The sequence below is a fragment of the Hemitrygon akajei genome, chromosome 8, assembly GCF_048418815.1.
Source record: "Hemitrygon akajei chromosome 8, sHemAka1.3, whole genome shotgun sequence".
NCBI classification, from domain to species: domain Eukaryota; kingdom Metazoa; phylum Chordata; class Chondrichthyes; order Myliobatiformes; family Dasyatidae; genus Hemitrygon; species Hemitrygon akajei.
Genome location: NC_133131.1, coordinates 17681101 through 17825279, shown reverse-complemented (window position 1 = coordinate 17825279; position 144179 = coordinate 17681101). Strand labels below are relative to the sequence as shown.

At 41.2% G+C, this 144179-nt stretch overlaps 1 protein-coding gene across 3 annotated transcripts; it reads right to left on the bottom strand.

The window, feature by feature from the left end:
• Positions 1-31904: 31904 nt before the first annotated feature.
• On the bottom strand, positions 31905-109918 carry nek8 (NIMA-related kinase 8). Of its 3 annotated transcripts, XM_073053373.1 has the most exons (16): positions 109841-109867; positions 93350-93433; positions 92511-92716; positions 90343-90572; positions 80954-81085; positions 78316-78524; positions 78047-78126; positions 75418-75602; positions 73321-73468; positions 69883-69959; positions 67099-67216; positions 60341-60491; positions 54673-54836; positions 42062-42220; positions 36285-36443; positions 31905-34461 (listed from the first exon to the last, which is right to left on the bottom strand). In XM_073053373.1, the coding sequence occupies exons 2-16, from the start codon at positions 93367-93369 to the stop codon at positions 34433-34435; spliced, it is 2067 nt and encodes a 688-aa protein (XP_072909474.1). In that variant the 5' UTR covers positions 93370-93433; positions 109841-109867; the 3' UTR covers positions 31905-34432. The 3 variants fall into 3 exon arrangements, with proteins under 3 accessions (XP_072909474.1, XP_072909473.1, XP_072909475.1); XM_073053372.1 differs by lacking the exon at positions 93350-93433 and having other exon boundaries at positions 109841-109918; XM_073053374.1 differs by lacking the exons at positions 92511-92716; positions 93350-93433 and having other exon boundaries at positions 109841-109886.
• Positions 109919-144179: the final 34261 nt, after the last annotated feature.

Sequence of the window (144179 nt, the reverse complement as noted above, 5' to 3'; positions counted from 1 at the left end):
CTAATTTAATTTATCTATTTTATATAAATTCACATTTTTTCTCTATTATTATGTATTGCATTGTACTGCTGCAACAAAGACAACAAATTTCATCATATATGCTGGTGATATTAAACCTGATTCTGATTCAGATCCTGATTCCTAATCTATTAACTTTGCTTACTTTCTGACCGGAACACTGTCAAATGATAACAATTATTGATTACCTTGTTAACTCTAGCACCAAACGATTATTTGACATATCATTAATCATTCATCAAAGAGTATAGTCAGTTAAGCCATAAGATTTCCATAAGACCATCAGACGTAGGAGCAGAATTAGGCCATTCAGCCCATTGTATCTGTTCCACCATTCCATAATAGGGATGATTTATTATCCCTCTCAACCCCAATTTCCTGCCTTCTCCTCGTAACCTTTGACACCCTTACTAATCAAGAACCTATCAACATTCACTTTAAATAAACCCAATTACTTGGTCTCTGCAGTCATCTGTGGCAATGAATTCCATAGATTCACCAGTCTCTGGCTAAAGAAATTCCTCCTCACCTCTGCTCTAAAGGAACATCCTTCTCATTATGTGAATATAGAACATATTAATTCAAGCAAAAACCAGTCTTCAATTTTTAATGTAAAGTGTAAATCGCAAGTAGAAAAAGCACATCTTTGCAAAAAATATATTACTATCTGTGGAGCACAGCCTGGCCCACAGGCTAAGACATATGGTTTGCAACTTGGTGACCATGATATATTTGCACATGCATCAACCATAGGTTAGAACATTGGAATTGTGTTAATTGCCCTGCATCAATCTAGGAAACTAGGAGTTTGGCAATTTTCACCATTGTAAACAAGTTCAAGGAAGCTCATAGACTAGACTGATACTATCACTTAGCACGTCAAATAGCTGATCTATCAATAGTAGGGATACTTGTGTACTCAGAGAGTCAGTTCTCACAAACAGTAAACTTGGGTGTCTTGCTCTCTGTCTTCAGAAGTTTTTAGAATATCTGTGTCAATTGTTTTCTTTTCCCACAGGGGTGTTGAACATTTAGAGTGTCTCACAGTAGTTATATAATTCAAAGGAAGTATTGTCAACCTAAAATATTGAAGAATGTCATTGTAACTACTGAAATTCTATTGAACCATCTGCTGTAACCCTTGACCTTAAAGGTACAAAAATGAGGTGTACTTCTGAGCTTGTGAGACTATGTCCTGTACATCAATGGTGTTGAGGTCGAGAGTTTCAAGTTTCTAGGAGTGAACTTCACCAGTAGCCTGTCCTGGTCCAACCGTGTTGACAGTCTGGCAAGGGAAGCTCACCAGCACCTGCACCTTCTTAGGAGGCTAATAAAATTTGACTTGTCCCCTTCGACCCTCACCAATTTTTACCAATATACCATAGAAATAACTCTATCCATATATTTCATGACCTGGTAGAGCAACTGCTCTGCACATGACTACAAGAAACTGTAGAAAGTTGTGTGCACACTGAAACCAGCCTCCCCTCCATGGCCTCTGTCTACAACTCTCACTACCTCAGGAAAGCAGGCAGCAAAATCAAAGACACATCTCCAGAATTCTCTTTCTCCACCCCACCCCTTCAAAAGCCTTAAAGCATGTACCACCAGGCTCAAGGACAGCTTCGCCTCTGATGTTATAAAGCTCTTGAATGGTTCCCTAGTACAGTAAGATGGACTCTTGACCTCACAATGTTGACATTGGACCTCACTGTCTACCTGCACTGCATTTTCTCTGCACTGTAACACTATTCTGCATTCTATTATTGTTTTACCTTGCACAATCTCAACAAATTATGTAATGAATAGATCTGTAAGAATGGTGTGCTAGATATGCTTTCCATGGTGCCTCAGTACATATGATAATATTAAAACAATTTACCAATTTAAGAACTGTAATGGTGGAAACCAATAAAAATATATATCTTCCAACTGTAAAGGAGAAAGCGTAAGTGACAGGCACTGAGGCATCACTATCAGAATGATATCAGTGGGTGCAAGCCAAGATGCTAACTCACTCTCTCTTGGGTATCGTTTTAAGCAGAATAGTTCAAATGGAATTGTCATCTTTAAACTGGTTGCTCAATATTATCCCTGCAGTTGACACCTGAAAAAAGAAAGCTTTTCAAATTAAAAGTTCCAGCCACTTGTAGAACAGAAGTTGAGACAGAAATAAAGAATGTGCTGAATGTATTAGTTTCATTGCTGGCAAGCAACGGAGACTGTTCAGGTTTCCAGACATCTCGAAGTGGATTTATCTTTTCCTCTAAGACTCTAGGATCTTGGTATTTTCACAGTCTACTTGGGATGCTCAGAATCAAACAAACTTGGCAGAATTTTGAACTATTGCCTATGTGCTTTTGATTTTGATAATCTGAGTCAAAGTGTTATTTATATTCCAGAAACCTTCTGACAGATGCAGCATTTCTGTTCTACACTCTAACAAATGTGTTTTCATATGAAACTTCTATTAAATGCATTCTTTATTTCTTGTCTCAGAGAATATTAGCCTTTAACTAACAAATGCATCTCTCTCTCTCTCTCTCTCTGTCCTCAAATACATGAAAAAATTCAGTCCAATCACAGTTTCTTCTGGTTTTTTTTTCATTTTGTTATGTGTGTGTGATATTTGAGAATGCATTAAATTCTTCTGGACTTTCTAAGCACTATATGTGCTGTGAATGTGACTATATGGACTGTGGTTTGTACCCTGGCCCCAGAGGAACGATGTTTCATTTAGCTGTATACTTGTGCATGGTTCAAAGACAAGAAAGAAAGAAAGAAAGAAGAAAGAAAGAAGAAAGAAGAAGAAAGAAAGAAAGAAAGAAAGAAGAAGAAAGAAAGAAAGAAGAAAGAAAGAAAGAAGAGAAAGAAAAGAAAGAAAGAAAGAAAGAAAGAAAGAAAGAAAGAAAGAAAGAAAGAAAGAAAAGAAAGAAAGAAAGAAAGAAAGAAAGAAAGAAAGAAAGAAAGAAAGAAAGAAAGAAAGAAAGAAAGAAAGGAAAGAAAGAAAGAAAAGAAGAAAGAAAGAAAGAAAGAAAGAAAGAAAGAAAGAAAGAAAGAAAGAAAGAAAGAAAGAAAGAAAGAAAGAAAGAAAGAAAGAAAGAAGAAAGAAAGAAAGAAAGAAAGAAAGAAAGAAAGAAAGAAAGAAAGAAAGAAAGGAAAGAAAGAAAGAAAGAAAGAAAGAAAGAAAGAAAAGAAAGAAAGAAAGAAAGAAAGAAAGAAAGAATAATGAATAAATATGCAATAAATACTGAGAACATGAGATGAAGAGTCCTTGAAAGTGAGTCCATAGGTTGCGGGAACATTTCAGTGATGGGGCGAGTGAAGTTATTCTCTTTGGTTCAAGACCTTGATGGTTGAGAGGTAATTACATGTTCCTGAAATGGTGGCGTGAGTCCTGAGGCTACTGTGCCTTCTTCTTGATGGCAGCAGTGAAAACAGACGATGTCCTGTGAGATGAGGTCCTGATGGGCTGTTCCTGTGCTATAAATCAACAAGCTACAGTGGAGCAGAGAGACTGCAACATGTATGAGACCTTGTCATTCAAATGACACATTCAGTCAAGACACTTAATATTGGTGAACAGACATCCTTGATCCATGCCTGTATCTAATTTATAAAGTCCTTACAGAGAGCAGCAGAATTGAACCCAGAATAGTGATCACTATTCCCATATACAAATGATTATATGTATCAATTGTATATGGGAATATTCAGAACATAATGATTTTGCTTTCTCCAAATCAACAATCTTCCCACCTTCCAACCAAACATCTGCAGAAAAAGACATGAAATAATGTTTTATATCCATTCTGAATTTTTACTACCTGTTCCCATTTTAATCCACACGGTATAAATCACTTCACTTCATTGTTTGTGTATAGAGGATCTTGGAGTCCGAGTCCATGGCTCTGTTGAAGTGGTGGCACAAGTTGTTAGGATGGTAAAGAAGGTGGACGGCATACTTATCTTTCTTCGTAGAGTCACTGACTTCAAGAGTTAGGAAGTTATGCTGCAGCTTTATAAAACTCTAGTTAAGCCACATCGGGAATATAGCATTCAGTTCTATACTGTGGTGAACTAGATATACCTGTCTGACTGCTCCTGTGGCTCCGGATCTTGGAGTCCGAGTCCATGGCTCTGTTGAAGTGGTGGCACAAGTTGTTAGGATGGTAAAGAAGGTGGACGGCATACTTATCTTTCTTCGTAGAGTCACTGACTTCAAGAGTTAGGAAGTTATGCTGCAGCTTTATAAAACTCTAGTTAAGCCACATCGGGAATATAGCATTCAGTTCTATACTCCGTCCGCTGTAAGGAGTCTCTGTACGTCCTCCCTGTGGAATGTGTGGGTTTCCTCTGGGCTCTCTGGTTTCCTCCCACGGTCCAAAGACGTACAGGTTAGTAGGTTGATTGGTCATTGTAAATTGTCCTGTGACTTGGTTAGGGTTAGGGTTAGATCGGGGTTGATGGGAGTTGAAGGGCAGGGCTGCTCAAAGGGCCAGAAGGGCCTATACCATGCTGTACTGCTAAATAATAACTCATCAGAGGCGAATGATAAGTTTGTGGCCTATGGTAGAAGATGAGTTATTAACTTCAAACTTTCTTCATAATCACTCAAAGAGTTAAACTGCGTGTGCATGTAACGAGAGCTGTATAACTCATCTCCTTCTACCTTAGGCCACAAACTTATCAATCACCCCTGCTGTGGACACTTAGTGGAGGTCCATGATCCGTATGCTCCACGACCGCTGGACTAAGTGTGTAAATGTAGAAGGGGACAATGTTGAAAAATAAATGTGCTAGATTTTCTAAAATTGACTCCTTCTACCTTAGGCCACAAACTTGTCAATCACCCCTTGTAAGTAAATTAGTGGGTAAGTTTTATAAGGAGAGGTTGGACAAACTAGGTTGTTTTCTCTGGAGTGGTGGAGGTTGAGAGGAGACCTAATAGAAGTTTATAAAACTCTGAATGGTATAGATAGACAGTCATAATCACAAGATGTTGGAAATCTTGAGCAACACACACAAAATGCTAGAGGAACTCAGCAAGTCAGGCAGCATCCATGGAGGGCAATGAACACTTGAAGTTTCAGGCAAAGACAGCTGGTCTACTGTATTTTTGCAGGGTCAGAATGTCTAATACTAGAGGTCATGAATTTAAGGTGAGAAGGGGAAAGTTCAAGGGAGATATGCAGAGAGTGGAGGATGCCTGGAATTCTCCAATGGAGTGGTGGTGGCCAGAGATATGCTAGAGGTGTACTTTCCTGTATTCCTTGTCTATTAAACACATTGAAGTGTTTCATTGATTAGAATTAGGACAGTAACACTCAGGTTAATCCCAATAACTGATGTTAACACATTGATCTGGTTTGCATTTGTGGCATAGATATTTCCAGTTTGATCCACCACCTTTCAATAGTGATAGTCTATAGTCTCCCTGTGAGATTTTTGGTTTCACAAACAAGAGCAAATCTGCAGATGCTGGAAACCTGAGCAACACACAGAAAATGCTGGAGGAACTCAGCAGGCCAGGCAGCATTGATGGAAAAGAGTGAAGTCGAAGTTTCAGGCTGAAACCCTTCGGCAGGACTGGCAGAAAAAGCTGAGGAGTAGACTTAAAAGGTGTGGGAGGGGGGAAGAGAGAAACTCTTGGTGATAGTTGAAATCTGGAGGGGGAGGAATGAAGTAAAGAGATGGGAAGTTGATTGGTGAAAGAGACAGAAGACCGTGGAAGAAAGAAAAGGAGGGAGGTGCCGCAGAGGGAGGTGATGGGCAGGCAAGGAAATAAGGTGAGGGGGAAAAGGAGATGGGGAATGGTAAAGGAGGGGGCGTGAGGGCATTACTGGAAGTTAGAGAAACTGACGTTCATGGCATCAGGTTGGAGGCTACCCAAACAGAATATAAGGTATTTTTCCTCCAACCTAAGTATGGCCTCATCACGACAGTGGAGAAGGCCATGGATGGACATATCAGAATGGGAATAGGAAGTGGAATTAAAATGGGTGGCCATTGGGAGATCCTGCTTTTTCTAGTGGACAGCGTAGGTGCTTGGTGAAGCAGTCCCCCAATCTACGTCAGGTCTCACCAATATACAGGAGGCCACACTGGGAGTACCAAACACAGTATATGACCCCAATAGACTCAGAGGTGAAGTGTCGCCTCACCTGGAAAGACTGCTTAAGGTGAGGGAGGAGGTGTAGGGGCAGGTGTAGCACTTGTTCTGCTTGCAAGGGTAAGTGCCGGGAAGGAGATCAGTGGGGTGGGACGAATGGACAAGGAACTTGCATAGACAGCGATCCCTGTGGAAAGCAGAAAGTGGTGAAGGAGGGAAAGATACGCTTGGTGATGGGATCTACCCATGGTACTACCATGGTAGCTTGGCTTCTACCACAGTTCCTATTTACAGAAATTGCTCAAGGATGGCATGTAATCTCTTTACATCTAGTGATCACCATTCTGGGTTCAGTTCCTGCCGCTCTCTGTAAGGACTTTATATGTTCTCACCTTGACTATGTGGGTTTCCTCCGGGTGCTCTGGTTTCCGCCCTCATTCTGAAGGAGTATAGTTGGGGTTAGGATTAGTAGGCTGTGGGCATAGAATATTGTCATCGGAAGTGTACTGACAATTCACACTGCCCCCAGCACAACCCTTGCTGATTTGACTTGACACAAAAGGTGCATCTCACTGTCTGATGTACATGTGATAAATAAAGCTAATCTTTGTCTTTATAAATTAGATACAGACACGGATCAAGGACCAACTCTGCCTTGCTACAGAATACCTGAATCCCGACTACAAATGGGAATTTCCGCACTCTATCTATCAAAATAGCCTCTGAAAATAAAACTGCCTGTATTGAATTCTGCACAGTGAAAACTGAAACCAATTACTTCATGTAGAAGGCTAGTAGGTAAATTAAAGCTCTTTATATTATTTTTATGCTGGTATCTTCCCCTTCCTTTTCCAGTCCTGAAAAAGTGTCTTGGCCCATACGCTGACTGTTATTTATTTCCATAGATGCTGCCTGACGCGTTACATTTCCTCCAGCATTCTGTGTGTGTTGCCCTGGATTTCCAGCATCCGCAGAATCTCTCGTGTTTATAAGGAAAGCTCTGCATAGATTCAGAATTAATGAACTGTGGAAATAACGGGGTCTCCAATAAGACTCCAAGTTTCACTAGAGCCCTCATTTCTAAAAATAAATGGTATTCTTAATTGTCTTAAGGAAGGTACCCAGACTGTAAAAAGAAAGGAAGGAATACTTAACCCTTTCCACCATAGTAACAGCTCACTTAGAGGATTACAATTATACTAATATCAGTGTAAACAAAAGGCCTAGGTGAATTATGGATCGTATACAGTATTCAGTGCCCAAATTTTGACACTGTAGGCTGATGGAAGATAAACTACAGGTCACTAGCTGAAATCAAAAAATGACAGACAGCATGTCCCTACTTTACTAATTATTTATTTAATTAATTCATTTATATGCACTGGGAGAACGTATAAATTCCTACAGGCAGTGGCAGGAATTGAACCCAGGTCACTGGTACTGTAAAGTGTTGTGCCAACCACCACACCACTGTGGAAGTAATGAAAAGGAGTACCTCATCGTTGTGTATTTAAACATTGTACCAGTTTGGCTCCAGCTGGAGTATTGAGTGCACTTTTGGGCAGTGCCACTCCTGGAAGATGCAATAGCTTTAGGGAAAGGACAGAGGACATTTCATAGAATTAGAATGATCAATAGACCTGCAGTTGTGATTGAGAAGGGCAGACCAAGAGATTTGATACAAGAATTTAAAGTGATTAAAGATTTAGACAGAGAAACAGGATCAATTAGTTCAAAGATCAGTGGTAGTAAGCAATACTTCACAACAAATGTTAATTCATAATGTCATCAAAAATAAAAAGAAAAATCAGTTCTTGTGGCTTACTAAAATATACCTAAATTTGTTTGCTGTAATTGAAAATGGTATCCCTCTGAAATTCGCCTTTATTTCATTAACGTTTGAGCCATTAATTCTCAGGATAACAATCTTTTAGGTTTCAGCCATAGCTAAATTGAACCTCTTTGGTCCCTGGCTCACAAGGTGTTGAATAACATGTCTTCTTGAGGCCTGGAATCGCTTCGGTGCAATGCTGCACCTCCACAAGCATTACCTTTTGTGCCTTATATTAGAAATATGCCCACTTAGTCATACTAAAACTCACCTGTCCTGTAGATGTGAATTCCCAGGCTGCGAGTGACTCTATAAATACTAATTCTTTCTTGACTTTTCCTTCTACATTTGTCACTCAGAGACTAGTCTTTGCAGTTATTCCTTTTCTCTCACATCAGCAGCTCACAGGAAATCATATTTGTAGCTGTGTTTTATTATCAAGATACAAAATACTATATTCATAATAAAATATTTATGAAAATAAACAGGCAATGCCTTTTCATTCTTTACAAGCATAGTCAATGCTTTCAGTACTGTTCTATTACATCCCTACACATCAATAGCACTACTGTCACTCATGAGGGGTCCTGGGGTGGTATACTACTACTGTAATTGAGGAGTTTCCTCCCTCAACTGCCCCCCCTCACCCCTCCAATAGAGAAGAACCCTACACTGTGGCTTTTCCCCACCAAGCCTTTGTGATGACTGCACCAAGCTTCAGTTTGTCCCTCAGCACGTACTACTGCACCTCTCCACGGACATCTCGATACTCGTAACTGTTACATTACCAATGGTCTCTGTTGTTAGCAAATTAGAAACCAGCACTCCAGGAGTTACCAACCTAAAGATAATGGGCTGGACTGCATTTAATATGCACAAGTCTCTCCATATTACCATGTGATCCCAGTGTGAATGTGCGCCTGAGGCCAGATTGCTGCTAAATTTACTTGCTTCTCATCCTATCTTTGACTCAACCAAGTTCATCGTTCCTCTTGATTACTTCCTTGTGAGATTTCAAATTGCCTATTTAGTCTCAAAATGCAATCGTGCAACATGAGGGACATGGCAGCAAGTTACAAAATTAAACCTTCTGAGGATGTTTGTACAAAATAAAGTACAGTGCTGGAGCTTATGTAATAAAAACCATGAACTGCTTATGGGCTTGGAGCCCCAGGCGATGTCTAACATTTAGCGAGATCAGGAGCAGCTGAAGTTCTTAATACTTAGTCTGGGACGATTAGACAAAATTAGCTATAACAAGCAGGAACTGATGACAATTAATCTTCATAATCTTGAGTAATGGAGGGTTGATGATTTTTATTAGGTCTTTAATGTGAGAAAGAGTTTGGATACCAAATTTAACACTGAGGCAGCAAAAAGGAGCAAGTGTAGATCTCACGGACCCTGAAGTCTGCAGTCCTATTCAGTATGATCATGGGTGACTGGCTGTATCGGTTCTGAAGGCTGTTATAGCCAGGGGTGGGAGTGGGGATAGGCTCCCACTACCTATTAAATGCTCCCAATGGCGTGCGTCTCAAATTGCCTCTGACAACTAAGTCCAGCTCCTGGCCTTCGTGTGCGGTTTAGCTACTAAGCCCAGCGGAACCGTTTCTACTGACAGGAGAAGGGACAAAGGCAGGTTACTGGCACCTCAAAACCAGTCGCTTCGGGCAGATGGGGCGGTTGGCAGCTCATCCAGGAGAAGAAAAGTTCTGATCTCAAACCTCCGCTGACTTGCAGCCATACCCACTCATGGGAAAGGCTTCGGGACTAAACCCCGAGGAAAATATCCGGAGCTGGAGTCCCTGAGGCAGTCCTACATTGAGCTCAACGCTGACTGGCAACATTGCTGCTGCCAAACTACATCGGAATCTGCCATTCCTTTAGGTTCATCAGATGTGTGGAGCGAGGGAGCCTGCTACATGGGAAACAGGCTGCTCTCCACATCGTACTGCCCAGACTTGCGTATCCAGACAGCTAGGATGCAACACCTACGATCAACCTCAACCAACGAGGCCTCCTCCTCCTCCTCTGATGGTCTATCTAAATATTGCCATTCCCTCCCCATACCCTTGATGACTTCGCATTTAAAAACTCATCCATGTCCTTTGTAAAGTTATTCAATGACCTGGCTTCTATAGTACAGCCCTCTATATTAGCAAATCCCACAGGCTCACGAAAACAGAAATTTCAGGCAGGGGAACATTTTCTCCATATTCAGTCTCTGTCAGAATTACTTCAGATGTAATCAGGTCCTCTTTCAGATTCAGATTTGTGGAAATATACAGAGTAATGCGTCATTTGTGTAAACAACCAACACAACCCAAGGATGTGCTGGGGGCAGCCTGCAAGTGCCACTACATATTCTGGCGCCGATATAGAACACCCAAAATGTTTGCAGAACAACACAGAACACAACAAGCAACAAAACCACAACTGCAAAATAAGCCCGGTTCCTCCCCTCTCACGCCCAGCCACCCTGACATACGAACAGTCCTCCAACTCAAGGACTGGCCTTCGGGCCTCCAGGTTTCAGCCTTTGGGCTTTGACTTCCAATTGACCTTCAGTATCAACGTAATGACAGGACCCCAAAATCCATGCTCCCCAACTGACCGGCCCTCTTTCTTCTATGTGCTAGTTCTAACAAATTTAGTCAGCAGTTGTTAAAGCTACAACTATGTGAACATGCATTGGTCCTGGGTATGCTTGTCTTTTCACTGGATATGTGGAACAGACCTTGTTCCAAGTTTATCTGGTTCTGTTCCCCAACTATTTCTCCAATACATTGATGACAGCATTGGTAGCACATCTTGCAGAATTCGAAACTTCCATCACTTTTGCTGCCACTTTCCCCTCTGCTCTCATATCTGTATCATTTAGATAGCATGCACACATGTACACACACAATCACTGACCACGTAAACCCATAAGCATAAATATAAATCATGCGTACATTCTTTACTCTGCTCTCCTTCCTTAGTCTAGCTATCTTTGACCCCTTTCCCCTAACTTCCCGTCTGTCTTCCCACTCCCATACCCCTATCCCTCCTCATCAGTCACCTGCTTCCTAGATGACCCATTCCCCCTTCCTTTCTCTCTTGAGTTCCACACCACGCTCTGCTGCAATTTTACCCAGTCTCCAGCCATCTGCAGGCTGATTCAACTCTGTCCTCTCTGACAGAAGGCAGTATGCGAGACCAGGTAAGCACATCTTCACCTCCCGCTCAGACAGCACCTGTGAGCCACAGCGTTGTGCTTTCTGGTCTCATCTATCTTCTCTCAGCACCGACAACTATGGCTGCAGTGATCCATCAGTTATATTGATAAAGTTTGCAGACAACACCACTGTCATTGGACTAATCACCAAAGGTGACTGAAAACCTCTAACATTATATATTTTTATATATATTTTTACTTTTTATAACTGTTGAAAATTGGGTTTTTTTGGTCGTGCCAACACACCAAATTCCTAAAACGTAAATGTATATGGCGAATAAAGTCAATCCTTCCCTCTCCCTAATGAGGCAGACAACTAATCTCTTTAGGAATCACTCCCCAATTGCTCTCCCCTGACTTAGTCCTGGCAACCATGCTGCCAGAATCACAGGCCCTTTCTAGAAAGTCTCTGGAGCATCTTTACTTGCTCTCCCGTTGCTTCATAACATTGGCAGGGTTCAGTCTCAGGCTGGGCCTCGGCACACCATCTCCCAACGGACAGCAGCGGCCAGGAAAAGCAGCCTCTTGCTTGGCCGCCACCTTCATCCAAATGAGCTGAGGAAGTCCAGCCACTGTGCTCCCTCTGCATTCTCCAGGCCTCCTTACGTCTCCCTTTTAAGTTCCATCGAAATTGTAATTTCATTTGTAACCATGAATGCATTTGCTATAATTGCAAATGCAGCATTAAGAAATAGCCCAAAAATGTTCAAAAGCTACAAATGAATTTAACGGTGAATCTCCTCGCTTGCAAAAGCATGTTCTTGAAGACTTGTCAAAATTAGATAGCACTGATATGAGGGAATAAACACTATACTATGGATGGTGAACAACAATATTACCATGTACTTTCAGATAGACAAGATAGTAGGCAGTTGCAAGATAAATGAAATTGCATGGACTGTGACCATTTCAGAGGAAGGAGATTACATGAGCAAGTGAGATCACAAGGGTATTGTTAAGCAGGTAGGCAATAAAAAGGACAAAATCACTCTTTTGCAGTTGTATGATCAAATGGGATTGCACTGATAGACAGCAACAATTTCATCTTCCAAATGTCACAGGAAAGGGAACAGGCCATTTGCCACAATTGATCTGTGCAAAAGTCTTAGGCACATGCTGTATATCAGTGGTAATGCTCCATTTGAACCTCTCTCTATTCTGCCTTATTTAACCACATTATCACACCCATTTACTCCTTCAGCTACTTAGCTTTAGTAATATTGCTATTAAATAATAACTATATTAGTTAAATGGTGATATTATTACTATTTGGGAATAGATTATAAAATAAAGTCTAATGAAGGATTAATTAGTAGACAAAAACAGGTATTTCGCTGTGGTCATGTCCCCGTCTACGTAAATATGGCTTCATTTAATCTGTTAGTGTTAGTGTAATTCAGGGACTATGAATGATGCTTTTCTCACAGCAACCTAAAGACGGCGAAACGGTATTCAATCACAGCACTACGAACAGACTCGATGTGAAAGCTTTAGCATAAATTATACCTTCGGGCCATGGTTCAAGTAAGTTATGCAAATTATATTTGGAATACTTTATAAATCTGCAAAGTAGTGAGTTACTTTAGCCAGAAGGTGGTGAATCAGTGCCACAGACAGCTCATGGATGCCAAATCATTGGGTATACAGTGCTTAAAGGTTCTTAATTAGTATGGGTGACAAAGGTGAAGACAGGAGAATGGAATGGAGAGGAGTAATAAATCAGTCATTAAGCAATGGTGGAGAAGACTCGATGGACCGAATGGCCTAATTCTGCTCCTATGTCTTATGATCTTATGGACTTACTTTGATTTCTGGGAATATGAACTTACGCCCACATAAACACACAGGGAAGCCCTGACAAATACTGTACTGTGCAAAAGTGTAAGGCACATATATATGGCTCGGGTGACTTTTGCACAGTACTGTCATAATTTTATGTATTGCGCTGTACAGCTGCTGAAATAAACAAAAACAAATTTCATGTCATTTGTGAGTGATGATAAACCTGATTCTGATATGGGTCTCTACTGTGGACTGAGAGTGGGAAGGGGGCAGGGAGAGGGGAATCATGGTTGGGAAAAGGGGAAGGGAGAAGGGAGGGAGTGGGAAACACCAGTCACACATTCTGTAATGATCAATAAACCAATTGTTTGGAGTCAAATGACCTTGCCTGGTGTCTCAGGGCTGGGTGTGTCTGCACTCACGTACCCTCCCCACCTTTGGCAATCCTTCGCTGTCACCTGTCCCACACCCCTCCCGTGGCATGCCACCCCCATCATTCCCAACATCCTTTGCTCCCACCAGACTGACAAACTTGCTCTCCACTCTATGTTGACAAATACAGTACAATGCAAAAGTCTTAAGTACCCTAGCCATATACGTATATGTGCCTAAGACTTCAGCACTGTACTATATCTCCAACTGAGCTGGTCTCCCCCAACCTGTTAACTGTTTTTTGGTTCTGTATAACTGTGAACGCCAAAGCCTTGAAGCAACAGTCACATCCAGAAACCAATCACCTGTGAAGCCCTTAACACTGTGACTGAAATGCCATAACAAAATAAAACACACACAGGAGCTCTGTAATCCCAAAGGACAGAATAAAAAAGGTCTTTAATTCGCTTGTCTTATCTACCTGAGAATTCTTCCTATTGCCATTCCCTGAAGATACTACCCATGTTATTTTAAGAAGGAAATATTATTAAGCTGACGCAAACATAGTATCTCGATAATCTTCCTGATTGGTAGGAAAGTAGTTCTTGTAACTAAAGCACTGTGAGAGGTGCACCAGGACACTTTTAAGGAGTCTTTTTATCCCTAGGCTCTAAGGCCACCAAAAGATCTGACCTATCAGTTCCACATCTGCCTTGACAGCTTCACTGCTGGACAAAATTGAAATAAGTTTCTGGAGGTTTGAGGCAATCTCAAACTAGTATTCTAAGGAATGACGTATAGTTACAGTCATACACTATGGAATTTAAACTGCCGCATCCATACTGTCCCATCTTACTGTGTTCTGCTATAGAAAAGGATTGAGACTCAGGGAAATTTACATTTTAATAGAGTTTATTCCCCAGCCTTTTTACAGAACCAATCGTGCCTAGCTTGCATGCACACATGATTCAAATGTTTTTAAAGGGAGCATGGAGACAGAAATCGAAGGGCACAAGGCCTTGGGCCAGTAATCCCTTTCAGATACCCATTCAGTTGAGATAATAGGTAGGGACAAGGGCGCAATCATTTACTAATCCATCATATATTGCTACAGCGGCCAATGACATTTCCTGCGCCGTTCAGAGCAGAACCGTCCAAGGTTTATCCCATCTGAAGATGTTTCAATTTTCTCAAAAGAAATATTCTTGCAGTAATCCATTGTAAAATATATCCTAGTCTCAGTGTCCATTTTGTTTCTCTTTCTTGCAGATTTCTACCCTAACAGCAGCTACAGATCTAAGGCTGTTGGTTATTGTCCATCTCTATGGAAACTCAGATCTGAATGGCCTGCTAGGTCACTCTCAGTGTGATGCTGAGAGAGTTATGGGCACTGGTGAATCTGGATTCACATACAGCCAGACCAGGTAAGGATCTCCTTCCACACATAATCTCACAGTTCAATGTAAGCTTATTATCAAAGTACATATATGTCACCACATGAAGCCCTGAGATTCATTTTCTTGTGGGCATACTCAATAAATCCATAATAGAATAACCATAACAGAATGAATGAGACCATTTTGTTCAACAAGTCTAACTGTGCAAATATAAAAAAGAAAGAATAATAATAAATAAATAAACAATAAATATTGAGAACATGAGATGAAGAGTCCTTGAAAGTGAGTCCATAGGTTATGGGAACATTTCAATAATGGGGCAAGTGAAGTTATCCCCTCAGTTCAAGAGCCTGATGGTTGAGGGGTAATAATTGTTCCTGAACCTGCTGGTTTGGTACCTGAGGCTCCTGTACCTTCCTCCTGATGGTTGAGGGGTAATAACTGTTCCTGAACCTGCTGGTGTGGTACCTGAGGCTCCTGTACCTTCCACCTGAAGGTTGAGGGGTAATAACTGTTCCTGAACCTGGTCGTGTGAGTCCTGAGGCTCCTGGTGCATCTGCTCTCACTGATATATGTAGAGGAGGCAGCACCAGGAGCACGGGATGCAATAGATTACCTCAGCAGACCTGCAGGTGAAGTTCCACCTCACCTGGAAGGACTGGCTATGGTCCTGAATGGTGGTGAGGAGGAGGTGTAGGGGCAGATGTAGCACTTAGCATGGTTGCAACTATAAGCGCCAGGAGGGAGATAAGTAGGGAAGGACAAGGTAGTTGCAAAGAGAGTGAACCCTGCAGAGAGTGGGGGTGCCAGGTGGTGGAATCCCATTGATAATCTTCAACCTGAATGCATCAACATCAATTTCAAGTCACTACAACAACTCCCCTCTGTTTCCATTCCCCCCTTTGTTTTCGTTCATTCCGGTGGCCCTCTCACTCTTCACCTCATGACCTGCTCCTCACCTTCTTCATGGATTGACATATCAGAATGGGAATGGGACGTGGAATTAAAACGTGTGGCCACTGGGAGATTCTGCTTTCTCTGGCAGACAGAGCGTAGGTGTTGATCTGGGAGGTAGGTCAGGGAGACCGTTTCGCAGAACACCACGTTCTATCTGCCAGAGAAAGTAGGATCTCCCAGTGGCCACACATTTTAATTCCGTGTCCCATTCCCATTCTGATATGTCAATCCATGGCCTCCTGTACTGTCAAGGTGAAGCCACATTCAGGTTGGAGTAACAACACCTTATATTCCGTCTGGGTAGCCTCCAACCTGATGGCATGAACATTGATTTCTCTAACTTCTGTCAATGCACCTCCTCCCCTTCTCACCCCATCCCTTATTTATTTATCTATATTTTTCCCCTTTTTTTCTCTCTCTGTCCCTCTCACAATCACTCCTTGCCTGCTCTCCATCTTCTTCTGGTGCTCCCCTCCCCCTTTCTTTCTCCCTAGGCCTCCCATCCCATGATCTTTTCCCTTCTCCAGCTGTGTATCCCTTTTGCCAATCAACTTTCCAGCTTTTAGCTTCATCCCTCCCCCTCCTGTCTTCTCCTATCATTTCAGATCTCCCCCTCCCACTTTCAAATCTCTTACTATCTCTTCTTTCAGTTCGTCCTGACAAAGGGTCTCGGCCCAAAACATCGACTGTACTTCTTCCTATAGATGCTGCCTGGCCTGCTGCGTTCCACCAGCATTTTGTGTGTGTTGCTTGAATTTCCAGCATTTGCAGATTTTCTCATGACTGTACATGTCTTGAAGCTTTTGTATTCTTGCCCTACAGAAGGGAGAGTAGACCTTGATTAACATTTGCTGCTTTCCTGAGTTGGTAGGAAGTGTCCACAGAGGTAATTGGTGGCGGCGGGGGTGGGGTGTAGGCTGGTTATGTTCACACCTCTATACTGGCAGCCTTAACATTAAGGAGATAATCAGTAGAGTAGTCTTCTGTTCATGATCATTTGAAAGGAGGAGACGTGGCTTCACTGAAACACACAATGAAGATACAAGGAGGCAGATTCAATTGTGCTGCTCATAGAAGAGAGTTATGTCAGAGTCTGAAAAGGCAAGAAAATGGGAAGAAGTCAGGAGAGTGAGAGTACGATATTGAGGCTTGAGCCTACTACTCTAGCTCCTCTGGGGAGCCGATCTAAGGACTCAGTCTGGTTCAGAATGCTGTCGTTTGCATCTGTTGTTCGCATAATATGTTTTTTTCCCCTCACTTTCCCTGCAAAGTGGTTACAGTTGTTCTTTTTTAAAATTGGGTTTTTTGGGTTTCCTGCTTTGTGGCTGGCTATAAGCAAACAAATCTCAAGCTGTATAATTTATACATTTTTTGATAATAAATGTACTTTGATTTGATTTATTCTTACATAGAGCAAGCATGAACTTATTGAGGTGAATGGCCTTTTCTTGTACCATAACCCTTCTATGATTTCATGACCATGGATTGAACTTAGTTATTTGAATTCAAAGTACTGTACATTTGTTATCAAAGTATGTATATTGTGTACAACCTTGAGATTCATCTTCTTGCAGGTAGCCACAAGACAAAGAAATGCAATGGAATTCAGGAAAAACCCCACCCTACAAAGACAGTCATACATCCAATATGCAAAAAATAAAGAACAGATCATGCAATCAGTAGAAGAAAACAAAAAAATTCATAGAGCACTAACTGCATAGTCCTAGTTCTTAAAGGTAAATCCACAGGCATGGATCCAGTTTAGTGCTTCAGTCGATCCTGGAGCTCGATGGCTCCAGGCCACAGTCACAGAGCCAGGTTCAGCAGAGAGGTGAGTGCTGATGGCTGCAGGGCGCAGCATCGGTCAGTTCAGCAGCAAAGCAAGTAAAGCTTCACAGAGCAGCGAGCTGAACGCCAGTTCGTCCTCCGCCAGCAGCCCTGACACCTTAATCTTTTTGATCAGGCTCAGCACTTAATTTAGCCAAACACTGGTTCATTTCACACTCTCAGGCCTGAGCCCCAGTACTGCAATCCAGCCCCAAGTCCGCTCCAGCTATGGCCACCAGGGCCATACCTGCATTCTTGAGAGACCAGTTTGCCAATTATTTCTGGATACCTCAAAAACACCAGGTTGTGTAGATGATTCAAAAGCACAGCTCCCAATGGGAAATTACAGGCTGCGGTCTGCAGTAATCATTGTCCCGAGGAAGAATATTTAGTAGAATTATTAGTAGTTTTGCTAGCTGCCTGCAAGGTGTCACAGTGTCTCATCGGCACTGTCTTTGCATTTGGACTATGTGTCCTTCAAAGGGAAGATCATGCTAATACTGAAAGCTCCATTTAGAAAAATGGTCTACATTGAATAAACACAAGGGGTTCTCCAGATGCTGGAAACACAGACAAAATGTTGGAAGAACTAAGCAATCAGGCAGCATCTATGGAGGGGAATAAACAGTGAACATTTCAGGCCAAGATTTTTCATCAAGACTACATTGAATAATTTATGTGATCAAATCTCTAACACTTCTGTTAACATTGTTTGAGCTTAACATGAGCAATGCCATGAGGGTCATTAATCATAATGAGAACAGAAAGGCTATTGAAATAAACCTAGAAGGCCATTGAAGAGTTATGCAATTAACCTTTGAGATTTGGGAACTTGTTTCTCAATGACAAATGATTAAAGTTCTCAAGTGACCTAAGTAGTCACAAAGTAGAATCAAGTTATTAATCAGAAATGAGCCAAGTGATGCTTTTTTTAAATTAAAGAATTGGGACAAACTTTGCCATGACAGATTATTAACTGCAACTGCCAAGAGTTTAGATGTTAGTTGGGATTTACTTCCTTAAATGTTTTCCTCAGCACTTTGCTAAACACTTGAGTTTACAACCTCGGAGCAAGTGAAACAAGGTATTAAGATGAACGGGAAAGCACAGGAGCAACACACAAATCACTGGAGAATCTCAGCAGGGCAGGTACCATGTACAGAGGAGAAAGGCCAAGACCCTTCGCCAGGACTGCAACTGGGTATTATTCTAACTGATCATATTGAAGGATTGCAATAGGTGTAGTGCAAGGACTAAAATGGAAATATAAATGAGAAATTAGAGTCAATTCAGGTCAGAAAGAAAGAAAATGGCAAGAAAGATTGGATTAGACAGAAAAAAAAGAGAATTTCATAATATAAACAGAATATAATTTATTTTAAAATTCCAAAATTCTAATTTGAAGGAATTAGACTCAAATTTTCTCATCATTGAATGTTAGATTAATTAGTGGTAATTAACATTTACGACAGAAAACTACAGCACAGAAACAGGCCCTTCAGCCCATCCAGTTCGCTCTGAACCATTTAAACTGCCTACTCCCATTGACTTGCAACTGGACTATAGCCCTGCCACCCATATACCTATCCCAAACTTCTCTTAAATGTTGAAATCAAAATCGCAACCTCCACTTCTGCTGGCAGCTCATTCCAGTCTCACCACCCTCAAAGTGAAGCAGTTTCCCCTCATTTTCCCTTTAAACATTTCACCTTTCATCTTTAACCCATAACCCTTTGTTGTAGTCTCATGCAACATCAGAGGAAAAAGCCTGCTTGCATTTTCCTTATCTATACCCCTCATAATTTTGTATACCTCTATCAAATCTCCTCTCAATATTCTACGTTCTAAGAAATACAGTCCTAACCTATTCAATCTTTCCTTATAACTCAGGTCCTCCAGACCTGGCAATATCCTTGTAAATTTTCTCTGCACTCTTTCAACCTCGTTTACATCCTTCCTGTAGGTAGGTGGCCAAAACTGCACAAAATACTCCAAATTAGGCCTCACCAACATCTTATACAACTTCAACATAACATCCCATCTCCTGTACTCAGTACTTTGACCTATGAAGGCCAATGCACCAGAAGCTTTCTTTATGACCCTATCTACCTGTGACAGCATTCTCAATGAATTATGGACCTGTATTCCCAGATTGCTCTATTCTGCCACAGTGCTCAGTGTCCTACCGCTCACTGTGTGAGATCTCTCCTGGTTGTTCCTTCCAAAGTGAAACACCTCACACTTGTCTGCATTAAATTCCATCAGCCATTTTTCAGCCCTTTTTTCCAGCTGGTCCAGATCCCACTGCAAGCTTTGATAGTCTACCTCGCTGTCCACTACACCCCCAATCTTGGCATCATCCACAAATTTGCTGATCCAGTTAACCATATTATCACTCAGATCATTGATCTAGATGGCAAACAACAATGGGACCATCACCAATCCCTGCTGCACTCCACTAGTCACAGGCCTCCAGACAGAGAGGCAACCACCTACTACCACTCTCTGGCTTCTCCCACAAACCATTGTCTAATCCAAGACACTACTGAATGTCAAACAACTGAATCTTCTTGACCAACCACCTTGTCAAATGCCTTGCTGAAGTTCATGTAGACAATATCCAATGCCTTGCCTTCATCAACTTTGCTGGTAACTTCCTCGAACAACTGCATGAGATTTGTTAGACAGGCCCTACCATGCACAAAGACATACTGGCTATCCCTAATCTACCCCCATCTATCCAAATACTTATATACCTGGTCCTTTAGAATACCTTTCAATAATTTTCCCACTACTGATGTCAGGCTAGTTTATTCTTAGAACCTTTCTTAAACAGTAGAACAACATTAGCTATCCTCCAATCCTCCGGTACTCACCTGTGGCTGATGATAAAATATTTCTGCTAAGGCCCCTACAATTTCTGCACTTGCCTCTCACAGGGTTCAAGAGAACACCTTGTCAGGCCCTGGGGAATTCTCCACCCTAATTTGCCTTAAGACAGCAAAAACCTCCTCTTCTGTAGTCTGTATAGGGTCCATGACCTTGCTGCTGTTTTACCTCATTTCTATAGACTCTGTGTCCATCTCCCAAGTAAGTATAAATGCAAAACATCCATCTAAGATATCCCCCATCTCATTTGGCTCCACACTTGGATTATTATTCTGATGTTCCACAGGACCAATTCTGTCCCTTTTGCTCTTAACTCATCTGTGGCAGCCATTAAGTTCCTCCTTCACCTGGTGTGCTAAAGCAACCTCATGCCTTCTTCTAGCCCTCCTGATTTTTCTCTCGTGTTCTCTTGCATTTATTGTACGCCTCATTTGTTCCTTACTGCTTATAGCTGCTATACACCTCCATTTCTTTTCTTAACCAGGGCCTCGAACACCGAGGGTCTCCAAACCTGTTACCTTGCCTTTTGTTCTGAGAGGCACATACAAGCCTTGTAGTCTCAAAATTCCACTTTTGATGGCCTCCCACTTACCAAGTACACATTTGTTGGAAAACCTCCTTTCCCAATCCAAACTTACCAGATCCTTTCTGATAACATCAAAACTGCCTTTCTCAAAGTTAGAATCTCAACCCGCAGACCAGACCTATCTTTTTCCATATTTACTTCGAAAATTATGGCATTGTGATCACTAAACACAAAGAGTTCCCCTACACAAACTTCTGTTATCTGTCCTGTCTCATTCCCTAATAGGAGATCAAGTATTGTACACACTGCCATTGGGACTTCGATGTATTGATTAAGGAAACTTTCCTGAACACATCTGACAAACTCTATCCTTTTACAGTATTAGACTCCCAGTCAATATGTGGAAATTTAAGAACACCTACTATTACAACCTTATGTTTCTTTTAGCAGTCTGTGATCTCTCTACAAATTTGTTCCTCTAAATCCTTCAATCTGTTGGGTGATCGATAATACAGCTCCATTAATGTGGTCATATCTTTTTTATTCCTCAGATCCACCCATAAGGCCTCTCTAGACGAGCCCTCCAGTCTGTCCTGATTGAGCATTGCCGTGACACGACACCCCATTCAGCTTTAGTCACTAATAATTAATGTGAATTTATGTTTTAACTAAATTGTGGTAAACTGAGTTTTTGTCATGGAAATGAAACAATCGTCTATCCAGTGCATTACAATGGTGAGGCAATTAGCAAGGTAACATCATTTTAAAGCTAACAGCATAGAGGCACAACTTGGACTGAAAATTTCTGAACTTAACAGGAGCCTGGAGCGTATGGAGGCAACCAACAGAGAGTTCACAGACAGTCTGACCCAGCTGACGATGAACATTGAAAAACTGACTAACTCTGGTGCATTAATAAAGCACCTTGTTAAATGTATAAAACATGTCTGCATCAGTGTTGTCTTGTATTTCCATACAGTGTTACATTAGGCTGCTACACATCTATTGTCAGAGTACTTGCATAAATAGGTAAACCACCTCCATACAAGCAAGGACAGAAATCAAGGCAAAGTGAGTATACTTATTTATTCAGTAAGTTATGGGTCAAAGTATTTGGTGAGTACATTTCTAACTCTTCTGGCTTCAGTCTTGTTGCTGTCTGTTCTGAAATTGTTAGGTTGCGTTCAAGAAAACAATGAAATGCCGCGCTGCCGCCACCATCTGTTCCGGCACATCAGGTCAGCATTTTTAGAAATCTCCGGTTACCCCCGTCCACACTGCTCTGCCTAATCGGCGTTTTCAAATTTACACACTCTGGAGGGCATTTTCGGGGGAGGAAAATGCTGGTTCAGTGTGGACGGAGGGTCAAAATAAAGAGGAAAAGCTTCGGTTATGGATATATCCAGTCTAGTGTGGACGTAGCCTCAGTCACCAGAATCTGGGACATAGGTTCACTTCAGAATATAGCTAACTGTATGCAGCCTGTTTTGTAGGTATCAGAAATCTTACACAGTGATTCAATCAGAAGCAAACCCATATAACTCCTATATTCAGATACTTCTTAACATGTAGTTCCATTAAGAGCACTATGCCTGCTCAGCCCAGGCCAAATTTGGATTTCCTAAAACCATCAAGCTCAGCTATCTCATACTACAACTTGTAAATCAAACCAAGACCTTTCTGCCTTGTGCAGCTTAGTTCATTTTGACATTTGACATGTGCTTATTAACAGAGCCCAGTATTATAATTTTAAATATGCATATCTATATTCCTTTTGCATATCACTTATATCATTTAATTACAGCTACACTGAGTCCTGTCCTTGTGATTAATGATACTTCTCTGTGTCTGCCTAATGGTATCTCTTTTGTAAAAAGGTACAAAGGACCAATGCAAAAACAGATTCAAATAACATTCTGCACTGCAACTGTACTATGGGATTTTGGTTAAAATAAGGCTGTTCTCCGTCAGGTTTCTATCATGTGCTATGCCTTGGAGCAGTCAAAACAAAGCAATAAATTCTGTGAAGTGGAAGCTCAATTCCGTCAACTTCATCCAAGCAAAAAATGAATCACCTTGGACAGTTGCATGTCCACAGCATGGGTTATAAAGTAAGACAATCATTCTAATGGTGCTGATGAGATATACAGTTTGTTGTTAAGCTTTAGGAAGGTAATATAGGTAGCATAGTTTAAACTGAAAGATTAAGTACTAATAAGAAATTTAATGCACAGCTCACAAAAGGTGTCATCTTTTTTACTGTTGCTCTGATTGGCGGTGGCAGTAAACCAACCTTTATTTATACAATTTATTTCACCTTGCCCACCATCTGCTACGCATTGCTTGGCCATTAGTAGTGTAAGCAGTAAGTGCTGGTGGTACTTAGGATGTTAGGCACCATATGGGGATTGGAATAAACAAGCATTTTCAAACCATTGGCCTTTCATCAGCACATTACTTCCTTTCCCACCAGTTCTCTGCATTAGAGTTTCAGCGAACAGAAGGCACAGACGCCAGCAAAATTACAGAGACTGAAGCTGAAAGTTGAGTGCAGTTAGATCACCTACCAGCACTTACCAGACTGAATTTCAATATTTATTCATGAAGAGGAATTTCAACAATGAGCTGTAAAAGTTCCCACTCTGATGAAGAGCATTCATCCAGACCGGTAAAAAAAATCAGTGGATGGAGAGCAGCTGAAGAGTAAAATTTATGAATAATATCACCTGGAAATGTGGACTCATTGGTACTTAACAAAGCATGTGAACGCCTGGTCATTCACAACTTGTAATCTCCCAATTAGCTGGCTTCCTATTTATTTACAAACTCTGCAAAAAAAAAACAAAATAGAAATACATATTAAAATGTTTAATTTTTAAATTGATAATAAAGGGCTGTTTGTCAGTTGCAACAGGTTATTTGTTAATGTAGCCACAGAGTCATACTGCATGGAAATAGGCATTTTAGCCCACCTGTTTGAAGGCCAAGATGCCTATCCCATTTACCTGTCTAGCTGTCTTTACAAGTTGCTATTATTAAAACAGAAAATGTTGGAAACATGAGGCAGTTCAGGAGCTGGCAGTCATGGTTTTAGGTGCACCCGTTCTTGCTTATGCCAGCCGGTGATATAGTGGCACTGGGCTTCAAGGCGAATAGTCCTGAGTTCGAATCCGGCCAGACCCTTACATACTTTCCATCCGTGCTGGGTTGAGCGTTGAGCTAGCAACATGGCCTTGTAAAAAGCCAATCAAACGTAAAGGAAACAGCAAAAATAAATGCGCTAATAGGAACAACAATAACGCCAGTTCTTGTTTATATTGTGCGACTAAATACCGGGTATGTGCTGTTCGTTGAACTCAGGGATTACCTTTGATCATGAAATGCTATAATTATTTAGTCTGTTCATATGTTCACATTGAAGCTTGATTATTGATATTTGCGCATGTGACTGTTCCGCTAATTGTTGATTGCTGAACACTGCGCACTATTGTCTTGTTAATTGTTGATTGCTATTGTGATATCTGTTTGCTTGGCAGTGAACTACAATCAATTCAGTTATGGTTCACAAAGTGGCAATGAAGTGATTCTGATTCTGTAGAGGGGGAACGGAGTTTTCAATAGGGCTGGGGAAAATCAGAGAAAAATTTTAAATTACAGAGAAAAACTGAGAAATGGAAGAAGCAGAATGCAAGTGTATGTCTGGACAGATAGTATCGCTGGCAAGTTAATGGCAAAAGAGGTATATCCTAATGAGTTGTAAAGTGGAACAGACAAATTAATTCTGAAAAGATCAGAACAGTTAGGAGCAAAAAGGCTGCTATACATATGAGATGTGAAGAATCAGTAATAGAATTCAGAAGAAGATCATTTGGTCTACCACGCCTATGCTACCTGTTGTACTTACTACATGAATCCCATTTACTAGCATTGGGTCTGTAGCCTTCTAGGCCTTGGGAATGATATGGGCAATTATCTAAACATGTCAAATTCATTGACCTGTGTGGTGGGTAATTGGAAGATCAGCTTATGTTGAATCTGTAGGAGGCCAAAGACAGTGTATTTTCTTCACTCCACCAATGGGTGGTGTGCCTTTGGCTGCCCAAGTATGAAGCTCTCTCTATCAGGGGTTCCATGGACCCTTTGGTTAATGGTTAAGGGCCCATGGCATAAAAAAGGTTGGGAACCCCTGCTCTAAATCTTTCTTTTGAATCTCTTTAATCTTAAAACCTCTCTTTGACAAAGGTTTGGATTTTTAATCCCAGTATCTCTTAGTGGTTTTTTTTTGGTTACATGGCTGTCTAGTGAAACACCTGGAATATTTTGTAACATTGAAAGAGGTGTAAAGGTGCATTCTGCACATTAAACATCACAGATACGGTACAGATTACCTGTCACACTGACATCTTGTAGCTTTTTATATTTTCTTCAAGCAGCAATACAGTGTGCAAGGAGCCCGGTTTTAAAAGAAGCTTCTTGTCTAATCTCACAAATCATTTCAGCTCTTGAACTTTAGGCAACCCCAAAACTTTAATAGTAGTTAAGTCAGCATAATTTGCCACCTCTAATTTATGTAAAAATGGAAAATAAAGTTATATTTCACTAATAACATTCTTGCCAAATCAATTTCAAGTCATACTATAAGAATTTTTCTGTTGATAGTCACTCTTGCCAAATTTATGTGTAGAAAAACAAAAGAGTTTGGCTCTTTAAGATGATTAGCTTGCTTTTCTAAATAAAGGAGCATGCTAAAAATGGCAGAGGCAGGCCTGGTTGTTTAGTTTGGCTGGAAATCCTCTCAAGATATGCCAAAAGTCGATATGGTTACATAAAGCAGCTGCTTTTAAAAATGTAAATCACAAGTTTTGGATTCTCTGCTTTGAGAGAAAATGACTGATATGCTGTTTTTAAAAAAGGGCCCCTTTTTTAAATAATGAGATATCTTCATATCTTCTATTATCATCACCCTGAAAGAGTTCCCAGTTTCGTTTTGGTAGCCAATCAATCAGCTTTGGAGAGGAGGAGGTGCATCACATTTCTTTTTTTCTCCTATTTCCATTAACATTCCACTCATTAACTTACACAGTTTCCTTATGGCAACAAAAGCGTTAGGAAATATTCCTGAATGCACCAGCATTTCTCTGGTTCTTCGTCTTGCTGCCATCCTGCACACACGTACACCCTTGTCTGAATGCCCTGTCGCACAACCCACCCTCACTCCCCAACTCACAGTCATTCCCTTCTGGCACTAGTCATTTTCAATCTTTTACTACTGCTGTTTCACATATTTATACCACTGCCTGTTCTATTATAATAGTGCCAGTAACATTATGCCGTCTTACACAAACGTGCACTTCACAATTTAGGTTAACTTGTCAATCTTCAGGCCATGCCACTCAGGGGCTTGTGCTAATATTATTTTGTGATTGAATTGCATTATCTGGATCATAACTACAGTAATAAGTGCTGTGCGTGACTGTATGTACTCTGTTCTGTATCTTGGGCCCAGCGGAACGGTTTCCCTTAGCTGTATGTATGCGTATGGTTGAATGGCAGTGAACTTGAACTTGAGATTTCGTCCTGTGTAACCTCAGATACTGAATGTCAACAGTGAAATCAATCATGCAGTAGATTTCAGGGCCTGGTGTGTTGCGTTCACAGAAGTACAACTTCAGCGCAGGGTTCATCAGAAAGCAATCAGGAACTGAAAATATTGATCCAGGAGAAATTAGAGTGATCACAAGTTACTGCCACTTTAATCAATATCGGCTAACTCAGCTCAAGCCCAGAATCAAACCCAAGATCTTCAGTCCATTAGTCAAAAGCCTCAGTTCTACTTTGGAAAATGCATTTACTTTCAGAAGAGCTTTTTTACACTTTTTAAATAAGTACTGAGGCAGAAGCTCTATTTCAGTGTTAAGCATGGCATAACTACAATATATGTCAATTAGCTTTGTTTACCAGTATTCTACCAAAAATGATGCACTCAATTTTAAGTGATTAGTTCTTCTGCCACTATTAATCATTTATTTACCTACATAACATTCTACCTACATAATAAGAGAAGTTGAAATTTAATTTACAATATACACTTAGTGGCCACTTTATTAAGTATACCTGTTTGTTAAAGCAAATATGTAATCAGCCAGTCACGTGGCAGAAACTCAATGCCGAAAAGCATGCAGCCTTGGTCAAGAGGTTCAGTTGTTGTACAGCCCAAACATCAGAACGGGGAAGAAATGTAATCCAAGTGACTTTGACTGTGGAATGATTGTTGGAGTCAGACAGGGTGGTTTGAGTATCTCAGAAACTGTTGATCTCCTGGGATTTTTACAAACAACAGTCTCTAAAGTTTACAGAGAATGGTGTGAAAAGCAAACAGAAAAGATCCAGTGAGCAGCAGTGCTGTGAGTAAAAATGCCTCGTTAATGAGAGGTCAGAGAAAAATGGCCAGACTGCTTCAAACGTGCAGGAAGGTGACAGTAACTCAAATAACCATGCGTTAGAACAGTGGTGTGCAGAAGAGCAGTGTGCACAGCACATTGAAACTTGAAATGGATGGGTTACAGCAGCAGAAGATCACAAATATACACACAGTAACCACTAATAAAAGTGGTCCCTGAATGTATAATAACATAAGTAGCTGATGGTGAACCTACATACATTGGAAAGTTCAATTTTATACAGTGTGCTAACATTTATAAAAAGTTTTTATGCAATTTCTACAGCTTATGTCCATTTACCTGGAGAAGTTTATGAGTGCCAATCAAGGATTCAAGAGCAAAAACTAGGTCAACATGCCACTATAGTACCAATAGAGAGCTGCAATATCAATGACACTGAAATTTGAATGAGTCAAATCAAGGCCCCATTTTTCCTTGTTAACTCGTGCATCTATACTGAACAAAATGGTACAAACAAGAGAAAATCTACAGATGATGGAAATCCAAGCATCAGACACAAAAAGCTGGAGGAACTCAGCAGGTCAAGCGACATCTATGGAAAAGAGTAAACAGTCACCATTCTGGGCCAAGATCTTCCAGCATTTTTTGCGTGTTGCCTGAACAAAGTGGTAGATACATTCCTACCATTATAGCAATGACAACAGTTAATATATTATGTATCTGCGAAGAAATTTCAGATTCCTAAAATATAAAAGCTGCTATAATGATACACTTTCTGCTTTGCGAGCTTTTGCAGTGATAGGCATAAAAAGATTTGTTGACCTTGACATTAAATCAAAATCAGCGAACAAGTTTGCAGTAAATAAATTCAATGAGGCTGCCAATTAATCACTTAATGCAAATTATTAACTTAAATGTCTTAGGGATCATTCTGGGGAAATGAAATTACGGATAGAATAATGATGGATTAATAAAAATGAAAGCCAGTCTTCAGGAAATAAAACCTGTGCAGTTTAACTTTGATCTGATAGTGAAACCAATCATTGGGTGTGGGACTGTCCCACTGAAAATACATAGAGAAAGATAAAAGATGCATGTTCCTGCTATCAGTATGTTGTTAAAAATGTATCCCTGCCTCTTAATGCACAGTTCAGGACAGATCAGTTTTGTCATTTAATGTTCTGGTTAGTTGTATATTCATGGAGCCTCAGCACTGTAATAAAAAGGTATATTTTAGGTGTCTGGCTTTTGGAACAAACAACAGTATTGAATACTCAAAGGTGTTCTGCTAGTTGGGATGTGCTACCATTGTAAATATGTAATTCTGTAAATTTATCAGACTATATTCAAAGTGCAAAAGTGGGTAATTATAGCAATTGAAACTGAGTTAATCATTTATTATTATCTTTGTGTTAAACAAATATAAAACATCATGTCAAGACAGTGAAATGCACTTGGGTTCTCCTGGAGCATTGCTGTCAATAAAAACTTTTATATTTTCTAGTTACAGCTTCCATGAGGATCAATTTTGGTCAATCACAACAAATTGCATGTTGTTTTTTAACACAATAATCGTCCATAACAGAGGAAAAATACACATTATTTAACAAATTTGTAGGTGCCATGGTAGCATAGCATTGTGGTTAGCACAACGCTATTACAGTTTGGTGCATTGGAGTTCAGAGTTCAATTTCGGCAGAGTGAATGTGAGAGTGTATGTTCCCTCTGCATGTTCCAGTTTCCTCTCACAGTCCAAGGAAGTACGGGTTTTAAGGTTAAATAGCTGCTGGGCCAGAAGGGGTTGCTCTGCGCTGTATCTCTAAGTAAATAAACACCATAGGCCACATCTACTTCAGATATCAGTGCCTCTTGTCTAGCCAGCCATTGTTGGATACACTACATTCACACCCCCACCCCTGCACCACAGGCTCTATGTTGCAGACTACTGTTCACACTCACTATTTTTTCAGTCTCTATTAATCCTGAGGCTTGGAAGAGAAGGCAGCATCATCCTGACCCGATCTGCCAGGCAACAAGAAAGAGGTGAGCATAATTAACTATTCAGATCAAACAAAATTTTCATTAAAGTTATATGCAGTTCTTTATGTTTAATAATTTATTATTAGTTATAATGTTGATTTTTCTGTTTGTTTCTGGAATGTTGTTAAATTTTAAATACTTAAATCATGTCATATTGGAAAGCAATTTGGGGAATCCTACTCTAATAGAAACATCATAGTGAGCTGCTTGCTAAATTATTCTTCAGCATGTATTCTTCTGCCTACAACCTGGATAATTATCGTTCAGTACATCAAAATTAGCAGTATTTTTGCTAATTACAGTGTCTATAAAATGTATTCACCCTCCCCCCCTTGGAAGTTTTCATGTTTTATTGTTTCACAACATTGAATCACAATGGATTTAATTTGGCATTTTGATATTGATCAACAGAAGAAGACTCGTTCATTTTATCTAACTTAATTACTAGTATAAAACACAAAATAATTGATTGCATAAGTATTCACCTCCTTCAAGTCAGTATTTAGTAGATACACCTTTGATAGCAATTACAGCCTTGAGTCTGTGTGGATAGGTCTCTATCAGCTTTGCACATCTGGACACTGCAATTTTTACCCATCCTTCTTTACAAAACTGCTCAAGCTCTGTCAGATTGCATGGGGATTGTGAGTGAACAGCCCTTTCTCAAGTCTAACCACAAATTCTCATTTCGATTGAGGTCTGGACTCTGACTTGGCCACTCCAGGACATAACCTTTGTTGTTTTAAGCCATTCCTGTGTAGCTTTGACTTTATACTTGGGGTCATTGTCTTGCTGAAAAAACTTGGGGTCGTTCTCTTGCAGACTGCATCACATTTTAATCCAGGATTTCCCTGTATTTTGCTGCATTCATTTTATCCTCTACCTTCACAGACCTTCCGGGCTTGTTGCAGTGAAGCATCCCCACAGCATGATGCAGCCACCACCATGCTTTATGGTAGGGATGGTGTGCTTTTTGATGCTTATGCCAAACATAGCATTTAGTCTAATGGCCAAAAAGCTCAACTTTGGTTTCATCAGACTACAGAACCTTCTTCCAGCTGACCTCAGCGTCTACTACATGCCTTCTGGCAAACACTAGCTGAGATTTTTCAACTGTGGCTTTCTCTTTGCCACTCTCCCATAAAGCTGCAACTGGTGAAGCACCCAGGCAACAGTTGTTCTATGTGTAGTCTCTCCCATCTTAGCCACTAAAGCTTTTAACTCCTGCAGAGTTGTCATAGGTCTCTTGGTGGCCTCCCTCACTAGTATCCTTCTTGCACAGTCACTCAGTTTTTGAGGGTGGCCTGCTCTAGGCAGATTTACAGCTGTTCCATATTCTTTCCACTTCTTGAAGATTGACTTAACTGTACTCCAAGGGATATTCAGTGACTTGTAAATTTTCTTGTGTCCATCTCCTGACCTGTGCTTTTCAATAACCTTTTTGTGGAGTAGCTTGGAGTGTTCTGTAGTCTTCATGGTGTAGTTTTTGCCAGGATACTGATTCACCAGAAGTTGAACCTTCTAGATACAATTATATTTTTACGACAATTGATTGAAACATCCTGTCTACACTCAGATCTCCTAAAATGTAACTCCATTTAACTAATTATGTGACTTCTAAAACCAATTGGGTGCACCAGTGATGATTTGGTGTGTCATATTAAAGGTGGGTGAATTTTTATACAATCAATTATTTTGTGTTTTATATTTGTAATTAATTTGGATCACTTTCTAGAGATCCGTTTTCACTTTGACACGAAAGAGTCTTTTTCTGTTGATCAGTGTCAAAAAAGCCAAATTAAATCCACTGTGATTCAAAGTTGTAAAACAATCAAACACGAAAATTTCCAAGGTGGTGGGGGGAGTGAATACTTTTTTTGGCACTGTATTTTCCTGGTCAGTCCACCACATCCAGCTTGTGGCATCAGTGGTCTGTGTCGGGATGCAGCAAGGCTTTAGGAACACCACTGCAATGGAGTCTTCAAGTTGCCCAACTATGCCTAAGCTATCTCAACTTGGACAAGTGAGAAATGTCCCCACAAAGCAATAATGTGCATGCACCAAAGGCCAAATAGAAACCTGGACATGAATTTTTCATTGGTTTTGCACAGAAATTCTTATTGAACTTACATCAACATCCTGTACCCCTTCTTCCTGAGAAATAAAAAAATTGAAGTTTGCGAGGATGAAATGAGTCAGAGGAATATGCTTCATGTCACAATACAGCCTCGAATTTCAGGAGACCAGCCAATTCCCTACAATGTAAATAATATCTTCACTAGCAGTTTATGTAGAATTTGTCAATATTTTCAATTACATAGGAGATTCCATTGAGAGAAGACATCAGAGTTGCCCAATTTCTAAGCAACACACTCAAGATGCTGGAGGAGCTCAGCAGGCCAGGCAGCATCTATGGAAAAGAGTAAACAGTCGACATTTCCTACAGAGACCCTTCATTAGGACATTCATCCTGATGAAGGGTCTTGGTCCGAAATGTTGACTACTTACCCTTTTCCATAGATGCTGCCTGGCCTGCTGACTTCCTCCAGTTTTTGAGTGAGTTGCTTAGATTTCTAGCATCTGCAGATTTTCTCATGTTTGCCCAATTTCTATGCTGGTGTGCTCTGAATTGTTTTGCTTTCAGCTACAATTTATAACTTCACATAAACTGTGTTACATCACAGCAAAATAATAGTCCCACATGAAAGCAACCTGTAAGTCTTGACTGGGATTCTAGCATCCAAGAGCTACCTCCCAGCATTGAAATGGTTAAGTATACCTTCCATAGCTAAACAGCAGACTCATCATGTAGTGTCACAGAATCCAAAATGAATTATGAATGTAACTGCAAATGGGTATTGATTACAGAAGCACAGCACAATGAAACGTTTAACACTTTAAATTTCATCCTCAATATGTATTTTATGCAAAAAGTGCAGACACCAGGGACTGAATTAGAAAATAGTAATCTACAGCTAAGTGTACAGAGATGTTTATCACTTCTAACGATTGGATTATGGTTTTGTAACTCACTCATGGGCATCCATTATTCTAGATGTAATTTCCTGTCATCTTAAAATGGACTTCAGATAGATTGATGTTCTTGTACACTAAAGGCCTTTTGTGAAAAATACAACAAGATTAGAATTTTAACAAGCAATTGTGCTACAGTACATTGACATTCACGATTTGGAATGTGGTAACCTGGCTGAACCTTCTGTTACAGATACAATGCATTAAGTTTTAATTGGGGATATGAGTCACTAAATGGTGCAAATATGATGATTTATAATAATTCTGCTACCTGTGCAAAGCGACTAAATAGGTTGTGCACACTGATAATTTGGCACCAGGGCACATTAGCAAATACAGAATACATTGTATCCTTAAAGCAAAACTCCACAATTTTCCTAGGGTTAATTTAATAAAGACAATGTTTTAATGGGCTATTTATTTATTTTTTATTTATTGAGATACAGCGTAGAATAGGCACTTCTGGACCTTCCAGCCATGCCACCCAGCAATCTGATTTAATTCTAATCTAATCACGGGACAATATACAATGAGCAATCAGCCTACGAACCAGTATGTCTTTGGACAGTGGGAGGAAACCGCAGCACCCAGAAGAAACCCACACAGTCATGGGGAGAACATACAAAATTCTTGCTGGCAGTGGCAGGAATTGAACCTGGGTTGCCTGTACAGTAAAGCATTCCCCCCCCCCCCCCCCCATGGTACAGATCTATGGGCTATGGATCATAGAAGATGCAAGCTAAAAAGTGGACAAAAACTCATGCTTCCAGTCGTTATTGATAATACATAATATCAGGCAGTGGATAAGACATGACTAGAAATTTTACAGATGCTGGAATTCTTGAGCACATACACAGAATGCTGCAGAAATTCAGCAAGTCAGGCAGCATCTATGGAGGGAATCAACAGTTGATGTTTCGAATTGACACCCTTCATCAGGACTCTTAAAGTATTAATATCTTCCAATAGCAGAGGGCTTAACAGCTTCACTGTCTGTGCTCATACATGAGAAAATTGACATTGTCACTACATGCAACTATACCAATGGTGTCCTCTGTCTTTAATTAATTTACAAGCAGAAAATAGGCAAACAAACAAGTGAACACAGTCTGGTTTTGCTGTACCCCCAGCAAAAAGAGAAGCAACATTCTCTCAGTAAGTTTGGGATTTGATCTCCTTAATTAAACTTGTAACCACTTAAATCCAATTAAGTTCTGTCCTCTAAATTGTCCAAGACATTGAACTGTGGGCATGTGTGTTTAATACAATTGGTGAGAACCATTTTTCTATTCTAACACTTTTTGGACAGAAACTATGAAGCTGATGTGAATCATTTAAACAAGGTAACTTACCGGTGACTTTGGTGGCAGTTTTGAAAACCATTGAAATTTCTACTCAGTTTCATACCCCTTAAAATAAAAGGTTGGACTAAGTCCTAGAAAATGTCTTAATAAAAGTGCAGCACATTATAAATATCTGCACAAGATTTAATTTGCAGCCACTTTCACTTGTCCCATATTACATGTCACTAAGCTCATTTCTAAACTAAATACCTAGCATGACTAACACCAAAAATCTGGTTGCATTTAGCACTCCCTTTTGATTCCATGCTAATGCTAACGGGATTTATAAGAGGACCAATTTGCAGAAATGTTTTCTAACACTTGAAAACACATGAGCATCATTGGTAAAGTGCACAATACAAGAACCAAAGGCATTTATAGTCTTAACTGTCTCATTAGGAAACATTCAGCAAGACGTAGTCAAAGTATTAGGAAATTATGCTTAATTATAGTACAATCATTCATAATCAGAACAGAATGTGAAGATGTGGGAACTTTTTGTTAAGGTCTATTCCCAAATGTCAACAGTACTAGACATTCTGCAATATTTATGCACAAAATTATCCACAATACTGCTGAAAGACTAATGCGTCATTTCTTCTGGCTGGTCACTTTTCTGGCCTTCTTCGGTACTAGGCATCCTCCATTTGAGAGAAAAGACAGTACTTTTAATTTAAATGTTTCAGGTCATCTTGGAATGGATTCCTCTCCCAAAGCTACAAGTGTAAGATATAACATTGTGACGTTTGAATAAGTCTGTTTATTATATATCAACATTTCCCACTAAACTCTAATAAAACAGCATGCATTTACATATTGTATATTCCATTTTTTATATTATTCATACTCTTAAACCTTGCACTGTTGTGAATTGACCATCTTTGGAGGCATGAACTTGAGCAGCACATCTTATTTGTGAGCATCTTGCTCTGGCCCTATTTGGTTCATGATAACCCTTCAATGCTAAATAGATCCAAGTCTCAGGGGCCATTCTTGACATGTCACAACCAACTGCAGAAGTTTATGACCAAGAACAAAACAAAATTTAATGTAAGCTGCAAACTCATAGACATAATCAGATGTGCTGACTTGAAGGTGTTATAGACTGTGTCATCAGAGAGAGCAGCTTGGTTGGTGAGCCACCATACACAATTTACTGATGTGCAGATGAACTTGTAGACAGACCTCAGGACCTTAAAGTCACCTGCAGCTCAATAGCTCCTGGTGTGAAGCCCTGATGGATGTCAGTTACTGATGTTTCCATCAGAGATGTTGTGTGTATGGGGTGTCAGGGAGGGGAAGCACGTCTGGTGGGGAACATGTCGCGTCCTTTTCAGGTGGTTTGTCCACCTTTGGTCCCCACCTGGCACTCAGCTCTCACCTATGGCTCCCCGTGGCTGTTTGCATGTGACAGCCGCCACACCCCGGGCAACGACTTCGACAAGCCGGCTAAACCAGGTGAGGGTAGCCAATGGGTCTCAAACCCTCGGTGAGATAGGGAGTTGTCTATCCCAGCATGTGAAGACAGACTCCGGCAGATTGAGCGGACGAGACCAATGGAAGGTCCAACGGTCAAGAAGGCGGCTTCTGCAAGCATCGTGGAACACTTAGAGCACAAGACACAGAAGATGTCCTGGTCATCCACTGCGCCTAGTCCCATCTCCAGCCGTCTCGACTCTTGTCTTGCCACTGGATCCAGATTGGAATTGGAAAGAGAGAGTAAGGCTGATGCCGTGCAACTCTCCTTCACTTAAATCCAAATCAAGCACTAGTCTCGACACCATCATCATGACTAATGGTGTCGAGGTCTTTTTCGATGATGATGGACGAACATGATGATGATCTGTGAATCATCAGCATCAACTGAGATCTCCATAGGTTCCAGAAACCTTTTCCCCTCACCACACTATTTTCAACAGTGATGATGATAAATGGAATAAAGGATGGACTGAAAACACTGCCCAAAACATGAACTAACATCACATCCAAAAAAGCTCCTTGGATTTCACCAGCCTCTTAGGGCTATGCATGTTCTAAATAGGATCCGAAGAGGGAAAGGGAAACACAAACAAGTGAAAATCTGCAGAAGCTGGAGATCCAAGCAACACAAACAAAATGCTGGAGGAACTCAGCAGGCCAGGCAGCATCTATGGAAAAAAGTACAGTCGACGTTTCGTGCCAAGAAGGGTCTCAGCCCTAAACATCAACTGTACTTTTTTTCCAGCAGAAGGGAAATGTACTCACTTAATGCTTCTGTAGAAAATCAAACCTTCTGTAAATGCTGCAATCAAAATCAAACAATAGACTAGAACATCACATCTTGCTCTCAATACAAACACAATGGAGTTGTTTTTGAGATAAACCTCATCTCCTAAAAGGCCAAGGTCTTACATACTTCAAACAGCCAAATTCAAGAACACCTTAGAATAAATTATGTGATAAACCTGCTTGTAGATTACTAATACAATGTTTAAATAAACACTTAACTGAGAAATGTACCAATGTGAAAGATTAAAATTTGAACAAAGGAGTTACTTACGTTTTATTGCCAGTAATGTGTTTCCATGACAGCATGCAACAGAAGTAATAAAGTACGGGTTTGTTTCATCCAAATGTACTTGCTTGGGTATTCCAGTGTCATCTTCTTTTCTTCCGAGACGTCCTCTGGCTCCCTTTCCCCATGTATACACTTCACCTTCTGATAAAATGAAAGGAGAATCAATTGGCTCCCTACAGTTGTGGAACTAACTAGTGAGGCAATAGGCTTACTTTGAGTTTATTTTGTATAAAAGAGTTAATAAGCAATCCACCTACAAGTCTCCCCAAGGATGATCACTATACCAGAATATTACATTGAAATTAAGAATGGCATATTTTAAGTTGAAAAGCTGAAAAGTCAAAGTTCTGAACTAAGGACCATTTATGTGGGTATCAGTAGATTGAAGATGACTGAAAAATTACATTAAAATATTTGCCAATAGGTAAGTAATGTTAACTATTTAAATATCGACCAAAAAATACAAACTCCAGAGAAAACTCATCCATCCATGGCTAGTTTAGAAAAAAATCAGATTGAAAGGGACTTGGAACATTACAAAAAGTCACAAGCTTGAGTTGGACAAGTTCTAGAAACAGCAAAGGATGACCAAAAATTTTAGTAGAGAGAGATCAAATATGCAAGTATTTTAAATAATAGAAGAGCTTGCACAAAAAGGATATGTGTAGTAAAACTAAATATCACCCCTTCAACAGCAGAGACAGGATAAAAGATAATAGGAAATTGGGAAATGACAAAGGTAATAGCCAAGTAAACTGCACCTGACTTCATGGTAGAAGACACAGTGATGCACCAAATAATGGGGACCAAAAATCCACTAAGAATTTGGTATTAAGTAAGAGCAAAAATGGAAAAAGTCCTTTGAACTCAAGACTTACACCTCAGGTTTCTAAAAGAGATTGCTGCAGAGATAGTGCAAACATTTCTGATGATTTAGATAGATAGATAGATAGATAGATACTTTATTCATCCCCATGGGGAAATTCAACTTTTTTTCCAATGTCCCATACACTTGTTGTAGCAAAACTAATTACATACAATACTTAACTCAGTAAAAAAAATATGATATGCATCTAAATCACCATCTCAAAAAGCATTAATAATAGCTTTTAAAAAGTTCTTAAGTCCTGGCGGTAGAATTGTAAAGCCTAATGGCATTGGGGAGTATTGACCTCTTCATCCTGTCTGAGGAGCATTGCATCGATAGTAACCTTAAGTCCTGGCGGTAGAATTGTAAAGCCTAATGGCATTGGGGAGTATTGACCTCTTCATCCTGTCTGAGGAGCATTGCATCGATAGTAACCTGTCACTGAAACTGCTTCTCTGTCTCTGGATGGTGCTATGTAGAGGATGTTCAGAGTTATCCATAATTGACCGTAGCCTACTCAGCTACCGATGTTAAACTCTCCAGTACTTTGCCCACGACAGAGCCCGCCTTCCTTACCAGCTTATTAAGACGTGAGGCGTCCCTCTTCTTAATGCTTCCTCCCCAACACGCCACCACAAAGAAGAGGGCGCTCTCCACAACTGACCTATAGAACATCTTCAGCATCTCACTACAGACATTGAATGACGCCAACCTTCTTAGGAAGTACATTCGACTCTGTGCCTTCCTGCACAAGGCATCTGTGTTGGCAGTCCAGTCAAGCTTCTCGTCTAACTGTACTCCCAGATACTTGTAGGTCAGGTTAGATAGATAGATAGATAGATAGATACTTTATTCATCCCCATGGGGAAATTCAACTTTTTTCCAATGTCCCATACACTTGTTGTAGCAAAACTAATTACATACAATACTTAACTCAGTAAAAAAAAATATGATATGCATCTAAATCACCGTCTCAAAAAGCATTAATAATAGCTTTTAAAAAGTTCTTAAGTCCTGGCGGTAGAATTGTAAAGCCTAATGGCATTGGGGAGTATTGACCTCTTCATCCTGTCTGAGGAGCATTGCATCGATAGTAACCTGTCACTGAAACTGCTTCTCTGTCTCTGGATGGTGCTATGTAGAGGATGTTCAGAGTTATCCATAATTGACCGTAGCCTACTCAGCGCCCTTCGCTCAGCTACCGATGTTAAACTCTCCAGTACTTTGCCCACGACAGAGCCCGCCTTCCTTACCAGCTTATTAAGACGTGAGGCGTCCCTCTTCTTAATGCTTCCTCCCCAACACGCCACCACAAAGAAGAGGGCGCTCTCCACAACTGACCTATAGAACATCTTCAGCATCTCACTACAGACATTGAATGACGCCAACCTTCTTAGGAAGTACAGTCGACTCTGTGCCTTCCTGCACAAGGCATCTGTGTTGGCAGTCCAGTCAAGCTTCTCGTCTAACTGTACTCCCAGATACTTGTAGGTCTTAACCTGCTCCACACATTCTCCATTAATGATCACTGGCTCCATATGAGGCCTAGATCTCCTAAAGTCCACCACCATCTCCTTGGTCTTGGTGATATTGAGACGCAGGTAGTTTGAGTTGCACCATATCACAAAGTCCTGTATCAGTTTCCTATACTCCTCCTCCTGTCCATTCCTGACACACCCCACTATGGCCGTGTCATCAGCGAACTTCTGCACATTGCAGGACTCTGAGTTATATTGGAAGTCTGATGTGTACAGGGTGAACAGGACCGGAGAGAGTACGGTTCCCTGCGGCGCCCCTGTGCTGCTGACCACCGTGTCAGACCTACAGTCTCCCAACCGCACATACTGAGGTCTATCTGTCAAGTAGTCCACTATCCAATCCACCATGTGAGAGTCTACTCCCATCTCCGTTAGTTTGTGCCTTAAGATCTTGGGCTGGATGGTGTTAAAGGCACTAGAGAAGTCAAGGAATGTAATTCCAAATTCCCTAGATTCTGGCATAACTGTGCCTGCTTTTGTATGCTATTTTCTCTTTCTTCATTAATGAATTGGTGCTTCTTTGCTGAATTGTGATATTTTCCACAATTCTCAGCCTTTTTAAAGACATTATAAGCTTCTTCCTTTGATCTAATACTCTAGATGGCCACAACCAGTGCTGCTGTTGATCTTTATTTTTGCCTTAAAGGAATGTACATGCAATGTAAACTATGCATTAATTTGTTAAATGTTCGCCATTTCTGGTTTAACGTCATATCTTTCAGCGTTGTTTCTCAGTCTACCACTGTCATGTAATAATGTTGATATTCTAAAAGCAATGTAGATACTCTAATACCATTTTGGATTATTTAATTCACTACCGTAGTCACCTTTCAACCATATCTGTCTTGGCTACTGGTTCATATCCATTTCCTTTTCTGTCATTAATTCAACCACATTATTATGGTCCATATGTGCACTCAGAAAAGTGCCTTCAGTTTTGTCTTTTTATCATTTTTCCCTACGTTGACTCTAATTAGAGGAATGCTGCTATGTTTGTGCCTTCCTGACAGATTGGTTATCATTATTTCTGTTCCTGCATTGTACTATCACTTCACTCTCTCATAAACTTTTAAATTTCCCCCTTGCTCAAACCCACCCTTTTCTTTTCCTCCACAAGATTTGGCTTAAAGGCCCAATTATTTGATTAACTGGGACACTGGTTGCTGCTCTTTGTGGGTTAACATAAATGGGTGATCGATGGTCCAAGGTCATGTGTCCATGTTGTAACTCTTCATGGCCCTACGAGTCAAGTGAAGCTCATTATTCTTCTCCAATACTTACACCAATGTCTCAAGTGTGAATCCATTTCTTCCCCCATCAATTGTTGAGCTACTCACCCAATTCTCTGATCCTAGCTGACTTATTGCTTGTCTGATCCTTGATTACTGCTTATTGATTTATTATTAAATTTCTTTCTTTTTGTTGTCTTTTGCACACTGGTTGAACACCCAAGTTCATGCAGCCTTTCACTGATTCTATTATGTTTATTATTCTATTATGAATTTATTGAGTATGCCCACAAGAAAATGAATTTCAGGATTGTATATGATGATATACATGTACTTTGATAATAAATTTATTTTGAACTTTGAACTACTTGACCTATGCCAATCAGGTCCAGACATTACCATCTTTATAGTTCTGCTTTTTTAATTTAGACCCTAGCTTACCGCTATCCTTCTCAATAAGGTCCTTTGTCCTACATCATGGGTTCCTGTGTCAACCACAAAAGCAGGTTCTTTCCACTTCTAACGAAGGGTCATGGACCAAAACATCATCTGTCTCTCTTTCCACAGATGCGGTCTAATGTGTTGAGTTTTTCCATAACTTTCTATTTTGAAGTGGATCTTTTCCCTCTCACTCTAAGTTACTCACAAACTAGCAGGCGCATTTAGAAACTGTCTACATCCATTCAGGCAGACATACAGCTGGAATTGTTCTAAAAATTACAAGTAGTCCCCAGCCTAGAAAGTCATCAAGGGTCAATAATACGATTCTGCAGCAAAAGACACAATCATGGCATGAGAGGCAACAGGCTTTCATGCAGCAACTGCAAGATTGTAACCAATGGCAGGAAGCCATCCAAGAATATAAGGGATAAAGCTGCAATTACAACTGACATCCTGGGAATATTTAATACCAACTCCTGTGGACATTCCTCACCAAGCCAGGATATGAGGTACAGATTACAAAGGGAGATAGAAAAGGCATGTGAAAAGGGCAATATTATGAATGGTCATTGAGGGATTTTAATATGCAGATAGATCGGAAAAATCAAGTCGGTGCTTGATCCCAAGAGAAGGAATTAATAGAATGCCTACAAGATGTCTTTTAGAGCAACTTCTGGTTGAACCCACAAGGGAAAAACAATCCTGGATAGGATGTTGCGTAATGGGGTTCAGAGGGATAATAAAACAGCCATAATTGAATGGCAAAGCCCAATGGTCTAAATCTGCTCTTACGACTTATGGTCTTATGGTCTAACCACTGAATTTATCTGAAGGAATATGGTGTTTGTGGGTTCTCAGGAACTTAGGAGCGGGGGCACGTATCACATGCAAGTTGAAGTTTATTCTCTCCGGTAAAGTAGAAATTGTATGTTCTTTTGGAAGTTGTGTCATGACAAACATAATCAGTTACTGTGATCAATTTTAAGAACTTCACAGCACTGTAAATTTTAATGGACTTTCCACCGGCTAGAGAAGTTCTATGTTCTAGGCAAGAAACAACAATTTTTCTTTTAATAATTTGTAGGTATCTCTCAATTTAAATGATCTTTTCTTCCAGCATTTTCAGCTTCCCTGTGTGTTTCAATAAAGAGTAACATGCTGTGGAGAAATGGTCAGTAACAGGAAGTTCCAAAGCAATGAAAATTCATCTTTCCTATAATAGAATTATAAAATAATAACTACAGCTAGGAAGTCAATATTAATGCAATGGTTATAACTTCAGACCAAGATTATGTGGGTTTTACTAGTGTTTTCTTTAACTGCTGGTAGCTAAGTAAAAGGTGTAATATTTTATGGATTTCTGCAAATAAAAGCATTATCACATTCAACTCAATCATAATATTAGGAATTGAAGTTTGACTAATAAATGGTTTATAAAGTCCAGTGAGCCATGCAAAAATTCCAAGGCTACTTTCAAGTAATTAAAGAAATAGATTTATCAAGATTAGTGTAATTTTGTGAGCAGGTGTTTGGTGTCCAATCACAACATAATGACAGAGAATTCCAGGAGTGTGATTAACTGTTCATTTCACTAAATATTCATTTAATCAAAATTATTAGATATGTATTTCATCAAATTTCAGGGTTTTGATAAATGTGTCTTGTTTCCTTGTTCTGATGTACCTGCTCCAATTGCTACTGTGAAAGCATCTCCACAAGCTACCATGGTAACCTTTACCCCACACAGATCAGAGACCAAGTACGGCAAACGATTATTGCGACGGGTGCTGGTGCCCAGTTGTCCATGTTGGTTACTGCCAAATGCATAACATTCCCCAGTTTCTGAAATTAAAAATAAAACAGAAGATAGTTTTAGATTCCTCGGACAGAAGGTTGAGTTGCTCATTGAGTGCCAGCAGCAAAGCAGCAGAGAAGATTCTCAAGATATAGATTTGATATCAGAATTAACCATCCAAAGCAAGGTTTCTGTTGAGGTAAAATGAACAAGAGGAGAATTTGGAGGGGTGAATTGGCACCAAACAGAATTGAAGCACTCGAAACCTGAAAGATACAAACAAGCGATGTATTTGCACACCTCTTTACAAATATTTCAGAAGCAACATTGGTATAAGTTCTGGTTCTCAGTTGAAGAATAACATGACCTTGTGGAAGGTAATGAATTGCTATTTAGATTTACATAAAATAATTTATGTTTAAACATGCAAGCTGCTACACAAATATAATCAAAGACTGAACTGAATTGTTGTTTGGCCAAAGAAGTTTACAGATGGAATTTGCTCATTAGTTTTAGACTAAAATCAAGACTCAGGATTGTTTAATGTTATTTCTAATACACAAGTATAAATGAGAGCAAAATAATTGTTACTCCGGATCCAATGCAGCATAAAAAACCCCAAAATAAATATAAATATGTAAGATAGCTTATATATGTAGGTTGATTGTATGCACATAAAGTAACACTAGGCATAGGAGTGTCTGTACATAAGGTGACTCTGACAAGAAATAATAAAGTAGTGGTGGTGGGGTTGTGGGTAGAGGTGTTGATCAGCCTTACTTCTTGAGGAAAGGAACTTTGTCTTAATGCTACCTCTAATACATATACACACACACAGATACATATATATATTCATTCAACTTGCAAGGAAAAATGCTGCAGTGCATGTAATTAGTCACAGCTGAATGACTGCACTCTGCACTCTCATATCTGAGTCAGAAAGCCATGGGTTCAAGTTCCACTCAAAGGAGTCAAGCATGAAATCTAAACTGACGCAGTACTGAACAAGTGCTGCACCATCAAATAAGCCATCTTTAGAGTGAGACCCTCTTAGCCGGATATATAAGATGCAATGAAAATACTCTCAAGAACAGCATGAAGGTCACTCTGGTGTTATAATTAACAGTGATTCCAAAACCAACGTAGCTAAAAAAAAAATGAACTGGTCATTATCCTTTTGATGATGAACAGACAAGTGCTGCATTGGAAATCTGTTTTCGACATTACTGCAGTCATCATTGTGTTGTCCAAAACAACAAATGAAAAGACCTGAAATGTATTACATTAATGGAACACTTTCATTTTTAATTACAACATTCTAGAAACATTCACCAAGGTCAGTACAGGACAAATTGGTTTGATTCTTATACAAGTGGTTGTGACAACATCCACTGGCACAGAAGACAGAAGTGGAGCTGAATGAAAATGTAATTGTTTAATCAAGGAATTTGGATAATAAAAGGTACTTACCAATTTCCTGTGCAAGTGAGAAGCTGACACATACATCATTTCTTTCTGCCCACCTCCAGTTGCCAATGCCCTGGCAACCTCTTTCTTAGCATGCTAGGTGAGTAATTGCATCAATTCATCTGCTTTCATGGCCAATTTAATGATCACTACCCACAAGTTTAATTTATTTTCAACTAAAAGTCAATTTTAACTCCTGGTCTCTAGGTTGTGAGTATTGCAGCATATCCCCTAGGCTAACATTTTAAGTTAGGAAATACTGCCTGTCCTGAATTACATTTCCAGCACTTTCTCTCTGTATCTTCATATTTCCAGTGTCTACAGTGTTTTACCTCGGCACTCTCATATTACAGGCTCTCCTTTTTTGACAAACTACATCGTCTGAGCAACTGGCCATGCTGTTTTTAATGTAATGAATCTCCTGCGTCTCCAGTCAGGGCAAATCAGAAGAAGGTGGCTCTGTGAAAAATGCAGTGCATCATTCCTACACTTTAAAAAACAACTGTCTGGTTTTAAGGTTGCAAAATGTAATTGTTAAATAAATATGGATGTGTACTCATTCAAAGGTTAATTGCTAGAGATCAGGATATTGGCTTTGTGGGAATATCAATTAAAATCCTGCAGACTTTATGGCATTGGTGCATTTGTTAACTGTTTATGATATATTACAAATATTATCCTTAACATTTTTTAATTGTGAAAACAGAATTTGTCATCAGACAGTGTAATAGACAGAGCTGGGTAATTACAGATAATGAAATCCTGATGAATGGTTGTTGCTGTTACATCTAATTGGTTGCACAACACAACATGGTCACTTAAAATCTGCAACTAAGCATATTGACCCCAAAAACTAAGATTTAAAAGAATGCCATGGGATAGAAGAGAAAGTATATTTTCTCAGAACACTGTAGTTCAGTAAATGGTATTTCTTCTTAAGCAGTTTGTCAGGATCAGCAATAATCTGTATTCCAGTTCAATAGATTGCGAGGCAACAGATGTGGATGATGGGAAACCACTAACCCTTTCAAAGAGAGGACAAGGATATTTTTTCTTCAAAATGGCACTGGTGAACCATGGCAATGTGTTGCAGGCTGCTGACAAAACTTTTAAATGTACTTTTTCCAAATTATTCACACTGCTATCTGCAGCCTGTAACTTCCCTCAAAGCAATGTACTTTTCAACTGTCTTAATGAGCTAGTGGTTTGGTGATTTTCTGAACTCTCAGGCATGCAGCTACGGCACCTTTAAGCAGACGAAGGCACAGTACATTGTTACGGCTGGACGTGAAGGAGAAGAGGAGGACTCCAAGCCAGATACGCCAAGCAATGAAAGTTCCTCTACCCAGCAACTTGTTAGCAAATGTACAGTCACTGGAGAACAAGATTGAGGACCCAAGGGCAAGGTTGCTGTATTTCATGGAGACATGGCTCACTCTGGACACACTGGATACGTTGGCAAGACCCAAGGATATCTTGATACACAGGATGGATCGAACTATTGACTCAGAGAAGGCAAAAGGTGAGGGACTATGTTTCAAGATAAAGTCTTTGTGGTACTCAAATATGGCAGATTTGTCGCAGTTTTGTTCCCCCAACTTGGAATATATAACAATTAAGTGCCGACCATTCTACTTACCCAGGACAGCTCTCCTCTGTGAACCTGACCACAGTTTACATACCGCTAAAAGCGGATGTTAATCAGGCACTTGAGATATTGAATGCTGCCGTCACCAAACCAGAAACAGCCCACCCAAACGCATTTCAAATCAGTCTTGTTTGAAAAAACCTCTGCCTAATTATCATCAGCATATAACCTGCAGTATTATGGGCCCCAACACACTCAACCACTGTTATACTACAATAAGGAACGTCTCCCATTCCATGCCTAGACCACATTTTAGGAAATCTGATCCTTGGCTGTCCTTCTCCTACCTGTATAAAGGCAGAGACTAAAGAGCAAGGCTCCAGAGATAAAGACAACAAAGAGGTGGTCACAGGAGGCAGAGGAATGGCTACAAGATTGCATCAATGTGGGTGGACATCGAGTGACAAGGACTCATCAAAGAATCTTAATGAATCACGGACTTTATAAAACAACCATAGATGAGCCCCACAAAATCATTCAGAGTTTTCCCCAACCAGAAGCCCTGGATGAATCATAAGACCCAATCTACTGAGGGCTAGATCGGTGGGATTTAGGTCTAGCAACTAAATAATTACAAGAGGTCCAGGTACGATCTCATGTGCGAAGTGATAGTTCCAGACCAAACCTGAATCACTAATGGACACTTGGAAGCTGTGGCAGCACTTGGATGCTATTACCTCTTATAAAATGAAACCAAGCAATATAAGTGACAACAGAGGTTCACTCCCAGATAAGCTCAATACCTTCTATGCTCGCTTTGACCACCAGTACATGGAGGATCCATCACAAACTTCCACAGCCTCTGATGACCCTGTGCTTTCAGTCTCTGAGGCCAACGTGACAGCACCCTTCAGGAGGGTGAACCCACAAAAAGCCTCCAGCATGATGGGTAATATGGCCTAGTACTAAAGACATGTGCTGATTAACTGGCTGGAGTGTTCACTGATATCTTTAAGCTCTTGCTTCAGCAGTCTGAAGTACCCACCTGCTTCAAGCAGGCTTCAAACATGGTAATCAATGACTATCATCCAGTAGCATTTACATCCATTGTGATGAAGTGCTTTGAGAGGTTGATGATGAAACATACCAACTCCTGCCTGAGAAGTGACTTGGATCCACTCCAATTTTTGTACTAGCACAACAGGTCCATAGCAGATGCCACTTCATTTAACCCTGAAACATCTGGACAACAAAGATGCTCAGGATGCTCTTTACCAACTACACATTGGCACTCAATACTATCATCCCCTCAAATCTAATCAATAAGCTTCAAGACCTTGGCCTCAATACCTCCTTGTATAATTGGATCCTCAATTTCCTCACTTGAAGACCTCAGTCAGTTCGGATTGGCAACAACATCTCCACAATGTCCATCAGCACAGGTACACCACATGGCTGTGTGCTTAATCCCCTGCAGTACTTGCTTTACACTTAGGACTGTAAGGCAAAGTAAAGCTCCAATGCCATATTTAAGTTTGCTGAAGATACCATGGTCGTTGCCCCAATCAAAGGCAGTGACGAATCAGCATATAGGAGAGAGACTGAAATCCTGGTTGAGTGGTGCTACAAGAACAATCTCTCATTCAATGTCAGCAAGACCAAGGAGCTGATTATTGACTTCAGGAGGAGGAAACCAGAGGTCCATGAGGAAGTCCTCATTTGGAGATAAGAGGCGGAGAGGGACAGCAACTTTGGTGCTATTATTTCAGACGATCTGTCCTGGGCCCAGCACTTAAGTGCAAATATGAAGAAAGCACGGCATGACACCCAAAACCTTGACGAATTTCTATAGGTGTGTGATAGAGAGTATATTGACTGGTTGCATTAAGGCCTGGTATGGAAACATCAATGCCCTTGAACAGAAAATCCTACAAATAGTAGTGGATACAGCCCAGTCCACCATTAAGCACATCTACACAGAGTGCTACTGCAGGAAAGAAGCATCCATCAAAGACCCCCACCACCCAAGGCCATCATTCCTTCTTGCTGCTGACATCAGGAAGAAGTTACAGGAGCCTCAGGACCCACACCACCAGGTTCAGGAACAGATCTTATCCCTCAACCATCATGCTCTTGAACCACAGGGAATAACTTCACTCAATGTCACTCGCCCCATCACTGAACCATTCTCACAATCTATAGACTCACTTTCAAGGACACTTCGTCTCATGTTCTTGATATTTGTTGCTTATTTATTTATTATTATTATTTTTCTCTTCTATATTTGCACAGTGGTTGTTTGTCCATCTTTGTTGGGTGCAGTCTTTCATTGATTCGATTGAGCTTCTTGGATTTACGTTTTATACCAACAAGAAAACGAACCTCAGGGCTGTATATGGTACTTTGATTATCAATTTACTTTGGACTTTGAAGGACATGCCTTACTGGGCAGGTAATAGAAAATTTGTGAGTTGGTGTGTTCCATCAGGCAATTATCCTGGACTTCTACATATTCCCATTATCTGGACTTGAGGTTCTTAATACCATTCTGAATACTCCTTCTCCACTTTTAGTGGCTGTGGACCAGTGATTCTCAGGAGTCTGCAAGGACGTTGCATTTTGTTCCATGAGGTTTAGAGAATGTTTTCCTCTCTCCACCTTGTAATCTCCTCTAGTGACAGTAAACTGAATAGATGAGAGAACAAAGCTAAATTACAATCAGATCTTTTTAAAGAGCAGACAAGAGGAGCCAAGTAACCTACTCCTGTTCCTTATTTGGATATTAAAAAGGACACAGAGAAATAGTGATCTGTTGCACAGTAAAGCATGATTTTTGTGTTAGGCTTAAAGTTTTGAACTGTAATCACCTTGTTCCTCAGTTGGCCAAAGCGACACTCAAGATAATGCTGAATGTCATCATCAATGTGTTTCGTTGAGATTGTTGAGAGATGGTTCATCGGCACTGTTCCTTCTAAGCTGTGCAGCCATGCAGAAACTGAAATGCTCCACGACGCATAGCCTTTGTTGCTGTGCAGCCAGAACTTGCGTTTATATAATGGTTTATTAAAGTACCACACAGTTTTCAGGCCGAGTAAAAATTTCCTGCTCAGAGCAATGGTTGATCCGCACAGCTGTTAAAAAAGTTAGAGGGAATGTTCTTCCTGAGATATGCAAAGAGATCCACATCTTCCAGGTACTCACTGTGAACCTTTACTGTTGGAGGGCGATGTAGTATGCAAAGGACAAGTAGATAGAGGACCTCTGTCTAAAGTCCAATCTCCTGCACGTTTCAATGAATCGTATAGTAAAATGTGTCATTTGCGTCAATGATCAAACAATCCAAGGGTATGCTGGGGTAGTCTATAAATGCTGGCATGTTTCAAGTTTCAACATAGCATTCCTACAAGAAATGAGAAAGAAATGTATTTCTTTGGGAGTCTAATTTGAGGAGGATGCTCTAGTATCTCTTCCAAATGAAGGGCTTCAGCAAGGTTCAAAAAGGCAATGTACATGATTGATGCTAATCCTTCCATTTCCATTAAAGTTGTATGGTGAAGAATCTGTCCTCTATGCTTCTAGATTAGTGGTCGCCAACCCGTCGATCGCGATCAACTGGTCGATCTTTGAGACTTTCCCAGTACTTCCCAAAAAAAAAAGAAAAATAGATACACAAATACTGTTGAGAGATTGCTTCCGGGTTGCGGGGTTTTAGTTCCGTTCTTTCTGCCCAGTGCGCATGCGTGTAGCTCCTCCGTACTACACAGTGTATTTCAGTGGTCCCCAACCACCGGGCCACGAGGAAACGATATGAGTCAGCTGCACCTTTCCTCATTCCCTGTCATGCCCACTGTTGAACTTGAACCCATGCGAGGTCATCAGCCGCCTAAACGCAGTGATACCCTGGCACCAGGGATCACTGGTTGGCCTTGGGTAACCAGCCAGCGAGAAGTGCCGTTGCTACTGGCCTGGAGCGCGGACAGACGGGCACCACTTCTGAACCTGTTCAGCACACCGAACGTTCATGGGGAACCCAGTGCTAAAATATTCGCAGACGACCTAATTCGGGCTCAGGGTTTCATAAGTAGCACAGCAGCTACGCGCTGCGATCTACTGAAACAAACTTTTGTCAGCCGATAGATCACTTCTCGCTCGGTCGGTCGCTCTCTCTGGACTGCGACCGCTGCAGCCCCAGCACGGGGACCTTCAGCCCTGACCTTATCCTCTCACCCGACCTACGACCAGCTGCACCTGGCCAAGGCGACAGGCGGACGGGAGGGCGGGAGGCTGGAGTTCGGGCCCGGAGGCTGTCTAATTAGGCAATGAAGCCTTCAAAACTGCTTCGGTACCTTGAGTCCAAGCACCCTGCACTTAAAGCCAAACCCGTTGAGTTTTGTGAGCGGAAAAAACGTCAGCAAGCGGGACAGAAGCTAAGTGCCGAGAGCCATGAAAACTAAATTGCGGAATAGACTGGACATAAGGAACCTGCTTCGAGTATCGCTGTATTCCCGTCGTGATTAACAACCCCCCCCCCCCCACCGTCGGCCAGTCCGCAAGAATATTGTCAATATTAAACCAGTCCGCAGTGCAAAAAAGGGTGGGTACCCCTGGTGTACATGCATTATTTCTACTTCTGGGTTGCGGGATTTTACTTCCAGTCTTTTTTGCCCCGGTGCGCATGTGTATAACTAATCGATTTGGGGTCGATCTTGCCTTTCACTAAGACTGAGGTAGGGGATCTTGGGCTTAAAAGGGTTGGTGACCACTATTCTAGATGAATGGAATCCAGAGGACAATTGGGAAGCAGCTCCTAATCCACTTGAAGGAGACAACTGAGGAGGAGCCTGGCAGCAGCTTTCCCTGTGGCAGACCATTGCAAGCCCCCTTGTAGCAATCTCCAAAGTACATAAGCCTCTGAAATCCTTCCAGTAATAAGTTACGGTTACAATAAGAGGAACGTTTTCAAGAAAAATAAAAGAACCTCTCTGCTGTCATTGCAAAATATAATTTTTAAATCAAAATCATATTATATGCATTGTTTTTAAGAAGTATTCATCCTTCCACCCACTTGATCTTTTTCTCCTCTATCAAGTGCCTGATTTATTCTTAGTATGATGGAAGCAGTTTTCCAAACTGTCACATAAATGACTATTATTCAATCAAAGTAGGGAATGCCAGTGAGATGCACCACCAGCTTTACTGGATACATTAATGTCCACACATGAATAATTTCTAATAAAAAACGCAGGCAGGAATAAGGAAGAGGAACTCTGGTTTACCTAGTACAAGATCTCTAAAGTCAATTACACTTCTGTAACTAATGCCTAGAGTGAGATCAATACTCGACCAATTTAAACAGCAGAATTAACAGTATTACTTGATGGTTTGGCTTATAGGAGAAGCATGTCGTACAGTGTCAAAATTTAAAGTGGTATTGATTTTTGCCTCAGAAAAGGATACTGTAGAACAGAGATGTAGAATATACATTGGTTAATAGATTCAAGTGTGAAATATCATTAGGATTTATGAGTTGATTACAGTGGAGGAAAGCAATTATGTTAAATACTACATCAAGACTATTATACTTCCTTTTAAACAAAATCCTTTAAATCAAAACACAACGTTGTGTATAATGATGATATCACAATGCAGATTTACTAGTCTGTTTCCAGTTCGAAACCACCAAAAGTCATTAGTATTCTATCTCACTGTGCTCCTCCACATATTGCACAATATGAAATGTTGACTTAGAATTACAACCTTGCGATCTTCTTTTAAGAAAAGTGTCCAAATTTAGGGGATAACGTCTGAAATGACTACCTCAGGGAGCTGGTGAATACAGAGGATGTTATCAATTTCTAGCTGAAAATGGATTGTTTTCTCTCAGACAAAACTCAAGAAGGGTGCTTCAGATAAAGCATAGTATGAAATTTATCAATTCTAACTGGACAAATGATGGAATGCTTTTATCTATTTTGTATAACTCTTTTCTGTGAATATTGTGTACAATTGAATTGTGAGGAAATGAGTACAAAAGAGAAGAGAAAGCAAAATTTGCCTTGAGTTAAGGATATCTAGAAGTGAATCCCTGATGCCTATTGTATCCACTAGTTTAGCTGGTATTAATAAAGCTGGAGTATGCAGATGATCCTTGCACATTTGTTCAACGTATCACCAATTCATTCAACGATGTATGAGAGAATAAAAGGGATCCTTTTCTGATCTGCCCCACTCTAGAACACTGCCATGCAGCAATACAGATCACATATGTCATACACTATATGGGGCAACACAGTAGCATAGCGGTTAGCATATCACTTTACAGTACCAGCAATTACTGAATGGGGTTCCATTCCTGATCCTGCTTGTAAGGAGTTTGTACATTCTCCCAGGACCATGTGAGTTCCCTCCTGCATTCCAAAATTAGGGTAAGTAATTTGTAGGCATGCTACATTGGTGCCGGAAGCATTGCGACACTTGTAGAGCTGCCCAGCACAATTCTCATCAATGTGGTTTGACACAAATGACACACTTCACTATACGTTTCAATGGGCGTGTAACAAATAAAACTATTCAAAGACCAATGATATGACGTGGAAAATGTGGGTCGGTTTCTAGACATAAGGGATATTGCAAATACTGGAAATCCAGACCAATACACACAAAATGCTGGAGGTACTGAGCAGGTCAGGCAGCATCTATGGAAATGAATAAACAGTCAACGTTTCAGTTTCTAGATATTGGCAACTACTTCTCAGCAGATATTAGGATGCAATTCTCCAGTGTCTGCAATTAGCCAACACAGATTTGGACCATCTGGAAAGTGTTTGAAGATCAAGGCACACACATCACTAATCTTCTGGTCTGTCAGGCAACAATGATCCTTGCTTCCTCTAAGCTTCAGAATGTGGACTGCCTCAAAGCACTGGAAGGATGACACAAACATTGCTAACTCCTCCAGACTCACTGGCAGGATAGCAAACCAATATCTCCTGCGTACAAGCTCTGACCCTATTCAACAAGCTCTGATGGACATGCCACATAGTCTGTATGCCTGACACCTTTAGGACAAGAGACTTCCAGGAGACAGGGAAAATATTTCAGGTTGTTCTCACAGTCTCATTGAGAAAATGCAACTTCCTAGAAATCAACGTCCTGTGACTGCTTAAAATTGTGAAGGAGCATCTGGCAGGGACTATTGACTTCAAATTACCTTGATGGGAACAGAGGCTGCCAAGTGTAAATGGCAGAAGGGGCAGTGTGCCTTCCATGCTAAATGCCTATCCACCAGACCCATTAAGCACTTCCTGCTCCATCTATGGCAAGTTCTGCAGATAACGATCAGCCATCATAGAAAAGAAGTAGAAGCCATCCTCCCATGTCCCTGATCTTCCCAGAATTTACTAATGACTGCAGTTGGTCAAGTGCTAAACTGACCTTCGTACATGAAGATTAATTCATGGTGTAAAAAGCACTTGCCAAGGCAATGTAGAGGGTGTTAGACAAGTCTATATATGTGGGTTTTAAGAAGAGTCTTCAAGGAGGAGAAGCAGGAGTTTAGGAAGGGAATCCAAGAATATGGGGCCTAGACGGTGGAATATTCAGTCAAACATGGTGAAAGGAGGGAGAATATACAAAAGCTCTCAGGTAGGTGTGAGGAGGGGTGTTGTAAAAACTAAAGGGGATTACAGGGTACTAAAGGGCCAAAACCAGAAGAAAATTTAAGCAAGGATGAAAAGGCAGTGAGGATCTTTGAATTACTTTAGTCAACGATGGGTAAACAGGAGTTGGTAGGATAAAATATGGATGGAAAGGCAATGCTTGGTGAAACTATTGCTATTTTTCTAATGAATTTCAAGGGAATGACTGACTTTAGAACACTCAATAGGAGTGATTCCTGTTAGAGTACACGGAGCAGTGGGTGAGGGATTCCCAACAGTAATGTCCATTATTGGAAAGTACTTTAGACTTGCTATGCTCTTCTCACTGAGAACATGACACAGAGTAACTTCTATTGGTCTAAAATACAACTAGAGTATCAAACACTTCCTATGTTCTCCTTGTCCAACCAAAATTGCATGCCAGATGAGTCAGCACTTTACAAGAAAGTACTGTGAGTGATAGGGTGAAGTGATCTCTCTATCTGATTGAAGAATCATGTCAACAGAAGCAAGGGAGCAGCTTATTAGCCTACAGCACTAACATCTGAAATTAAGGGGAAAAAGTCCTTCAAGCTGCTGAGTATCAGATTCTACAACAAAATGAAGACTTAAGTATTGAGTTCCACAGTTGTGAGATTTGCTCACCATAATAGTTAGATCAATTTGTACTGGATTCAACTGGAACATAGCTAGTCAGGAGGAATTTAGAATTGAACATTCTTAGAGAGTCAGATAGAGAACTTATTTAGTCACAGTTTGTGTAGGGATTAATTGGCCTAGTCAAATAGTCTGCTGGGGAACAGGGAATGGGGAAAGGTGCTTGTGCAACATCAGTAAATAATGTAAATGTTAAAATATGAACTTGGATATTAAAGATGATGTGTACAAAATTTGAAAGGTAATTTCATCAAGTGAACATTTATGTACAACTTTAATTATATCTTGTGCTTTGAAACCAGAGTCCACTACAAGGTACTGTAAGTGTCACAAAACCCATATAGCATAATGCCTTATACAGTATGTAGCAAGCATAGGCAGTTGCATCCAATACTACAGGGTCTTAGAAAACTTATTTTTCATTCCTTCAAATGTTTCTCCTTTCACTAAAAATCATTCTTGCTGAGATGCATATTAACAACTCCTCAGTACTGAAGCACGTGACAGAAAGTCTTAGTAGGTTTGTGATAATAAAGAATAACTACGATAATCAGGCATGCCGAGGACTCTGATGCCAGGTTGATTTTCCAGGCTATGGGATGTCATTACCATTAATTAAACATGTGTAGGAGAATTAGTTTTAAAATGTTACATGGTATTACAATAAGATCTCCAGTGATCAAGGTAAGTTTCATGAAAGCATTGGAACTGGGGACCTTGTGAGTCTCAGGGTGAAGGGCAAGGACCAGGGAAGTGTTAGGCAAACAGAGGCCCTGATGAATCTTGGGGAGTGTGGGGACAAGTGAGTTTCACAGGAAGGTGGGAAGACGTTACTTGGTTAACCAGATGGTCGGATATCATATTATCAAAGTTTTACTGAAAACATCCACATATATATGTCTCCAACAATCGTGCTGTCTTATTTTGCCACTAACAGTGATCCTTGTTTTTATCCCCTCTGTTCCTTAACAGTGCCGTGAATAATTATAACATATTAGCTGTTTCTTCGACCAGAGATTGGAAACTGCACCCATGGCATGGACCAAACGTTGCCTTCTGCTCTGTGAAGTTTTCATCTAGAACCCAACCAGTGAGCTGCAAAAGTTGTTTCTGAAAGGGCATTCTTCACCTGTCACAGCTGCAGAGTGAGCGGTCCCAACATCGGCATGCACAATATTTCCTTCATTAAGGGGATATGACTGCACAGGAGTGAAGATGTGAACCTCTTCAACTTGATTGGAGGGATGAGGATCTTCAGCTGCAGTTATTTTATCCAGACCCAGCTTATTAAATCTGGGAAACAAAAAATAACAATCAGTTTAAGTTCAATTACAAAATTAAATCAAAAATATCTAACAATTGTCATGCATTCTTAAAAATAGCTTAAAGAACAGTTATAGTCTAAGTAAGGGAGTTCAACCAACTGCAAGGTACAGTGGATTCACGTTAAAAGGGACACATCAGGATCAATGAATCTTGGCCCAATTAAGTGGCTACCGAAGTTTCATGGAAATAGTTTAAAAGGTATGAAAAAGACAAACTGTCATTTTACTCAGTAACAAATTATGTGTTTAAATCAAATACAGAATAAATTAGAACAGTACCAATACTACTGGTAGTTGTTCATCATATGCAATGATGACAGGAAACCTGTGAGGGAGAATTTTTAAAGTGGGAAAATGTCTTTGGGCTGGGACAGTTCTATTCTCAACCCCAAAAGTCGGGGTCCAGTGGGACAAGTAGACATCACAACAGGGGCCTCCTTGGTTACGGTAGATGACCAGGACTTCTTCTGTGCCTCTTCATACCCTTCGCTCTCCACCTTGGGTTGAAGAACTGTCTTCCTAGCTGTTGGATCTTACTGCAGATCTCATCTGCCCAGACCACTGGAGTTGACTTCACATGCTAGGACAGGCGTGTCCCCATCTCACCAGGTACGAGACCTGCCAGCACTGTTTAGCCCGCCTGTTGAAGTGGTGTATCGTAGTGTGACAGTATGCAAACAAATACTTGGAGCCACAGGTGAGAGCTGAGTGTTTGGTGGGGTACAAAGGCAACATTCAAGATGATTGTCGATACCTTCAAATTCTTCATAGTTCCTAACTTGTTGAAGTAGGGAAATCATTTCATTTTTACTCCCAGCTGCTTCTGGCATTTCCAAGTCTGAATGCTTGAAACCACAGTCAGCAAAACAGTTCTGAATTGTCTTAATGCTTACTTCTCACCAACTATCAGTGAGAATATCACTGGTTTTTGAACACAAACACATGCAACTGACACTATTTAAAAACTTTATTCTAAGTGCAGTGTAGTGTCTAAAGGAAACACGATGTGCATACGACTGACACTAATTAGAAAACATTTGGCAATGGTTTCCTGCCTCAATTAAGCACCACATTGTTCTAAATAAATGAAAGGAATCCCAGCTAGTTTATCAATTTGTTTTTGCTCTTTAAGAGTTGTCCCAAATAAAACAGCTACCCCGATTAACTGAGGCTCAATTAACTGGAATCCGCTGTACTTGCAAACAAAGATGATAGTCAAGGTTGATAATGAGGGATCCCTGTTTTTTTTAATCTGCTAGGAGCCTAGTGTACATAGAGCTTCATTACAATGGACTTAAATTTACAAATCAAGCTACTGAGGAACATACACCCAGCTGTAACATTTTTATTTGCTCAGCACCAACTCTCCCTTCCCTTGACATTTATGTACTCCAATCTAAAGCTTAGACATGAGGTAAAAAGCCAATTCTGAGTGGTGCCATGAGTTTGACAAGAACTTTGCCATCATCTTCAGAATTATAGCAAAGGCAAACCAGCTATCATCAGCTGAAGGTCATGAGCTTCAGTACGAATTGCTTATTTCTTTGTCTATCACCAATGAAGGTTGCCAAACCCAAGACATGTTTTCAACTGCTAAGTCAGCCTTTCAGCAGCTGATTGTCCCATTCAACTTTATCATATTCAACTTTATCTATTGGACTTCTGCTTTCAGAAGGATGCATAATCATACATGGAACTTCAGTATCCTGCTAGCACCAATCCCATTATTCTGAATATTCAGTGCCATGCACCAGATTTATTTGTTGTTCTTAATCCAAATCTTCATGCAAGGGGCTTGGCAAAAAAATAAATACAAGAGATTTTGTAGATGCTGGAAGTCCAGAGCAACACATGCAAAATGCTGGAAGAACACAGCCGGTCAGGCAGCATCTATGGAAATGAATAAACAGTTGACATTCAGGCAGATTCCCTTCATCAGGACCAGAAAGGAAGGAGGAAGAAGCAAGAATAAGGTAATGGGGTGCAAGTTGGAAGGTGATAAATGAAGCGAAATGGGTAGGAGAGGGGAAATGAAGTGAGAAGCTGTAAGGTGATAGGTAGAAAAGGTAAAGGGCTGGAGAAGAAGGAATCTGACAGGAGAATACAGTGGGAGAGTACCATGGGAGAAAGGGAAAGAGGAGCGGCCTCAGGTGAAGGCAATAGGTAAGTAAGGAGAAAAAAAGAGGTAAGAGGGGGGCTTGAGTGGGAAACTGAACAAGAGTGAAGGGGGAGGGAGAAAAATTACCATTTGTGCCATTAGGTTGGCAGCTACCCAAATGGGATATGAGGTGTTGCTTCTCCAACCCAAGAGTGGCCTCATTGTGGCAGTAGGGGAACCCATGGACAGACATGTTGGAATGGGAATGGGGACTGGAATTAAAATGGTTGGCCACCAGGAAATCATGCCTTTTTGCAGATGGAGCTAAGGCACTCAACAAAGCGATCACCTAATCTATGCTGGGTCTCACTAGTGTAGAGGGGACCACAAAGGGAGCACCGGACATAATAGATGACCAAAACAAACTCCCAAGTGAAGTGTCACCTCACCTGGAAGGACTGTTTGGTGCCCTAAACAGAAGTGAGAGAGAGAAAGTGAATAGGCAAATGTAGCACTTCTTCCACTTGGGGTGGGGTGGGGGTGGGGGAGACAAGCGCCAGGAGGGAGAACAATGGACAAGAGAATCATGGAGGGAGCAATTGCTGCAGAAAGCAGAGAGTGGGGAGGAGCTAAAGATGAGTCAGATGATAGGGTCCCTTTGAAGATGGCAGAAATTACAGAGAATGATGTGATGGATGCGGAGGCTTTTAGGGCGGTAGGTGAAGACAATTCTATCCCTGTTAAGGAGGCGGGAATACAGGGTGAGGGCAGATGTCCAGGAAATGGAGGAGATGCGGGTGAGAGCATTATCACTGGTAGAGGAAGGGAAACTGTTTTCTGAAGAACGGGGACATCTCCATCTCTGATGTCCTGGTAAGGAAAGCCTCATCTTAGGAACAGATGCGGTGCAGATCAAGGAACTGAGAAAATGGAACGGCATTTTACAGGAGACAGGGTAGAAAGAGGTAGCGTCAAGATAGCCGTGGGAGTTAGTAGGTTTATAAAAGATATCAGTAGACAGTTTGCCTCCAGAGATAGATACAGAGAGATTGAGAAAGAGGAGAGTGGTGTCAAAAATGGACTAAGTGAAGTTAAGAGCAGGGTGGATGTTGGAGACAAAGTTGATCAACAAACTCTTCTCAGGCTTCCAGGCAGGTGCAGATAATGATTTTAAACAGCGTTTCGATGATAAACTCTGCCATCTTCAGGGACGATGCCTGGGCATGTCTCATCAGGTGGTATCTAATCAGGAGGGACAGATGCCAGAGATATAAATACCACCGGACTAGACATGCCCAGACATCATCCCTGATGAAGATGGCAGAGTTTGTCATCAAAACACTGGTTAAAATCGATACCTGTACCTGGCTGGAAGCCTGAGAAGAGTTTAATCATCATATACGCCAGGAAGCACTGGATTGTTCAAGTTGATCGAATTTACAAGCTCAGCATGGGTACGGGAAGCAACACCAATGCAGACATCAAAATAGTGCGTAAAGAGTTGGGAAGCATTACTAGGAAAGGCTTAGAACATGGGAGTATTCCACATGCCAACAAAAAGGCAGGTATAGCTAGGGCCCATGCAGTTACCCAAGGCTACCCCTTGAATTTGGAGAAAGTGGGAGGATCCTAAACAGAAATTGTTGAGTGTGAGGACCAGTTCTGCCAGACAGAGGAGATGGTGGTGGAGGGGAACTGGTCAGGTCCATTGTCACGAAAGAATCAGAGAGTGTTAAGGCCTTCTTGATGGGGATAGAAGTGTATAGGGACTGGATATCTATGGTGAAAATGAATTGATCATGGCCAGGGAATTGGAAGTTGTTGAGGAGATCGACAGCATGTGAAGTGTCACAGATGTAGGTGGGAAGAGATTGAATAGATCCAGGTACGTGAATATGAGTTCAAAGGGGCAGGAGCAGGCAGAAACAATAAGGCTACCTGGACAGTCAGGTTAGTAAGTCTTGTGGGGTATGGGGACTATGAGGTTGTTGATAGTGAATGGGAGATCTCCAGGGTTGATGCAACTGGTGATGGTACCAGAGACAATGTTCCAATTATCCTGAGTGGGGTCCTTTTCAAGATGTAAGTAAGAGGAGGTGTCTGAGAGCTGCTGCCTGGCCTCTGCAAGGTAGAGGTCAGTCCACCAGACCACAACAGCGCTGCCTTTGTCTGCGGGCTTAGGATTAATGCGGAGAGAGTAAGGACCATGTGTTCAGAGGGGGTAAGGTTTGAGGAGCAGAGCAGAGTGTTGAAGTCGAGATGGCTGATGTCTCGTCAAAAATTAGAGATGAAAAGATCAACAGCAGGCAGGAAACTAGCGTGGGGTGACAAGAAAAGGAGGAGGGTTGTAGACAGGAGAAGGGGTTCAGGGTGGGGAATCCTTTCCAAAGAAGTGGGCTCAGAGACAGTGTGTTGCTTGGCAAAGAAAACTATAATTGCACAGGTGATTACATCGGCATGATATTATGTAAGAGATCACTGTAGGTCATACCCATGCATAATAAGGATTTTATAAACATGCAATGGGAAAGCTTCTAAGAATTCCTAATCATAAGAAGCAACAAATGGGACCCAATTTCAGCATTCAATTTAACCCAGCACTATCTTTATGGCAAGGAGGAAAGTTAAAGCAGTCTTTGCCCCTGCTCGGCCTAGTGTACATGATTCAATTTAATAGCTACTAAGAAGCAATTCCATAGTTTGGATAGAGGAAACTTGTACATTCCAATCCAAACTTTTGAGGTTTATATTTATCTTGGATAGGCCATGATCCTTGGACACCCACCCACAATCCTTGTACCACGGGCTAAAGAAGATAGGAATACTGTACATTGCTCAGAATGGCAGACAATGACTACAGTATTATTCTTTCGAAGCTGCTCTATAGCATTTTACGAAATGGTTACAACAGGTAGCAAAGACCATCTGTGGAAAGCTATCTATGGAATCTATCACTAATGAAGGTTCAAATACTACCTTGATGGTTAACAATCCATTTTCAATCCTTTTATCAAAACAGAGACCCAATGAGATTTTTGCTTACTCTTAATAGTTTTTTAAGAGGTAGAGAAAATTTTCTGGATGAAATCTAATACCAATCCTGGTACTTCCACTAACTGGGACGCATCAGGAATGTTTAGATTTTAAGATGACAGAAGCTGAAAGACAACAAGATATCCTGTACTTCAATAGACTGAGGATGGCGAAGAAATGAAGCATATGTAGGATATTTGAAACAAGGCTTAGAATGAATAAGAAAGTTCAGAAAAGCACAGACCATGTCAGTGTTAACTAAATATAGACTGAGTGACAGACATCACCCAGGAGATCATAAGATTATTTTGATATCCAGTCAGGGAATACTTGTTCAATACCTATTGCTTCCACAGGCCAAAATGTGATTCTGTGTTGTAAGGATCATTGAAGAATCAATTCCACACAAAACTTTCTGGGCTTCATGCTCTGCTGGAATGTTCACTTGCTGAGGGGAATTATGCGACTCCTGAGTTTCCAAGCCAAGCCGACCTGGTTTAGAAATGGAAAAAAAAAATACACATACTGTACATCTCTCACATTTGAATCATTCATTTTACGACTGAATGCATAAGCTTTTTAGCAATCCTGTATTATGCCAACAACTATTATGTGATTAGAATGGAATTGGAGACCTAACCTTTTGTATCACATACCATGTCATTCTTTAAAAGCTACATTATGAAATGTAAAAAAACATAAATAATAATAAAAAAATAATAGTTGGGTGGATGAATGGATAGATTTTTGAGCTCAATTGAGGACTGCACATTCTGCAGTTAATTAGCATGAGATTTGATGTACATCTGTAACTCACCCTGACCATCTGTTTTTTTTTTGTGTAATATATAGGTTAATTTTGCCTCCTGGGGAAAAAAAAGCTACCTAACAGAACTGACAGTTGGCAATGGACAAAAGACCTGCAATAGCTGGAAAACCCAATGACAGGAAAATAATTGAACATTCTGCAACTTGCACATGAACAATAAGGAGTATCGGGGAGCATGAACAGTAGAGGATGAAAACAGAACTACTTATCTCATCAATATGAAATACTAATTTATTTCTCAGATTTCCGTTTGGCCCATCAAACTACTGATTCCCATCAGCCCTATTCCGCACTTATTTCCCTATAACTATTTCAAAGGTTCATTTATTATCAAAGAAAACAAGTCTGAGATTCTTCTTCTCCAAATAGCAACAAAACCAAGAGAGAAGGGCAACACGATTATCAACACCCAGACTCCCCTCCGCTGCACGAAACACAACAAGAACATCAGCTCCCAAATACCCCTCTCCCATCACAAAAATACGAACAAAAACGCAACAAGAATATCAACACCCAAACCCCCTCCCCCAGATGAAACGCAAAGAGAACATCAGCCTCCAAATACCTCTCTCCTCCAACAAAAAATGAACAAAAACACAAGAATATCTACCTCAAACCCCCTCCACCACATGAAATGCAAAGAGAACATTGCCCTCCAAATCCCCCTCCCCCACAAAAAGAATCTAACAAAAAAATAAGAACACAGACCCCTAAATCCCCCTCCCCCACTCAAATAATGAGAAAGAGTGGATGAAAACACAGAATATAAAAAAACTATAGGACTGAAAAAAAAGACCATAGTCCATAGTCCAAATCTATATCCATATCCAAAATGCAGAAAACCTCAGTAACATCCTCTGAGCACAGTGGCAGGCCACACAGACTCCCCTCTCCGGCAGTAGAGCGATCCCACCAGCGATTAGAAGGCAGGCAGCCAGCGTTCACCTTCTGCATTTGTCTCGATGCCTCAATCACCCTTGTTGCTTTAATCAGCAAATAATGGAAGCTTTAATCAGCAAAATGAAGTTGAATATCAGCTCGTGCCCCCCCACCCCACAGCCTCATGCTCGATCACCCAAACGATCTCCAGACTGCAAATCACAGGGTGCAACAGCTCCTCTCATGTACCCTGATGTTGAAATCTGCCACCCAGTCCAGAGGTCATTTACATTAGCCAATTAACCCACAAGCAGCTCTTCTTTGGGATGGGAGAATGAACCAGAACGTCGGGGGAAATCTCAAGGTCATGGAAAAGCATGGAAATTGCAGGTTGATAGTTTCCTATCTCAGGTTTGAACTAGCACTGCCTATACCCCACCATGCTATCCATTAAGGGAATTAAGGAATGTGGGGTTAGTGCAGGGATAGTGCAGGGAAGTGGCACTGAGATTAAGGATCTGCCATGAGGTGGGTGAACAGCAGAGAAGGCACAGGCAGCTGAATGATCCACTCCTGCTTTTAATTTTATTGTCTTCAGGAAATGCACATTCTATGTACTTAAATCCATTTTCTTCTGACCTCTCTCATTTACAGGGTGTTTTCTCCCTTAGAACTAAGCTTCACGGGATATTTTTGTTGCTTTGTGTGCCATTCTTTGTAACACAACATGCTAGAGACTGTTGTGCGTGAAAATCCTAGGGTCAGCAGTTTCTGAGATAGTCAAACCACCTCATCTGGCACCAATAATCATTCCAGAGTCAAAGTCATTTTAGATCACATTCCCTTCCAATTCTGATGTTTGCTCTGAACAACAACTGAACCTCTGGACTATTCTCATACTTTTATGTATTGAATTGCTGCCATATGATTGGCAGATTAGATATTTGCATTAATGAGCAGGTGTACAAGTGTACCCAATAAAGTGGCCACTGAGTGTAGATATATAGTATTTTATGACACACTGCACTTTGTGAAAAAGGAAGTATAAACAACATAAATTTAGAGAAATTGCTAAATAATATGTTACTAGATGATTACATTTACATCTGCTGGCTCATCACATCTACCTAATATTTGGATGTTTTCCTGTACAATTAATATTATAGTGGAATAAATGCAATTATGAAAGCAGTTCTTTTAAGAATATCAAGATTTGATTAGATTAGATTAAAAGAAGTCAGTCTGCCCAACTGGTCCATGATCTCTAAGATTCCATCTAAGCTAGTCCCATATCCCTCTAAATCATATAGAATTGCACCTTTTAAATATTGCTGTTTATTGATTTTATTTTTTATTTGAAGATGCAGCTCAGTATCAGACCCTTCCAGCCCAATGAACCCGTGCTGCCCAATTACACCCATGTGAACAATTAACTTACTAACCCGTATGCCTTTGGACTGTGGGAGGAAACCAGAGCATCCGGAGGAAACCCATGCAGTTACGGGGAGAACCTGCAAACTCCTTACAGATTGTGGAGGGAATTCAACCCAGGTCACTGGCGCTGTAATAGCGATAGGATTAGCTACTGTACCATTTCATTAATGCACCCATTAACAACAATGATATAAATAATCTACTTGAGGTAGTTGAGGAAGAATTGTTGAACAGCTAACTTGGATTTTATTCAGTTCTAATACAAACACCACCTTCAATATTAAAAAAAATGTCATGGAATAACAAATTCCTAGGGCAAGGCTGTATGTAGACCTCATAGTAAATTAGCAATAAAAGCAAGACCTCCAATACAGCACATCTCTCCAAACCAGATTAAATTGAGAACAGCTTTGAAGATGGAAATAAAAACTATCAATGCACACCTTTAATTTGAAAAATAAAACCAAGGTATTAATATTACCACAACTCATACTGCATTTATTTTTAAGTTAGATTTACTTTTAAATGTTTGGCAAATTATACTGCGTGTATATTAGTCAAGTATCAACCATATCAATATGGCCCAAGATGTGATTAAGTTACTGGAAAACTAGTAACTGGACCATTGAGCTGCAGGCATGAGTACGAATCACACCAGAAAAGCTAGGAATTTAAATTCAAGCAATTAAATTGTAATTCAGTAATGATGACCTTGACAACCCTATTCCCAAACAGTTTCTCCTTTCAAGGATACAGTACTCAATTCAGTAAGTACTAGTTGCTAAATTCCCATTTTGGTATGAGAATCTGGATAAAGGTACAATATCTGATCTTTGGAAGTGTCATTATTCATCACCTGATAACTACAAGCACACGCTTTTCACTGAGAACTAACAAACAGCTGTGGGAGCCCTACGTATTATTTTGTCTTGAATTCAAAACGTAGCGCTCCAAATGGGAACTGGTTTGGTCGCAGTTAAAATAACACTGTTACAGTGCCAGCAATCCGAGTTCGTTTCTCGTTGCTGTCTGTAAGGAGTTTTCACATCCTTCCCTTCACCATGTGGCTTTCCAGTTTCCTCCCACATCCCAAAGCTGTATGGGTTAAGTAGGTTAACTAGTCACATAGTTGCAATTGGGCAGCATGGGCTCATGGACCAGAAGGGCCTATTACTGTGCTATATCTTTAAATAAAATTAAAAAATTAAAATGCAGTCACACCAGCGAGTGAGGCTGAGACCTTCCTGTTACATAGAACTAATGTTACATATCAAGAAATGATTTTTTTTCTACCAATTGAGGTATCAAAGTGGTCCTGCAAAAAAAAGATGAAAATCTTAAAAATATAATTCATGTTTCCAACAGTATAAATGGTACTGTGAGTTTCCAGCACCTTTAATCCAAGCAATTGGCAAGTAAACCTAACAGAAAAGTATTCCTGCATCCAGACTTAGTTTTGTTTATATTAATGCTTTCAATAAAGCAAGATCAGTAACTGGAGGATAAACTTAACTGACAAGAAAACTAGTCAAGAGATTTTGTTTTGTATAGGCATGTACAGATTTTATTGTCACTTGTATGATATGAAATTAATGCATTGCCTAATGGCTATAGATTTAGATTCAATAAAGGCTTGCATACAGGAAGTTGTCGGCGGGTCATATTCTGCTTGGAGGTCGGTGACAAGTGGTGTGCCTCAGGGATCTGTTCTGGGACCCCTACTCTTCATGATTATTATAAATTACCTGGATGAGGAAGTGCAGGAATGGGTTAGTAAATTTGCTGATGACACAAAGGTTGGAGGTTGCGGATAGTGCGGAGGGTTGTCAGAGGTTACCGCAGGATATTGATAAGATGCAAAACTGGGCTGGGAAGTGGCAGATGGAGTTCAACCCAGGTAAGTGTGAGGTGGTTCATCTTGGTAGGTCAAATACGATGACAGAATATAGTATTAATGGTAAGACTCTTGGCAGTGTGGAGGATCAGAGGGATCTTGGGGTCCGAGTCCATAGGTTGACTGTGCAGGTTGACTCTGTGGTTAAAAAAGCATACGGTGCATTGGCCTTCATCAGTTGTGAGATTGAATTTAGGAGCTGAGAGGAAATGTTGCAGCTATTTAGGACCCTGGTCAGACCCCACTTGGAGTACTGTGGTCAGGTCTGGTCACCTCACTACAGGAAGGATGTGGAAACCATAGAAAGAGTGCAGAGGAGATTTACAAGGATGTTGCCTGGATTGGGGAGCATGCCTTATGAGAATACGTTGAGTGAAATCGGCCTTTCTTCCTTGGAGCAACGGAGGATGAGAGGTGTCTTGATAGAGGTGTACAACATGATGAGAGGCATTGATCATGTGGATAGTCAGAGGCTTTTTCCCAGGGCTGAAATGGTTAGCATGAGAGGGCACAGTTTTAAGGTACTTGGAAGCAGGTATAGAGGAGACATCAGGGGTAAGTTTTTTTTATGCAGAGTGGTGAGTGCATGGAATGGACTGCCAGCAACAGTGCTGGAGGCGGATACGATAAGGTCTTCTAAGAGACTCCTGGACAGATACATGGAGCTCAGGAAAATAGAGGGCTATGGATAACCCTAGGTAATTTCTAAGGTAAGGACATGTTCAGCACAGCTTTGTGGGCCTGTATTGTGCTGTAGGTTTTCTATGTTTCTATGTAAGTGCAGTATATGTATTTAAATAACTGGAAGTCTACAAGAATAGAGAAGGGAGTGGTATGAATTGGATTACTCTTTCAAATAGTTTACACAAGCATCATTGCCTAAATGGCCTTCTCCAATATTTTGAAGTTCTACGATTCCATTTGTAATCTGATTTATCTTTCAGTAGACTCCAGTTTAAATGCAAACTGAAACAATGCATCATAACATCAAATAACATGCTTGTTTTATGATCAGATTACAATAATTAGAGACATATGCTTCTAGAGGTTCTTTGTATGTCACTGCCCTGGGACAAAAATTTTGTCCATTAGTAAACAGAACACCAAGGGCTACTTATAATCTTAAGTTACTGGCCACCAAATAAATCTGGAGCCTTATTCATTGGTGCTGCAGTCATAACAGGGCACTGTAACCTGCTGATAGTGAAGTGTACAGGTACAGATAAATCTGTCCTTAATGACGGATGGAAAGACAGCAACAGGAATGATGAACATTGCTCTTGGCATCCAGCTGATACCTTCATTAACACAGCAAATGTAAATCTGACAGAATGCCTTTGTCTGCCATTTACTACTACTCCAGGACCTTGCACTGCTGCATGTTCAGCTTGGCTCATACAGCTTGAGCAATCATGCTCTGGCTCCATCCTAACTCTACTGAAACTGGTTTTCTTAACCTGGAAACAGAAGTAAATACTCAGGTAAAACTGTGTCTCAATAGTCCAAGAGGAATTAAGGAGCCAGTATTAGCTGTGTAAATAGAAGAAGGCTGTGTCAGAAAACTTCTCTCTATCAAGACTAAACAAGCACAAGCATTTAAATTTCCTATGAATTAGAAAACATGTGTGCCCTTGAATTTTAATAGTGCATTTGCAACATTATGTTAACAGGTTTCACATTTCTCATTGCTATTCCCGATAAGAGTCCATACCACCTTCATTCAGCAAGAATTTACATCTCTGCAATTCTCCCCAACAGAGAAAGAAGTTGCAAACAGTAGTAACCACACAAGAGCAAACAACATGAAACAGGAAAATCAAGTTAGAGCATGCCAAGAATGTGACCAGAACTAATAATGCTACCTGCATTGTTAAGGTTAAGAGCTAGGCATCTGGAATGGCTTCATGCAGAAGACTAACTTAGCGTGGTGTACTTGTGTTTTAAAATTACCGACAAGTGCATTTTGCTTAATATAATTGTTTCTGGAAGACCTAAAGGAAAGATCATGCTATTCATTTTTTTAAAAACAGAAACTCCATATTTCAAACAAAAGGATTTCTCACCGTTGTCTCCTCGTCCCCATGAAAATACTTCTCGGTCATTGGTTGCTGCCAAAACATGTGATGCACCACATGAAACTTGGGCAATCTCAAAGCCAAGCAGTGCCTCGACAATTTTTGGCTGTGGGGTGGAGGTTGAGAGATATGTGGAAACATAGTGGTTAAATACACTAGCTGTGAAATGTGATTTCATTGACATTTAGACAAATTTTAATTGTGGTTTCTTGCTCTTCCTCCACTGACTTCCCCCTGAAAAAGTCTTATTTTTGAAGGCTTGGTTAAAGGGATCGGTATGATGCCCCAGAAAGTATTTTCTTTTAAACAAAATTATAATGCTGCTCAACACACAAAATGCTGGAGGAACTCAGCAGGCCAGTCAGCATCTAGGAAAAGAGTACAGTCGACGTTTGGAGCCAAAACCCTTTGGCAGGACATTTCCAATTTTCACTTGTTATTCCATTTTCTGTGGCAACTGACTAAAAGCTCGTGACCTTCTAATACCTCATCCAGGTACAAAAATTCTGCATACAAACACATGAACTTGGAACAGGAGTAGGCCACTTGGCTCGCTAAGCCTGCTTCACAATTTAATAAGATTACAGCTGATGTGATTGCAAACTCAGCTCAGTATTCCAGTCTACCCATGGTAACAATTCACTCTCGGTGATGATCAAAAACCAGAGGTATAGTTGATTATCTATACCTCTGTCTCAAAAATATTCACACTCTGCTTCTAACGTCCTTTAAGGAGGAGAGTAGATTCATTACTCTGAAATGAGTAATATCACTTCATCTCTGCCCCGAATGCCAGAATAACTCAGCAGGTCAGACAACCCTTCACTTTTAAGCAGTTCTGAATTTTACCATTAAGTAACAACCTCACTACATTCATCCTGTCAAGACACCTCAGGATCTTGTACATGTCAATTAATCCCCCTCTCACTATTCGAAGCTCCAGTGGATACAAGCCTATGCATTTTTCCTCAAAAGACAACCCACCCATTCCAAATATTAATCCAGCGAACACCTTCTGAATCACTTACAATACATTTACATCCTTCCTTATATAAGGCCAATTACATATGCAGTGTTCTAAATGTGGTGAGATCGATATACTTTATAACTAAAGCATAAATTCCCAAATTTTGTATTCAATTCCCTCAGCAATAAACAAGAACATACTGTTGGCTTTCCTATCTACTTATTGTACCTGCAATTTCACCTTTTGCACATCGTGCATAAAGATACCCAGATCTCTCTGTATCTCAGAGCTCAACAATCTCTTATCATTTGGCTAATATGCTCGATAATTATTTTTTTCTGTCCAAATGGACAAATTTACATTTTCCCACGTTATTTTCTATTTGTCATACCTTGGCCCAGTCAGCCTAAGTCCTTTTGTAGCTTTCATTTGTCCTTTATACAACCTATGCTCCTACCTATTCTTGTGTTATAACAACAGTAACCACTTAGTCATAGAGTCACAGAACACTACAGCAAAGAAGCAAGCTCTTCGGCCCATCTGGCCAATGCCAAACCATCAATCTGCCTAGTTCCATCGACTTGCACCCAACCATAACCCTCCATACCCCTCCCATTCATGTACCTATCCAAACTTCTCTTAAGGTAGATAGATAGATAGATAGATACTTTATTCATCCCCATGGGGAAATTCAACTTTTTTCCAATGTCCCATACACTTGTTGTAGCAAAACTAATTACATACAATACTTAACTCAGTAAAAAAAATATGATATGCATCTAAATCACTATCTCAAAAAGCATTAATAATAGCTTTTAAAAAGTTCTTAAGTCCTGGCGGTAGAATTGTAAAGCCTAATGGCATTGGGGAGTATTGACCTCTTCATCCTGTCTGAGGATGTTCAAATCAACCCTGCATCCACCACTTGTGCTGGCAGTTCATTCCACATTCTCACCACCCTCTGAATAAAGAAGTTCCCTTTCATATTCCCTTAAACATTTCACGTTTCACCCTTAACCCATGATCTCTAGTTATAGTGTCACCCAACCTCAGATGAAAAAGCCTGCATGCATCAACACTATCTACAATAAACACCTCATAATCTTGTATACCTCTATCAAATCTTCCTCGATCTTCTACAGTCCAGAAAATAAAGGCTGAACCACTTCAACCTTTCCCTATAACTCAGGTCCTCAAATCCCAGCAATATATTATATGGGAGGCAGGGTTTAAGGGTTGGCACAACACTGTGGGCTGAAGGGCCTGTACTGTGCTGTATTATTCTATGTTCTATATCCTTCTAAATTTTCTCTGCAGTTTTCCAATTTTATTTACATCTTTCCTATAGGTAGGTGACCAAAACTGGACACAATATTCCAAATTAGAGCTCACCAATGTCTTACACAATTTCAACATAACATCCCAACTCCTGCACTCAATACATTGATTTATGAAGGCCAATGTGCCAAAAGCTTTCTTTATGACCCTATCTACCTGTGACATCTATCTATCTACTTGTATTTACACAGCATCTTTAGTGGCATTTCACAGGATTCAAATTGATAGGTGACAAAACATCATTTAAAGACAGGCTTAGTGAAGAATTGTGGGGGCTGGATTTCAGTCAGTTGAAGGTATGGTAGTAATTGGCAGTGTGATGACAAATCCTAGTTGCTGTTCCGCAGTAGGAATGTTACTGTCTAGTTTAAAATGCCAGAGGCAATTGGACAGCAAGAGCCATAATATTCAGGAGGGAGAAATACTAAGCCTTAATAAAATGAGGTATGGAAGAAAATTGTTCTCACCTGTGTGACATCGTTAAAAGTACCGTGACCCAGACAGCCATTGCTACCATTTCCAAAGGACATTATTATCCCTCTGTCTAAAATAGGGCAAAAGGAAAGAATAAATTGAAAAGTCTGTCAGAAATGTTATGAGCATTTCAGCATATTTCATTGCAGCTTTTAGTTCAAAGCAGCAATTCTCTCTCTCTGCTTGACATAATTCTATGCTTTTTATCTGATCGCATGTTTACTCTATACCGAACATTTGGTTACAACACAAAGGTAATAATCTTCAAAAGGGAAAGAAAAGGCCTGACTTAATCCTCCAAGAGGACCACAACCTCGTCGTTGGGTTTGTAAGCTTGCGTGCCTCAATGATCTGGAGAGCTATACTGGCTGGAATCAGAGCTTCATGCTTTGGCTCTTGGTAGGGTCACCCATGACAAACAGGTAAAAGGGTCCAGCCCAGACTAAGAGCGGTGCATCGGTCCTCCAGATGTGGGGGTTCAGCTCTGGGCTAACAAACCTGACTGGTCAAAATAAAATTGTTACAGGAACAACATCAAAGATTCCTTCTATAGCTGTGTGCAACTGTATGGATAGACAGAGATGGAGGACTTTTATTGCTACCCTACATGCCAGCAGCATAACGGGCAGTAAGAAAGTCAGTCATATTTAAATGGTACAATGTGAAGCTATTATCCAGAGTATAGAGGGCATGGTCCAAAAGTACTTGGTACAAAAGTCATCACAAAGCCTTTCCATTGGTTTGTTAATTTTTTTGGATGATCAATTGCAAATTCAAGTGAACAAAATACAAGACTAGAATTCATAGACTTAGTTAAAATTCTCCATATACTGTACACGAATGACATTAAATGAATCTCTTCAAATAGATCTCAATGTTTCACAGTCCCACATTGGGTAAGACATAACAGACTTTTCAATGCACCTTCCCACCTGCTTACAGCTAGCTGAACTTCACATAATATTCCAACCCATCCAAAAAACAGAGGGATTGAGAAATATAAAAGCACTGAAATAATGCTTTTGCCAAAATAGTTACATGATTGGCACAACATCGTGGACCAAAGGGCCTGTAATGTGCTGTAGATTTCCATGTTCTTTGTTCTTCTATTTCATTGTTTAATCTCATCCAATAAGATCATAAAATAATTTGATTATTATAAATGAGAATGATCATTCAGCCCAATTTAGGTCATCAACTTTGGAAATTAAAATTGGTTATTGATCTTTGGACAAGGCTAATAAGAAGTAGGTTATTTTTCCACCCGCTATTATCCCCAAATTATATTATATCAGCTAAAACAGTTTCTACTTTGTGGTTTTGCTAATCATCAACTTTTTAAAAACTTCTGTTTTTGCACTACTTATTTGAACTATTTTATATATATATATTTACTGTAATTCATTTTTCCATATTTATCATATATTGCATTGTACTGTTGCAGCAAAGTTAATAAATTTCACGATGTATGCTGGTGATACTAAACCTGTTTCTGATATTCATCACTCAAAGTTTCCCTCCATGTCACAGTATCCCAAGAATGCATATACACACTACTGTACCAGAATGCTGTCCCTTACAAGGCTAAAATGAAACTCAACACAGATTTAGGCATGACAAGCACTACAACTGTGTTTCAATAAAATGAGCTCTCATTGATTAAACAGACTGAATTTTCACTTGTTTAAGCAGCCACTATTTTCTGTTTCAAAACAGATTCCGGCCAAGTGAAACTTATACAAGGTCCTAAGTGATTTCTGCATTAATGAATTGTGGATGCGCTTTGAAGTATCAGTTTATCATCAAGATTAACATGTGGGCTTTATCACTTTTATTACGTTTTAGCAAGCAAAATAGAATGTAGATTAAAATTTTTTGAAAAGAACAAATTAGAACAATTGCTGCAACTGCAAAGCAAAGATGCATATATCAGGGTGCTCTTCGGTTTTTTGTAACTGTATGTTTTTCTGCTATCAGAATTATATGTGCTGTGTGACTGTTGGTACTGTGTTTTGCACCTTAGCACCAAAGGAAAACTGTTTCGGTTGGCTGTATTCCTGCGTATGGCTGAATGACAATTAAACTTGAAAGTGCATTTAAACTTGAATAAACTACAACTCAGCATTCAATACTATTATCCCTTCAAAACTAATCAATAAGCTTCCAGTCCTAGGTCTTAATACCTCCTTGAGCAGCTGGATCCTCTATTTCCTCACTTGCGGACCCCAGTAACATCAGTTGGCAACATCAATGGGACTAGGCCGAATAATATTTTGGCACAGACTAGATGGGCCAAAGGGCCTGTTTCTGCAGTAGTGTTCTATCTCCTCCATAATCTCCCTCAGCACAGGTGCACACAAGGCTGTGTGCTTTGCCTTCTGTTCTACTCTCTCTATACTTATGACAATGAGGCTAAGCACAACTCCAGAACCATATTTAAGCTTGCTGATGATACCACTGTCACTGGCCAAATTAAGGGTGGTAACGAATCAGCATATAGGAGGGAGATTGAAAATCTGATTGAGTGGTGCCACAACAACAACCTCCCATTCAATATCAGCAAGACCAAGGAGATGATCATTGAGTTCAAGAGGAAGAAACTGGAGGTCCAGTCCTCATCGAGAGATCACAGTGGAGAGGGTGAGCAACTTAAAATTCCTCGGTGATATAATTTCAGAGGATCTGTCCTGGGACCATCAGCTAAGTGCCATTACGAAGAAAGCAAAACAGCATCTCTTGCGAAGATTCAGAATGTCATCTAAAGCTTTGACAAACTTCCATAGATGCGTGGTGGATAGTATATTGACTGGTTGCATCATGACCTGGTATGGAAACACCAATGCCCTTGCATAAAAAACAAAAAGTAGTGGATATGGCCCAATTCATCACAGCAAATGCCCTCCCCACCATAGAGTACATCTACACGAGCAATATCACGGGAAAGTAGCATCCATTATCAAGGACTCCCACCATGCAGGCAATGCTTTCTTCTCATTGCTGAAGGTGGTACAGGAGCCTCAGGGTTCACACCACCAGGTTCAGGAACAGTTCTTACCCCTCAATCATCAGGCTCCTGAACTAGAGGGGACAACATCACTCGCCCCATCACTGAACTGTTCCTGTTGAAGTAGGCTCACTTTCAAGGACCCTTCATCTCATGTTCTCAATATTTATTGCTTGTTTATATATTTTTTTCTCTTTCTTTTTGTATATGCACATTGGCTATTGTCCACCCTGTTGGGGGCAATCTTTCATTTATTCTATTGTGTCTCTTCCAGGCAATCACAGTATTACAAGAGATACTGTGATTGCCCGCAAGAAAATGAATCTCAAGGTTGTAATAATAAATTTACTTTGATCTGCTTTGAGTCCAGATAATTTCCAAACATCCATCATATACACAAACATTGTGAGGTATCCAAAAACCCTACCTGTAAGACACACTGTAAAAAGGTCTCCACAAGAAACATGTTTGATTGCCACTCCAGACTGACCTTCCAGAAATCTAGAGATAAATTGTGGTTGGGCCTGATCTATGCAACCTGGGAGGGATGTATCTCCAGCACCTCCGGGAAAAGCCTGCAAATTAACAGAGATTAAAGAGAAGCAACTGTCAGACTGTTTAATCTTTCATCTGGAAGACATTACTGCTAAAAAGATTAAACTCCTTCAGTACAATAGAGGTATCAGCCCAAATTATATGTTCTGGACATGGTATGAACACACTAAGTTGTGAAATTAATGCCTGATATTAACTATAATTTACCTTTATCATCTGTCCCAACATTAGGGTTAATGCCAGGACTTAACCACAGACTCCCAGATTCCAATAAGGATGTTAACCTAACTCCGTCGAGGCATCTTCCAGCTGGCAACATATGCTAACAGCTGATCCAGTGGATTTCACAGACCTCCCAAGCCTATGGCAGAATAAAATTGGCAAGTGGCATAGCAGAAACACTGATGTCTGCAAATGCTGGAAATCCAGAGCAACACACATCAAATGCTGAAGGAACTCAGCAGATCAAGCGGCATCTATGGAGAGGAGTAAACAGGCGACATTCTGGGCTGAGACCATTCATCAGGATTGATTAAACGTGGCAGTCCTTATTCAAACAAATGGCAGACCTCAGCTTAGCCATTTTAATTCCACTCCCCCTTCCCATTCTGACATGTCAGTCCATAGCCTCCTTTTTCTGCCATCCTCAAGTTGGAGGAGCAATACTATCTGAATACCCTCCAACCTGACAGCATGAGCATTGATTTTGCTAATTTCCAGTAATTTCTTCCCCCACTCCCTTCTCTTTTTGTCCATCCTCCACTCTGACTCTCCTCCTCCCCTTCTCTTATCCTCACCTCCCCAACATTTCTCTCTGGTGCCCTTCTTTCTTCTCTTTCTCCCATGGTCCACGCTTCACGCTTATCAGATTTCTTTATCTTTTACCTTTTCCACTTATCACTTCACCCCCCCCCTTCAAGTGTTTGCACCCATCACCCGCCAGCTTGTACTCTGTCCCCTCCTCCCCCCACCATCCCAACCTTCGTAGTCTGGCTTTTGCCCCTTTCCTTTCCCAGTCTTGATGAAGGCCCTTTCTCAGCCAAAAACGGCAATTGTTCATTCCTCTTCATAGATGCTCCCTGACCTCACAACCTAGGCCATGCATTTTTCTCACTGCTGCCATCAGGTAGAAGGTACAAGAGCCTGAGGGCTCGCACCACCAGTTTCAAGAACAGTTATCCCTCAACCATCAAGCTCTTAAATAAAAGGGTGATAACAACACTCATCTATTGAGATGTTCCCACAACCAATATTCTCACTTAAAGTACTCTTTATCTTGTTATTTTATGCTCTCATTATTTATTGCTATTTATTTATATTTGCATTTGCACAGTTAGTTGTCTTCTATGCTCTACTTGATCTTTCATTGATCTCGTTATGGTTACTATTCCACAGATTTGCTGAGTATGCCTGCAGGAAGTAGAATCACAGGGTTGGATGTGGTGACATATAAGTACTCTGATAATAAAAGTTACTTTGAACTTTTGACCTGCTGAATTCCTCCGCTATGTTGTGTTTGTTACTCTAGGAGGAATATGTTTTAATATTTGTTAAGTGTAATTATTTTAATAGATTTTTGGTGTGTTGCTGTGCTTTTGAACTGTACAAATAAAATAAACTGTAACAAATAAAATATTTTAGACTTTGAAACAGTATTTTTATTTGAAATTTGTCACTTGGGGATGTTCCGATCATTCAATAGCTGCATCATATTGATAGCTTTGAATCTGAGCACCAGAGCTCATTAGATGCTAGAGGGTTCTCGAAGTGCAGCAGGCTGCTTGAACTGAATGGCCTCTATGCTCCGAGGCATACCAAAGTTGTGGGAAATGGGCTTCCAGCAGAAGGCCACTTTGGAGTTCACACTGAAAAAAGCAACTTGGCGCCGACGAGGACAGCAAGCTAACTTTGGACAAGGAAATAGCTGTATGTTTTAATAACTCTTCTATGCAGATTTTCTAAAACTTACCTCCCACATGATAAGTCGTCCTGATCTGGTCACCCCTGCCTTTTGAGTTCTCCCTGCAGAGACTTGTACTACTTCAGTATTGAGCATTGGAAGCCGGAGTGGAAAAGCAATTCCACTTCCCCAGGTGTACACAATAGAAAGGGGAGGAGGTATTTCTGTCTTACTGGAATTTGTTAGCATTGCACCTATCATCACAGATATACAAGAACAATTATAATTCCAACTTAAACACACTGTACTTAAAATACCTGATCTTATCAACAAGCATGTTACATAAAGTTTCACAACATAGCTATCCAAATTATATGTACTAATAACAATCAAACATGAGGGAAACTTGCTGACCAATCTCTGAGCAATGGACATTTTCAGCAGTAAAAATCTTGCTCTTTCAGAAAGAGCAGCACCAAATATACAGTAAAATATTGTTCTTCCCAGTAACATCAGTGGTGTTGGGTACAGAGATAAAATCTCAAATCTGGGAGCTGAGATCAAATTAAGAAGCATGGTTAACTGTGAAGAAAACTTAAAGTCATTTCACAACATAATCATGGATGATGAAACTCTTAATTGAATTCATCTACTCAGAATAACCACTGTATTCATTTAACCGCTTCTTAAATAATTCCAATGTTTTCACTTCCCAATTCCATCTGGCAGCAATTCCAAATGTTGACCACTGTTTATCTGAAGAATAAATTCCTAATATTACTTCCCATCTTACCTTATTGTACCTTCATGTTTAATTTCAAGTTATATTCCACCCATTCTTCTCCGACTAACAGAACTCCATAACATCATCTCATTAGTTAGCTATTTTTCAGAGCAAAATGCTTATTTTCTCTAACCTTTCTCAAAATTTAAATTCTGGAACTTTAATGACTTACTTTTAAAGTTAAGTATTCAAGTAATGTAGAGTTTAATTACCACTTTGTATTCTTCTGCTCCATTTAAATAGATCAACATTTATTCTACTTTAGGAAAACAGAGATAAATTTGCAGATAAATATTCATGCATCAAAATATGGGAAGGTACATTTTGGATTTAAGAATAATGGATTATTAATGAATAATGGATTAAGAATAAGAGTTTTAAATATTTTTATATAACTCTTTATTCTTTAGAACTGTTGAACTTTGTTTTTTGTTGCACAGCAAATTCCTAACATATATGGCGAATAAAGTTGATCCTCGATCCCTGAATGGTACAATCTTCTGGAATACAGAAACAGATCAATTTTCCATGGCCACTTTGAACTAAGCATCTTTCCCTTTAAGGATAACAATCAATTTTAAGTATTAAGATACACGAAGACATCTTACTCCTTCTAGTTATTGCTGCAGCTAATATCTCCTCAATCTCTGTGTGACTACGTACACATAGTGCACAGATGTAGAATGAAAATAAGTTAATTCAAATATATCACCAGACTAGCTCTTCATCAGAATTTTGCTTCCTTAAATATTGACTCCATTATTTGGTGTCAGAATGGAAACGACTGGGTAATTACCATGTTTAATCACAGCTAATCTAGGTACATTTTACATAATTATGTGCAGAGGTTTATAGTGCAAATTATCTTTTATTTGCTACACTTCTTCTGAAGAAATAATCCTTTTATGAGAAGACTATTGGAGCTTAAGTTATAAATTCAGTTTGGTGACATCTGATTAAACACTCTTATATAAAGAATAGGACTGTTTTCTGTGAGTACTGAAGTATGTCACATTCTGGGTCAGACTCAACAGCTGGCAGTGTGGCCTTCATATTCTGTAAGAATGAAATCCCAGAACTTCCAACACCTTTGAGACTTCTAGTTCTCTCATCACCAATCCTCAACAGTGCAGAAGAGGAAAGAGCAGTTGTAATATGTCCATGTGTTACATACTACCCTATCAATAAACCTTTCATTACTCCCAACCACATGCGTAATCTGCAGTGCCAGGTATCAGTTGATAATTGCCCAACAATAAATGGCAAACTGCCATTGCCCAACACAATATGGTGTTCTGTAAGTGTAAGAAGACAGAAGTAGTGAACAGTGATCTGTGTAGAACACAAAAAAATCTCAGGGCACCAGATAACCTTGAGCCTGCATTCAATAGGTGGTAAATTATGCAGTAATTTAGCCACAAATTATGGAAACTTCCTGGTCATCATTGGAAACAAAGTTGTTTGTCAGGGTAGTCCACTTTCCTCCCATATTCCAAAGACATATGGGTTAAGGTAGTAAGATGTGGGCATGCTACGTTGGTGCTGGAAGCATTCTGACACTTGAGGGCTGCTCCCAGACTGTGTTGGTCATTGACACATAACACATTTCATTGTATGCCTCAATGTGCATGTGACAAATAAAGCTTCTCTTTAATCTATTTATCACTACTCTAATTGCCTTTATCTACTGTGATTCTGGCTCAAGTTTCTCAAGTGCTTTAGCAAGCTATTCAACTGAAAATGTTTCACTGTGGGTAGCTCAGCTCCTTGAGAGCAATTGAGGATGACCAATAAATCCCCACAACCCAAGAAGAAATAAGAAGTCTAGTTAAATAAATTGCCCTGATACAAGTGTATATACTCATCACTAACTTCAAGTAGAAGTTTCATCACCATTTCTAGGCTTCTCCTTACCTCTTGAACGAGCACTGTTAACCCTTCCACCTGTCCGTCTGCCAGAAGCAGGTGCTACTGCTGATAATGGCTTTTCAATTCTGTAAAAGTAGATTGGAGCCTATGTTAATTTCCATGTAATCATTTACAACTCCCGAAAACAAAATGAAATTTTAAGTTTACGTATTCAATATTCAAGTAAAACTTTGTATTTTAAACCTGAAAAGTGATGTCAGGTGAAATAATGAATATAAACACGTTCAGGTTGTAAATTAGTCCATACCACTTACCTCCTCATTTTGACACTGCCAATGTCGGTGTAAAGATTCAGAAGAGCCCGGATGCAAATTGGCTGAGCCATTATCTCATTGAGCTGGGGGCGCTTGGAAGGATCAAGGCTTAACATACTTAAAATCAACTGCCGCAGCTCAGGGCTGTACTGGTCAGATATTGGTGCAAACGTACCACTCATAATCTTCAGCACAAGGGCTGGGAGGTTCTAAAAAGACAATCAAAATTTACGAACTGAAAAAAAGTATATGGACTTGTCAACTGAAGCCCTTCAATTTAATAACACTTTCAGTACAGAATGAAGTACCTACCATCTAACAATTAGATTCAAGCAATCACAGCAGCTTTTGTTAAATAATATGATGAAGATGGTAAAGTGGCAGTCTGAGGTTCTTGTTTTTTCAGCTTATCAACCTTTCCGTTGAAGAAGCACCATGGAATAAAAATTACATTTCACTGGTACTTCATCACAGTGATAAGTTAAAAGACCTTTACTTGAAAAAAAACCTTGGAATAAAAATTACATTTCACCAGTACTTCATCACAGTGATAAGTTAAAAGACCATTATCTGATTTTTACAGGGATATAACTATTCTCTATTTCCTTCTGTTAACATACTCGGCTTATAAATGCAATGCTATAACTATCAGTAATATAAATTCAATACAAGCACAGTAACCAATATGCTCTCAACCATTTTCTGGTCAAGCACATTGTACAGATGTCTTTCAGACCTTGCATTTATTATTCAGAAACTTATTAATCAATCTTAGAGCATAAAAAGTCTTTTCAAAATCACCACTCAAATGTTTAATATCTTTATCACTCTCTAAGCATTTTCAGTGCTCTTGACATGTTAAAAGTTTTCTATTAAAGCTTTCTCCAAAAGAGCCTTAAACTAGCACTAGCTCTGTCACATCAGATGTATCTGACCACTAATGCTTCACCTTCTTCACATAAACAATGAATTTTCAAAAAAACGTAGAAAGCTCCAGCATCCATAGTCCTGTCACATGCCCAGTCATCCGCCACCATTTTCACAGGATATCTTGCATGAGAGTCAACTCAGCACGTAGCTCTTCTGTTACTTCAACTGTAGCTTAAGTAAATACAGTTTATTTTTACTCCCAAACATGAAAATATCTGCAGACCCTGGAAACCCAAAGCTACACACATAAAATGCTGGAGGAACTCAGCAGGTCAGGCAGTATCTATGGGAAAGAGTAAACAGTCAATTCAGGCCGAGACTCTTCATCAGGACTGAGAGGGAAGAGATGAGATGCCTGAATTAGAAGGTGGGGAGAGGAGAAAGAGGCTCACAAGAAGGTAATAGGTGAAGCCAGATGGGTGAGAAAGGTCAAGGGTTGGAGAGGAAAGTATCTGATAGGAGAGGAGTGTGGACAATAGGAGAAAAGGAAGGGGAGAGGGCCTAGGGGGAAGTAATAGGCAGGTGAGAAGAAGCAAAATGTCAGAATAGGAAATGGTGGGGGGGGGGGGGGGGGACTTTTGTTCACCAGAAGGAGAAATCGATATTCATGCCATCGGGTTGGAGGGTACCTAGACGGAATACAATACGTTGCTCCTCCACCCTGAGGGTAGCCTCATCTGGCCACAAGAGAAGGCTAGGGATCAATACATCAGAAAAGGAATGAGAATCAGAATTAAAACGTTTGGCCATCGGGAAGTCCAGCTTGTGGCAAGTAGTGTTGAGGTACTCAACGAAGCGGTCCCACAATTTACAACAGGTCTCATCAATGTAGAGAAGGCCGCATCGGGAACACTGGACACAATAGGCGACCCTTGTAAATTCACAGGTTAAGTGTTACCTCACCTGGAAGTGCTCTGCAGCTAGGATACCACAAGATCAAATTTCAACTGTCTGCCAATTTATAGTTTCCATCAAAACATGCTCCTCTATGGTGTCTATCAACAGCGGTGTCCCTGTATAGTGCTACTGTGAATTTAAGCATAGTTTATATACAACATCTTAGAATTGTTGGATTTACTACACTGATTCTTTAGCAAATGTGACTAGATTCTCAATTAAACTAGTAATTCAAAATTGGTAAACATTGTGATGTTTCCAGCCTCCATGCAAAAAATTATTCATCTATTCTTTTGCATATAAGATATGATTATCTTATACATATCTTTTAAGAATAGTTAGAAGAGCACTTAATCCATCCTCTGACTGATAACTAATACAAGTAATGTAATCATCTCTATTCAAGTAAAGAGGACCCCTCAGTTCAATGTCAGATTCTACTTTAAAAACTCAGTTGTTTTATGGAAAATTTTACCATAGGTTTAATTCTGTTCTGTTCTATTTCCTGTAGAGTTCATATACACGTCTACAGCAGCAAAGACATGTGATAAGGACATCACTTTAAAATTTTCATATTATTCAATTGATCATGGCTATTGCATGCTAAATTAGACATTTTAATCAATGATTAGGTTATGTGCCAAAGAAAATTCATCATCATCCCCCACTAGCATGATAATGAACACAATCTGTCTCATCCCAAGCATGGATCACTTATTAGTAGAGGGATTGGTCAGAGTAATTAAATGCATAATTGTACAGTGAAATATTTATAGTAATTTTACTGTTAATTAAACACTTTGTTTCTTACAGCAGCTTCAAAGGCTCTTTTCAAACTGGCCAGTTCATATAAAACGCAGCCCAGTGCCCAGATGTCACTCTTCTGATTGTATGGCTTTCCTTCACACAGCTCTGGCGAGATGTAACATGGTGTTCCCACCACCTATAAAACAACAAAACTACTTCATCCAGGTCAACATTTCTAAGTTAAACAGAAAAGTAGGTTAGAACAAAATTATGGCAGCTCCTGAATTTTACTGAATCTGGGGACGTGGCATTAGTTAAAAGCAGTGGTCTGGTTACAAAGCAATTACAACTGCGCATTGAACAATTCAGCTTGATAATAGTTAGGATAAAATCCATGACTGCCTGATTCTGTAGAATGGATAATTCTATCATTTTTTGTGGCGTATAAGACCATAGAACTATCAGATATAGGAGCAGAATTAGACTATTTGGCCCATCAAGTCTGATCCGCTATTCTATCACGGCCAATTTATTATTCCTCAACCCCATTCTCCTGCCTTCTCCCCGGAACTTATGATGCTCTTGCATCAATAATCTATCAACCTCCTCATTACTCACACTTTAACTAAAAGCATGCCAATTTAGTATCCCAACTATGATATCCTTCTGTGGAAAACTTCTACTGAAGAACTGTGAAGTTTATTCCAATACACATGTTGGGAAATACTGTAAAGCTGTTTTAAAAATTGTGCAATTCAGATTCCAAAAACAGGCTGCCAGCCCATATGATGTTGAATCTGTTTTAGTGGAGATCAAAAGAGTCACATAGCCAAATAAAGTTGGGTCTAAAGAGCTGTTACTACACAACAAGGAGCAAAATTTAGCAACATCAATATTAGAAGCCAGCCAAATAAAGCACCAAGCACTTAACAGCTCAATTAAAGCGAGATAAATGCTTAAAATAGCTAGTATTCTTCTTAATTATTAATACAGCTCTTCTCATATTTTAAAAAGTGTTAGGTTTAGAAATGTCCCTGATTCACAAACTATTCCTTCTAAATTGCCAATGGTTTCAGTGATTGACTGAAACTTCTGGAGCAGGACTATCAAAAATTATTTTACTTGACATTCCAAAATGCTGCTCAATTGAGAATAAAATGGTTTCAATTCAGTTAAATTACCTATTTAGACATATACAATGCAAGATTTTTGCCCAGATTGTGGTACAGTGGATTCTGGTTAATTGGGCCATCAGTTAAACAGGGCAGCTGCTTATTTGGGACAACTCTTAAAGAACAAAAAAACTAATCAAGAAAATAGCTGGGATTCCTCGCGCTTATTTAGGACACTATACAAATTATTTGGGGCAGGGTACTGTTACCAGTTTTTAAATAGCGTCAGTCACGTGTACTTTAAGACACTACACCGTGCTTTGAGCAAACAGTTTTTAAATAGCTATGTTGTGTGTGCTTGTCTTCAGAAAGCAGTGATTTTAGTCAATGATAGTTGGCAAGAAATAAGCAATTAGACAATTCAGAACTGTTTTGAACACTGAGGTTTCAAGTATTCAGGCTTGGAGATGTCAGAAACAGCCGGGAGTGAAAATGAAATGATTTCACTACTTCAGCAAGTTAGGAACTATGAAGAATTTGAAAGTATTGACAATCATCTTGAATGTTACAATGAAAATGGAGATTTGGTGGATATAATCATCAAAAGCATTATATGAAGGCAGTCCATTATCTACACTAGTTGTACTGATTTTGTTCATTTACAACCAAAAGAATGCAGCAGCATACACTTACATCGATAATTGTTAGGAACGAATACACAGTTTTATAGTACTGCAGTAGTATTGATAGTGTTTCAATTTGTTCTGTATTTCATTTAAATACTTAATTTGTTACTCTGTTAAACAATAGATTGTTTTTTCTTTAATACCTTTTTAACTATTTCCAAGAAACTTCAGGTAATTGGGACTATCACTAATTGAGCCAAAGTGTATGTTGCCCAATGTGTACCAATTAACCAGATTCCACTATAGTCAGAAACTGAGTTAACGATGGAAGAAAATATCAAGGATGCTGCATATAAGGCTGTTTACAAATCTGAGTGTGTTCAATGTTTAAGCTTGTCCAAGAAGACACCAGACCTAGATAAGGATCTCTATAGATCCAAACAATGATTGGAAACCTTCTGCATAACAACTCAGTAATCAGCAGTGGCTACCTGACAGCAACTCAAATGCAAAGCAAAGCTCCTCAGTGAAGTAAAATCAAACAAGAACATATATCTAAAATAGTTATACAGAAGTATAGGATAGGCAGGACGGTTTAAAAAAAATTGCAGTCAGACTGCCAGGAAGGGCAGGCAGATAATAGGATAAAATTGCAGCCAGCAGGATGATTATTAATGCATTAGGGATGCAGAATCAAAAAGGATAGCAAATACAATACTCAAAGTGCGAAATCTCAATGCACAGTGTATAGGAAGTAAGGTGGATGATCTCATTCCACTTTTACAAATTGTTGAGTATGATGTTGTGGCCATCGTGGTTGAAGATGGTTGTAGTTGGGAGCTGAATGCCCAAGGTTACATATTGTATCAGAAATAGGAAGGTACACAGAGGGGGTGGGGTAGCTCTGCTTGTAAAGAATGGCATCAAATCATAAGTAAGATGTGACCTAGGATCGGAAGATGTTGAGTTCTTGTGGGTTGACTTAAGAAACTGCAAGGATAAAAGGACCCTGCTGGCAATTATATACAAGCTTCCAAACAGTAGCTGGGAAGTGGATGACAGATTATAATGGGAGATAGAAAAGGTGTGTCAAAGGACAATGATGTGAGAGTCATGGGAGATTTTAACATGGTATTGTAGCCGTGTGCTACACGCAGCACTAAAATAACGACACGGAGTCGGTAAACTGCAGTTAAAGAAGATTTTATTCGAACTTCACAGCCTCGCTTTAAAGCCTCCCTGATCCCGCCCTCCCCGGGCGCGGATGCTGTAGGGGACACGTACTCACAGTCCCCCACGGGCTTTTCCCTTTGTTGGTGAAGCAGACCTGGCTCCCTTTTGGGACTGGCCTTTGTGCCAGCGCGCTGGCTATTTGTGAGCCGGTTCGAGTGCGCTAGGAAGTGGGTCGCCACAGTATGTAGAATTGTGAAAATCAGGTTGGTAATGGATCTCAAGAGACTGAATTTGTTGAATGCCTATGAGTTTGCTTTTTTAGAGCAGATTGTCATTGAGCCTACTAGGGGGATCAGCTATACTGGATTGGGTGGTATGTAATGAACCGGAGGCGATTACAGAGCTTAAAGCAAAGGAACCCTTGGAGTCTGTGATCAGAATATGATTGAGTACAACTTGAAATTTGATAGGGGCAAAGTAGAAACATAGAAAATAGGTGCAGGAGTAGGCCATTCGGCCCTTTGAGCCTGCACCGCCATTCAGTATGATCATGGCTGATCATCCAACTCAGAACCCTGTACCTGCTTTCTCTCCATACACCCCGATCCCTTTAGCCACAAGGGCCATATCTAACTTCCCCTTAAATATAGCCAATGAACCGGCCTCAACTGTTTCCTGTGGCAGAGAATTCCACAGATTCACCACTCTCTGTATGAAGAAGTTTTTCCTTATCTCAGTCCTAAAAGGCTTCCCCTTTATCCTTAAACTGTGACCCCTCGTTCTGGACTTCCCTAACATTGGAAACAATCTTCCTGCATCTAGCCTGTCCAATCCCTTTAGAATTTTATACGTTTCAATAAGATCCCCCCTCAATCTTCTAAATTCTAGTGAGTATAAGCCTAGTCGATCCAGTCTTTCTTCATATGAAAGTCCTGCCATCCCAGGAATCAATCCGGTGAACCTTCTTTGTACTCCCTCTATGGCAAGAATGTCTTTCCTCAGATTAAGGGACCAAAACTGCACACAATACTCTAGGTGCGGTCTCACCAAGGCCTTGTACAACTGCAGTAGAACCTCCCTGCTCCTGTACTCAAATCCTTTTGCTATGAATGCCAACATACCATTTGCCTTTTTCACCACCTGCTGTACCTGCATGCCCACCTTCAATGACTGGTGTACAATGACACCCAGGTCTCGTTGCTTCTCCCCTTTTCCTAATCAGCCACCATTCAGATAATAATCTGTTTTCCTGTTCTTGCAACCAAAGTGGATAACCTCACATTTATCCACATTAAATTGCATCTGCCATGAATTTGTCCACTCACCTAACCTATCCAAGTCACCCTGCATCCTCTTAGCATCCTCCTCACAGCTAACACCGCCGCCCAGCTTCCTGTCATCCGCAAACTCGGAGATGCTGCATTTAATTCCCTCATCTAAATCATTAATATATATTGTAAACAACTGGGGTCCCAGCATGAGCCTTGCGGTACCCCACTAGTCACTGCCTGCCATTCTGAAAAGGTCCTGTTTACTCCCACTCTTTGCTTCCTGTCTGCCAACCAATTCTCTATCCACATCAATACCATACCCCCAATACCGTGTGCTTTAAGTTTGCACACTAATCTCCTGTGTGGGACCTTGTCAAAAGCCTTTTGAAAATCTAAATATACCACATCCACTGGCTCTCCCCAACCACTCTACTAGTTACATCTTCAAAAAATTCTATAAGATTCGTCAGACGTGATTTTCCTTTCACAAATCCATGCTGACTTTGTCCAATGATTTCACCTCTTTCCAAATGTGCTGTTATCACATCTTTGATAACTGACTAGCATTTTCCCCACCACCGATGTCACACTAACTGGTCTATAATTCCCCGGTTTCTCTCTCCCTCCTTTTTTAAAAAGTGGGGTTACATTAGCCACCCTCCAATCCTCAGGAACTAATCCAGAATCTAAGGAGTTTTGAAAAATTATCACTAATGCATCCACTATTTCTAGGGCTACTTCCTTAAGCACTCTGGGATGCAGACCATCTGGCCCTGGGGATTTATCTGCCTTTAATCCCTTCAATTTACCTAACACCACTTCCCTACTAACATGTATTTCCCTCAGTTCCTCCATCTCACTAGACCCTCAGTCCCTTACTATTTCTGGAAGATTATTTATGTCCTCCTTAGTGAAGACAGAACCAAAGTAGTTATTTAATTGGTCTTCCAGTGTCTTTGTTCCCTATGATCAATTCACCTGTTTCTGACTGTAAGGGACCTACATTTGTCTTGACCAATCTTTTTCTTTTCACGTATCTATAAAAGCTTTTACAGTCAGTTTTTATGTTTCTTGCCAGCTTTCTCTCATAATCTTTTTTCCCTTTCCTAATTAAGCCCTTTGTCCTCCTCTGCTGGTCTCTGAATTTCTCCCAGTCCTCAGGTGTGCCGCTTTTTTTTGCTAATTTATATGTTTCTTCTTTGGACTTGATACTAACCCTAATTTCCCTTGTCAGCCACAGGTGCACTACCTTCCCTGGTTTATTCTTTTGCCAAACTGGGATGAACAATTGTTGTAGTTCATCCATGTGATCTTTAAATGCTTGCCATTGAATATCCACCGTCAACCCTTTAACTATCATTTGCCAGTCTATCTTAGCTAATTCACGTCTCATACCTTCAAAGTTACCCTTCTTTAAGTTCAGAACCTTTGTTTCTGAATTAACTATGTCACTCTCCATCTTAATGAAGAATTCCACCATATTATGGTCACTCTTACCCAAGGGGCCTCGCACGACAAGATTGCTAACTAACCCTTCCTCATTGCTCAATACCCAATCTAGAATGGCCTGCTCTCTAGTTGGTTCCTCGACATGTTGGTTCAGAAAACCATTCCGCATACATTCCAAGAAATCCTCTTCCTCAGCACCCTTACCAATTTGGTTCACCCTATCTATATGTAGATTGTAAATATGTATATATGTAGATATGTAGTAAATTCTGATGTAGCAGTATTTCAGTAAAGGAAAATACAGTGGTATGGGAGAGGAGTTGGTCAAAGTAAATTGAAAGGAGATGCTGACAGGGATGACAACAGAGAAGCAATGGCTTGAATTTCTGGGGGAAATAAGGAAGGTGCAGGATAGATGCATTCCAAAAACAAAGAAATATTCAATGGCAAAATAATATAACCACACTGAGAAGGGAAGTAAAAGCAAAAGAGAGGGCATACAACAAAGCAAAAATTAGCAGGAAGATAGAGGATTGGGAAGTTTTTAAAAACCTACAGAAAGCAACTAAAAGAATTATTGGGAGGGAAAAGATGAAATATGAAAGCAAGCTAGCAAACAACATCAAGGTGGATAGAAAAAGCATTTTTAAGTATATAAAAAAAAGAGATGAGTGTGAATATAGGACCGCTCGAAAAAGAGGCCTGAGAAATACTAATTGGGTTCAAGGAGATGACAGATGAACTAAATGAGTATTTTGCATCAGTCTTCACTGTGGAAGACACTAGTAGTATGTCAGATGTTGAAGGGCGTGACAGAAGATAAGTAAGCACAGTTACAAGGGAGAAAGTGCTCAAAAAGCTGAAAGACCTAGAGGTGCATAAGTCACCCGGACCAGATGAACTGCACCCTAGGGTTCTGAAAGAGGTACCGGTAGATTGTAGAGGCATTAGTAACGATCTTTCAAGAATCATTGGACACTGGCATGGTACCGGAGGACTGGAAAATTGCAAATGTCACTCAATTCTTTAAGAAAGGAGGGAAGCAGCAGAAAGGAAATTATAGACCAGTTAGCCTGACCTCAGTGGCTGAGAAGATGTTGGAGTCAATTGATCAGGATGAGGTTATTGAGTATTTGGTAACACAGGACAAGATAGAACAAAGTCAGCATGGTTCCTTTAAGGGAAAATCTTGCCTGATGAACCTGTTGGAATTCTTTGAGGATATTACAAGATTATAGATAAAGGGGATGCAGTAGATGTTGCATATTTGGATTTTCAGGAGGCCTTTGACAAGATGCCACACATGAGATTGCTTACCAAGTTAAGAGCCCATGGTATTAAATGAAAGTTACAAGCGTGGTTAGATCATTGGCTGATTGGTAGGAGGTAGCGAGTGGGAATAAAAGGATCCTTTTCTGGTTGGCTGGCAGCTATTAGTGACGTTCCGCAAGGATTGGTGTTGGGACTGCTTCTTTTTATGCTACATATCAATAATTTAGCATTCATTTCAAGAAGTCTAGAACTCAAGAGCATGGATTTGGTGCAGAGGCTTTATAAGGCATTGGTGAGGTCTCATCTTGAGTAGTGTGAACAGTTTTGGGCTCCTTATCTAAGAAAAGACGTGCTGGTGTTGGAGAAGGTTCAGAGGAGGTTCACAAGGATGATTCTGGGAATGAAAGGGCTATCATATGAGGAATGTTTGATGGCTCTGGGCCTGTACTCAGATGGCTGGAATTTAGAAGGATAAGCGGGGTCTCACTGAAACCTTTCAAATGTTGAAAGGCCTAAACAGAGTAGATGTGGAAAGGATGTTTCCTATGGTGGGGGAGTCTAGAACATGAGGGCACAGCCTCAGGATAGAGGGGCATCCATTTAAAACAGAGATGCAAAGAAATTTCTTTAGCCAGAGGGTAGTGAATTTGTAAAATTTGTTACCACAGGCAACTGTGGATGAAGGTCAATGGCTGTATTTAAGGTGGAGGCTGATAGGTTCTTGATTGGCCACAACATCAAAGGTTACAAGGAAATGCAGGGGACTGAGGCTAAGGAGCCATGAATGATTAGCACAGCAGACTTGATGGGCCATATGGCCTAATTCTGCTCCTATGTTTTATGGTCTTATGGGTCTATAGTTGCTTGAAAAAAAAACTTTCAATGACTAGAATATAGAATTCTCAGTCACCTTTTCAGAGGACTTGACCTTAACAAATAGTTACTTGGAAAGCAGCACCTTTTAAAAAAACATAACAAGCAAGCTTGGGCCTAGGATTCCACAGTTTAACTAATAAGCATAATGGACAATTCAACTTGGTGTTCAGTATATTGTCATTGAACCCTACACTTGCTTATGGCCAAACAAAATAAAGTTCCTCTGGAGGAGGACACATATGCACAACACATAGATATAACTCAAATTAATATTAGTGCCAATAAATTAACAAATAATAAGGTGCATTTACACTTAAGTTAAAAGTAAACAGTATAACGCTAATGGTAATTTATGTGTGATGAGACCTGGGTGGTGACAGGGAGTTCAGTAGTCCTATGGCCTAGGGGAAGAAGCTGCTTTCCATTCTAACAGTTCTTGTCCTAATGCTATCCGATGATAGAGGGTCAAAAAATTTGTTGGTCAGAGGGGAGGGACCATTGACAATGCTAAGGGCACTATATTGCTAATGCTAATGAACACTTGTGTTCTATCTTATACTCACCTTCACTCATTTTTCCTGTGCTCCAGTTGCTTTTAAGTAACAGTAACTTTTAAGTCCTCACCCTCACTTACATACTCACATGCAGGCTGTCCAATACAATCTTCGTTGATTTGATTTAACACAAAATGTTTCTCACTGTATGCATCAATGCACATGTGACAAATAAAGCTAAACTTCATTTTTACCTTTACAGATAATCTCAATATTTCTAATTTCCCTTCCACTGAAAGCTCCCTCAGCACTACACGACATACATGAAGCACAGCCCTCTGTGCTTTTAGATGTGCAGTCTCTGTTACAAAACTGACTGTATAAACTTCTGGGCTCACTTGGCCCAAACTCCTTCCTTTTGTTAACCAATAATCTTCTCTTAGATTCATTTCCTTCACCTCACCTACCAATGAATTTCCAACAGCTAGAAATCAGAGACTGCCGATGCTGGAATCTGGAGCAACACCCAAAGTGCCAGAGGAAGTCAGAAGGTCAGGCAGCACCCATGAAAGGAAGCGGACAGTAAACATTACAGCCATCTGAACTAAATGAAGGGTCTCAACCTGAAATGTACGCTACTTTTTCCCCTCCACAGATGTTCCATGATCCAGTGAGCTCTTCCAGGACTTTGTGTGTTAAAACTGCTTTCTATTTTAAACACAAGAGATTCTACAGATGCTGGAAATCTAGACCCTTCATTGAGGTCCTGATGTAGGGTCTCAGCCAAAAGTATTGAATCTCTATTCCTCTCCGTAGATGCTGCCTAACCTGCTGAGTTCCTCCAGCACTTTATTGATTTATTGAGACACAGCGTGGAATAGGCCCTTCTGGCCCTTCGTGCTGCCGCTCAGCAATCCCCCTATTTAATCCTAGCCTAATCACAGGACAATTCACAACGACCAATTAACGTACCAACTGGCACATCTTTGGGCTGTGGGAGGAAACTGGAGCACCCGGAGGAAACCCACACAGTTATGGGGAGAACATACAGACAGCAGTGGATGCTACTCTGATTTCCATCTTATTGAGCAACCTCCTCCATTTCTCCCGTTACAGGGGCTTAATAAGTACAAGCTGCTATTGACAACAACACTGAAGGTTTCCAGAAAGATGATCTTACAGTGTAGGCTTTACTTTTGCTGCTCAAGATCTTCGAGATACCAAAATCACCAATCTTCACTATCATTTGGTATTTATCAAGCAGGATATTTTGTGTTTTCAGATCTCGGTGCAGGATAAGTTTATTGTGCACATGATGAAGGGCCAAAAGGATCTGTGCAAAGAAGAGCATGATGGTTTCCTCATCCAACAAAGAGTTACGCTTCTGGATGTATTCAGCCAGGGTACCTCCTGAAGTAAAAGGTTGAAAGTGAATGAATACAGTAGTAATACAAAAGATATTCTGTATTATCTCAGTGCTCATCAACACTGTGGGATATTTTTGTGGAAACTGTGAACCAGAATGGCTACTAATGGTAAAAAAAATACTTCAATATGGTGAAGCTATATTTCAACTGGTGTATTTAATCTCACCATAGATGAAAATTGATCAGAACCTTATACTTAATGTTTAAAACTGAAATAGAACGAAATTTATTTTTCCCAAGAATTTAAAACTGCCTTTCTTTGTCAACTTCATTGCCCTGAATTAGGTCACGACAAAATACGTAATTACAAGATTTGGCTGTAATTTAGTTGAAAGTACATTAATAAGCAAGTTCAGAACACCCTGAATAACCTTGAGCTGGTTACCTAGATAGAATATCTGCTGGCTTAAAACCACAATCATCCTCCTTTTCAAAATCAATTTTTAAATCTATGTCTAATTCAATACGATAACTGAACAATAAATCATTCCATGTATTTTTTACATCACTATCCTGTCCAAACTTTACCACATCAGGGAATCCAGATGAGGAATCCTTGAATCCAACATTTGATTCCGTACTGACAAAGACTTTCAAAAGCTCTGCAGTTTGAAAAAGTTTATACATTGCAAAGGAGAACCATGGGCTCTTATGGGTCATCAAAGAAAGTAGACCCAGTCTCAGAATTAGTACCACAGACTGAAGCAATACAATAGATCTTAGTACTGTAGTACATGCTGCTTGGACAGACTCAGGTTTCACTGCAGTTGGAAACCCTACCAACTATCACTCAGAAAGTGTCAAGGTGGTAGAAGGGCTATGAACCTTGTTTACAAGGAAGATAGAGAGAGAGTGGAAAATTGATGAGAAGAATATTCTACCAGAATTGGTTTTGCATAATGAAAGTTGCACCAAAAAAACAATTGCCCACAGAAGGCAGTTTGTTTTCAAAACAAACTATTTGGTGTTTCTGTTAAATGACTATGAAACTTTTGTAAACTTTCTTACTTTTCTGAACTAATTCAATACATCCCTGACTATCCACAGACAAAGTTTGTTGCAAGAATCCAGAGTTTATAGGACATAACCCTAAACCAGGATTTCCCAACTTGAGGTCCACAGATCCCTCACTTAATGGTATTGGTCCATGGCATAAAAAGGTTGGGTACACCAGCCCTAAACCACAGCTTACATAATGCATCAAGTGACTTAGGAACATAGACACAAACTGGGAAGTGGAATTTCCGCTAAGCTGATGAGGCTGCAGGTAAAGGGTTTGTAGGATTGATAGCAGTGGTCAATTAAAACCATCAGCTTGCTGGGCAAAGTTATTAATCAAACCAGGGTAAGTACACGGACTTTGTCTATGGAACAGTTAGAGCAAGTAGAAGGGACTAGATGGGTCACTCCTGCTGTAGCAGGTTCAAAGTTCAAAGATCAATCTAAATTTACTCTCAAAGTAGATATATGCCATCATATACTACTTTGAGATTCATTATCTTGCAGCCATTCACAGTAGAATATAATAGAATAAATGCAAAACTAGACATGAAGACTGACAAACAACCAATGTGCAAGACAGACGGGCAGACGAACAATCCATAGGTGTGGAGTCATTGTAGCATTGAAGTTATCCACGCTGGTTCTGCAGCCTGATTGTTATAATCGATCTGTTCCTGAACCAGCTGATGTGGGACCTAAGGCTCCTGTACCTCCTGCCCAATGGCAGCAACAACCATGGCCTGAATGGGGATAGTCCTTGATGATGGGGTCATCATTATCATTATTTGTGTGTAATCCTACACACTGATTGTCATCTAGCTATTTAAAATCATGTGGCAATCAATCTAAATAAATTATAGTGTAGTTATTTGAAAATACCACTAAAATTTTGCTTCACCCGACTAATCCTTATACATACCTGGTGCATACTCCATCGCAATCATCAGAGCTTTGTCCTCCAGGAAGTTTTCATAGTACTCAATTATATTTGGATGGTTGAGGAGCTTAAGTACTTGGCATTCATTCTGAGCAGCTAGCCTCTCATCTTTAGTCATCTGCTCCACGGGGATCTGTTTCAGGATCACTAGCTTTTGATCAGCTTTCCGTAGACACAGATGGACAATACTGGCAGGAAATATAAATGGACAATGTGCAAAGAAATAAATGCAGTACATACTTGGACCTCCCATACCCGGGGTCAACAATAGGAAAAAATGGCAGATCTTTTAATTTCATGAACTGGTTTGGTGGACATCAATTTCAGTACTAATTCTGCTTCTAACAGCTTATTGTATGCATTAAAACACATCAGAAAACAATCTAACAAGAATTGTTAGACTTCCTTTCAAAAATGGAATCAGTTACCATTTTTATTTGCAAAAGTCAAAATGCTCAGCTTGGTAGCCAGTAAGTCAATCAATCAATGAGCTCTCACATTTAATAGTATCATAATTAATCTTACAGTAATACAAATTAGGGAAAGAGAATATTTCCAGTCACTTTACTGAGTTTAGCTCCACAGTTCATAATTGCCAATGGAATGGTGGAATAGCATTTCCATGTTTCACTATTACCAATGAAATGATACAATAGCAATTGAATTAACTGTAATAGAGCCACAGAACACCACAGCCCATCCACTTAATTCCGAAATCTACCTAGTCCCATCGACTCACAACTGCACTATAGCCCTCCATACTCCACCTGTCCATGTACTTCCAAACTTGGCTTGAATAATGCAATTGAACTCGTATTCACCACTTCTGTAGGCAGCTCATTCTGCACTCACAATATTGTTAGTTTGATTATTGGATGTCACCCTTGCAGCAATTCCACATTCAGCTGTAATAATAGCACATTCAGAGGTGAGCGAATTACTATGGTCATGTTAGTGCATTGCCAATATCACAAGAACATATTTTCTTTAAATGTCCATGTAGGAAAGGCAATAAAAAATTATACTGGTTCTAAAACTGGTACTGGAAAAAATAGACATCATAGAAAGTGATCAGGAATAATGGAGAAATGCCGAGCATAACATCCCTCTCACATCTAGTCTCGAGCCAAAGGCTGTTTGAGGTAAACTTGACTGAAATAGCACATAACTTCTAAAATTCCTCAGGAATGACATTTTATTAAAAGTAACCTTGGCACTGCAGCAGCACTCTTGCCATTAAGACAGAAAGTTATTTGTTCAAATGTCTCTGTAGACTTGAGCTCATAATTTAGGCTGACACATAAGTACAGTACTGAGGGAAGTGTGTGCTTTTAAAGGCACCACCTTTCAAAAATGTTAATACAAGCTGTCAGGTTGCTCAGGTGAATGATGCTACACAGCACCTAAAGAAAAGCAGAGAGTGTGCTGTCACCAAAAAATGCTCATGATCAATGGATGGCTCCCAGAATGTCCATACAACCTGTTTACATTGTAGCAGTGGGGAGCCATGCAGCCTCAAGATATACGGCAGAAACCAAAACAGAGATGTTGAAACAATAATTCAGATGTCAAGACTGACCTGGAGGTGACTGACCACAATATACTCTAATGAGAAGCTAATTAGTTGTGACAAAATGCTACTTGGGACACAGCTATTGAATATGCAGACTTGGCACGAGAAGGAGGAGGAGAAGGTGAAGCAACAGCGGCAAGGTGGCTCTGACTTGGGCCATCTCTGGTCACACTGAAAGCAACTTATTTGCACAAGGAGCCTCAATTACATCAACAAGGTTCATACAAACAGACTATAGTATATGCCTGTGTGCAGCAGTCACGAGAGTACTCAGACATGGGCTGATTACCAGCAAATGAACATTCATACCACACAAATGCAGCCAGATATCGTTCATACTTATCACCCTCAGATTCCCCTTCCTGTTAGATTCAGAGTTACCATTGTCCATAAACCAGCTGAGGCTAGAACACAAATACTGTGGTTGTAAAGGACAGTAGAAATTGGGATTCATCTCCAGATCCATGAAACCTTTCCAAAGTCTTTAAAGTGTAATGGGATTCTCTACATGCCTCTGCAAGTCCACCTCCACAAACACACAAGCTTGGCACAATCCAAAACATTGCAACTCACTTGATTATCAACTCCTTATTCTGAACCTTCCACCAGCAACTATTGTGGATGTACAATGTACCATCCACCAATACTCTATTGTCTTAAGCATTGCCTACAAGACAAGCAACTTCTACCATCTTTTATTCCCCTCCATAGATACTGTCTGACTTGCTGAGTTCCTCCAGCATTTGATATGCATTGATTAAGATTTCCAGTATCTGCAGAGTCTCTGAGTGTTCAAGGAAAAGACAACAATCATAAGGGTATAACACCATACACAATGGATTCCAGCTAAAATACCATCCTAACTAGGCAATATACTTTTACTTCTTCCATATGGCTGCATCAATACTCTGGAACTTTCTACCTAAGAGCGCCTTCCTTACAAGCATTGTATTGTGTCAAGAATGCAGAACCTTCACCAGTAGTCAAAAAGCTAATTAGAATGACCTAATGCTAGGTACACCCATCCGAGTGAACAACGAGAAGTTAACGTATCTCATTCTTTATACCTTTTGTCTGTTGTTAATCATCATGGTGCATGATCATAATACAAGATCCAACTAACTCACTTCAAGTTCATTTGTTTCACTGCACAAGCCGTAGTTCCAGCCTTCCATGTCTTTATGCCCATCTTAATGGTTTGATACATTTCTCTCACTAAGCCTCTGTCCCATCACTTCCCTTCCAAACAACCTTCAAATTCAACATGTTCTTCAATATAATTTGAATACCTTCAATAAATCTTATTTTTGCATTCAGCATTCCAAATAGTTTTCCCCTCCAAGTTCACCACAGTTCATTCTTCCAACATCACAAATACTCATGCTTTCTCCCATGGCATTTTCCCATGAATCCACAGGAACTGTAACACTTGACCTTTCACATTCTCCCTCCCACTGTTCAGTGTCCTAAGTATTCCTTCTGCATGAAGAAGCAATTTACCTGCACGTCCTTCAGTGGGCAAGCCAACTGAAATTAGCTCTGCTTTGCTGAGCATCTCCGTTCACACTGGAAAAATGACTCTGAGTTTTGAGTCTCCTGTCATTTAAATACATCTCAGCCTTTCAGATAACTACACTGTGGATTTGTCTGTTGTTCCCTTATGTGTCCTTCTCCAATATTCACGTAGCTCATGTTAAATCTGTCTGCTCTATCACAGGCCTTCCCATTTAGCTTTCTCTCTCTCTTCCCCTCTTCTGCTGCATGTAAAACTTGTATTACCTCAAATCTTTCTCAAATTCTGATGAAAGGTCAACCTGAAACCTAAACTTGGTTTCTCACTAATCAGATGCTGCCTGACTTGTTTCAAAGATCAAAGTAACAGGGGGAGGGAACTGGACTTCCATGAGCCAGTCCACATCAGGGGATCAGAGGTGGAGAGGATCAGTAACTTTAAATTCCTTGGTGTTACCATTTCAGGGGACATGTCCTGGGCCCAACATGTAAGTGCAATTATGAAGAACGTATGGTAGGGCCTCCCTCCCACATATGGGGTGTATGGGGTGTCAGGGAGAGGTAGTACCTCTGACGGGGAACTCGTTGTACTCTTCTGAGTAGTTCATCCGCATTGGTCCTCACCTGACACTCAGCTCTCACCAGTGGTTCCTCATAGCTGTTTGCATGTAACAGCGGCCACACCCCGGGCAACGGCTTCGACTGGCCGGCAAAACCTGGTGAGGGTAGCTGATGGGCCTCAAACCCTCGGTGAGTTAGGGCTTGTCTACCTACGCATGCGAAGACTGAATTCGGCGGACTACGTGGAGGAGACCACCACTTGGCGGTCCAACGAGTAGAAAGGCGGACCCAGCAAAGCGTTGTGGAACGCAATCAGGGCACAGTGAGACACATAGGACACTGCTGGCCATCCACTGCATCCCGACTTATCTCCAGCCGTCTCGACTCCATCTTGCAACTGGATACAGACAGGTCGGGACGAGAGAGTGAGGCTGACGATTTGTCCAACTCTCCCTCACTTTAATCCAAGTCAAGCGCAAGTCACGACTCCAAACCCATTCCGCTAAAAAACTTCAAGTCCTGTGGCGATGGGCGAGTGGCGAAGCAGCAGGTGTGGATACACTGGAAGCTGTAGTCACAAATCTGCACACAGGCGGCCCAGGGCATTGGGTCATTCTCCGCTGGAATGAAGCAGCAGTGGAGCTCGGCAGCCCCCTGGGTGTCTGAGCAGTCCTCTTTAGGAATCGCTCTGCTCGCCTCCATGGAGGAAGGGGCTAGAAAAGGTGCCTCAAACATAGCCTGCTTCATCTTACCCTGACCAGCACACCGCGGCTGGCGGGGATCCCACTCAGCGGTCGAACTACAAAGAAGACGAAAGTGAAGGTGCTCAACCTTAGCACGTGGAACGTGCGAACTCTGCTTGACATCACCAAGGCTATCAGACCAGAAAGAAGAACAGCACTGGTCGCCAAAGAACTAGCCCGCTATAACGTGGACATTGCAGCACTCAGCGAAACACGCCTAGCAGACAAGGGCCAGCTTACAGAACGTGGTGGTGGGTACACCTTCTTCTGGAGCAGTTGCAGCAGCACTGAACGATGAGAGGCTGGCGTTGGATTTGCCATGCGATCCCATCTCGCTCATAAACTTGCCAAGCTTCCAGAGGGCATCAACGATCACCTGATGACGCTTTGGCTCCCACTTGGCAGTAAGAGGAGTGCAACGCTGATCAGTGCATATGCCCCAACAATGACCAACCCAGGTGACATCAAAGATAAGTTCTATGAAGAACTTGACACCCTCATAGCAGCAGTCCCACAGTCAGAGAAGCTTATTGTCCTCGGGGACTTTAACGCCAGAGTGGGGACAGATTACCAGACCTGGGAAGGGATTCTTGGACGACATGGTATTGGCAAGTGTAACAGCAATGGCCTGCTGCTCCTCAAGACATGCGCTACACATGACCTTGTCATCACCAACACCCTATTCCGCCTCCCTACCCGTATCAAGACATCTTGGATGCATCCACGCTCTAGGCACTGGCATCTGATTGACTATGTCATCACCAGAAAGAGGGACTGGCAAGACGTGAGAGTGACAAAGGCCCATGTGTGGTGCCGACTGCTGGATGGATCATCGACTCATAGCGTCCAAGTTTAAACTTCGCATCCTGCCTTTGAGAAGACCCCAAGGTCAGAAGACTGCAAAGAGGCTCAATGTCTCCAAGCTGAAGAGCAGCGTAGTTGCAGAAGAATTTTGTGAAGACCTAGATAGCAGGCTGCTTGACACACCCCAGGATGACCACACCAGCATTGAAGAGCAGTGGACGGCTTTCAGAGATGCAGTCTACTCTACCGCTCTCGAACACCTCGGACCAGCAATCCGTAGACATCAAGACTGGTTCGATGAGAACGATGAGGAGATACAGGCACTGTTGTCAGAGAAACACCAACTGTTCAGAGCGCACCAGAATGATCCCACTTCACAAGCAAAGATAGATGCCTTCGCCAGTGCAAGACGGAAAGTGCAGAAGAAACTCCGTGAGATGCAGGATGTCTTCAGCAATAAGGCCGATGAGATCCAGGGCTACGCAGACAGTCACAACACCAAGCGTTTCTACGACGCTTTGAAGGCTATGTATGGTCCTCAGTCCCCTGGCTCCTCCCCCCTCCTCAGTGCAGATGAGACTCGGCTGCTGACAGAGAAAAAGCAGATTTTGGAGAGATGGACTGAACACTTCAACCAGGTCCTCAACCGCCCTGCCGAAATCAATGATGAGGCCATTGCTCGCCTACCTCAGGTGGAGATCAACCTGGACCTTGACAACCTCCCCACAGAAGAAGAAGTCAGAAAAGCTATTGGGCAACTTTCTTGTAGCAAAGCACCAGGATCAGATGCAATCCCTGCTGAAGTCTACAAAGCAGGAGGCCCATTCATGATGCAGAAGCTGACTGAGCTCTTCCAGTCTACGTGGAATGAAGGAAAGGTCCCGCAACAGTTGAAAGATGCCAGCATAGTCCACATCTACAAGAGGAAAGGCAACTGCCAGTCTTGTGACAATCACCGAGGCATCTCCCTCCTGTCCATAGCTGGGAAGATCTTGGCTCGTGTCCTGCTTAATTGCCTTCTCCAACACCTTGAGCAAGGTCTCCTCCCAGAAAGCCAGTGTGGCTTCCGTGCAGAGCGTGGAACTGTCGACATGATATTTGCTGCACGCCAACTCCAGGAAAAATGTCAAGAGCAGCACAACGACCTCTTTCGTCGATCTGACCAAGGCATTTGATACGGTCAGCAGAGATGGCTTATGGAAGATAATGGAGAAGTTTGGCTGCCCTAGCAGGTTCATAACGATTGTTCGGCAGTTCCACGATGGCATGATGGTGAAAGTTTTGGATGATGGTGACGAGTCAGAAGCCTTCCCAGTGACGAACGGTGTGAAGCAAGGATGTGTTCTTGCCCCTACACTCTTTAGCGTGGTCTTTTCTGCTATGCTGACTGATGCCTTCCGCGATTGTCAGGATGGTATACACGTCAGATACAGGACTGGCGGTGGGCTATTCAACCTCCGGCGTCTACAGGGTTTTACAAAGGTAAAGGAGACCGTCGTCAGAGACCTCTTATTCGCTGATGATTGCGCCCTCAATGCCAGCACAGAGCAGAAGATGCAGTGAGAAATGGACTGCTTCTCACGAGCCTGTGACAACTTTGGGCTTACAATCAGCACCAAAATGACCTAAGTTATGTACCAGCCCGCACCTGGAAAGCCCTACCAGGAACCATACATCACAGTAAAGGGGCAGAAGCTACTGGCAGTCGACAGCTTTACTTTTCTGGGCAGTACTCTATCACAAGTGGTGAACATAGATGCAGAGATCAGCAACAGAATTGCCAAAGCCAGTGCCGCCTTTGGGAGACTCCGTGAGAATGTATGGGAGCAGAGAGGACTCAGCCTTACCACCAAGCTGAAGGTCTACCGAGCAGTGGTTCTCACCACCCTCCTCTATGCCAACGAGACCTGGACTGTCTACAGCAGACACGCTAAACAGCTCAACCACTTCCACTTGAGCTGCCTCCGCAGACTTCTCCACGTACGATGGCAGGACAAAGCCCCAGACATGGAGGTCCTGGAGCGGGCTAGCACCCACAGCATCTACAACCTCCTACAGAAAGCCCAAGCCAGATGGTCTGGCCATGTCGTCAGGATATCTGACAGTCGACTACCAAAACAGCTGCTGTATGGAGAGCTGAGCCAGGGCAAGCGCTCAGTTGGAGGGCAGAAGAAAAGTTTCAAAGACTGCCTCAAAGTGTCCCTCAAAGACCTCAACATCAATCCCAGTAGCTGGAAATCGCTTGCTCTGGACCGCCCGACCTGGTGGAGCAGGACCACTAAAGGAGCATATGCAGCAGAAATCAGATGCACCGCAGAGGCTCAGAGGAAACGTGCCGTGTGCAAGGCTCGAGCTACCTCCACTTCCACTGCAGCACCTACCCTCATGTGGGCGAGATTTCAGGGCCCGGATTGGCCTCACCAGACACCTCCGGACCCACAGTCACAAACCCTCCACCTGACAGAAGTCATGGTCGTCTTCCACTCCGAAGGACAAACAACAACAATGGTAGGGCCTCTACTTCCTGAGCAGTTTCGGAAGATTCAACATGACATTTAAAATCTGGACAAACTTCTATAGATGTGTAGTGGAGAGTATATTGACTGGGTGCATCACAGCCTGGTATGGAAACACCAATGCCCTTGAATGAAAAATCCTACAAAAAGTACTGGATACAGCCCAGTCCGTCACAGGTAAAGCTTTCCCCACCACTGAGCACATCTACATGGAGTGCTGTCGCAGGAAAGCAGCATAATCATGAAGAACCCCCACCATCCAGGCCATGCTCTCATCCTTCTGCTGCCAACAGGAAGGAGGTACAGGAGCCTCAGGACCCACACCACCAGGTTCAGAAACAGTTATAACCCTCAACCATCTGCTCTTGAATTAAAGTGGATAATTTCACTCAACTTCACTTGCCCTGTCACTGAAATGTTCCCACATCCTATGGACTCACTTTCAAGGACTCTTCATCTCATGCTCTCGATCTTTGTTGCTTATTTATTGTTTATTATTATTTCCTTTTTTTCTTTTATAATTACAGTGTTTGTTGTCTTTTGCAAACTGGTTGTCCACCATGTTGGGTGCAATCTTTTATTGACTCTATTATGGTTATTGGATTTATTGAGTACGCCCACAAAAAATGAATCCCAGGGTTGTATATGGTGACATATATGTACTTTGATAATAAATTTTGAACTTGTTGAGTTCCAGCATTTCCTAATTTTTACTACCATCAAAGTTTTTCTCCATTATCTTCTCAGTTTATGTAACCTTGCTACTGACTACTGCATCTGCCTATGTCACAAGGTGACTGCACTTTAAAAAACAAATTCATGACTCTGGTGTGCTCTGTGAGATGCTCTGGATGCATAATGCACTCCTTCAACACAAGAGATTCTGTAGATGCTACAAATCCTGAGCAACACTCACAAAATGCTGGAGGAACTCAGCAGGTCAGGCAGCATCTATGGAAAGGAATAAAAAGACAACATTTCTGGGTGAGACCCTTCATCGAAACTGGAAAGGAAGAGAGTAGAAACTGATGTTCAAACCCAGGGAATTAAGTTAGGGGTGCAAGTTCTAGTTTGGCAAGAACTAACTTATTTTTGAAGAGAATTTTCCCTCAAACTATCAATTTTGTTGTAAGTTGGCAGCTTGAAAATAGATTCTCCTATTGCACGATTGGGTTGCTAATGACCCTGTGGTTTTGTGATATTGTCATTGTTTTCTACTAGTTTAAAACAAGGCCATCCTGCCTATTGTATCTATGCAGGTGCAAGCTTAAGTGTTGTTGGAATTGCACTCACAGAAGCATGTGGAGAATACTTTGTTACATTCAGATATCCCAACCATCTCATTCCCTTACTAATCTATTCTTCCTCACATGCTCATCAATTCTGATTCCCTACCATCCACCTGCACTACAGGATATTTCCACAGCTAATTAACATGCAACAAGTATGTATTTAGGATATGGGGGAAGACCAAAACATCTGGGAAAACTCATATCATCACAAACCGAATATGCCAACTCCACACAAACAGCATACTGTACCACTTTTCCTCTCAGTGTCATGACCCTACTCTAAACCACTCCTCCTCCTCCTGCTGTGATGGGAAGTCATGAACCCAGTTCTCAATTTTAAGCTACTGACCCAAGCCAAGTTAAATGCCTCTGTTATGACATCCGATTTTGCAAGAAATTTGCAAACTCCAGGTTTTCATAAACTTTATTACATATAAATATAAACTTCACCTTCCAAACACATACAAATGAAGAGGTCCTAAAATTGTTGTCAACTGTTTATGTTCAATTTGCTTGAATGCTTTCCATCTCAGGGTCCAACAAAGAAGGCTAAGATTGCAGCAGATTACTACCATTTATGATAGTGAATACACGTGAACAACCAGTGTAACATTAGATTTTAAAAAAATATATAAACTAGCTTTTCCAAAGAGACTCAAACTCAAAAAACCTGGGCTGTAACTTCAATGCATCAGTCAGAAGCTAGTCTTCTGCCATTTTGATTTGGTCCACATGATATTAGAAAAGGGCTGAGAGCACTAGAAAGAGCAAAAGCTATTTGACCAGACAAAATCCCAGCTAACAGTCTTACATGGTCCCTTGGGATCATGGATAATCAACTTTAGGATCAAGGATAACTCACTCACAGTCTTGGCTTTTGAGTTCTGAAGTGGCTAATAAGGCCAATGTGGGAACTACAGACTCTACCACAGATGGAGCAGGCAAGCAAGTAATTTGTAAAGAAGTATACTCTTTCCAATGCTTACACAGGGCTTCTCAAAGAATCCAACATGTTATGCATGGTGTACTCACTGCATAGACCTGAGTTTTCCATTACCTTCCTCTAAGCTCCTTTTTCATTTTGACTAATCACAGGACAGATATTCCCCAGAGTCAATGTGGTTATTACATCTCTTCAAGGATTTGAATTTTCCTCTCTGACCACCTGGTAATCTCTTCCTGTGTTAGAGCTTCAAAGAGTGTTCAACACAGACTCCTGAAGAAGATAATGAATGACACAGTCTTCCCAACATAGCCCAAGATGTTGAGTCCTCGTCCACTGGAGGTTGGGAGCCGGATACGGACTGTCCTGAGGTTGGAGGACTGTCCATGTGAGTGGGTGGGTGGGTATTAGGGAGGAAAGGGGCTTGTTTTGCTGTTGTTGTTGCTGCTTGTGTTGTTCTGTGGAACATCGTGGGCATGCTATATTGGCACCTGAATGTGTGGTGACACCTGCAGGCTGTCCCCCTGCACACCCTTGCGTGTGTTGGCAATTAACCCAAACAATGCATTTCACTGAATGTTTCAATGTACAGTTGGGGTGCAGATTGAGGAGGTGATTAACCTCAAGCATAAAGGTGTCCCTGAACTGGAAGCTCTATCACTCAAGGGAAAAAAAGCAGCTCTAAAGCCACTCAAAGACAGTGCTGACCTAAAAAACAGACGGCGGATAGAGAGACTTGCAACCCACTTTCAGCAAAGATATATGGGCTCTTCTGCACTGTAAAAGCCACCTACAGCACAAACACTTAAGGTTCCATTCTGCTGAGAGTCAGGAATGAGGTGAACTCAAAGCAAAAGTGTTTGCTGGAAGAAACACTTTGAAGATCTCCACATTTATGACACTGTCATTGATTACTGCAATCTACTAGGACCAGTCTTGCTGCTACTCCTGACTGACAAGGAATTGAAAAGGCTACATCCCAACTCAAAAATAACAAGGGCTACTTATCAAATAGCGATCCCCTCAAAATCTTTAAATCTGGCAGTGAAGAGCTTCAGATATGAATTCACAACCTCATCATTCACATCTGGGAAGAGGAGGATATACTTGTTGACTTCAGGTATGTAGTAATTTTGATCTGCTTTAATAGAGGAGAGGTCTGACTGAGATAATTGTTGCAAGGAAGGTCAACACCAGCGTCTGACTGAACCACCTCATCCCAATGGTTGAAGACTGGCTCTTTAAGTTCATTTGTGGCTTCCACCCATTTAGAGACAGAGTGGACAGGACCTTTGCTACCATGCAGGCAGCAGCACCAATTATTTAACATAACTTTTCTCGACCTCACTGGAACTTTGATGCCATCAATCACAATAGATGGTGAAATATTCTTCTTTGCACTGCTTATTTATTTTGTAATTTATAGTGATTTTATGTCCTTTCACAGTACTGCTGCCACAAAACAACAAATTTCTCATCATGTAACAGTGATAATAAACCTGATTCTCATTTAGTTGCCCACAGAAATCTGTCTCCATTTCACATTTGCTCTACATTGATCTGCAACCACGATACTAACCAATGGCTCTACAACAGAGCTAATCTCAGAAATGACCAAATTCAAAGAAAGCTGCATCTTGGCCTCAACACTTTTCCCAATCTTTTTTCATTGTTATGTTGCACCTTGCCTCCAACGAACTTGCTGTGGAAATGGACCTAATTTTAAGAAGTAATGGGAAAACTATTCAACCGATGTGGCTCCTCTCCTGAACTGCATCCGTATTCAAGCTGCATTCATTATCAAGCCATACTTGCAATTGTGTGTGTTCAAATACTGAATTCCAAGCCATTGCTGATTCATTGCACTGAAGCAAGCAAATAGATAGCAACGCATACACAAAATGCTGGAGGAACTCAACAGGTCAGGCAGCATCTAAGGAGAGGAATAAATAGTCAATGCTTGAAGCCGAAACCCTTCTTCCTGAAGAAGGGTCTCGACCCAAAACGTTGACTATTTACTCTTTTCCATAGATGCTGCCTGATCTGCTGAGTTCCTCCAGCATTCTGTGCATGTGTCCTTTGGATTTCCAGCAGCTGCAGACTTTCTTGTGTAAGTGAATAGATAGGCCTGGAAATACATGTACATGGGGTTAAATTTCTCTATCAATCTGTTCCCACTGCTCTCTATTCCCTACAACACCAAAGATTCACACCATAGAAAATGTGGACTCCTCCCTTTCTCTCTGGAGACACATCTATTGTAGGGAGAGATTGTTGATGAAATTCACCACTGCTTTCAAAGTACCACCACAGACTTCAGTCAAATGAGGATTCTGAAGATTAAGACCTCAGACTTGGAGCAAAACTCATAGTCTATCAGGCATCACTGTTCCATGCCCTCTTAAATGCTTCTGAGACCAGGACTATCTAATGCAGACACCTCATAGCACTGGAAAGATACCACCAGTGCTATCTCCACAAAATCCTCCAAATAACATGAAGAATAACTGAAACTACTGTGTTCTCTCTGAATTCAACCTACCCAGCAATGAGCCCCTAGCTACACTCACTCAAATGTATTTATTTAATCATTCATCACATGTGCATCAAAACATATAGTGAAATACACCGTTTCTGAGGATGTGCTGGAGGCAGTCCGCAAGTGTTGCCATGAATTTAGGTACCAACATAGTAAGTCCACAATGTTCCACATAACAACACAAGCACCAACAATGCCAGCAAAACAAGCGCCTCTTCTCCCTAATACCCACCCATCCACTTACACACAGACAGTCCTCCAAACTTAGGACAGCCAAGCCATTTCCAGAACTCATAACTACTTGATGATGAGGAAAACTGGTCAGATATTTTCTGTACTTTAAATATAGGGCAAATATACTCACAACCATCAGTAGTGATTGAAAATGTCAGACACTGCATTCTAGCAACACTTACACACCAATAACCCAGTGACCAGTTCAAGTTTTGTCAAGGCCACTTGCCCCCAAACTTTATCACAGCCTTGCTTCAAACATGGAACAAAAAGTTGGATTCCAAACCTCAGTGAGAGCAACTTCTGTGACAACAATGCCCCAAAGAAGGGTGTCTGCCCAAAGCACCAACTGTTTATTTCTTTTCATAAATTTTGCCTAACCTGATGAATTCCACCCGCATTTTGTATGTGTTACTTCTGTGACATCAAAGCAACGTTTTAAATCTGGTACATTTGAAGGAAAGACACCAATTATTGGAGCTGTATCTTTCACAGTGGGAATTGGTTATGGTAATTGAAAATTCATAATCCCAGCCCGAGTCATTATTGCAGAGTTGCTCGAAACTATGCTTACAGCCAAACTTTCGTCAGTTGATTAATCAATGACCTACCAACATTAGTTCAGAGCTCAGAAGCCCATGGGTGATTGCATTCAAAACTCCTTACCACATGCAGTCTATTAAAGTTAGCTTTACTCCTCACACATTAAAATTATACATCGGTCATTTGCATCAATGACCAACACAGTCCAAGGATGTGCTGGGTGCAGCCCACAAGTGACGCCATGCTTCTGGCACCAACACAGCATGCCCACAACTGACTGACCCATACGTCTTTCGGAATTTGGGAGGAAATGGAGCACATATATCACATAAATGGATCATTGCGGTCTCCCTACCATCCATGAGGGACACTAATCAGGAACGCTGTGTACACAGGGCCCTTAGTATTATTAAGGGTCCCACCCACCCATCCAGCATCCTCTTTCACTTTCTTCCATCAGGCAGGAGACTCTGATACATAAAAACAAGAATGGACAGCATGGGAGACAGTTTCTTTCCTCAGGCCATGAGGCTTCTGAACTCCTGGCCGCATCGCATTCAAAGTGTCACCGGTTAATCTGTTCTGTACCTTACAATGTTTAATTTATGCACTTCACTTTGTTTATTTATATGCAATTCATTTGCAGATTTTACCTTTATTTTCATAAGTTATTCTGTGTGATGTGCACCACCGTGCTTTGCACCATGGTTCGGAGAAACATCTCGTTTGACGGTAAACATGTATATTGTTAAATGACAATAAAACTGACTTGACCTGTCATGGAGGAAACCAAAACAGTAATGGAGTGAATGTGCAGAGAGCTGTAGAAATTGAGTCCCAATCGGTGATTACTGGTGCTGTAAAGTGTTATGCTAATCACCACACTACCATGCTGCCCCCAATAACTCAACAACATCTAGGTATATAACTAGTAACATTTATACCAAAGAATTGCCAATTTCAACAGGAGAGAACTTACCAGCATTGATATTCAATTGCGTTCATATTGCCAAATCCCCCACTATCAATACCCTGGGAGTCACCATTCGTCAAAAATGCACTTAGACCAGCCTCCTACACAATGAAATTACCACAGCACCTCAGAGGCTTGATATGTAGCAATAAGTGAATCACCTCCTTACAACCCAGAGCCTTTACACCATGTACAAGGCACAAGTCAAGAGCATGATGGAATACTCTACATTGCCTCAATGAGTAAAACTCCATCAGCATTTAAGATGGAAGGACCAAGTATCTATTTGATTAAAACCTCATTTAGCACTCTTAACACTTACTTCCCCCATAACAGTCCATCCTGACTGCATTGCAAACCCTTAAGGACATATGCTATAGCCTGTACTATTCCAGACACCTCCTAAAAATCACAATCACTATCAAATAGAAAGCACAAGAACAGCAGATATATGGAAATACCATCAGCTGCATGATCCCTTCTAAACAGTAATATAGTGGAAAATCCAGTTAACTGAGCCATCAGTTAATTGGGACAGCCACTTATTTGGGACAACTCTCAAAGAACAATACTATTCAGAAAATAACTTGTGATTCCTTTTGTTTATTTGGGACACCATGCTGATTAATTAGGGCAGGAGTCTGCTGTTGAACAGTTTCTAACTAGTGCCAGTCACACGCACTTGCATGATTATTAAAAACTACACCCTGGTTAGAGTGATCACTTTTTAAATAGCATCAGTTACATACATTTGTGTTCAAAAAGCAGCGATTTTTGTCACTGATAGTTGACAAGAAATAAGCAGTAAGACAATTTGGAACTGTTTTGTTCACTATAGTTTCAAGCATTCAGGCTTGAAGATGCTGGAAACAGCCAGGAGTGAAAATGAAACAATTTCACTACTTTAACAAGTTAGGGGTTACAAAGATTTTTAAGGTATGGTGAAGGTTAGAGTTAAAATAAAGATTTGGAGGATGAATCATCTAAAGCATTGTATGAAGGCAATACATAAGAACATAAGAGATAGGAGCAGGAGTAGGCCAATCGGCCCCTCAAGCCCACTCCGCCATTCAACAAGATCATGGCTGATCCAATCTTAACTCTAGTTTTCACCGAATCCCACAAGGCAACAGTGCCAACCAACAGGGCACCATGCCGCCCATTTTATTTTATTATTCATCCCGCCCAAACCCATGTGATCACCCGGGGAAAAAAAACCGAGTTGCCAATTGAGGAGAAAAAATCTGGAAAATTTCTCTCCGACCCATCCAGGCTATTGAAAACTGGTCCAGGAGATCACATGGCTGATCTAAACCTAGCCTCATGTCCACTTACCTGCTCGCTCACCGTATCCCCTAATGCCATTTTTATCCAGGAAAATGTCTATCTCTGTTTTGAATTTATTGAGTGTAGTAGCTTCCACAGCTCTCTGGGGCAGTAAATTCCACAGCACCACTACCCTCTGAGTGAAGAAATTTCTCCGCATCTCAGTCCTGGAACGGCATCCCCTTATTTTAAGATTATGCCCCCTCGTCCTAGTTTCACCCATCATTGGGAACATTCTCCCCGCATCCACCCGATCAAGCCCCTTCACAATCTTATATGTTTCAATAAGATTGCCTCTCATTCTTCGGAACGCCAATGAGTAGAGTCCCAATCTACTCAACCTCTCATCATACATCAACCCACCCATCCCCGGAATTAACCTAGTGAAGCTATACATTATCTGCACAAGGTGTCTGCACTCATTTTGTTCATTTACAGTCAGTCATCAGAACACAACAGATAAATTCATCTTTTGGTAACTATTTATAGTACTGTAGAGGTATTGGTAGTGTTCTAATTTGTTCTGTACTTCATTTAAATATATAAATTGTTACTTGGTTGAACAGTGGTTTGTCTTTTCTATACCTTTTACCTATTTTCATAAAACTTCAGCTAATTGGGGTAACCACTTTATTGGGCCAAGATCACAAAGGGTTCCATTTAACTGGAATCCACTATATTGCACAATCAATCAAACCCTGGCACTTTCCTTGATAGGAACATTGTGGACCCATCAGTCAAGAAAGTGGTACACCATGCCTTCTAAAAGGCAATTAGGGATGGGCAAGGAGCTTTCCAGTAGTCAAGTTTATTGTCATTTTGACCATAAACTGCTGGTACAGTACACAGTAAAAATGAAACAATGTTCCTCCAGGACCCTGGTGCTATATGAAACAACACAAATCTACACTAGACTATGTAAAACAACATAAAAACTGCACGAGACTACAGACCTGCACAGGACTACATAAAGTGCACAAAGCAGTGCAGGGCAGTACAACAATTAATAAACAATAGGCACAGTAGAGGACAAATTACAATATAATAATAAATGATGTAGATGTCAGTCTAGACTCTGAGTATTGAGGAGTCTGAAGGCTTGAGGGAAGAAACTGTTGCACAGTCTGCACACATCCCAAAATATGAATAAAATAAGCAAGGGACTAATATTTTGCAAAATGTAAAGTCTTTCTAATCAAGCATTTAACCAAAATTGTGCCCAAATGATTAGGAAACAAGTAGCAAACAAGTACGTATGTATATGAGATGAAGGGTGCGAGGTTATTTAGTTTTTCGCATTGAAGACGAACGTGTGCAATCAAATACAGCATTAAAGCTAGCCATCCCTAAGTCATAAAGAAGCAATTTCAAATAACGGGTGTGGGGAAGGAGGGCACTACAGCCGGCCAGTACTTGTCCCTACTGCTTAAACAGATCATTCAGTCACTTTCACGTTAGTTTCTGTGGATCGCCCTATGGACAGAATGGCGCTGCAGTTCTCACTTCAAAAGATGTGAGCATTTTACCAGCTGCAAAGTAGCTTGGAAGCTAAAAGACTGTTAAGATAGATTGTTTTTTTCCTCTTTCTTCTGATGCACCCGAGGCGCGCAATGAAGATAAACCTGCAGCAGTTGTTAGCACTACCAATTGAGCCCCCAGCTCCATTGGCCGGATGCCCCGGGGCAGGGAGAGGAAGAATCCACTGTTAGTGGGAGGAGAAACAAAACTAAGGATTCACGGTGCTCCATCTCACCCGAAGGCTCCCCGCCCCACCACCTTCATCTTCTGGTACTTCTCCATCGTCGTCTCCAAGGAGCTCCAACAACTTCCGGTAGGGGCGCCGGCGAGGCTCAAAAGTCTCTCAGACTGGTTTCGCGTTGCCGCGGCTCAGAGCAGTCGGCAGCTGAATCACTGTAACCGCATCTCGTTCTCAATGCAATCCTCAAACAGGGCTGGAGTTAATGCAAAGCCTATTTCCATACATTTTAAGTACAGTTAAGCGGAACAGGGGTTGATGGAGGATCCTATAGTATAATTTACACTATCTGTGGAAGGAAATGAACTGTTCTCGCTTCTTGCTGACAGTCCTGATGCAGTTTCGACCCGAAACAAAGGCAGTTCATTTCGTTCTACATATGCGTTCGACCCGTTGAGTTCCCGCAACAGACTGTTTGTTGTATGTAGATTTTTTAAAGGTTGAACTGCTAGTGTTCAAGGGGCTATATTGCAAATCTAACACAGACATTAAGACTTTATTTCCAAGAGTGCAACAACATCTGTTACACGTACATGATGCTGGATGAACTCAATGAATCAGACAGGATCTAAGGAGCGGAATAATTTTCAGCTTTTGCAGAATCTCTTGCGATCATATCATGCTGCATTTGTCCTGAGCGGGGAGTGGCAGTTCTATGGTATGCTGCTTTCAAAGTGTCTCCTGATCTATCCATCCAAAGAAGATCTGATCAAAATAGAGAAATAAGACAAGGGGCAGGAAATGAAGATTCAGCGATATATCTGTGAAGGAAATGAAGATTATAAGGGTTATTGGTAGAAGAACCATGAATGGATTAAAAGGAACGATAAGTAGTCACGTTTGATTCTGATCATGTGACACACGAAGAGCGCAAAAGTATTGGACAACACAAACATGAGGATTATCTCGAGTTTTGTGCTCAGTAGTGGTGAGAGTCGCGCCCTAATTTACACCCAGGACTCCTGACGAAGGGTCTCGGCCCGAAACATTGACTACTTCTCCCTATAGATGCTGCCTGGCCTGCTGCGTTCCACCAGCATTTTGTGTGTGCCACTGTTGTAATGCGTGGTTATTTGAGTCACCGTCGCCTTCCTGTCAGCTTGAACCAGTCTGGCTATTCGCCTGTGACCTCTCTCATTAACAAGACGTTTCGCCTACAGAACTGCCGCTCACTGTATGTTTTGTTTTGTTGTTTTGTTTTTTTTCCACGCCATTCTCTTTGAACTCCTGAGACTTGTGCGTGAAAATCCCAGATCAGCAGTTTCTGAGATACAGCCCCAGTCAAAGTCACTTAGATCACATTTCTTCCCCATTCTGATGTTTGGCCTGAACAACAACTGAACCTCTTGACCATGCCTGCATGCTTTTATGCATTCAGTTGCTGCCACAGATGGCTGACTAGATATAGGCCACTGAGTGTATATTTTATTTACACCCACTGAAAGCAGAATGACACTGCCATCCCTGGAAAAGCTCATGTAAGAACGTATGTTGATGTCTCATGTGGTATTTAAACCCACAAAATTCTGGGCGCGAGATCAGTGTGTGGTTCAATGCTGCAGATTCCAGCGCAAGAGATTCTGTGTCAAGGGACAACCAACAGCTTAAGAAATCAATAACCTGAATTATTTTAGACGCTTGCAGCCTTTTTCCAACCATTGATTTTAATAATGTATTTTTTTTTTACCAGTTGCAGCTTTGAAATTCTTATTCCAGCTTCAACCACATGAACCCATCGATCCTGGGTGTTTTTAATGAATGAATTCTAAATGCAGTCATGTTGGAAACTGTTAAAATCAGATCAGAGTTGTTGTTTTGATCTCTTGTAACTGATAGTCATGTAAAGACACTGGCGCTCTTTGCAGAATATCAAGAGCATTATTTGATTAGTAAAAGCGTTGATTTATTATCCGGTGCTTTGTGTGATATGGTGCGCTTTTTGAAGCACTACTTTGCCAATAGCTGTCAAAGTTATATATTTGTCAGAGATAACTGAAGTTCTGTAAGTATTCTGTGAAATGTTTCACTGCATTTCGGTCTCCCCCTCTGTTCCTCTAAGGGTGCAAGTCTCACAACGACTCACTGAGTTAGCTTGAACATCATCTTCAGGCCCCACAATATCTACAGTAGAGTCACACAGCTTGAAAACAGGCCATTCAGCCCATCTCGACCATGCCTAGCATGATGCTCATCTCAGCTAGTTCCATTTGACCCATATCAATCTAACCCTTTCCTGTCCATGTACCCGTCCATCTGCCTATTAAATGTTGTTATTGTACCTGCCTCAACCACTTCCTCTGGCAACTCGTTCCATTTGTCAAGAGCAGCAAGGACTAACACCCATGAAAACACAGTTCAAAATCATACACCAGAGAAAATGTCTCCGGGAGTGAAAGGCTTATCGTATGCGGAGTGTTTGATGGCTCTGGGCCTCTGCCCACTGGACTTTGGACAAATGAGGAGAGATCGCACAGAAACCTGTTGAATGTTGAAAGGCCTTGACAGAGTGCATGTAAGACCAGAGGACACAGCCTCAGAATAGAGTGATGTCCATTTCGAACAGAGGTGGAATTTCTTTAACCAGAGAGTGGTGAATCCGTGGAATTTGTTGCCACAGGCGGCTGTGGAGCCATTGGGTATATTTAAGGCAAAGGTTATTAGTTTCTTGTTTAGTTGGGGCATGAAGCGATATGGGGAAAAGGCAGGAGATTGGAGCAGAGAGGGAAATGGATCAGCCATGATGAAATGGCAGAGCAGACTCAATGGGCCAAATGGCCTAATCCTGCTCCTATATCTTATGGTCTTACAGTAAAGCTGTATGTTAATCTAACAAAGGAGTTGAGATGAAATTGCCATTTCTTAAAAAACAAGGAGGGGAAGATGCAAATTATTTCTGAATATTAAAGATTAGCTGTATTTGTCACATGTACATCGAAACATTGTAACATACAGAGAAACGCAATGTTTGCAACAATGATCAATACAGTCCGTGGATCATGGTAGAGGCTTCCTTCAAGCATCTTCATGCTTTTGGCGCTAACATAGCGTGTCCACAACTTACTAACTCTAACAACACACACAAAATGCTGGTGGAACGCAGCAGGCCAGGCAGCATCTATGGGGAGAAGCACTCTCGACATTTCGGGCCGAGACCCTTCGTCAGGACTGACTGGAAGAAAAGATAGTAAGAGGTTTGAAAGTAGGAGAGGGAGGGGGAAATAAGAAATGATAGGAGAAGACAGGAGGGGGTGGGGGGAAGCTAAGAGCTGGAAAGGTGATTGGCAAAAGATATATAGAGCTGGAGAAGGGAAAGGATCCCTTTTGCCAATCACCTTTCCAGCTCTTAATTTCACCCCACCCCCTCCTGTCTTCTCCTATCATTTCGGATTTCCCCCTCCCCCTCCTACTTTCAAACCTCTTACTATCTTTTCTTCCAGTCAGTCCTGACGAAGGGTCTCGGCCAGAAACGTCGACAGTGCTTCTCCCTATAGACGCTGCCTGGCCTGCTGCGTTCCACCAGCATCTTGTGTGTGTTGCTTGAATTTCCAGCATCTGCAGATTTCCTCATGTTTTCTAACTCTAACTGTATGTTTTTGGACTGTGGGAGGAAACCGGAGCACCCGGTGGAAACCCACACGGTCACGGGAAGAACGTACAAACTCCTTATAGGTAGCGCCGGGAATTGAACCTGGGTTGTCTGCAATGTAAAGCAGCGTGCTAACCACTACGCTACCATGCCACCCAATTCTTATGTAATATTTTATTTAGTGTAACTTACAGCAGTTTTTATATCTTGCACTCTACTACTGCCACAAAACTGCATATTTCACAACATATGTCAGTGATAATAAACCTCATTTTGATTCTAACATGATATTAAGAACATTAAAATAATGGCTGTGATAAAATGTTCATGATCACTTGTACAAACACTAGCATTCCTGATCCAGGCTCCAGCTGGGATCTTAAAACAATAACAGTAAATGTCAGTCACTGTGACGCCAATAGTTACCACACAAAGCCGAAGCATGTAGAGTGTGAGAGTCTGCCCCTCTCGTGCTCTGTATCTTCCCATTCACTACACATGAAGGTATTGAGGCAAGACCAGAGGCAAACGTCTTTTGTCTGGTATATAATTAAACCCAGTTGACATCTTGTCTCCTCAGATTTTGACAAGCATTTCCAGAGGTTAGACAGATCACAGTCTGAGATCAGACAGAATTAGCTGGGTCTGTAATTTTGTAGAACGAAAGGTGAAGACTAATCCTCTCTTGGAATGTCATCTCTTTTCATACCCCAGTTCAAACAAAACCAAACAATCAGAGGCACTGCACATAATTCCATTTGCTCGTCAACACTAAAATGTCTTTTTGACTTTTAGGAGAAGTGATTAGGTTTGAAAGATTACACTTGATGCCACATGGATACACTCATCGCAGAGTACTAGTTAAACTGCTAGGAATGCAAATGAATTAAGGAATGAAGAACACAAAAGCAAATGGATTCTTCTGAGTTTACTGAAGTGGGCTGGCGACAAATGAGGGTCATAATGCTTGAGGCAGAAGTGATAGATCTCTGAACCCAGCTCCAAAAAGTGCTCAAAGATAATATGCGTGAGAGTCCGACAACAGAGGAGTGAGATTTACTAAGTCAAATAGACAGCTCCTCTCCCAGATTGTTGAGTGCTTGAATGCAGGAGTCAAAATGTAGCAATGCATTTGAGCAATTATCCTGTCATGCATATTGTTTGTAAACATGTTTTTCTGGCTTAAAACCCCCAAATAATATCTACAGGTATAAAACCCCTAAGTTACATTATGATGCAAGAAAGCCACAGTTTGGTGATGGGTGCCCATTTCTTCTGGTATCACTATATATATATATATATATATATATATATATATATATATATATAAACACAAGAACATCTGCAGATGCTGGAAATCCAAAGCAATAAAAACATACAAAATTTTGAAAGGGATAGATAAGATAGAAGTAGAAAAGTTGTTTCGATTGGTAGATGAGACTAGAACTAAGATTGCCTCAAGATTCAGGGGAGAAGATTTAGGATGAAGATGAGGAGAAACTGTTTTTCCCAGAGAGTGGTGAATCTGTGGAATTCTCCGCCGAGGGAAGCAGTTGAGGCTTCTTCACTAAATATGCTTAAGATACAGTTAGCTAGATTTTTACATAGTCGGGGAATTAAGAGTTATGGGGAAAAGGCAGGTAGATGGAGCTGAGTTTACGGACAGATCAGCCATGATCTTATTGAATGGTGGGGCAGGTTCAATGGGCCAGATGGCCGACTCCTGCTCCTATTTCTTATATTCTTATGTTCAATACACACAAAATACTGGAGGAACTCAGAATTTACTCTTTTCCTTAGTTTCCATGGTTTCATTTCATATCAGAGAAATGTATTCAATATACATCCTGAAATTCTTGTTCTTCGCAGACATCCATGAAAACAGAAGAGTGCCCCAAAGGATGACTGACAGTGAAAAAGTTAGAACCCCGAAGATCCACCCCTCTCCCACTCACAAGCAGCAGAATAGCAACGACACTCCCCCACCCCCACTTACTTCCACAAACAAAAACATTAGCACCCTCCACCCACCAAGCAAGCCATGATCTGCAGTACAACAAAAACTAATTGTTCACCTGGCAATTTGACAAACCACATTTTCTCTCTCTCACTAATAAGGGAAAGAGAAGTGACCCCCTTTCACAGTGAGAGGGGAGACATAACAAAACAACTTGCTGATTTGTGCGGATGATGTCTGTCACGTTGCTTATTTTTCCCCGAGTTCTCCCACTTGAGGATTGGCAACGAACTCTCCCCCAACGAGAGAGGGGTGGGGAGAAAACGAATCACCAAGTACAGAGCCTCTGACAGCTAATCCGCTGTTCCTGATGTTCCCTTTTCTCCCCGGATGCTTCAGTCAGTGGTACTGGCATAGAATCAGCTCGTCCATAGTGCCGCAAAGCCTCGGGATCTCAAAGTCACACTCATCATCTGGGCCGTGTCCTTGGGATTTCGAAAAGCAGTAAGTCATGAGCCCTCGTGAGTGGGTCCCACAACCGCAAAGTCTGAGTGTAACTCCAAATCAGGGTCTCCAACAGAATCCCATCCACCCAGAAAAGAAAAAAGAGAGGCATCAAAGGTAGAAATTAAGCTGTTTCCGCAGATGAGCTCGAAGGAGTCACTGTAAAGTACCAATGTGGCTGCGCACCAGAAAAAAATATTTCTTATTGTAAATTTGTAGTATCTTTTATCTCCTGTACTGAAATTTGCGGCAAATGTATCTGCCACAAATCAACAAATTTCATGGCACAGGTCTGTGATAATAAACATGATTCATATTCTGATTGTAACTTATGGAAAAATCTATTTCCTGTATATCCTATTACTGTGTTCTTTTCTTAAAATGGTACCTTACTAAGTTTTGTGCGTTGAGAACAGAATCAGAATCAGATTTAATATCACCGGCATATGTCATGAAATTTGTTAACTTTACAACAGCAGTACAATGACTTACATGATTAATAAATATAGAAATATAGAAACATAGAAACCCTACAGCACAATACGGGCCCATTGGCCCACAAAGCTGTGCCGAACATGTCCTTACTTTAGAAATTACCTAGGGTTACCCATAGTCCTCTATTTTTCTAAGCTCCATATAACTATCCAAGAGTCTCTTAAAAGACCCTATTGTATCTGCCTCCACTATTGCCGGCAGCCCATTCCACGCACTCACCACTCTCTGCTTAAAATACTTACCCCTGACATCTCCTCTGTACCTACTTCCAAGCACCTTAAAACTGTGCCCTTTCGTGTTAGCCATTTCATCCCTGGGAAAAATCCCTCTGACTATCCACACGATCAATGCCTTTCATCATCTTAACAACTCTATCAGATCACCTCTCATCCTCCGTTGCTCCAAGGAGAAAAGGCCAAGTTCACTCAACCTATTCTCATAAGGCAAGCTCCCCAATCCAGGCAACATGCTTGTAAATCTCCTCTGCACCCCTTCTGTGGCTTCCACATCCTTCCTGTAGTGAGGAGATCAGAACTGAGCACAGTACTCCAAGTAGGGACTGACCAGGATATAGAGGGGAAAAAAGTTATATTAAGTGTATGTACATATCTATTAAAGAGTTAAGTTAAAATAAGTAGTGCAAAAATACCAGAAATAAAAAAGTAGTGAGGTAGTATTCATGGGTTTAATGTCCATTTAGAAATTGTATGGTAGATGATAGAGCCGTTCCTGAATTGCTGAGTTTGTGCCTTCAGGCTTCTGTACCTCCTTCCCAATGGTAACAGTGTGAAGAGGGCACGTCCTGGGTGGTGGGGATCCTTAATGATGGATGCCGCCTTCCTAAGGCACTGCTCCTTGAAGATACTGTATCTTGGATATATGTTAGAAAGTAACTCGTTACCATTGCTGAATAACGGCAAGGGAAGGAGATGTAGAGCTTCAGCAAGGGCAGACTGGACAAGTTATAACGCCATCATCACTTGATATTGTGAATGGTACAAAGCTGACAAATTAGTGCAGGATAATCTTTCCAGCTGGAAGATCTGAATGGTATTCCAGTGGTATTCTGTCAGTTTTGGCGCCGGGCCAGATTGAAAGGTTAGGGTGTCGGGCCTGGGCCAGCTTGGATCGCTGCTACACAATATTTACTCGGCTCTGCGCTGAGAAATGCTGAATTATGGGACACAATTGTGGACTTCAGTTCAGAATGCTGCTTTCTCTGCACATTGGCCATTCGACAGTCTTCTTTATATATGTATGTATATATAGTACGGGGTTTATTTGGTTTCTTCATTTCGTGACTGCCTATCAAGAGATGAATCTTAAAGTTGTATAATGTAAACTTTGAACTTTAACTGAAACTTTATAGTTTTAAAGGCTGGCAAATGAGGCTCGGGACTTCTAAGGCTGATAAGCAAGATGGAGATTAGTTTAGGCAGGTAGATGGATAAGTGTTCAGATTATGATCAGATTGGCCGAATCTTATTATATGGTGGAGTTGTCCTGAAGGTCCAAGTGGCATACTCCTACAGAGAATGTACCGGAACAACTGCCGTTCTTTCTCTGAACTGCTTCCAAGCATGGAGGGGAATAAACAGTCGATGTTTTGGGCTGGGACCCTTCACCTGGGCTCAGCCTGAAACAATATCTGTTTATTTCCCTCCATCGATGCTGCCTGACCTGCTGAGTCCTCCAGCACTTTGTGTGTGTTACTCTGGAATTTGAACAGGTTTCGAGAGGCAGAGAAGGGTGGTGAAAATGAAGGAAACGACTGCAATTGGATGCAGCCACAAAAGACAGCTCCAAGTTCAAGGTTATTGTCACGGGCATACATGCTCCAGCTATGAGTGCCATGAAAATTAGCTCTTTGCAGCAGCACAGTACATTAGGGTCTGGGCCCGAAACGGCGACTGTTTATTCATTCCCATAGATGGTGCCTGACCTGCTGAGTTCCTCCAGCATTTTGTGTGTGTTACATTACACTAGTGTCTGAATGACACTGCAGGTGGTGGCGCCTGCTGAGATGGTTGGTCACTGCTGATTTGTTGGGAAGAGGGGCGAATAGAAGATGAGAAAGCAACAGTACAGTGTGGAGTACCACAGCTGCTGCAAAGCCTAGATCAAAACAAAATACTGGAAATACATAGCAGGCCGGGCAACGTATATCATAGAGGTTAAAGTGACGGTCAGCAGGTACTTAACCATATCGGTCCTATTTTCCTCGGTCCTCATCTTTTACATTACCTAAATACTACTCTACATCGCCTAAATACTACTTACATGTTACGAGAGGATCTGCCTCTATCACCCCCTTGGGTAGTACGGTCTTGATTTCAAGCACATTGGGGGTAAAAGCATATGGAAAGAAAATGTAGATTAATGTTACGTACAAATTGGAGGTCTTTCAGCAGGACTAACCAATTATGACAAAACCTCGGAAGCCTGGTTCCCTTAAATTGTAGAATCCAAAGTCGAGGATTAATGTGCTTGGTGGACAATGGATGCCTGCAGGCATTCACAGTAGAAAAAAGAAATACAACAAAATCAACGAAAAGCTAAACACAAACAGACGGACAAACAAATAATGTGCAAACCATGTGCAAAGCACGACAAACCGTGCAAGTAATACTAAACAAATAAATCAATAAGTACTGAGAACTTGAGTCGAAGAATCCTTGAAAGTGAGTCCATAGGTTGTGGAATCAGTTCAGCATTGAGGTGAGTGAAGTTATCCACGCTGGTTCAGGAGCCTGATGGTTGAAGGGTAATAACTGTTCCTGAACCTGGTAGAGTGGGTCCAAAAGGCAAGAATTGAAGTTTCAAACTGGTTCTGCTGAAAGGTCATTAATCTGAAGAGTTCACTGTGCTTCTCCCACAGCCACTGCCTAACCTATTGAGTATTTTCCTTTAAATCAACAAAGGTAATTTATTAACAAAGGGACCTACATTGCTAGCTGGCATTCTGAAGTTGCTTTTTTACAGTTTATCTTTTCTTTCTTCTTCTTCTTCTTCTGAGGTTCTATGGGTTGGCAAACAGCTTTAAGGTGCTTTACCACCACCTTCTGAACTCAAGGATGGATCAGGAGGGTCAGGATATCTAAATATATAAGATATAGGAGCAGAATTAGGCCATTTGGCCCATTGAGTCTGCTCTGCCATTTCATCACGGCTGATCCAATTTTCCTCTCAGCCCCAATCTCCTGCCTTCTTCCCGTACCCCTTCATGCCCTGAGCAATCAAGAATCTATCAGCCTCTGCCTTAAATATACATAAAGACTTGTCCCTACGGCTGCCTGTGGCAAAGAATTTCACAGACTCATCACTCTCTGGTTTAAAAAAAATCCCCCTCATCTCCATTCTAAAAGGACACCCCTCTATTCAGTGGCTGTGTCCTCTAGTCTTAGACTCTCCCACCATAGAAAACATCCTCTCCATTTCCACTCTATTGAGGCCTTTCACCATTCGATAGGTTTCAATGAGGTCACCCCTCATTCTTCTGAATTCTAGTGAATACAGGCCCAGAGCCATCATTTGACAAGCCATTGAATCCTGGGATGTGTTTATATTTGTATCAAATTCCTTTATTCTTAAGGAACTTCACTATATATATTTAAATCAATAATCCTGTGATCCTTTCTGCAAAATATTGCTGATGTTAAATTGTATTTTATTCCCCAACAGTCTACCTCTGGAGCTCAGAACACTAAAACTTTCGTAACATGGCACAATCCTTAAATAGGGAGGTAGCATTAAAGCAATGATTATTGTTCATAGACTGATGGTACATACAGTACATTCACTGCTTCTGCATTTTTATTGTAATTTATATTATATTCTATGTAAAACACCATACTGCTGCCACAAAACAACACATTTCATGACGGTTGTCAGTGATAATGAACCTGATTCGGATTCTGATTCAACTCAATAACCGGTGTGGAAAAAACAGGTTCAAATCCTTTTTGAATGCGCACTCATTATCCTACGTTTAACCATCACAGCCCCCTGTGTTCAGGCCCCGTCTCCTCCGATGCTGTCAATCACTGTGACAGGCGTGATAATGAGCATTTCGGGTCAAGGTCAGCCCGCATGTGGTATGAGACCTCCATCTGCTGCTCTGCCAGCTTCCACAAAGCTTGCAGCCTTGAGCAAAGTGTCGGAAGCAATCCCACCAGCACGCTGTATCACTGGCACTTGCGATGGACATGCATTGAGAAATTTGTTGCTTTATGGCAGCAGTAGAGTGCAACACATAGAATAGACTATAAAGTTATGGAGCAGTACTGGACAACTGCTGTTAATTCACAATTTTTTTAAAAAGAAGAATGATAGTCAGGGAAAATAGGACCTTTTATGTCTGGTCACATTGCAGGCCAAGTTTTGATTTATAAGGATCAGTATGTTTTATTTTTTTTGCTGTGGGGCTGGGAGAGTTTCAGTGAACAAATCTGATATTTGTAGTCTGTCACTGGCATCCAGAGTGCCCACTGAAGCTTTATAGGATTCTATACATCTTAAGAAATATTGGACATAATTTAAAAGCATGATCCCTTCTGGATGAATTTAGAGGAGTATATGTATGGGATTATTTCTAAATGTTGTTACTATCAAGCCAGCTTTCAGTTTAGGGAGCAGCAACAAATGATACGTGATCTATATTGCTCGTCATCTGATAATTCAATTGCTCAATTAAAGCTGCTCCTTGATGTACAGGTTATGCATCAGTCTTCACTCCTTGAGAACTGGCCCTGCATTCCCAGCACTAATTGTCCCACAATTTCTTTCCTCTCAGCTTCAGTTAGAAAGCAGGATCCAATCTGAGTCCAGCACAGAGCCAGAGTAGGCCATAGGCCAGATCTCCCACCAAGACCATGAACACAGCCAGGCCTAGTTCAGTAGTCAGTACTTAGTCTGGAAAATGGAGTTGGTTGTATGGGGCAAGATGAAGACCAGCGTATGTTGTCTGTCATCCAAAGAGCTGTACTCACTTCACAGGAATTCTGAATCTAATGATTTTTTTAGCACATGTGACAATTAAATTATTATAAATTGAAGCAAAAGTTAGAAATCCAAACAAAATCTGAAAATACTAGAAATACTCAGTTGGCCAGGCAGCATCCGTGGAGAGAAACAAAGTCAATATTTGAGTTCATTGCCTTTTATCAGAAGTTAAATGGTTTAAATGACTGTGGCATGAACTAGATAGGCCTAAAGGCCTGTTTCGGTGCTGTTACTTCTCTATGGCTCTAATTCTGATGACGTTCTGAAACCAGTTTGTTGGCCTGAAAATTTTGGCTGAGCCACCCTTTTTCTAACTCCCGCGTGCTTACACTGCCACATCAACTTTTTGTGACAATGCCCCAAGGCATCAGTTTCACAGCTGCTCTGTGAGGAGAATGGCCTACAACTGACAACCAGACCTCCGCATGATGAGCTCCAGGTGTATAATTCCTGAATTACAACTCTCCACCTTTCCTTACATCCTTAAGTAGTTGCTTCAAGCTTTCTTTGCTTTGGGTGGTATATATATATGGTAAATTACATTTGATTACATTACAAAAAAGGAATATTCTACTACATTAAAGATCTTAAGTAAGTAAGTACAACTCATTATTGTCATGAAAGCCCAGACCTTTGCCTCTGGCCAAGATTGACACACGGAAAGGAAGATGCAAGGTCTTTTTAAGTTCAGCTTTTAAACATTTCCACGAGCCAAGTATAAAAATGCAGAAGCACCTAAGAAACTGCAGCAGGATTTGGCCACATGACCTTTCAAACCTACGCCATCTTTCTGCTGGATTGTAGGTGTTAATTTACCTCAGTTCCAACTTCCTCAAGTTTCCTCTATTCTAACATTTTAACCTTGGTCTTCAACAGACTCAGCAACTGAGAATGCACACCTTCAACGTGAAGAGGTTGATGAGAAGATTGAGGAACCACTCTCAGCCTACAGCTTAATGTAAAAAGAATTTCTTCGGTATTGATATGCTTGGCTGCAGATACCACTGCTGATAAGTACAACACTTCCTGGGTAATTGACTCTTGTTAATCAGAACGTTTATGCTCCAGTTCTTTTGAATTAATGGATTTTCCCAACAATACTATAGGAATGCTAAAATGGGGCTCAGTATACCTGAAGCAAGGAGAAAATCTTTTAGTAAGCCTGTTACCAAATCCTTTCCAGTGATTACTATTGGACATGTTGGAATTATGCAGACAAGGCTCTTTTGTGAGGATGCCCTCAATAAAAGCACTCAATGCATTTAGCATTTAAGGACATGAATGAAGAATCACATTTGGCTCTGTACAAGAAGGGCCAGAATCGGCTCAACTTGGTAAGGAGACTGAGGTCCTTTGGAGTACACAGGCCTCTCCTTCACATGTTCTACCAGTCTGTTGTCACCAGTGCAATCCTCTATCCGGTGGTGCACGGGTATCAACACGGGTGATGCCAACAGGCTCAATAAACTGATTAGAAAGGCTGGCTCTGTTATAGGAGTCAAACTGGACACACTGCAAGCTGTGGTAGAACAAAGGACCCTACAGAAGATCCTGGAAATTCTGGCCAATGTTTTTCACCCTCTGGATGCCACCTTGGCTGAACAGAGGAGGGCTTTTAGTAATAAACTAAGACAACTGCACTGCTCTAAAGAGCGTTATATGAGGTCGTTCTTACCCTCAGCTATTAGGCTTTATAACGAGTCAATTTATAGCCAGAGAAATGATGACCCCCTCCTGTTAGACTGTTACTAACCTCTATTTGCCAGAGCTCTGTTTAAACTCTGCTTAGCTCTGTTTACCACACCCTGCTATCACAGACACCCTGTGCAACACTACCATTGTTTCTTACATCACCGTCTTATGTGTGAACTTGTAACTCTTGTAATCTTTGACTTGTAAATCCTGTACATCTTATTTTTAAGGTCACTTATTTTGCATTCTTTCTTACTCCTCTTCTAATATTTGTATACCTGCGCACTTGTGATGCACTATCAATAACTCTCGGAGACTGGAAGTGAACGATAGGCTTTTATTAACAGCGAAAACGGAGCACGACCATGTTGAAGACTGAGGGAGGAGCAGTGCCCCAATCACCTTTATACAGGGGTCTGTGGGAGGAGCCACAGGAGCAGTCAGCAGAGGGGCATGTCTAGACAGGTATACATGGTTTACCACAACTTGTAATGCTACTGTGGCACCGTAATTTCCTGTGGGATCAATAAAGTATCTATCTATTTGGGGAAGTGCTTAGGAAGCTAGTTCAGGACAAAGTAACATCATCTAGGAAAGTGGAGAAGAAAGGGTTAAAAAAAACCAATCTTCTGATTACATCGCCTGAATGCACTAAAAAAGTCCTCAACAATAAAAACTTTTATCTGACAAAGGAAAAGCAGCACAAGGCACATTATGAGGGCATTCCTAAACTTAAATCATAAACACAAGAGATTCTACAGATGCTGGAAATACAGAGCGACACACACAAAATGCTGGAGGAACTCAGCAGGTCAGGCAGCATCTAGGGAAAAGAATAAAGAGTCAATGACTCAGTCTGAGACACTTCTACAGGACTGGAAAGGAAGGGGAAGACACCAGAATAAAAAGGTAAGGGGAGGGGAGGAGGATAGCTGGAAGGTGATAGGTGAAGCCCGGTTGGGAAGAAAAGGACTGGAGAGGAAGGACTCTGATAGGAGAGGAGAGTGGAATAGAGAAGAAAGAGAATTACGGATCACCAGGTATGATGTTGTGGCCATCACTGAATTGTGGCTGAAGGATGGTTGTAGTTGGCAACTGAATGTCCAAGGTTACACGTTATATCAGAGGGATAGGGAGATAGGCAGAGGGGGTGGTGTGGCTCTACTGGTAAAGAATGGCGTCAAATCAGTAGAAAGATGTGACAGAGGATCAGAAGATGTTAAATCCTTGAGAGTTAAGAAACTGCAAGGGTAAAAGGACATTGATGGCAGTTATATACAGGCCTCCTAACAGTGGCTGGGAGGTGGACCACAGGTTACAACAGGGAATAGATAAGGCGAGTCAAAATGGCAATGTTATGGTAGTCCTGGGAGATTTTAACATGCAGGTCCAATTGGGAAAAGCAGGTTGGTAATAGATCTCATGAGAGTGAGTTTGTTGAATGCCTAAGAGATTGCTTTTCAGAGCAGTTTGTCATTAAGCCTACTGGGGGATCAGCTATACTGGATTGGGTGGTATGTAATGAACCAGAGGCGATTACGGAGCTTAAGGTAAAAGAACCCTTAAGACCAATATGATTTGGTTGAACTTGAAATTTGATAGGGAGAAAGTAAAATCTGAAGTAGTAGTATTTCAGTGGAGTAAGGGAAATTACAGTGGCATGAGAGAGGAGTTGGTCAAAGTAAACTGGAAGGAGCTGCTGGCAGGGATGTCAGCAGAGCAGTGATGGTGTGCATTTCTGGCGAAAATGAGGAGGGTGCAGGACATGTGTATTCCAATAATGAAGAAATACTCAAAGGGCAAAATAGTCCATCCGCGGCTGACAAGGTAAGTCAAAGCTAATGCAAAAACAAAAGAGAGGGCAGACAGCAGAGCAAAAATTAGCGGGAAGGTAGAGGATTGGGAAGTTTTTTAAAAACCTACAGAGAGCTGCTGAAAAATCATTAGAAGGGAAAAGATGAAATATGAAAGCAAATAACATCAAAGTGGATAGTAAAAGCTTTTTCAATTATGTTAAAAATAAAGTGGAAATGAGAGTGGATATAGGACCACCAGAAAATGAGGTAGGAGAAATAATAGCAGGGGACAAGGAGATGGCTGATGAACTAAGTGAGTATTTTGCATCAGTCTTCACTGTGGAAGACACTATCAGCGTGCCTGATGTTGTAGTGTGTGAGGGAAGAGAAGTGAGTACAGCTACTACTACAAGAGAGAAGGTGCTCAAAAAGCTGAAAGACCTAAAGGTACACAAGTCACCTGGACCAGAGGAACTGCACGCTAGGGTTTTGAATGAGGTAGTCTTACAGATTGTGGTGGCATTAAAAATGATCTTTCAAAAATCATTGGACTCTGGCATGGTGCCAGATGACTGGAAAATTGCAAATGTCACTCCACTCTTTAAGAAAGGAGGAAGGCAGCAGAAAGGAAACTATAGGCCAGTTAGCCTGACCTCAGTGGTTGGGAAGATGTTGGAGTCAATTGTTAAGGATGAGGTGATGGAGTACTTGGTGACACAGGACAGGATTGTACAAAGTCAGCATGGTTTCCTTCAGAGAAAATCCTGCCTGACGAACTTGTTGGAGGAGATTGCAAGTAGGATGGATAAAGGGGATGCAGTGGATGGTGTATATTTGAACCTTCTGAAGGCCTTTGACAAGGTGCCACACATGAGACTGTGTACCAAGTTAAGAGCCCATGGTGTTACAAGAAAGTTACTGGCATGGTTAGAGCTTTGGCTTGTTAGTAGGAGGTAATGAGTGAGTATAAAAGCATCCTTTTCTGGTTGGCTGCTAGTGACTAGTGGTGTTCCACAGGGGTCATCTAAATCATTTATATACAGCATAAAAAGAAGTTTGGGACCGCTTCTTTTTATGCCATATATAAATTATTTAGATAATGCAATAGATGGCTTTGTTGCCAAGTTTGCAGATGATACAAAGATTGGTGTAGGGGCAGGTAGTGTTGAGGAAAGAGGTAGGATGCAGAAGGACTTAGACAGATTAGGAGAATGGGCAAGAAAGTGGCAAATGAAATACAATGTTGGAAGATACATGGTCGTACACTTTGGTAGTAGAAATAAATGTGCGGACTATTTTCTCAGTGGGGAGAATATCCAGGAATCTGAGATGCAGAGGGACTTTGGAGTCCTTGTGCAGAACACCCTGAAGGTTAACTTGCAGGTTAAGTCAGTGGTGAGGAAGGCAAATGCCATGTTTGCATTCATTTCAAGAGGTCTAGAATACAAGAGCAAGGATGAGATGCTGAGGTTTTAGATAGATAGATAGATAGATAGATACTTTATTCATCCCCATGGGGAAATTCAACTGTGAGGCCTCGCCTTGAGTATTGTGAACAGTTTTGGGCTCCTCATCTAAGAAAAGATGTGCTGGCATTGGAGAGGGTTCAGAGGAGGTTCACAAGGATGATTCCAGGAATGGAAGGGTTATCATATGAGGAACATTTGATGGCTCTGGGTCTGTAATCACTGGAATTCCGAAGGATGAGGGGGATCTCATTGAAACCTTTTGAATGTTGAAAGGCCTAGACAGAGTAGATGTGGAAAGGATGTTTCCCATGGTGGCAGAGTCTAGGTCAAGAGGGTATAACCTCAGGATAGAGGGGCATCCTTTCAAAACAGAGATGCAGAGAAATTTCTTTAGCCAAAGGGTGGTGAATTTGTGGAATATGTTGCCACATGCAGCTGTGGAGGGCAGGTCGTTGGGTGTATTTAAGGCAGACATTGATAGGTTCTTGATTGGACATGGCATCAAAGGTTAAGGGGAGAAGGCTGGGAACTGGGGTTGAGGAGGAGATAGAAAAAAAGGATCTGCCTTGATTGAATGGCAAGGCAGACCCAATGGGCCAGATGGCCTAATTCTGCTCCTATGTCTTATGGACGGAAGGGGGGATCCAGAAGGAGGTGATGGGCAAGTGAGAAAGGGTAAAAGGCCAAAGTGGGCAACAGAAGAAGAGGGGGAGGGGTAAGGAATTTTTTTACCGGTAGGAGAAATTGATATACTTTCCATCAGGTTAGAGACTCCCCAGATGGAATATGAGGTGTTGCTCCTCCTTGCTGAGGGTGGCCACATCATGGTCATTGATCTGCATATCGGTACGGGAATGGGAAACAGGAATTAAAATGATCGGCCACTGGGATGTTCTGCTTTCGGCGGATAGAACAGAGGTGGTTGACGAAACGGTCCCCCAGTTTACAACAGGTCTCTCCAACGTAGAGGACTTCGCACCTGGAACTCCAGACAAAGTACACAGACCCAGCAGATTCACCGGTCAAGTGTGGCCTCAACTGGAAGGACTGTTTGGGGCCCCGAATGGAGGTGAGGGAGGAGGTGAATGGGCAGGTGCGGCGCTTTGGCTGATTCCTTTTTTCCACCTTATCACTTCTCAGCTTCTCACTTCATCCCCTTCACCTATCACCGTCCAGCTATCCTCCTTCCCCTCCCCCACCTTCTTATTCTGGCATCTTCCCCCTTCCTTTCCAGTCCTAACGAAGGGCAGCAGCCTGAAACGTCGACTAGGTATTCGTTCCCAGCCTGACCTGCTGACCTCCTCCAGCATTCTGCGTGTGTTACTTAAACATAAATTAACGTTAAGGCGCATGTGAAGATAAAGAGCCTCGTCAGGGAGAGGATTCCTGAGGAGTGAGCTACAACACAGAAGGAATCAATTCAACCCAACAGATCCATGCTAGCTCCCAGCAGCCCATTCTCAATTTATGTAACCCCTCCCTATTTTCCTGCAATCATATTTATTTATTTCAAAAATAGACTTTATTCATGATGAAAAAAATACAGAGGAAGAAAGTACAAAAAAAAACTTGACCTTTACATTCAGTAGCGTAAACTTTAAACAAGGATCACACGCTTATCGATTTCCCCTATAATTCTTTTGCCTCTTACTTATACTACGGAGTAATTTATAGTAGTCAATTAAACCGAGCGTGTGGTAGTTGGGATGTGGGGGGAAGTGAGCACACCTAAAGGAAAATGAGTTCAGTAAGGATGGACTGATTCAAATGATTCTAGGTCTTCAATACAGGAAAGAAAGAGCATTGAGAGAAAGAGAACCCTTGCTTTAACTTTAGAGGATATACAATTAGTGACATGGAGAAGGTTTAACTTGGCCGCTTTTATGAAGAAATTTAATAAAATTAATTGTTACATATAACATTTATGCATATATAGTCATATACTGTTTAATTGAGTTGAACCTCTGAAATCCAATATCTACTGTTATTAAGATTCCAATGTTCCCTTTGCTTGTATACGATTACATTTTTCTGGCATAGCACAGTTTGCAAAGTGCTGACAACAATGAACTTGTTTGGCATGAGCCTCTGAAACGCAATAGCAGGGGTTTCTGGTATAAGCATAGCATGAGCTCCATTTGCTCTTAAGGACCTGACACAATCCCACTGGGACCTTAAGCTCAGAACCATCAGCAGTCAATACCCAGTGGTTTATCCATTCCATGTAAATGTCAGACTGGGGCATAATAAGTATAACCTTTATCTGGTTTCTATTTAGGTTTTTTTTTTATGCTCATCACCCATCTAGTCTACTTCGCTTGAAACTTGAACTCCTTCTAATTATGGGTGTAGCGGCAGAAATTGTGTGGTAGCTCTGATTCTGCTGTAAAAAAATGCTTAATTTCAAATCCTTCGCAAAGCCAAACACAGGGGACTTTCACTGTAATTGCAACAAACTTTATTAGTTTTGTGTGATGAATTGAATCCATATCATGTACATTTTTAATAAAGTGACCTTCAATTCTACTAAAATTGTTTAGCATCTACAATGTCAACATTCAACAACGTTATGAATGAGTGTTAACAGAAACATGTTTCGAAGTTGAAAGAATTGTAGAAGTTGTGTGTGTAAATTAGAATAAGCCTTATTTTAGGAAAAGCCTATAGAATCTCCTGTGACATTACTGTGTTAGAAGCTCTATAATGATAGGGAATATAAAAACTTTGTGCTGAGAAAATGTTGTAAAATATAAATTTAACATTTATAAGAAGTGCACGCTTTATGCAAGATTTTTTAGCAAATCACCAGTTGAATGTTTCTTGAAAGTTATGTTGTCTGGAAGTTTCTTAGCTGTTGTAAGAGTACTCCTTAAAAGTTTCTTAACTGTCGTGAGAGTATTTGCCTCCACCACTTCCTCAGAGTGCTCCAGATTCCATCCACTCACTGTGTGAAAAATACCCCTCCCCCCACATCTCCTCTAAGTCTCCTACCTCTTACTTTAAACTTCTGACATCTTGTCTTAGACACCCCTACCGTAGAAAAGAGTTCTTATTCCATCCTGCCTTCCCCTCTATAACTTTATCTATAGACAAGCTCTATGTTTGGATTACAAAAACTTGCCCTTTGAGAATTCTTAAATTACTGTTCAATAATTTGAAATATTGAATAAAATTTGCTCTCACAGAATTTATGTGAAAAGAAAATTCAATATTAATTAACCTTTTGTAACTTCTCTTTCTTGATGCATGTGTGCAGATGATGAGGCCTCAGGTTATGGAAATTCATGTTCTAGAAATGCAACCGTACCGAAAAGCAGGATTTCCTGTACCACTATCAGTTTACACCTGTTGTTGCGTGAATGAAGTCACGAGAGAAAAGTGCTGGTAGATAAGAAGCAGCTTCTTTATTCGACAAAACAAGGACAGCAGGCGTCATATGGAGACACTTTCGGTCAAAAGGTCCGGCTAGCTCAAAGTGGGGCTCATTGTTTTATGTGGTAAACATCAAAGGACAATTCTGTGGCGGCCCACTTCCCAGCGCACTCCAACCGGCTCACAAAGTGGCGCGCGCCGGCATCGAGGCCGGTCCCAAAAAGGGCGCCAAGCCTGCTTCACCAGCAAGGGGAAAAGCCTGCGCGTGGGACGGGACTGTGAATACGCGCCCCCTACAGCATTCCCGCCCGGGGAGGGCGGGAACAGGAAGGCTTTAAAGCGAGGCCGCGAAGTTTGAATAAATCCCTTTTGCAACTGCAACTCACCGACTGCGTGTCATTATTTCAGCGCTGCGTGTAGCACACCGCTACAATTGGCGACCCCGATGGCCCAAATGATATTTGGACCGGAGATGAACGACGCCGCATCTGTTCATGCAGTTTCATTAAAACTGCCAAGCTTCTGGACGCTGCAACCTCACCTAACTACCTTACCATCAAATCCCGATGCATCCGGACGACGTCCCCAAAACGGCACTTATCACCCCGTTCAGCCTTTTCGAGTTCCTCCGCATGCCGTTCGGCCTAAAGAATGTCACACAGACGTTCCAGCGGTTAATGGACGCGGTGGGACGCGACCTGGACTTCACTTTCATCTATTTGGACGACATCCTCATAGCCAGCAGTAGTCGTCAGGAGCATCTGTCCCACCTCCATCAACTCTACGCCCGACTGAGTGAATACGGCCTAACAATCAACCCGGCCAAATGCCAGTTCAGGCTTGACACCATCGACTTCCTGGGCCACAGGATTACTAAAGACGGGGCAACCCCTCTGCCCGCCAAGGTAGACGCCACTTCCCCCGACCCAACACAATCAAAGGCCTGCAGGAATTCATGGGTATGGTGAATTTCTACCACCGCTTCCTCCCCTCAGCAGCCCGAATCATGCGCCCCTGTTCGCCCTGATGTTGGGTAAGGGCAAGGACATTACCTGGGACGAGGAGTCCGCAGCCACTTTCGTTAAAACCAAAGAAGCCTTGGCAAATGCTGCGATGCTAGTGCACCCCAGAAAGGACGTCCCTACTGCCCTCACAGGGGTGGGGTGCTGGAACAGCTCATCGAGGGTCACTGGCAACCCCTGGCATTCTTCAGCAAACACCTACGACCACCCGAGCTCAAATACGGTGCTTTCAACCGGGAACTTTTGGTGCTATACCTGGCAATCCGGCATTCCAGGTACTTCTTAGAAGGTAGGCCCTTCACCGCGTTCACGGACCACAAACTGCTTACCTTTGCGTTCACGAAAGCATCCGACCCCTGGTCGTCCCGCCAGCAGCGACATCTGTCCTACATCTCCAAATACACGACGGGTGTCCGGCATGTCTTGGGAAAGGACAATGTCGTGGCGGACGCTCACTCCAGACCTAACATCCAAGCCCTGTCCCAGGGGGTAGACTATGAAGCGCTGGCGGAGGCGCAGCAGGCAGACAAGGAGATCCCTAGTTACAGAACCGCAGTCTCCGGTTTGCAGCTCCAGGACCTCCCCGTAGGCCCAGGTGAGAGGACCCTACTCTGTGACGTCACCACCAGCCAACCCCGTCCCGTCGCCCCGGCAGCCTGGCGGCGGCGCGTTTTCAACTCCATTCATAACTTAGCACACCCCTCTATCAGGACAACCGTCCGGATGGTAGCCAACAAGTTTGTTTGGCACGGACTCCGCAAGCAGGTCAGTGAATGGGCCAAAACGTGCATGCACTGCCAAACAGCCAAGGTGCAGCGGTACACCAAAGCTCTGCCGCAGCAGTTCCACCCCACCCGCCGGCGTTTCAACCACATTCATGTGGATATCGTGGGCCCTCTGCCAGTGTCGTGAGGAGCGCAGCACCTCCTGACTATCGTAGACCGGTTCACAAGATGGCCAGAGGCGGTCCCGCTCACCGACACCACCTCCGAATCTTGCGCCCGAGCACCAATTGCAACCTAGGTATCTCGCTTTGGTGTACCGGCCCACATTACCTCCGACAGAGGCGCCCAGTTCACCTCCAGCCTGTGGTCAGCCATGGCCAGCCTTTTGGGGACACAGCTGCACCACACAACTGCCTACCACCCACAGTCGAATGGACTAGTGGAGCGTTTGCACCGTCACCTGAAGTTGGCTCTCATGGCCCGCCTCAAAGGGCCTAACTGGGTGGACGAGCTTCCCTGGGTCCTGCTCAGAATCCATACGGCGCCCAAAGAGGATCTGCAAACCTCGTCGGCCGAATTGGTGTACAGCGCACCCCTGGTCGTCCCAGGAGAGTTCATACCAGCCCCAAGGGGGGAAGAGGAAGAACCCATAGCAGTCCTGGACAGACTACGTGAGAGGCTCGGTAACCTGGCCCCCGTACCCACTTCACAGCATGGACAGAACCCGACCTGCGTACCCAAAGACCTGCAGAACCGTAAGTTCGTTTTTGTGCGACGGGGCGGACACCGGACACCGCTACAACGGCCCTACGAGGGGCCGTTTACGGTGATCAGAAACAACGGGTCCACATTCGTGCTGGACATTGGGGGGAAAGAGGAGGTTTTCATGGTGGACCGACTCAAACTGGCCCATGTGGACTTGGCGCAGCCAGTCGAGATTCAGGCACCATGGCGCAGAGGCAGACCTCCCAAACAGAGACCAACCCAGACTGAGGACATTGGGGGGTGTATCGCCAGTTCTGGGGGGGGGGGTTATGTGGAGACCCACTTCCCAGCGCACTCGAACCGGCTCACAAAGTGGCGTGCGCTGGCATTGAGGCCGGCCCCAAAAAGGGTGCCAGGCTTTCTTCAGCAGCAAGGGGAAAAGCCCACACGCGGGATGGGACTGTGAATATGAATTCCCGGGGAGGGCGGGATCAGGAAGGCTTTAAAGCGAGGCCGCGAAGTTTGAATAAATCTCTTTTGCAACTGCAACTCACTGACTGCGTGTTATTTCAGCGCTGTGTTTAGCACACCACTACAATTCCATATTTACAATGTATCTACAATGCTTTCTTTGAACTACACACAAACTTCACACCTCCCGATTCACACCCACACCACAGACCTCCAAATAAATTCTAATCAGCATTGTCTGGTGTGGGATTCACAGGTATTAGGAACGCATTGTTCAGAGCTGTACTCCAAATTATAACCCATAATTTACACTCAGACCCGAAGACTGGTGGCTGAGTCATTTAATAAACATAAATGTGCTAAACCTAAAAGTCACTCTAACAACACCCTCAGCCTCCTCCACTCCAGGAACAACAATCATAACCTCTCCTTACAAATGAAATGCTCCTCTCCAGGTACTCTGATAAATCCCTACTGCACTCTTTTCTGTGCAATTCAGTCCTTCCTCTAGTGTGGCCAGAGCTACAAACCATATTTCAAATGCGTCCTAAGCAATGTTTCATGAAGTTGAAAAGTAATAAAGGCAAGCGCACCTTATGCCTTCTTCACCAGCCTCCTACTATTCTCCCCCTTCAAGGAGTAATGGACATGTGACCCAGGAGCACTTAGTTTGTCAACACTCATTTGCTGCATAAGTAGGAATTGGAATTGGTTTATTATTGTCACGTGATACAATGAAAAGGTTTGCCTTGCACACTGCGCACACAGCTCAGATCATCACACATTGCGTTCGGGCAGAAAAAGGCAAAACAGTAACAAAGCAGAATAAAGTGTAACAGCCACAGAGAAAGTGCAGAGCAGTAAACAATCCACGTTGAGATAGATTGTGAGGTCAAGAGTCCAACTTATCATAATAGGGAACTATTCAATTGTCTTGGAACAAGGCCTTGAGCCTAGTGGTATGTGCTTTAAGGCTTTTGTATCTTCTGCCTAATGGGAGAGGGGAGATACAAAATGTATCATGTCCCACTAAAGCATCTGTTATAGCTCCGCCCGACTTTCTATATCATCTATATCATGTTTTTGCCTTAGATAACTCTCTTTGCTATCAGAAAGTTTACTAATTCAGCAAATTTACAAATTATGTGTAACCCCTGGGTCGCCTCAGGCATCGCTTAAACTCGTTCTAGTCTAGGGGGAGCAGCCTTCGGCCCTGCCAAACTGGGTAATCAGCTGGTGTGGATGCTGTGTGATGTCCCCGCCTCGCCCAAAAAACAGACAGTACACCTTATGCGATTAAATGAGTACAATTTATAAAGATTACTATAACTAAGCGATTACTAACGATACAGTATATATGAATAAGAGAGAAAAAAGAAAAGGCGCCAAACTTATCAAAGTCCAAACCACTTCGTGCACAACCGTTGGAGCTCAATTACTGAAGTCTTCCGGCCACCATTCGATCCCCTTCGACTTCCTCGACCCGCCTCCTGGGACCCTCATGGTGGTCGACCAGACGCTCCACACTCCTCTGTCTCCGTCTCCTCTCATCACCGAACACCTTGGGCCGGGGACCCCTGCTCCCGCTCGGGGTCCGTTCCGTCGCCCAGCTTCCAGCATCCCATCCTCTCTCTCTCACTCCATCGCGCCGACTCCCCAAAATCCCCGCCAACAATCAGTTTACAGTCACAAACAAGTTTCCAGCACTTATCATAACAAAGATGCTAGCATTCCTACTATTAACACAGGCGCCAGCATTCCTACTTTTAACAAAACAAAGATGCCATTTTGATTACATACACAGTAACAAAGAAAAAGAAAAAACCCCCGTTACATATGCTTCCCACCTTTGCATCAAAGTCATACTGTAAGACACGCATTAATGGTCCCAGCAACAAACCTTGTGGTACATCACTAGTCACACACATCCAATGAGGAAAAGATCCTTCCATTACCACTTTCTGCTTCCAATTATTATGCTACATTTGGATCCACTTGGGCAGATTGACAGCTGCAGTTTCTATTATGAGTGCAGACATCGGAATTATAATGGAAAATATGACACAATAGTATAATAAAAGTATTCGTGGGTTCCAATTTACATCAAGTTCCAGAAAGCACTTTTTAAAGATTTTGTAAAAGGAAATTAAAATTTAGGTCAATTGCACATAAGTTGAATTGGAATGAAGAAGGGTTTCAGAGAAGTTCTTGTTGGAAAATGCCTCAAGGAGGAACAAAATTATGTGTGCTGGCAATCATTGTATTTGTTAAAGTTGAAGATATTGAAATAGAGATTGTCAATGAGTAAATAGTGCTGCACCGATTAAAGCAGAAGACAAATGAACTTAGATCAGAAGCATAAAATTGCAAGTAAGTTAGTAGATGAAGTGGATGGGTAAAACTCTGATAGAGTAAAATCATTCCTTTTGGACTAAAAATGACATATCTCTACATTATTTAAGTTCTGCAAAGTGAGAAACATGCAGATGAAAAATAAATTGGAGGATCCAAATAGGTCAATAATAAAATAAAACTAAAAAGTTAATGGATATTAAACTGTGTTTGTAAATGGGGAGAGAATTCGAAGTTCTGAGATGCAATGGGACTTGGGAGTCCTCGTGCAGGATACCCTTAAGGTTAACCTCCAGGTTGAGTCGGTGGTGAAGGCAGCGAATGCAATATTGGCATTCATTTCCAGAGGAATAGAGTATAGGAGCAGGGATGTGATGCTGAGGCTCTATAAGGCACTGGTAAGACCTCACTTGGAGTACTGTGTGCAGTTTTGGGCTCCTTATTTAAGAAAGGATGTGCTGACATCGGAAAGGGTTCAGAGAAGATTCACTAGAATGATTCCAGGAATGAGAGGGTTAACGTATGAGGAACGTTTGATCGCTCTTGGACTGTACTCCTTGGAGTTTAGAAGAGTGAGGGGGGACCTCATAGAAACATTTCAAATGTTGAAAGGCATGGACAGAGTGGATGTGGCAAATTTGTTTCCCATGGTGGGGGAGTCTAGTATGAGAGGACATGACTTGAGGATTGCAGGACGCCCATTCAGAACAGAGATGCGAAACAAAATTTTTAGCCAGAGGGTGGTGAATCTATGGAATTTGTTGCCACGGGCGGCAGTGGAGGTCAAGTCATTGGGTGTATTTAAGGCAGAGATTGATAGGTATCTGAGTAGTCAGGGCATCAAAGGTTATGGTGAGAAGGCGGGGGAGTGGGACTAAAGGGGAGATTGGATCAGCTCATGATGAAATGGCGGAGCAGACTCGATGGGCCAAATGGCCAACTTCTGCTCCTTTGTCTTCTGGTCTTATGGAGATTTTGCTGCTGCTATACAAAGCCTTGGTTATACCACAACTTGTGAATTGTGTGTGTCCATGCACTTCTGTCATGAACTGTAGGCTTTGGAAGCAGTGGAGCAGAGATCAGCTCATGGCTTTGTCAATAACGACCCGGTTTTGTGGAAATCGAGTAACAAAACTTGGGGCCACTGAATTCGTCTCACGGCAGGATAGGCTTTTCAGAGTGTGTGAATGAAAACGGGAACGATCAAGGCCTCAGAATCTGTAAATGGAGGAGTGGGGGTGTGGTGTTCGTGCCAGTTTACTGCAGGGGTTTGGAGGCAACAGGTAGAGGCAGAAGTTCATGGATGGAAATGGAGAACAGGATGAGGATCAGATGTCAAGAAGTCCGGAAGCTGCAAAGAACATTAAGAGGAAATGGTGGAACAGGCCCCTCTGGAGGGCTAACTCACACATTTATGTTACTAAGTGCTATCATGTGTATCCGATTTTACAGGCAGGAAATAACTGCTTATGCAAGACATCAAATACTATCTAAGTAAATATTGCTAACTTCCAAATGCAGAAACTTTTGCTCCCAAACAAAAATGCTTTCTTTAAGACATCTATTTCTCTTCCTTCCCCAAGCTCCTTCATTTTCAAAGAGTCTACTCACCGGGAGCAGATGCCTCACCCCTCGTGACTGCTCTGCACATCGAAGGATCAGCAAGTATCATTGAGTCTTTTGAACAAAGGGTAAACAGGTGGAAACAATTGGCAGCAGGGGGAGGAAAGTTGGCAGCAGTATTAAGGGTTAATTAGAATCAAACCATCCTCAGGCACAGAGGGTCCAGCGCTTCGGTGTGGGCTGTTGCATGGGTGGAATTTTCATTCCTGGACTAGTGCCAGAACATCTGAGGAACATAAAGGGAGTGCGAGAAGAGAATGTAATTCTCTGTAATAAATTTCAAAGGGCGATAAGGAAATGAAGGCTATCCAATGAAGATTACTCACTCACAGAGGAGAATGTCTAGAGAATAATAAACAGAAAGGAAGTAGCCGGTGAGCCTGTACAGAGGGTGAAGGGGTCCCTGCATTTATTGATGTGATGGGCACAGTAACTACACATAGTCCTGACTGTACTCAGGAAAAATTCACTAGCACTTTTACATTAAATTTGCCTGGTTAATTATATAAAAATGCAGGTCCCTAGGAAAGTCGTGTCTTCTTATTTAGGTATTGTATGAGTCTTTTGAACACAGTTTTCAATTCAAATGTACTCACTGAATGTGAAAATAATAACATCCTCCTTTCCTGCTTAAAGCATTAATGTTGTTATCAATAAAGATGGCTAATCAGGCCACTCCAGTTCCAATCCATGTGCATGAATCATTCCCACTAAACACCTGGCTTGAATGCCTGTGCAGGTCCTAAACCAACAGACATCCACTTCTCATTACATGAACACTTTCCAGGAAGATTGAGAGCAGAAATTAGATCCCTGGTTCATTTGTACCCCTCCCCAACTGGGTGACACAGAATATTGTCTGGTACTAAACATTCGTGTGACCTGAGAGCAGTAAAATCACCACAGGGGTTAGACGAGGGAGATTGCCAGTATGTGTTGTCCAGTGCCATACCAGAAGACCAAAAGCATAAGACATAAGAGAAGTATTGGGCTATTTGGCCCATCAAGTCTGCTCCACCATTCCATCATGGCTGATTTATTATTCCTCTTAAAACCATTCTCCAGCCTTCTCCCTATAACCTTAGATAGCCTGACTAATCAGGAACTTATCAACCTCTGATTTAACTATACCCAATGACTGGGCTTCCATATCTATGTGTGGTAATAAATTCCACAGATATACTACCTTCTAGCTAAAGAAGTTCCTCCTCATCTGAAGAGGAGGCATGTCCTTTTCTGAAGGCATGTCCTTCTATTCTTTTTTTTGTAATTTATTTTTTTATTGAAGTTCATCAAACAAACATTTCCATAAGATGTATTTCAGACATTGTACATATATATCATATAATCATATATATCACAAATCTCCACAAAGTATTTATCTGGGGTATACACTTATAGAAAAGAGTAGAAAGAAAAAAAACAAGCAAAAGGAAAGAACTATGTACAAGTAAGGAGTGATCTTTTTTTTAACATCAAATTCATTGATTTGTGAGAATACAATCAGGCCTATGAGGCATTATGTAGTTAAACCATTTTTCCCAGTATGAATCAAATTGTTCCAACTTATGACTAACAGATGCTGTTATCTTCTCCATTTTGTAAATGTCCATTGTAATTTCCATCCATGTATTTAAAGTTGGGCTCTCCTGTGATAACCATTTCCTAGCAAGAGTCTTTTTACCAGCCACCAACAGTATATTCATTAAATATTTATCTCTTTTTAACCATTCTTGAGGTATATATCCAAAATATATGGTCTTACTCTCCAAGGGTATTTCACATTTGAAGATGTCTTGTAGGGCATTGTGTATCCCCCTCCAATAGTTTTTGATAACAGGGCAGTCCCAAAAAATATGATAATGATTTGCATTTTGATTTCCACAATTTCTCCAGCAAACAGGGAGGTTACTATCATAATGGGATTTCTGAGAGGGTGTAATAAAATATCTTATCAAGTTTTTCTATCCAAACTCCCTCCATTTCTGTGAATTGGTACACTTCCATTGATATCTCCATATTGTTGTCCATTCTTCCTCAGATATAATTATCCCTCCTTCCTTCTCCCATTTTGTTTTAATGTATGAAGTTGAATGTGTTTTAAGATTTGGCAACCCCTTAAACAGGCTTGAAATGATTCTACTACCATTATCTGAATTATATGCTTTTCTAAAGTGCTCTATCAAGCATGTATTTGCCTTGGTTACATTTTTAAGCGTCTTATTAACATATTGTCGCATCTGTAAATACCGATAAAAATCTTGTTTTTCTAGTAAGTGTTTCTCTTTAAGCATTTCAAAACTGAACAGTGTTCCTTCTTTTATTATGTTGCAAAGAACTGTTATTCCTTTAGCTGTCCAGTCCTTAAATCCAGCATCCAATTTATTTGGTGTAAAATCAGAGTCATATGCACACCATTTAAGAATTGCAATATCTCCCTCTAGATTATATTCTTTTATAGTGGTTTTCCATATTTTAAGAGTCAATTTCACCCATGTGTTATCAATAGTATTTATGTACCTTTGCAGGTTGTTATCAGCCAAAATTGCTTGTCTGGGGATGAGAAGTACCCGCTCCTCAATGTTTTTCCATTGAGCGTCATATGATGGGTTGCACCAACATATCACAGCTCTCAACTGTGCTGCAAAATAATAATCTCTAAGAGAAGGCAAGCCCCATCCCCCCTTTTCCTTTGCTAATTGCAAAGTTTTGAGACAAACTCTAGGCCTTTTACCCTGCCAAATATACCTTGATAGCATCTTGTTCCATTCATTGAATTGATTTTGATTAATCTCTATTGGTAGGGTCTGAAAGAAATATAACAGTCTGGGCAGTATATTCATTTTAATAGACTCAATCCTTGAACTGAGACTGAAAAAAGGAATCAGGTTCCATCTTGCCACACCTTCCTTAACTTTTTTATATAGAGGCTGATAATTACATTCTGATAATTTTGCCAAATCTTTTGGCATAATGATGCCCAGATATTTGAAAGACTCTGTGTGCCATGCCCAGGGGTATCGACTTTCAATTTCTCTTGGTGGGCTATAGTAATATGAAAGTAATTGGGTTTTATCTATGTTGATCTTGTATCCTGATAATTGACCATATTGTTCAAAGGATTGCATCAAATTAGGTAAAGAGTATGTTGGTTGCCCTAGATAGATCAAGATGTCATCCGCATAACAAGCCAATTTATACTCTGTCCCTTTAATAGTAATTCCCCTGATATCTTCATTTTGTCTGATGTATTGAGCTAATGGTTCCAGATATAGCGCGAAGAGTAGTGGTGACCATGCACAACCCTGTCTCGTGCCCCTTTCTAGGGTAAGACTATTTGATAAATATCCATTGATCTTAACCCTAGCAGTAGGATTGTCATATAGTGTCTGTATAGTTTTAATAATTGTGTCTTGGAAACCAAATCTATGTAAAACTCTGTAAAGAAAATTCCAATTAACCGAATCAAATGCTTTTTCAGTGTCCACGCTTATCACTATTGCTTCAATTTTATTTTTTTGTATATGATCCATAATGTGAAGTGTCCTTCGTACATTGTCTTGAGTCTGGCGTTGTCGTATAAAACCTGTCTGATCATTACGTATCAGTATGGGTAGAAACTCCTCTAACCGTTTGGCCATGATGGAGGTAAATAACCTATAATCTACATTAAGAACGGATATTGGTCTAAATGATCCACATTCCATTTTATCCTTGCCTTCTCTTGGTATAGCTGAGATTATCGCTTCCTTCCAACTGGGTGGCATTTGTGCCTTTTTTAGAGCCCAGTTCAGTGTGGGGAGTAAAACAGGAATTAACTCATTTTTAAATGCTTTGTACCACTCTGCCGTATACCCATCTGATCCTGGTGACTTGCTTAATTTAAGCCTACTAATTGCAGCTTTTAATTCAACTTCAGTTATGTCAGCAGTCATCCTTCTATTTTGTTCTTCGCTTAAAGTGGGTAACTCTAGAGAATTCAAGAAGGTGTCAATTTGGGTTATGCTTCCCCCTGGAACTTTGGAATATAGCGTTTTGTAAAACACTTCAAAAGCTTCTTGAATTTCACTTAGCTTATTTTTTATCATTTTCGTTCTTGGGTCCCTAATTCTATGAATTGTATTTTCTGCTACCTTTTTTTTCAGTTTCCATGCTAGTATTTTCATAGATTTCAATCCACTTTCATAATGTCTCTGTTTCAGAAACATTAAGTTTTTCCTGATTTCTTGCATAGCCAAATTATTTATTTCATTCCTAATTCTTTTAATTTCCCCTAATGTATCCTGTGCCAAATTCAATTTGTGTTTTTTCTCTAGTTCCTTCAGTCTATTTTGTAATTCCTCTAATGTTTTATTCCTTATTTTTTTCTTATATGAAGATATCGCTATAATTTTCCCTCTTAAGACCGCCTTCAGAGTATCCCATAAAATGGGAAGTGAAACCTCTCCATTATCATTAAATTCTAAGAAGAGACCAATTTCTTTTCTAATTTGTTCCTTAAAGTACGGATCATTGAGTAGACTTGAATTTAGTTTCCAAATAGTATTCTTTGGTTGATGGTCAAAATCAACAGATAAATATATAGGTGCATGGTCACTTACATCTATTGTCCCAATTCCACAGGTGTTTATTTTGTCTTTGTCTTTTCCAAATGTTATGAAATAGTCTATTCTTGTATATACAGAATGTGCAGCAGAATAATGAGTGTAATCCCTTCTGTCAGGGAAAAGGTTCATCCATATATCAATTAAACCAACATCCTCAAAAAGTGTATTAACTTTCTTATGTAAAGATTTTGTTTCATAGGTTTTTCTATTGGAAGAGTCTAAGTTTGGTTGTAATTGTAAATTTAAGTCTCCCCCACATATCAGGAGACCTTCTGTTTCCGTTACCATAATATCAGTAATTTTCTGAAAGAAACCAATATCACTTCCCAGGGGTGCGTATATATTCAATAGAGTAACTGAATTTCCATCTATATTCCGCCTTACCAGAATATATCTGCCTTCTTTATCTCCCATTTCGAATATTTTTTCAAAATTTAGCTTACTTGAGATAAGAATAGCAACTCCTCTCCTATGTCCTGATTTATATGAGGAGAAAAACAGATTAGTGAAGCCCATTCTCTTTATTTTTTTATGCTCATTATCACTTAAATGAGTTTCCTGTAAATATACTACATGGGCTTATTCTTTTTTCATTTTGGATAAAATTCTCTTACGTTTGATTGGATTTAATAGCCCATTTACATTAAAAGAAATGAATTTTACCTTGTCCTTAGCCATCTGTATTTATCATTGAAATTAGAATAAAACTTAATCGATCTACTCCCTGAACAAATAAGAACCAAGAAACTCAAATAATAACAAAAATGGCAACGAACGTGTGATTCCAAGGCTGAGGTCTCTAGTAAATGACCCTCCGTTGAGCTAGAGGAAATGTCTAGCTGTGGGGGATAACCCCTCCTATTTGTGAGTTGAGGGCCCCCATTGTAGTATTCATAAAAGTCAGTGAATAATTCCATTACACAGAAAAGATTTCTCTGTGTACTCCTATATATACATACACACACACACACACACATATATATGTGTATATATATGCACAGACACAAATATATATATATATATATGCATACACATATACACACATATATACATATACATACATACACACACACATATATATACATACACACATTACACACATACACATATATGCACACATATACATATATATATATTCTCATTTTGGTGGGGAAAAAGGAGTAAGTGAGCGAATAAAGAATAACAACTAAGTAATATAAAATCCACATTATAATAAGTATTTCTCAAGATAGGTATATCACCATGTACTTTTGCTTCTGTTTAGCTTCTCAACATTTTTAAAGTTAGCCAAACCTTATGGCTTTTCTGAAAGGGGTGAGGACTGTCTTTGGGAAACTCCAGGTCTCTTCCTGATATGTTTCTCTCGGCTTCCTCCCGTCTCCTGCCTTCTCGATTCTCACACTATTTCAAAAGCCGAGCGAGACAATTCCTCAGCCAGGCTTTCTTTCGTTTTGGTCACGCTGACGGACAACCCTCTGGCCTTCATGTCTGTAGTTGCCTCTTCCACTGTCTGGTACAACTGCGTCCCATTGTCATAAAACACTCGAAGTTTAGCAGGGTACAGAGTTTGAAATCTAATCTTATTTTGCTTTAGTACTCGCTTCACTTCGGAGTATTCTTTGCGTTTCTGGAGGACCGCGGGGGGGGGGGGTAATCTTAGTCGAAATATATTAATTTATCCTCTAAAAACACTCTCTTCTTACCCCAGGCCCTTCGTAGAATCTCCGCCTTGGTACTGTACTGAAGGAATTTAATTATAATTGATCGTGGCTTTCTATCCTGGGTAGGTTTTGGGACTAGCGCACGGTGCGTTCTCTCAATTTCCAGCTTCATAGCCGGGGGAAGATCCAGCGCATCCCGCAGTAACTTTCCGACAAACTCCGTCATAGACGGGCCCTCCGCTCCTTCGGGAACGTTGTAGATTCTGATATTTTTCTGCCATGATCTTCCCTCCAGATCAAGCAGTTTACCTTCTTGGTGATGTATGATTTTTATTGTCTTGCTCAATATCCATTCCACGTTTTGAACGTGATCTTCCACCTTCTCGATGCGAGTCTCTGCCACCGCTATTTTTTGATTAACGCTGGCGAGCTCTGCCTTAATATCACGGAGCTGCTGCTTTATATCTTTCTGGACCTCCATTATTTCTTTCGGGATTTTGAACATATTCGCCGCTTCGTCTGAACGAGGCCCGGCGCCCGCCTCACTCGCACGCTGTCGGGTCGGAGAGCCGCTCACTGCACTCCTCTCGGACGCAGGCTCCGCAGTGTCGCTTTTTTTATTTCCGTTCTTTTTCCCCAATCTTGCCCCTCTTTTCAGTTCAAATATTTTTTGAAACATACTATATTTGACGGGTTAATGGGGCTTAATACACGTTTTTCCAGAGGAGCGAGTGACTTAAGCTGCCACTCTTGACGATGACGTCACCGGAAACCCCATGTCCTTCTATTCTGAGGCTGTACCCTCTTGTCCTAGACTCCCCCACTATACAAACCATCTTGTCCATGTCCACTCTATCTAGGCCTTACAATATTTGATATTCACCAATGACCTCTTGATTTCAGCCTGGATTAGATGGGCCAAATGGCCTGTTTCTGTGCTGTACGTTTTTTATGACTCTGTGACTCCTGAGCCATGATGGGAACCCAGTGAAAGAAGGAAATCATTCAGAAAGTCACAGAGAGCACTAGACTTTAATGACATGTGAAAAAATTCGAAATGGCACCAACACAGTTTACTGACTGTAGCTGAATCACATTTTTATGATACATTTGGTATGGCATTGGTTGACAGACAGGGAAGATTGATAAAACGGTGTGCAAAGTGCTGAATCAGAAATGACATATTTAAAATCCAGGCTTTATCAAACCTGGTGTGACTCCTTTCAGCAATTTTTGCCACATAAACACAAAAAACTGAAAGTGACAGAGCATCACTTGTCATTGAAAAATGACTGCCG

Bases quoted from the DNA above. Each gene is read 5' to 3' on its own strand.
- nek8 (XM_073053372.1), bottom strand. From the start codon at position 109,887: ATGGAGAAGTACCAGAAGATGAAGGTGGTGGGGCGGGGAGCCTTCGG. The intron at 90,573-92,510 runs GTATGTATAAGG...CTTTTACTTCAG, and splicing joins TGCGATGGAGTATGCACCAG to GAGGTACCCTGGCTGAATAC. The intron at 42,221-54,672 runs GTGAAGAATGCC...TTTTAATTTCAG, and splicing joins TCACTCTGCAGCTGTGACAG to AAACTGGGGAATGTTATGCA.